Source organism: Peromyscus maniculatus, chromosome 1, assembly GCF_049852395.1.
Source record: "Peromyscus maniculatus bairdii isolate BWxNUB_F1_BW_parent chromosome 1, HU_Pman_BW_mat_3.1, whole genome shotgun sequence".
NCBI classification, from domain to species: domain Eukaryota; kingdom Metazoa; phylum Chordata; class Mammalia; order Rodentia; family Cricetidae; genus Peromyscus; species Peromyscus maniculatus.
This window is the reverse complement of record NC_134852.1, coordinates 36,226,030-36,353,857: the sequence shown is the minus strand read 5'-3', so window position 1 is coordinate 36,353,857 and position 127,828 is coordinate 36,226,030. Positions and strand designations below refer to the sequence as shown.

The window sequence follows — 127,828 nt, the reverse complement described above, 5'->3', positions numbered from 1 at the left end:
TGGTTCAAGGCATGTGCCACCACCACCAGGTCACATCTGGTTTTATTCAGTGCTGGGGATGAGACCCACAGCTTCATGCATGCTAGGCAAGGACTGGCCCACTGAGTCACATCCTCAGCCCCATTCTTGATGGTCCTTACCCATGGACATCTGCAGCACATGCACACACACACACACACACACACACACACACACACACACACACACACACACTACTGTTACTACTACTACATATAAACAGAAATGGGTGGTGGTGGTGACCCACACCTTCAGTCCCAGAACTTGGGAGGTAGAGGCAGGTGGATCTCTTTTAATTGGAAACCAGTCTACACAGCTAATTCTGAAGGGTAAAAGTCCAACCTGAAGGCTTTAGTCCCAGGGATCCCGGTGTTAGAAGGAGAGAACCAACTCTCCTGACCCCCCCCCCCCCCCGGGCAGCTGTGCAGAAACATTTTCACAGACAGACCACACCACAGCCTCTCAAAGCCTCTACATCCTCCCCAGTGCCATTGAGGGCACATGGGGCAAAGGAATCTTGTCTTCATCGGGTGCAAAGATCAAAACATTTCCCCTGTGATGCGCTAATTCCCAGCTTCCTCCTCTGCATGTTGAGCAATGTCACTGAGGCAGAGCTAATAACTGCTGTAACTGAGAAGCAGGAAGATACTGGAGATGTCTGCAAGAGTCAGCGAGGCATGGGAGCAGCTGTAAGGGTTCCTGGGGACAGCCACAGTGGCGGCTGACACTGTCCCATGGGCCACAGTGTGACAGGTGTGTGAACGTGGTCTCCATGGGTCCCTCTGTCCTCGCGATGGGAATGTGTCACTCTGAATAACATGAGCACACAGGGCTGTGACACGAGGTGTGGATGCTGGTCCAGGTGCGTTCCATCTCTAGGGATAAAGGATAGGATATATAGTCACCTACATGCCACCTATAATGTCTCCAAAGTTCATCCACGGTGTAGAAGTGCCAGACTATCCTTCCTTTTCAACGTCATGTAGCATCCTGTTGTACATGGAGGCCTTAGGACCCTGTGCTGATGCATTCATCTCTTGTTAGAAGTTTGTTTGTTTGTTTGTTTGTTTGTTTGTTTTTGAGTGGTTAAAAGCCATCAAGCCTACGGCAATCTGTTGCAGCAACCAATATAGGCCAGAGATGCTCCACATCGGTGGCAGGTCACTGAGCCTCACCACCGTCAGTAGGGTGTTGATGGACTTAAGCAACAATGTACAGATGTGGGGCAAGGTTGATGGACAGCAACAAAGCCCATGGGCAGCTCCGGCCAGAGCCACTGGGGTCTCGGAAGGCATGTGGGCTGGTCCTTTTCAGTTCTGAGAACAGATTCTGAAGTGTGCACCTGACAGCCAGCCCCTGGCCCAGCAGGAAGTGGGACTGCTCTGTCTCTCTCCTCTTCTCCATCCTTGTGTCACTTGAACCCAACCGGATGGCAATCACAGACAGAGGGAGGCTCGATTCCCAGACCTAGAGCAGAATGGAAGAGAAGCTAGAAGAAAAAGAAAGGCACTGGGAGGCAGGGGCAGGAAGATCAGAAGGTGTCAGCCTCAGCCATGAGGTGAGTTCCAGGCTAGCCTAGGCTACATGAGACTAGAGAGGGAAGAAGGGAGGGAGGAAAGAGATTCAGTTCATTTTGTTTTGCTTTCTTGAGACAGAGCTGGCTATATAGCCCAGGCTAGCTGCAAACTGATGACCATCTTGCTTCAGCCCCCCCCAAGATTCCCAAGGGTTTACACGCATGTGCTACCATGCTCACATAGTTGATTACTGCAGAAAACAATCTATTGTAAGGTGTCTGGTGGCTTAGAAAAATGTCAAGAAAGCCGAAGAAGTGGCTTCCACATTGACCATTCAGACACAATGACTCCAAGAGCCCTGCTACTGACAAGGAGCCTCCAGGGATCCATTTCTTCCTAAGGCCAGGATGCTGACTGCTTCATTAACATCTAGTTTCCTCCAGTATGACCTGAAAGGCCCATCAGCCAGGAAGTGCCACAGTAATGGACTATCACCAAGGAACTTACAAAAGGAAGAAGGAAAAAAAAATGGCTGATCTGAAAACTGATGTGTGGCTTTCTCCAGGCTCTTCATTCACACCTTGTGTAAGAGCACCTGATTGGAGAAATCTAATGTAAGGCAGAGCCTAGAAGGACAGCAGCCTGAGAATATGCCAGTATTCCAGCCTCTGTAGGCAGAAAGGTGTAGCAAATGAAGTTCATGAACATATAAGATGAGGTGAGCAGGCTGGAGTTCAAGTCCAGCCTGGGCTACATAATGAGTTGCAGGCCAACCTGGTATACATAGTAAGAACCATTAAACCCTAAAAAATACAGAAAATAAGTTAATAAATGTAAATAATTTAGAAGAATCCTTGGCAAGGCACCAGTATTGAAGTAGTGTTATTCTGCAGTTAATGGTTCTACTCCCTGTCCATGGTCCTGAACCCTCGTCGCTGGGCCAGTTTTCCCCAGAAATTCTGAACCAAGAGAGGCAATGGTGGTAGGGAAAAATAGAGCTTAGGACTGTGAGCAATCTGTAGAAAAAGGTCTTCAGAGAAATGGAGAGGGCTAGATGTCTGCTGAACCCCACATTTAACATTCTGGCTTTCAGGAGGAGCACAGACAACTCTGGGCCAGCCTGGGCTATATAGCAAGACCCTGTCGGGAAAACATGAAGGGGTCTGGAGAGATAAGTCAATCTTATCTAAGTTTGACCCCTGGAATCTGTGCAAAAAGTGGGGCATAGTGGTGAACTCTTGTAGCCCTAGCATTGAGCAGGCAGAGGAAGGGGGTGTTTGGGCTCTCCCAGCAGCCGCTCTAGCCTAAGGGGTGAGCCTCGGGTTCAGTCAGAGCCCCTGTCTCACAAAGGGCGGGGAGGGGGATGAGGGACCATCGAGATGCCACCGAGCTGGCTTCACTGGAGCCCGCACAGAGGGGAGAGGAGAGAACGAAGTTGACCTCTCCCCACACACGCACCATGCACAGATACCATGGACACAGCTGGTGAGAACAAGTAAAACTATCCTTTAAAACATAATGTGGCCGCGCGGTGGCTGTGCACACTTCTAATCCCAGCACTCAGGAGGCAGAGGCAAGTGGATTTGTGAGTTCAAGGCCAGCCTGGTCTACAGAGCAAAGTCCGAGATGGCCAGGGCTACACAGAGAAAGCCTGTCTTGGGAAAAAAACATAATAATAATAATAATATGAATGTCAAGGTCATTCTCTGGCCTCCCCATATAGACACATACACACACAAACACACCACACACACACACACACACACACACACACACCTATAAACACACTATATACACACACGAACAAACACACACACCACACACACACTTGCAAACACACCACACACAAAAATACACACACACACACCACACACACACAAACAGGGCAGAGGGCCGGCAGGACTGGTCTGGTTGTAATGAGAGCAAAGTCTCTCGGGCTGTCTCTGCGAGCCGGTGGTGATGTTCCAGGTCCATCAGACTTCTGCGACAGTACCACACCGTCCAGCGACTTGCACCAAAGTCCCGGCCTTCAGCATCCCTTGCTTCTGGCTCCTCCGGCCTCGCGGTTGCACAAGCCCTGTTTACTTGGACCCCTGCCTCATCTTTCTCCTCTTGCGCTTCAGCCTGCGCATGCGCTTCGTCCTCCGCTTCGCTCTCCTGGCGCAGGAGTCCCAAGGAAGATGGCGCTAAGGCCGAGAGGTGGTCTCTCACTTTCACCTAAGCTCACCTCCCTGCCTATTTCCACCCCCTCATCAGTGCCTGACCTTTATGTGGATGCTGGAGATCTGAACTCAGGCCCCCGTGCAGGTACAGCAAACGCTTGGCCCACTGAGCCGTCTCCACAGCCAAGGACAGAAACCTCTGTGATGAAGACACCAAGCGAGCTCCAGCTTCTCCTAATCACCCACAAGAAGATGGAAAGACGCGGTGTTCCCTCCCGTGGGTCGTACCAAGGACACAGCACCACTTCTGAATTATTCTAGGGAAATTCATATTTACCCTGAACTTAAATCAACAAGAAAGAACCAGATGAATCCAAGGAAAATAGTCGATAGAGCGTTACCTTGGACTCTCCTCAAATGTCAATGTCACAAAAGAATAAAACAAAACAGAAAGGCTGTAGACTGTTCTAGATCAGAGAGAAGGAGATGTGACATTGAGCCCCAGCTGTGATGAGCTGGTTCAGGCTGAGTAGTAGAGGAGAATTGGATACATGGTCATGGGACTAACTAAGGGCAGAGTACAATGACATACATGTATGACATACATCTACAAACCCAGGTGTAGTGTCCCACACAGGGGAGGCAGGAGGGTGAGGGATTCAAGGCCATCCTCCAATATGTAGTGAGTTCAAAGTTAGCCATAGCTATGGGCAGCCCTGTTCAGAAGAAACAAAACAAAAACAGAATAAACAAAATAGGGGGCTGGAGAGAGGGCTCTGTGGTTAGGGGCACTGCTGCTTACGCAGAGGACCCGGGTTCAGTTCCCAGCACTGACATGATGGCTCACAACCGCCTGTAGATGCAATCCCAGAGGATCCAATGCTCCCTTCCAGCCCCCAAGGACACTAGGCAGGAACACATTATACAGATATGGAAGCAGACAAAACATTCACACATATAAAATAAATTGTAATTTTAAAAATTTAAATATACATATATATTGCAGTATAATATTTTTGGAACATAGATACACTGTGTTATAGCTAAATTGACCCAATTCAGATATGTATGACTTCTTACTTTTAAAGAGATTTTATTTTTCAATTTTGTCTGTGTTTGTCTGTATATGTGTTTGGGGGACTGCCCAGAGAGGCCAGAGGCCTTGGATTCCCTGCAGCTGGAGTTGCAGGTGGTTGTGAACATGGGTGCTGGGAACCAAACTCAGCTCCTCTATAAGAGCAGTGAGTGCTTTTAACCTCCATCCCACATTTTGTTTGTTTGTTTGTTTTTGTTTTTCAAGACAAGGTTTCTCTGTAGCTTTGGAGCCTGTCCTGGACTAGCTCTGTAGACCAGGCTGGCCTCAAACTCACAGAGATCCGCCTGGCTCTGCCTCCCGAGTGCTGGGATTACAGGTGTGTGCCACCACCGCCAACCACATTATTTTTTGAGGCAAAGTCTCCTGTAGCACCAATTGGCTTCAAACTCATTACCTAGCCAAGAATTATCCTGAACTTCTGATTCCCCTGCCACCACTTCCCAAGTGCTCAAATTACAGGCTTGAGCCACCACACCTGGGCTACTTCATGCTGTGGATAGAACCCAGGGCTTTGTCATTCTGGGCAAGCATCCTGCCTCCTGAGCTACATTCCCAACCCTCATCAAATATTCTATTGCCACAAGAACATTTGAAATCTATTGTCTAGGCCATTTCCTTTTTAAATTAAAATTATTATTGTTGTATGTGGTGTTTTGTAGGGAGGGCACACATGCCATGGCACAAACTGAGGTCAGGACATTTGATCAGTTCTTATCTTCAATTGAGTGCTCTGGGGATTGAACTCAAGTCATCAGACTTGTAAAACATGTGCTTTTGTCCACTGAGCCTTTGTCTGGGCACAATGATTTTAACTGCAACCCCATGTTGCAGAATAGAACCTGAAACCACCTCTTTTACCCCTTCAGACATTTTATATCCCCCTGAACAGTACTCTCCAGCCCTGCAACCCAGACCTTGCTAGCCACCATGATACTCTCAGTGTCTGTGAATCAAATACAATATGTTTTTTAAAGAACAAAACCATTATTACTCTAAGTGGGCAAATCTACAGAAGGAGTGTGTTAGATAATAGAGTGTCGATGGAATTAGCAAATGTGTTTAACTATTAGAGATATTCATGTACCAGAATGTTCTTGATGGGGAAACATCAAATGTTAGGTCTGAAACATTTTGATTCTGTAACTTATTCGTAAGTGGGTTGAAGGAGGTACTATGGCTATTAACCCCACAAAAGGTGACAAGGGTATTCATTGTCCTACTGATGAAGCAGGAGAGGCAAGAGTGATAATTTTCTAAGTAATTAATTGGGAAAGCATCGACAATATTTTTCTATTAAGACATCTACCATGCTTTGAACAGTGAGAAGAGTGTTTTCTTTGTTCTGCATCAGCCAGGGCCACCATCATTCAATAGTTACTGAACACTGTTGTATTCCAGGCATTGTTACAGATGCTGGGCAAATAGAACACACACACAAACCCTTGTACTCAGGGTTCTCCCACACACTAGTGCAAAATGATCTTCAACCTGGAACTTCTGTTCTCCACAATCTGTGCCCTTACCACCAGGGTGTAAGTGGATAGCAAAGAATGCTAGTTGACTAGGCTGTATCTATCTCTATATGTTCTTTAGTAGCAGAGGTCTCATTTAATTACAATGTGCATTCCGTGACACTTTTTCTGGAGACACATGACACAAATATATATTCACCCCAGGTAGAGAACTGATGATAGACCAAAGTAAATGATATCATGGAAGACAAATTTGGTGACCAGTAAGTTTATTGGAATGTTTCAAGTAAGAGGAGGTTGCCACACAACATGTGCCTGGCTGTATTTACCAGGCTCCCTTGCAGCTAGGAAGCTGTCCAAATTAGGATTTCTATTGTTGTGATAAAACACCATTACCAAAAACAAATTGGAGAGGAAAGAGTTTATTTTAACATACAACTCTCAGGTTGTTTGTTCTTCATCACTGAGGGAAGTCAAGGCAGGAACTCCTGGCAGGAGCCTGGAGGTGGAAACTGAAGCAGAGGCTGTGGAGAAATGCTGCTTACTGGCTTGCTCCTGATGGCTTGCTCAGCCTTATTTCTTATACAGCCCAACTTGTCCATGGATGGCATCACTCACAATGGGCTTGGGCCCTTCCATATCAGTCACTAATTAAGAAAATGACCCCACAGACTTGCATACAGCCTGGTTTTATGGAGGCATTTACTTAATTGAGGTTTCTCTTTCCAGATAACTTTAGCTTGTATCAAATTGGGAGGGGAAAAAAAAGAGCATAAGCAGCAGAATAGTCAAGAGACACTCCCACCCCCAAATACTCAAGGCGTTGGGTTACTCTTCAGTAAGGAATCCCTTACCTATGGCGGCTCTGGGAATAAGCCCAATAAATCCAATGATTTGCCAAGCTAGACTTGGTGAAAACGTATTTTGATCTGTTGTTAGTGCTCTTCCTATAGCGGATAGGCATTTGTTCATGTCTCCTCAGGAAAAAAAAATCACCCAACAGTGGGACTCCAGAAAATTTTCTGAAAGGGAATAAGCATCTGGCAAGTGTCGTTTATATCCTTTACTCCTTCCTCATAATTTATGATTCAGATACAGATGTGATGGCTGGAGCTCCAGTGGTCATGGTGAACCAAGAGGTAAAATCACAACTGAACTCTATGATGCTGAGATGGTCACGGTGAAAGGGTGGAATAGGCTTGGGTGCTGACGACACTGGAGTGGACAAGTCCTGCTTCGAGACGATTCATGTGTGAGCGAAATAAATCTGTTCCTTGTTGTTGTAGAATCTCTCTCTCTCTCTCTCACTCTCTTTCTTTTTATTTTGTTTTTCAAGAAAAGGTTTCTCTGTGTAGTTTTGGACCCTATCCTGGAACTCACTCTGTAGACCAGGCTGGCCTGGAACTCACAGAGATCTGCCTGGCTCTGCCTCCCGAGTGCTGGGATTAAAGGTGTGCACCACCACCGCCCGGCCTGTAGAATATTTCTTTACATTGTATGAAGATGTGTCACTATGATCGGTTTGATACAGAGCCGAATGGTCAATAGCTAGGCAGGAGAGAAGTGAGATTCCCAGGGAGAGAGAGAATGCTGGGAAGAAGAAGAAAGGCAGAGATGCCAGCAGACTCGGAGCAAGTCAGACATGCTGTACGGAGGAAAAGTAAAAGCCATGTGATAGAATGTAGATTAATAGAAGCAGATTAATTTAAGTTATAAGAGCTAGTTGGGGGCAAGCCTAAGCTAAAGGCCAAGCTTTCATAATTAATAAGAAGTCTCTGTGTCATTATTCAGGGGCTGGCAATGCAAAGATAGTCCAACAAGAAAGCTTACTTGTCGTATGATATTTTGTTTGTGTTCTGACAAATAAACCTCTGTGTATTTATTTGGGAGCTGGGTGGTGGGCCCCCCAAAGAATAAAAATAACCAACTGCACAGGAGTATAAACCCAAGTACACAGGGGTATACATTCATATACACAGGGGCATACGTTCAAACATACAGGGGTATACACCCAAATACTCAGGGGTATACACCCATACATACAGGGGTATACACCCAAATACTCAGGGGTATACACCCATACATACAGGGGTATACACCTAAATACTCAGGAGTATACACCCATACATACAGGGGTATAAACCCAAACACATAGGGGTATACACCCAAATACTCAGGGGTATACACCCATACATACAGGGGTATACACCCAAACACATAGGGATATACACCCAAACACATAGGGGTATACACCCATACATACAGGGGTATAAATGCAAACATACAGAGGTATACACCCAAACGCACAGGGATATACACCTATACACCCTGGGATGTACACCCATTCACATAGGTTCTTGAGTGTGCGCGTGCATGCACGCACACACACACAACACACACACACACACACACACACACACACACACACACACACAAATTAGTAACTAGTAAATCTTAAATTATTTTCTTTCTCTTATATGGGTGCTTTGCCTATAGAGGCCAGAAGATAGCATCAGATGGACCTGAACTTGAAGTTAAGAATGATTGTGAACCACCATGTGGGAGCTGGGAATCAAACCCAGGTCCTCTGGAACAGCAGCCAGTACACTTAACCACCAAGCCATCTCTCCAGCCCACTATATCATTTTTTTAAGTACTTGCAAGCTGGGAATTCAATGGCACACACATTTAATCCCAGCATTAAAGGGAGGCAGAGGCAGGCAGATATCTACGAGGCTAGCCTGGTCAACATAATGAGCTCCATGCAAGGTAGGGATGCATACTGAGACCGAAGGAGGAGGAGGAGGAGGAGGAGGAGGAGGAGGAGGAGGAGGAGGAGGAGGAGAGGAAGAAGAAGAAGAAGAAGAAGAAGAAGAAGAAGAAGAAGAAGAAGAAGAAGAAGAAGAAGAAGAAGAAGAAGAAGAAGAAGAAGAAGAAAGCCAGGGTTGGTGGTATATATTTGCAATCCAAGCCCTTGTGTGGGCTAAGACAGAAATAGGCAGGTTCCTGGGTTCTCTAGCCAGACAGCCTACCTCTGCTGGGATTAAAGGCATGCATCTCATGCCTGGCTAACTCTAAGAATCTTCAGCCTTAATAAATCCCATGGTTTACACCCACAAAGCTCTTGGGCCACTTGCCATGACAGCAAGCACTGCTCTAGGTCACAGATACAGAAAGCCCCCAGAGGGAATGCCCAGTGTAGCAAAGATTGTGTTCGTGTGCTTTATGATGCTGTAAGGGAACACCTGAGGAAGAGTACCTTATAAACAACAAAAACGGAGCCTGGAGATGTGGTTCTGTTGGCCGACTGTTAACACAGCACATGCGAGGCCCTGGCTTTGATCCCCATCAACACAAAAAAACATTTGTGGGAGTGCACACCTGTTATGCCCAGCCCTCTGGAGGTGAATGCAGGAGGGTCAGAAGTTCAAGGTTATCCTCAGCTATGCAGCAAGTTCAAGGCTAGCTTGGGATGGACAGGGGAGAACATGCTTCATTTCACACAGTAGTGCTGGAAGCTGAGATGTCCAAGGTCCAGATGTTGACATCTGGGGGCTGGAGAGATGGCCCAGTTGGTAACATGCTTGATGGGCAAGCACAAGAACCTGCGTTCAGTGCCCTGGGCCCCACAAAAAGCTGTGTGGTGACGTGTGCCTGTAACCCCGTGCTGGGGAGTAGGAGACAGAAGGAGCCCTGAGGCCTGTCTGTCAGCTGATTTTGACAAGTTCTTAGCTTCAGGCTTAGTGAGAGACTCTGACTCCAAAGTAAGATGTAGAGCAGTCGGGGAGGACACTGATGCCAGCCTCTGCCCCCGCCCCCCGGCCCGCCGTGCATATATACATACACACACACACACACACACACACACACACACACACACACACACACAAACACACACACCTGCAAACACTTCTGCACATGGTTGGTTGGCATCTGGTGAGGATTTTGCTTTGTTCTTCTGTAGTGAGATGCAGAGGGGCAAGAAAGGGGGGGGGTTAACTACATGTCACGTGACACCTTTTTCTTCCCTCTCCCTCTCCTCTATGTTACAGCTCTGGCTGTCCTGGAACTTGCTTTGTAGACCAGGCTGGCCTCGAACTCACAGAGATTCAACTGCCTCTGCCTCCTGAGTTCCAGGATTAAGGGAGTGCATCACCACCACCACCCAGTATCCTTTCTGATTTTCAAGACAGGGTCTTACACATAGCCCAGGTTGGGCCCAAATTTGCAATCATCTCGCTTCAGCCTCTCAAGTGCTGGGGTCATAGTTCTGCACCACTGTGTAGGATGTCTTAAATACCTGGCTGTGACACCTTAAAGGACAAAGAATATGGAGCTGGAGAGATGGCTCAGTGCTTAAGAGCACTGGCTGCTCTTCCGGTGGACCTGGGTTCAATTCTCTGCACTGACATGGCAGCTCACAACTGTCTGTAACTCTAGTTCTAGGGGACCTGGCACCCTAACACAGACATACATGCCATGGTAAAACACCAAAACATATAGAATAAAAATGAATCATTAAAAAAAGTTAGGGAGAAAGGGTTTGTTTTGGTCGTGGTTTAGACTGTCCAGCCCATCTTGGTGAAGCCAGGATGCAGAGACAGGAGATGGCCGCACCTACATCCTTTCTTCCTACTCCCTCCATTTTTTCAGCCTGTGAGATGATGCGGCCCACATTCAGTGTGGGTCTTCCCCCCTCGGCCGTCCTCTCTGGAAATGTCCTCACAGATGCGCCAAGGGTGCGCTTGACTAATCTCTGGGTAGTTCTCACCCCAGTCAGATGGGCAATGAAGATGGACCACACCCCTAATGTGTGTGAAGAATGGACCCGGACGGTCTAACCGCCTCTCAGAGGCCTCATCACATCATACCGGCGACGGCTGGAACTGAAGAAGGCAATCCACAGCAATCCTGCTGCACTGTAGGAGCCAGCGGAGCCGGAGGAGCGGGAGAGAATGAAATCGGAACACCCGAGTGTTAGGTGCTGACATTCTTGGCTCTGAGAAGATGCAGTCTCACGAGCTTAAATATGAGATGTCCCCCACAGGCTCATCGATGAACACTAGCATCTCAACTGGTGGCGCTGTTTAGGTGGGATTAGGAAACTTCCGGTGACCTCCCTTGTAGATGTAACCAACCGTCTTATTAAATAAGAAACACAGAAACAATGTAAAAGAGAGAGCCGAGAAGTCAGAGCTCAGAGCTAAAATCTCACCCTTCCTCCTGCTGTCCCAGCTTCGCGAAAAGAGACCTACTTCCTGTCGGTTCGTTTTTTTTAAAGTATGTTGTTCTGCCTTCTCATTGGTTGTAAACCCAAACACATGACTGCCTCGTCACTGTCTGAATGTACAGCCCCCTAGGTCTTAAAGGCATATGTCTCCAATGCTGGCTGTATCCCTGAACACACAGAGATCTTATGGGATTAAAGGCGTGTGCCACCACCGCCACACTCTTGCTATGGCTCTAATAGCTCTGACCCTGAACACACAGATATCTATGGGATTAAAGGCATGTGCCACCACCACCACACTCTTGCTATGGCTCTAATAGCTCTGACTCCCAGACAACTTTATTTATTAACATACAATCAAAATAATAATTCAGTACAATTAGATTATCACCACATTTCCCCTTTTCTATTTTAATAAAAAGAAAAAGAAAGCAAAAGGTTATAACTAACAAAAGAAAAACTATATACAAAAGTACAATAACTATATACAATATATACAAGTAATAAATACCTAAACAGGTATTTGACAAATCAGAGAAAACAATTCCATTATCTATCCTATTTTGGTAAATCCAAGATGTATCTAATGCACTTTCTATCCTAATTAATTTTCAACTATAACTAACTAATCTTCAACCATAACTAACTAATCTTCAACTCCCTCAGAGACCCAAGAAGGGAATAATAGTAGCTAACAAAAATAAAAACAGGAAGTGCATGCAAGCAACTTCCAAAAAATTTTGTGAGTTGACAGAAACAGCCAGCTGCCTGGGCAGTCACCTGAGGTTTCTCCGCAGTGTTGGGGCATCATCTTCAGCCTATAGGCTTAGTGTATCTGACAGACTCATTTGTGAAGTAGGATGTACACAAGGTCAACAGTTCAACCTCACATTGGGTGAGAGCAGTCCACGTACCAGAAACACCTGAATTCCACTAGTGTCCTGTCATGATTCAGGATTTTAAATTCTGGAAACTGTTGACAGTTTTTTAATTCAGCTGTCCATTCTTCTTGGCTGTGTATATATGGCTTCATCTCAGCATCCCCTTCTTCTCCACATCCCTCTATTAAATGCCAGTCTACTTTTGAGAGGCATGAGCTTTCAGCTGCTGTTCCATTGTACAACAGAATCCATCGGCCCTCTGCCTGTTAAGCTGCCTTCGAAGAAAAGGGCACCGTACCTTTTCCGGATGCGAAGGCCACTTCAGGGATGGGGCCATATTGTCCTGGCCTCAGAAGATGCCTTTTGATAAAGCCATAACCACACTTGTTTTGGCAAGAATCAGTAGTCCCTTGTTTCGTGATCTGTCTGTCCATTTTGTCCTGTTGATTCGAGGATACTTTGTTGTCCAGTGGCTAACTTTTGCCAGAATGAAAGTTGACTCCATATGCAGTTTCTTCAATGCCCATATTTTCTCTAAAGTAGATTGGTACTGCCAGGAGCCGACATGTCTCAAAAAAGAAAAATTTTCTAAGTTATTAAAACATTTTAAATGCCATATTCTGTAGATCTCTGAAGGGTTTGAAGATGACCTGTCTAAAACATCTCTGCTCAATTTTTAAAACATATCTAATATGACTACAAGTTCTATGATAATGTCTAACTACTAGCTTTCATTTCTTTATATCCTAATAGTTGATAATAATAACATTCAAGGATCAGAAATTTGCATTACATTGTTAAATGGATGGAATAAATACAATTAGAAATATACATATAGCATTTTCTAACAATATCAGTTTCAAATTTGTGTACAATATAAAACAATTCAATCCAATGTAAAGTATTTAAAACTAGTAATTGTCTTTTTCTTTTCTTTCTTTCTCTTTTCTCTTTTTTTTTTTAAACAAGAACCTTAAATCTAATCTCCTTTGCTTAGCCTTTTTCCTAACCCTTGACAATAACTTGTAACCAACCCCCCTAAATACTGAAAATTATCCCAGACCCAAAACCCATTAAAAAGACCAAAAAACCACCCGCCCCACACCACCTCTTTGGGAATGTGGGCGTCGTATTCTTAAAATTGCTTCCTGCTGGGTATGGGCGAAGTTTTCTTTATCCTGAAAGAAAAATTTTAGGTTAATTGTCAAATTCTAGGAGAGGTAACTATATCCTTCATTATCCAGTCTGTGTATAATGCCAAAGTTCAGGGTTTATCTCAAGTCCTTATTCAAGTAGTCTTTGAGACTGGATCATCTCAGCTAGTCATCTCAAATTTGCTCTGAGCACCTTGTAGTTGAAAGCTGATCTATGGATGATGTTTGTCAGCTTAATGATATTATTATTGTCCACGTGGAATTGTTGTTGTTGTGGGGCCCCATCTTCTTTCTGGAGACTTCAGTTGATGTTAGGCCTGGCCATGATTTCCTGCAGAAAACTGATAAGAGACTCGAACACAAAAACATATATATGCAGCTAGCCTTTTTTCTAGAATTAGTTAGTACTCTATGTGACCATTTATATCTTAACAAAGTTTAAAATGTATATATATATATTAATCTTGTAAATTTTGATATAAAATTTATACTTTGAGAAAAGTTTAAAGAATCAGAATAGAATCAAAGAGTTGAGATTAGTAATAGAATCGTCCCTTAATTAATTTTGCTTTTGTCCTGTACCATAGCAGAAGATGGCTCTTATTCTGGCATGATACAGGGAGTTTGCATTTACCTTTTAACAACATGCTTGATTTTAAAGAAGGAGAGAGCCATTCTCCAACTCCAAAGTTAGCTTTAAATTTTAATTGAACTGGGACTATTAGAAAACCAAGAGTGTTAAATCTTTAGAGAAAAGCAGAAACAAACATTTAGGAAGACATAAAATTTTTTTAGATAATATATACCCATACACCGTTTCACTCTGTTTCTTGGGATAGATGATTTGTCCCTTTTCTTCAGTTGTCTCATTTGTCCAGTGTTCTTCAGATTCCTTAACCTTCATTCTCCTAAAAGACAAAAACAAAAACCTTTCCCCAAGACTAATTTTGGGGATGTTCCTTTTTGGCAAGTTATTATCTGATGAAATGAAAAGGCATGTTTTATTGATACAAGTTAGTTTAAATTGGATGTTCATGCTGGTTGATGAACTATCACCTCCTCTAATTAAGAGGTCTCTCTTGTTCAAATCAAACCTTTATCAATTTTGATGGTACCCACAGCTTATCTTCTCCTGTAGAAACAAAAGCAAAACCACGTCCCCAATGTAATACATACCCTGGTTTCCATTCTGAGGTCAGCACATCCTTAAAGTATATAGGCTGATTTAATTCTGTAGTTTTTTCTATTATCCAATGTCTCTCTGCAGCTGTTGTTCCTTTCTCATTGGCATTCAGAAAATTCAAAGTTAGAAGAGCATTATGCAGTCTATTTCTGGGGGTTTTTGTTACCCATTTCTGTTTATTTAGCATATCCTTTAGAGTTCTGTTTGATCTTTCTATAACTGCTTGACCTGTAGGATTATGTGGTATGCCTGTAATATGTTTTATATTGTAATAAGCAAAAAACTGTTTCATTTTAACAGAGACATATGATGGAGCATTGTCAGTTTTGATTTGTGCAGGTATACCCATGATGGCCATAACTTCTAGCAAATGAGTGATTACAGAATCAGCTTTTTCAGAACTCAAAGCAGTTGCCCATTGAAATCCTGAATAAGTATCGATAGTGTGGTGTACATATTTCAATTTTCCAAATTCTGCAAAGTGAAACACGTCCATCTGCCAGATCTCATTTCTCTGAGTACCCTTTGGGTTACATCCTGCTGGTAATGGCGTCTGATTGTAGAAGGAACAAGTAGGACATTTCTTTACTATTTCTTTGGCTTGTTGCCAGGTTATGGAAAAATCCTTTTTTAAACCTTTACTATTGACGTGATGTTTTTTATGAAATTCTGAGGCCCCCAGCACATTTCCTATCAATAATTTATCAATCTCATCATTGCCTTGTGCTAGAGGGCCTGGCAGACCAGTATGGGATCGAATGTGAGTTATATATAAAGGATGATTCCTTTTCCTGATTGTATCTTGTAATTGAATAAATAGTGAAGTTAATTCTGAAGCATCAGGGATAAATTCTGCAGTCTCAATATGTAACACCACTCTTTCAGCATACTGAGAGTCAGTTACTATGTTGAGAGGTTCTGAAAAATCCGTTAATACCAACAGAATAGCATACAATTCTGATTTTTGAACTGAATTATAAGGACTTTGAACCACTTTACTTAAATTTTCTGATTTGTAACCTGCCTTTCCTTCTTTGTTGGCATCTGTATAAAATGTATGAACTCCAGATATGGGTTTTTGCCGTACAATTCGAGGCAAGATCCAATCAGCTCTCTTTATAAGATCAATTCTATTGCTTTTGGGATATTTGCTGTTAATTTCTCCCAAAAAATTACTGCAAGCTCTTTGCCAAGGTTCACTTTCTGTCCATAATTTTTCAATGTCCTCCTTAGTTAATGGTACGACAATTTCTGCTGGGTCTATGCCTGCTAATTGACGAAGTCTCAGTTTTCCTTTGTAAATCAAGTCAGAGATTTTTTCCACATAAGTTTTTAATTTTTTATTTGGTTTATTTGGTAAAAATATCCATTCCAATATAATACCTTCCCTCTGCATTAATATTCCAGTAGGAGAACGCCTAGAAGGTAAGATAACCAAAATGCAATCCAGCTTTGGATCAATACGATTCACGTGTCCTTCATGCACTTTCTTTTCTACCAAGGCTAATTCTTTCTCAGCTTCAGGTGATAATTCTCTTGGACTATTTAAGTCCTTGTCACCTTCTAAGGTTTTGAACAAATTAGTCAGTTCATCATTTTTTACCCCAACAATAGTTCGTAGATGAGAAATATCTCCAAATAATCTTTGAAAGTCATTAAGAGTCTGTAGTCTATCTCTCCGAATTTGCACCTTTTGGGGTCTAATTTTTTGTAGCTCTATTTTATATCCTAAATAATTAATAGAATCTCCTCTTTGTATCTTTTCAGGAGCAATTTGTAATCCCCAGCAAGGCAAAATTTTCTTTACTTCTTCAAACATTCTTTCTAAAGTATCTGCATTTGAGTCAGCTAGTAAAATATCGTCCATATAATGATAAATTATAGATTTAGGAAATTTTTTACGTATCACTTCCAATGGCTGTTGTACAAAATATTGGCACAGAGTTGGGCTATTCAACATTCCCTGTGGGAGGACCCTCCATTGAAATCTTTTAACTGGTTGAGAATTATTATAAGTAGGTACTGTAAAAGCAAATCTTTCTTTGTCTTTTTCCAATGCTGGCTGTATCCCTGAACACACAGAGATCTTATGGGATTAAAGGCGTGTGCCACCACCGCCACACTCTTGCTATGGCTCTAATAGCTCTGACCCTGAACACACAGATATCTATGGGATTAAAGGCGTGTGCCACCACCACCACACTCTTGCTATGGCTCTAATAGCTCTGACTCCCAGACAACTTTATTTATTAACATACAATCAAAATAATAATTCAGTACAATTAGATTATCACCACACTCCCTGGAGGAAGTAAGAGGCTGAGGATGGGACTACGAGGTTATGCCAGCTCCTTACCCTTCCCAGATCTGTGCCACTTGTCCATCTTGAGGTGAACTTTTCCTCTTCCCATTCTTCCTTTACAGCATTGGTTCCCAACCCCTATGGATCACGTACTGGATATTTACATTACAAACCATGACAATAGCAAAACTAAAGGTAAGAAGTAGCAACAAAAATAATTCTATGGTTGAGGGTCACCACAACATGAGGTATTAAAGAGTCCCGGTATTAGGAAGGTCTACGGCATGAAGTGAACGCTAGAAAATGCCAACTGGTCTATAAAGACAGGAAGTAGATTGTTGCTTCCAGAGGAAGGGGCACGGGCAGATAAAGACGCCAGGAGTCATCAGTGACCCATGTTAAATGTGTGCGGTCCGGTGATGTAAATCACACGCTGATGCTGTGGTTCCTTTTCAGTGTCAGCTCAGATTGGCTTCGGGACCCAGTTATCCCATTAAACACGCAGCTGGCTGCTCCTGTGAGAGGCTTTAGAGAGGCCATTAAACGCACAATCCGGTGACTTAAAGAAAGATTAGCCTCCGCCCTCTGGATGGACTTCACCCAATCAATTGAGAGGCCTTAAAGCAAAGCCAAGGTTTGTCTGAAGTAGGAAAATTCTGTCTGTGGCCGCCAAGACAGACCCCGGGCCTTGCGCAGACTGAGCAAGCACTAACCACTGAGCTACACGCAAGCCCCCTTTTTACTTCCGTTTATTTAACTTACTTATTATTTACGTTTTTGAGACTGGTATCACATGGCCCAGGCTGGCCTTGAACTTGCTATGTGGCTGAGGATGACCTTCCATTCCTGATCCTCCCCCGGCCCTCGCCAAGTGCTAGGATCACAAGTGTGCACCAGTGCACCCCGTTTTACCTTCTGCTTGGGGGCAGGGTCTCAGTAAGTTGCCCAAGTGGCCTGGAACTCATTCCATGTCCCAAGCAGACGTGAACTTCAGCCTCCTGAACTCTGTGCCCTCTCTCTCCACCGTCCCCACCCCCAGCTCATTTTTAAAACTGCTCCTTTTTGGCCTGGCCTAACACTGACTAATACACTGAATACAGTTGTTTTTCAAAATCCAAATGAAAGCAAAGGCAGCTAGGTGTGACGGTGTGTGCCTGTAATCAGCACTTGGCAGTTTGGTAAGAAAAACAGATCTCAAGTTCAAGGCCAGGCTGGGCTACAAAGCAAGGCAGGGGGCTGGGCAGAGGCTTCAGCACTGGCAGAGCTTGCTCCTCCTCAACTAGGGAACCAGAGCTCAGTGCCTGGCACCTCTGTCAGGTGCTCACGACCACCGGAAACTCCAGCTCCAGGGCATCCGATACCCTCTTCTGACACCCACAGAAGTAGCATCCACCCACACCAACACATACATAAAAATAAATCTTTGAAAGTTGTTTACATTTATTTATTTTGTATGAGTGTGTGTGCATGTGTCAAAATGCACACAGATGGAGGTTAAATAATAATAATAATAATAACAATAACCTGTGGCATCAATTCTCTCATTCCACTGTGTGTTCTGAGGACCAAACTCAGGTCATCAGGCTTAGAAGCAAATGCTTTGATGCTGACAAATCATGCCCACCCATAAATATTTAGTTTTTTTTTTTTTTAACTAAGGAAGGGGGCTGGCCAGGCAGCGGTGTTACACACCTTTAATCTCACTCATGAGGCAGAGGCAAGTATATCTCTGTGAGTTTAAGGCCAGCCTGGTCTACAGAGCTAGTCCTAGGACAGCCAAGACTACACAGAGAAACCCTGTTTCAAAAAATCAAAGTTAGGTGAAGGAGTCAAGGTCAAGGTGGTGAGCTGAAGAAATAACTCAGGGGTTAAGAGCACTGACTGCTTTTCCAGAGGACCTAGGTTCAATTCCTAAAACCCACATGGCAGCTCACAATTGTCTGTGACTCCAACTCCAGAACTTCTGACACCCTCACACAGTACATGCAGACAAAACACCAATGAACATAAAATAAAAATAAATTATTAAAAAATAAGAAGAAGCAGGGGATTGCCAGGCATGATGGTGCACACCTTTTGTCTCAGCATTTGAGAGGCTGAGACAGGTGAGTCTCTGAGTTTGAAACCAGCCTGGTCTACATAGTGAGTTCCAGACCAGTCAGGGCTGCACAGTGAGACCCTGTCTCAATAGTAAATAAATAAATAAGCAAGGAGGGACAAGAAAATGACTCAGTGGCTAAGAGCACTTTCTGTGAGAGCGTGAGGACCTGAGTTCAGATCCCCAGCACCCACGTGAGAGAAAAAGAATGCCAATGCTGGGCGGGGTTATTGGTGAAATTATTAAGGCCACTCCACATAGTTAAAAGGGAGGTTTATTTAGTGGGTAACTTACAAATGAAGGGATAGGTAGGTTGCAGGGTCTAGGAAAGACACAGCGCAGTCCAGCGGTGTTCTCTGGAGAACTCTGCTCGGTCGACCTCCAGCGTCCAGGGTCCAGGAACCAAGAGAGGCGGTGCATCCGGATCTCGGGTCTTCAGGGTCCTCTCTTGGCCCTGCCTTGTAGGCGTGACAGTTACCGAAGCTTCAATGGGGGTTGGAACTTCCAGACCAAAGCTGGAATGGCTACCCACTACATCTCCCCCTTTTGTCTAAATAAGAAGGTTCTAACCTAAGACAAGACTATATACAAAGGAATAGTTATCAAATATTGTCCAGGAGTAATGAGGGATAGTGACCTAGATAAGATGGAACTACAACCAATGCAAACAATATTAAGCAAGAAACACATACTAAAATCCAGAGAAGTCTAGAGCATAGGTAAATGGCATGTTACAAAGATCATTCCAAAAGGTGTCTTATCCTAAAGAACCTGAATCTAATACTTAGTATGTTCTATCTAAGATATTATATATATACTAAGTTGTAACTATAACTGTTAGTCTTCAATCCCATCAAAGACCTGAGAAGGAATATAATGGTACCTGAGAGATGGAAGATGGATGCAAGCAACTTTTGGGAATCTTGTAAGAGTAGACAGAGACAGCTGGCAGCCTGGACAGTCACCTAATGTTTCTCAGCATTGTTGGTGCATTCAAATTGGCTACTGGCCTAGAGTATCTGACCGACCATTTTCAGAAGCAGGGATTCTGAAAGACCATCTTACCCTGTCTTGGCAGAGTTCAAAAGTCACTTTTCTTTGTGTCCCGCTTGTTCAGAAGTTGATGCAAGGGCAGTTCTTTGTCCAGTAGGCCATTTTGTGCCAAGAAGACTAACTTCCAAATGGAAATGTCTTAGAAGCCCAACATTGTCTTGGGATCAAATTGGTGCTGCCAGGAGCAATTGTGTCTCATATCAACAGAATTCTAAGTTATTTAAATGCCATATTCTCTAGGTCTATGAAGTGTTTGAAGATTATCTGTCCATCTGACCTATGTATCTGTAAATCTGGATAACCTAACTAACATAACTATAGAGAAGACAAGCATAGGAGACTATAAATCTGTAAGTCTTATCTACCGAAATAACCTAAGGACTAAGGTGCTGTGGGATGGTCTGTATGTCAAATAAAACACTGATTGGCCAGTGGCTAGGCAGGAAGTAGGTGGGACAAGGAGAGAGGAGAATTCTGGGGAGCGGAAGGCTGAGGCAAAGAGACACTGCCAGCTGCCGCCATGACCAGCAGCATGTGAAGTCACCGGTAAGCCACCAGCCACGTGGCAAGGTATAGATTTATAGAAATGGATTAATTTAAGCTATAAGAACAGTTAGCAAGAAGCCTGCCACGGCCATACAGTTTGTATGCAATATAAGTCTCTGTGTTTACTTGGTTGGGTCTGAGCGGCTGTGGGACTGGAGGGTGACAAAGATTTGTCCTGACTGTGGGCAAGGCAGGTAAACTCTAGCTACACTAAGGCTTCACATAAACAAGGTAAACAGTCTATAAGCAAATGTATGGTAAAGGACGATGACTTCAAAATTGTGACAATACACAAGATATTTATAACAGAGGTAGGAATGTATAGTGCAATACACAATATGACAATAATCCTAAATATATATCAATATACAAAATATCCTAAACAGAGGTAGAATATACATACAGTATGACAGATATAAATTTACATTTGTATCAATATACAAATATTTCAAATAGGAATAGAAATATATGTACATTATAACAAATATAGTTCTGTATTTGTATCAATATACAAATTATCTTAAACAGGAATATAAAAATAGTTTACATTTGTATCAACATATAAGAATCCATAACAGTGCAAATTACAGTGCAAATTATCTAAGGCTACTATTTTACTAAATTTGTTTACTAGTATATACAATAATCTACCATAATATCTTATTCCTATCCATTCCATTTCTTCTTTTCCTCTTTTTTTGAGACATTTTTTCTTTTCTTAAGGAGAATACTGAGTTTAATAGTTTCTTCCACCCCCAACCCTATAACCATCATCCATCACCCTGAGAAATATGAAACCTTAGGAAGAAGGGGCGTCGTTTCCTTAGAATGGCAGCAGGGTATGTAGCAGTCAAGACAGGACTTGCTTGCTGAATGCCACCTGGATATCAACACTCCAGGTTCAGTGGGAGACCCCGCACCAAGGAGAGGAGGTGGAGACAGAGAGGAGGCACTTGGTATTTTCCTTTGGATTCGAATGCTCATGCACATGGGCACCTGCACACTCACACATACAATACATACACAAACACACAGACCAACAACAAGGAAATCAAGAAGGAAGAAACCATATCAGCTTCTTTTACAATCAAACTTTTTTTTGTTTTCTGTTTGTTCGTTTGTTTGTTTTTTGAGACATGGTTCCTCTGTGTTCCTCTGGCTGTCCTGGAACTCAATCTGTAAACCAGGCTGGCCTTGAACTTGGAGAGCTCTGCCTGCCTCTGCTCGACACAATCAAAATTTAGTTACTGGTAAAAGGCGCCTGTGTTAAGCAATCGTTGTGTGTTAGACATGACTTCAGGCCTAGAAATCCAGCATGGACCCAGGTGTGGGTCTCTTGCAGCCTGCTCTCTAGCCAGGGAGGGTGAGTGACAGGAAGAACAGCAAGTGTGTCAGGTAGGATCTAGTGGAAAACAGCGCTGTTGTCCTGGAATGAGTCCGTTCTCCTGGGAGCATGCCGTATGAAGCAACTTGGCTCCTTTTACATGAGGCTGTTTCTCTTTCCATTTCTTTGCTGTGCTGTAACACCACCAAGAGGGCCTTAGCAGAGATTAAATAGATGGTATTGTCCAAACCTTGGCCTTTTAGCCTCTAGGACTATAGGCAAAATAAACCTTTTTTCTTTAGCAAGTACCTAGCCTCCAGTATTGTGCTATAGCCACAGAAGACTGGCTGCCAAGTGTTTTATTTGTGTCTGTATGGCATGTGCAAATAGCTGGATGGAGCTGAGTACACGTGGGACACAGAGGCCACCTAGCCTGTTAAACAGAAAATAGTAACATAGCAATTATTAAGAAATGCCAAGGGGCACACAGAGAAACCCTGTCTCAAAAAACAAGAAAGAAAGAGAGAGACAAAGGAAGAAAGAAAGAAAGAAAGAAAGAAAGAAAGAAAGAAAGAAAGAAAGGAAGGAAGGAAGGAAGGAAGGAAGGAAGGAAGGAAGGAAGGAAGGAAGGAAGGAAGAGAGAGAGAGAGAAAGAAAGGGCTATTAGAGTGGCACCATCAGAGCAAAGTTCTCTGAGTCAACTGTAACAAAAAAGATCCCAAGTGCAGGCAGGCCAAGGCAAGTGGGAGAGGCGTGGAATAGGGGCACTGAGGCTGTGGGTGTACTTGGGAGTACAAGAGGGCATCTGCTGGGGCCTCAGGCACTTTGTGTGCGACTTGAGCCAGTTGGATGGGATGAAGACTTCCTTAGACTCCTGATCACACCACACACACACACACACACCAACATGTGTGTACTTGGAGCTGCGGAGAAGACATGAAAACAGTCACTAGAAGCCGGGCGGTGGTGTCGCACACCTTTAATCCCAGCACTCGGGAGGCAGAGGCAGGCAGATCTCTGTGAGTTCGAGGCCAGCCTGGGCTCCAGAGTGAGTTCCAGGAAAGGCGCAAAGCTACGCAGAGAAACCCTGTCTCGGAAAGAAAAAGAAAGAAAGAAAGAAAGAAAGAAAGAAAGAAAGAAAGAAAGAAAGAAAGAAAGAAAGAAAGAAAGAAAGAAAGAAAGAAAGAAAGAAAGAAAGAAAAAAAAAAAACAGTCACTAGTCTAGCTTCTGCAAAAAAAGTCTAGACACACTCTGGCCACCTCAGTCTAGAGAGAAAACACACAGCATGGGGTGTCAGGGACATGGCCCAGACAGCGGCCCTTCTCCACCTCCTCTGTTCTCTCCTCCCACCCAAAGGAACCACAGAGCCCAGCAGTGGAGAGGCCAGAATCCTTACTCTCTGGACATCATCCTCTACTGCCAGCACCCTCTAGCATCCGCCACTGCCCAGGCTGGCTACGCTTCAGTCTACAAAGGATAATGCAGTGGGAGGGGCGGGAGGGGCGGGAGGGGCAGGGGAGTGTGTGTGTGTGTGTGTGTGTGTGTGTGTGTGTGTGTGTGTGTGTCCTTTGAGTGCAGGGGTGGGCTCAACCAACCACGGATTGAAAATATCAAGGGGAGCCCAGAGGTGGTGGTGCACGCCTTTAATCCCATCACTTGGGAGACAGAGGCAGAAGGATCTCTGAGTTGGAGGCCAGCTTGGTCTACAGAGTGAGTTCTAGGACAGCCGGGGCTACACAGAGAGACCCTTGTCTTGAGGAAGGAAGGACAGAAGACAGAAAAGAAGAAAATGCAAAGGGGCAGGGATGCCGAGCCACGCCTCGCAGCGTGGGTCTGTAATTCCAGCACTCAGAGGAGAGAGGAAGGAGGATTCTGAATTCCATAAGAGAGCGTTTCTTCAGAGGGGTGGAGGGAGGCCTGGGGAGACGGCTCAGTCAGTGAACTGCTCGCTGCTTAAGCGTGAGGACCTGAGTTAGACCATCAACACCCCACATAAAAAGCCAGGGAGGAGGAGATAGACAGCTCCCTGGGGCTTGCTGGCCAGCCAGCCTACCTGTCTAGCAGCTGGCCAGCAAGGGGCCCTATCTCAAAAAGAGGAAAAGAAAAGAAAGTCAGAAACCAAGGTTGGTCTCTGAGTGTGTGCGTATGTGTGCTTGTGTGTGTGCGCGCGTGCACGTGTGCACACACGCCAAAAATAAATAAATAAGAATAAATCCAGGGCCAACAGGATGGCTCAGCAGATACAAGTAACTAACACAGAAGCCTGTAGACCTGAGTTCCCTCCCCAGAACCCACAGAAAGTTGGAAAGAGAGAACCAACTGCACACGCATGACCTCTACATGTGCACCAAGGTTCACACACACTCACATGCATAAAATTATGCATGAACACACACACAATTAAATTGTTTTCATGTAATTATGCACACACACAATTAAATTGTTTCATGTTTCATGTAGTTATGTACAAACACAATTACATTTTTTTTTTTGAGACAGGGTTTCTCTGTGTAGATTTGCACCTTTCCTGGATCTCGCTCTGTAGCCCAGGCTGCTCGAGCTCACAAAGATCCGCCTGTCTCTGCCTCCCGAGTGCTGGGATTAAAGGTGTGCACCACCACCCCCTGGCCAATTAAAATGTTTTTATGTGTACATGTGCTTATGGACGGTTGGGATAGGAGGTAAGGTTGTGCAGTGCCCCTGGAGGCCAGAAGAGGGCGTCAAAACTGAAGTTACAGGGGCTGGTGATGGGCGTGTCTGTACTGAGCATGTTGCATTACTTTTTTTGTATTAGCTCCTTTTTTTTTTTTTTTTTTTTTGGGTTTGGCTTGCATTTGCATATCACTGTTCATCAAGGACATCAGGGCAGGAACCTGGAGGCAAGAGCTGATGCAAAGGCCATGGAGGAGTGTTTCTTACTGGCTTGCTCTCTATGGCTTGCCTAGCCTGCTTTCTTTTTTTTTTAAATTAATTTATTTATTTTTCTATTATCAGCTTGATACAGTATAAATTCTTATTCTAATAGTGAAATGTTTCATTGAGGCTTGCCCAGTGATTGAGTAAAACCAAAACTTACTATAAGCCACAGTCATCCTAGGGTCCCCCCTGCTGTGTAGCCTCCCTGGTTCTGTGGGTTGCAGTCTGTCTATCCTTTGCTTTATATCTAGAATCCACTTATGAGTGAGTACATACCATGTTTGTCCTTCTGGGTTTGGGTTACCTCACTCAGGATGATATTTTCTAGTTCTATCCATTTGCCTGCAAGTTTCATGCTGTCATTGTTTTTCTCTGCTGAGTAGTACTCCATTGTGTATATGTACCACATTTTCTTATCCATTCTTCAGTTGATGGGCATCTAGTTTGTTTCCAGGTTCTGGCTATTACAAATAGTGCTGCTATGAACATAGCTGAGCATGTATCTTTGTGGCATGTTACTTTTGTGTAACAAAATATCTATCAGAGGGCTAGGGTGTGGCTCAGTTGGCAGAGTGCCTGCCTGGTATGCGTAAAGCCCTGGCTTTCATCCCCAGTGTACTATAAACCAGGTGTGTTGGCACACACCTGGGATCCCAGGGCTCTGTAGATAGGGACAGAAGGATGCAAGGTCATTTCAGGGGCTACATAGTGAGTTGAAAGCCAGCCTAGGATACATGACACCCTGTCTCAAAAAGACAAAAAAAAAAAAAAAGCAGAAACATCCCAGGAAAGACAGATTTATTTGGGCTCACGGGTTGATAGGGTTTCGGCCCCACATGATGGAAAGGCAGAGTGGGCCACCTGTCCGTGGGAGCCTGAGTAAGAGCTGCTCATACAGCATGAGATCTGAGCAGGGAGCTTCTGAAACTAAAACCAGACTAGAACCTTCAAAGACTGGCCCCGAGTGACCTGCTTCTGCAGACCAGCGAGGCCCCATCTCATAAAGACTCATAGCCCCTCAGTAGCCGGGGGACAAACACATCAATACGAGCTTGAGGGAAAATATCCAATTCAAACCAGAGCAGGGCACAGACTCCTTTTCCCTTTTATTTCATTTTCCTTCCTTTCTCCAAAGCTGATTTCAAAACATGATCCACTTGCCTCAGCCTCTTGAGTACTGGGATTATAGGTGTGCACTGCCTCATCTCATGTGTGTATGACTCTGGGTTGGGACCAATAACCTTGCCTTTGCTAGTGTTCCACCACTGAGCCACACCCCAGCCCCTCACTGGGGGATTCTAGGCAGGGGCTCCACCACTGAGCCACACCCCCAGCCCCTCACTGGGGGATTCTAGGCAGGGGCTCTACCACTGAGCCACACCCCCAGCCCCTCACTGGGAATTCTAGGCAGGGGCTCCACCACTGAGCCACACCCTAGCCCCTCACTGGGGGATTCTAGGCAGGGGCTCCACCACTGAGCCACACCCCCAGCCCCTCACTGGGGGATTCTAGGCAGGGGCTCTACCACTGAGCCACACCCCCAGCCCCTCATTGGGGGATTCTAGGCAGGGGCTCCACCACTGAGCCACACCCCAGCCCCTCACTGGGGAATTCTAGGCAGGGGCTCTACCACTGAGCCACACCCCCAGCCCCTCACTGGGAATTCTAGGCAGGGGCTCCACCACTGAGCCACACCCTAGCCCCTCACTGGGGGATTCTAGGCAGGGGCTCCACCACTGAGCCACACCCCCAGCCCCTCACTGGGGGATTCTAGGCAGGGGCTCTACCACTGAGCCACACCCCCAGCCCCTCACTGGGAATTCTAGGCAGGGGCTCCACCACTGAGCCACACCCTAGCCCCTCACTGGGGGATTCTAGGCAGGGGCTCCACCACTGAGCCACACCCCCAGCCCCTCACTGGGGGATTCTAGGCAGGGGCTCTACCACTGAGCCACACCCCCAGCCCCTCATTGGGGGATTCTAGGCAGGGGCTCTACCACTGAGCCACACCCCAGCCCCTCACTGGGGAATTCTAGGCAGGGGCTCCGCCACTGAGCCACACCTCAGCCCCTCACTGGGGGATTCTAGGCAGAGGCTCTACCACTGAGCCACACCCCAGCCCCTCACTGGGGGATTCTAGGCAGGGGCTCTACCACTGAGCCACACCCCCAGCCCCTCACTGGGAATTCTAGGCAGGGGCTCCACCACTGAGCCACACCCTAGCCCCTCACTGGGGGATTCTAGGCAGGGGCTCCACCACTGAGCCACACCCCCAGCCCCTCACTGGGGGATTCTAGGCAGGGGCTCTACCACTGAGCCACACCCCCAGCCCCTCACTGGGAATTCTAGGCAGGGGCTCCACCACTGAGCCACACCCTAGCCCCTCACTGGGGGATTCTAGGCAGGGGCTCCACCACTGAGCCACACCCCCAGCCCCTCACTGGGGGATTCTAGGCAGGGGCTCTACCACTGAGCCACACCCCCAGCCCCTCATTGGGGGATTCTAGGCAGGGGCTCTACCACTGAGCCACACCCCAGCCCCTCACTGGGGAATTCTAGGCAGGGGCTCCACCACTGAGCCACACCCCAGCCCCTCACTGGGGGATTCTAGGCAGGGGCTCCACCACTGAGCCACACCCCCAGCCCCTCACTGGGGGATTCTAGGCAGGGGCTCTACCACTGAGCCACACCCCCAGCCCCTCATTGGGGGATTCTAGGCAGGGGCTCTACCACTGAGCCACACCCCAGCCCCTCACTGGGGGATTCTAGGCAGGGGCTCCACCACTGAGCCACACACCAGCTCCTCACTTTTTTCTTGTCTTTATTCTCAAAACAACACAATGTAATAACTATTCACATAGTATCACATAGCACTCAGCTGTACTGAGTATCACACAGAAATTTAAAGTTATTTGAGTGTGCAAAAGAGAGCTGGGCATGGTGGTGCACACCTGTAATTCTAGCTCTCTGATAGTGGAGTCAGAAGAATTAAAAGTTCAAGGCCATCCTTGGCTAAATATTGAGTTCAAAGTCAGCCTACAGGAGACCTTGTTTTCAAAACAAGACGGAGGGGCACAAACAAGACTGCAGCTCAGTGGTGGAGCGCTCGCCAAACATGGGCAAGGCCAAGGTTGAGTTTCTAGTAACATATGTGCCGCGTGCGCGCGAGCACACACCACACACACACACACACACACACACACACACACACACACACACACAGAGTTCTTTTAAAAAAAATAAGTAGGAAAAAAAGAATTTGGAGCCGAGAAGCACACCATTGAAAACCCACTCGCAAGCCCTCCCACAGGGATAAGCTGTCGCACAGTGATGAGACCTCTTCTTCCCCTGGAAGCCTCAGTTCTCAGACTTCCCGAGTCCGGGCACCTGAGCAGTAGTTCTGCAGACACGTGACCTGGGCTCAACCAATCACGCACACCCACAGCAGATTGGTTTAAATGGGGGAGTCTGAGGTGGTGCTGCAAATCTGTAATCCCAGAGTTTAAGAGGCTGAGGCAGGAGGATCAAGGGTTCTATGACAGCTTTGGATATGGAGCAAAACCCTGTCTCAAACAAACTATGAGCAGGGCGTGTGGGCGTGCCTGGATTCCCAAGCATTTGGAAATTAGAGGCCGGAACATCAGGAGTTCAAGGCCATCCCAGGCTACACGGTGAGTTTGAGGCTAGTGTAGGTCATATGAGCCCCTGTCTCAAAATACCAGGGGCTGGGGTGGGGGTCTTTGTGTGTGTGTCGGAGCTGGAAAGATGACTTGATGTTTACAGTGAAATTTCAATACAGACCAGACAGCACTGAGTGAGGTTATCTTGGGGAGTCTACGTAACCACAGACATAAAATGTTTATAGGGACTGAAGATTCCAGAAGGGGTAGAGTGCCTGTCTAGCATGCAAAAAGCCTTGGGTTTGAGCAGGACTAGGTTGTTCATGCCTGCAATTCCAGCACTCCAGAAGTGGAGGCAGGAGGATCAAGAATTTAAGGTCATCCCTGATGACACAGACAGTTCAAGTCCAACCTGGACTACCTGGGGTTTTGTATAAAAGGGGGATGCGGAGCTGCTGGCCGCATAGGCTTTTAATTCCAGCCCTCAGACAAAGGCAGGGGATCTCTGTAAATTCCAGGCCAGCCTGTTCTACATAGAGAGTTTCAGGGCTAGTGAGACCCCGTCTCCGAAGGAAAAAAAAAAAAAAAAACTAAAGAGGGGAAAAAAAAAAAGAAAAACCCGTTTTCTGGCACATTTCATGAAACATAGTCATTGTCATCATTATTTATTACGGGTGTGTGGCACAAGTCATCCAAACCCATCATCTTTCTTCTGGCATCCCCCCAAAACTCCTACATGTGTCCCCTAAGATTCCAAGAAAGGCCTCCTCCGTGCCCCAATTTCTTTAAAAACATCTCCCTCCTTGCTATGTGCCTTCGCCATCGCTAGAAATTCGGGGTGAGTCAGGGCAACTTCCTCTCCTCCCACCACCCTCTGGGTTCTGAGGATTTTCCAGTCAGGGTTCCAAGCTTGGCTCCAGTCTCCTCCTGGGTTTCTCTTTCAGATCCGGTCTTCTGTCCGTCATCCTCTAGCCCCGCCCACCAGGCATCTCCCCACTCCCTTCCTAACTCACCCCGCCCTGCGATTACGTCAGCAGAATGGTCTCCTGGCCGCTCCCTGGGGAACTCTGCAGACGGAGGGACAGGGGACACGGGCGACAGTCCCACGGGCGTGACTGGTGCAGTGGCCTACCCCATCTCCAGGTCCAACTGTTCTGATCCCAGAGAGTGATGGAGGCCTGCCTGCAGCACGGACCCGGCCTCAGAAATACTGACTCAGAGAACGTGCCTGCAGGACAAGATCCCAGGTGATCCATGCGATGAGAATCGCTGCGGCGGCGAGAGGAAATGGTTAAAACCCATGCTCCTGGCAAGGAAGGATGAACCTGTGCCATTTGCAGGAAAAATGCATGGGACTGGAAAGCCTCGTGTCAAGCGAATTAAACCAGACTCAGAAAGGCAAATATCACGAATTTCTCCCTCACGCAGAATCTACATTTAGCAGCGTATGTAGCAAAGCCATAAAAGCACAAGAGGAATTACTTGGAACGGGAAAGAGAACAGTGGGGGGCGTGAGGGGGGAAAGAGAGTCATAACCGCCTGGAACTCCAGCCCCAGTGGAGCGACGCCCTCTTCTGGTAGGCCTGAGGACCTGCACACATGTGCAGAGACACGCCCCCCCCCCTAATTAAAATTAAAAGCAAGGGGCTGGAGAGATGACTTAGCAGCTAAGAACACTTGTTGCACTTCCAAGGACCTGGGTTCAGTACCCAGCACCCACATGGCAGCTCACAGCCCTTGGTAACTCCAGTTCCAGAGGCTTGGAGGTCTTCTGATCTCTCAGGACACTGAATGTATGTGTTACACAGACATGTGGCAGGTAAAACACCCACATACATAAAATTAAAAAAAAATCAAAAATATCATTTTTAATTATAAAATAAAAAAAAATGACACATGTAATGATGTCATAATGAAACCCATTATTCTGTGCACTAACTATAAAAACGTTATCAAAGAGGGAAAGCCTTCCTCCCCAAAGAGTGGTCCATCCTCTGGTGAGTGTCGGGAGTGTCTCTTGTTGGGCACAGTGCCGTGAATCTGTAGCCCCAGCCGCTCAGGTGGGGCCGAAGGAAAGCTTGAACCCAGGAGTTTGATGACACCTGACAGCTGGGCAACACAGCAAGAACTCAAAATAAAGAGAAAGGGGAAAAAAAGCCGGCAAGATGGTTCAGGTTCCTGCCACCAAGCCTGACAACCTGAGTTCAAATCTGAGAACCAAGTGGTGGAAGGAGAGAACTGACCTACCCTCACCACGCCCCCCCCCAAGTAATTTTCAAAAGAAAGAGACACAGAGGTATTGAAATCTGACTTGTCTGTAGCATCCTATTTCCTCCAGCCGTGTGTGCGAGAGCATCTTCCTTCAAGCTCAACAGCGTTTATTCCTGTCCTTATTAGTCATCCCACTGGTCTCCTAGTGGGAGCTCAACACGGCTTTTCGTTTGCATTTTCACTAATGGTTTCCATGTGGGCTTCTGTGTGTTTCTCTTCCTCCACTAACTATCTGTTTATCCGCTCTTGTCTTCTACCCGTTTCCTATTGGCTTCCTTGTTGTCGGCATTTCGTGTTGCTCTTTTGGATGAGTTTTGTTTTGATACAGAGTTTTGCTATGTAGCCCAGGCTAACCGCAAACTCACAATCTTCCTCTTTCTTCAGCTTCCCTCGCGCTGGTGGTACAGGCATGTGCTCAGCTTGTAGAACAGGTTATTTTGTTTCATTTTTTAATTCTTGTGTGTGTACATGTTGCGTGGTGTGCACGTGTGTGTTCAAGTGTATGTACAACTACATGCAGAAGCCAGAGGTTGACAAAGGGTGACTTCCTCGATCACTTTCCACCTAACTTTTTTTTTCTTTCTTCAAGACAGGATCTCACTATATATCTCTGTTTGTCCTGGAACCCACTCTGTAGACCAGGCTGGCCTAGAAGTCACAGAGATCCACCTGCCTCTGGGATTAAAGGGTGCATCACTATGCCCAGTCTCCACCTAACTTTTTACAAAGTTCTCCCTTTCTCTCTCCCCTCCCCCCAGATTTATTTTTATGTGTATGTGCCTGCTTGAGTTCATGGGCACCACTTGTGTGCAGGAGCCCAAGGAAGCCTGAGGAGGGCATCAGATCCTCTAGAATTGGAGTTACAGACAGTGTGAGCCACCACGTGGGTGCTGGGAGCCCAGCCCAGGTCCTCTGCTAGAGCAGTCCATGCTGCAAACCCCTGAGCCATCTCTCCAGATCCTCCACCTAGCTTTTTGAAACAGGGTCTCTCACCAAGCCTGGAGCTCAGCGATCTGGCTAGGCTGGCTGCCCAGCAAGCTTCTGGATCCTCCTGTCTCTGCCTCCCCAGTGATGAGATTCCAGGTACGTGCCGCTGTGCCAGGCTCCTGCTGCTGTGCCAGGCTCCTGCCGCTGTGCCAGGCTCCTGCCGCTTAGGCGGGTGCGGGGTCCTAATTCATGATCTCACACTTGCACAGCAAGCACCTTGTCTACTAAGCCATCTCTCAAGCCCCCTGGATCAGTTTTGAGAGGAGAGGGCAGGGATGTAACCAGGTGTGGGGCCACATGCTTGTATTCTCAGCACTGGAGCAGCTAAGGCAAGAGAATTCTGAGTTCGAGGCTCAAGGCTAGTCCAGGCTACATAAGAAGGCACTGTCTCAAAAAAAAAAAAACATTGCACAGCCTCAGTACAGATGCAGTTTGTCTCTTTCTAGTCCATAGCTGGATCCAGTGGTGGCACAGGCCCATAATCCCAGCATTCAGAAGGCTGAGGCAAGAGGATTACTCACAAAGCCAAGGCTAGCCTGGGGTGCATGGTTCTGTAGTCTGGGGTATAGCATGAGACAAAAAAAAAAAAAAAAAAAAAAGGCAAAACCCAGAAGCTGTGGTGCATGCTTTTAGTCTCAGCACTCGGGAGGCAGAGATAGGCAGATCTCTGTGAGTCTGAGGCCAGCCTGGTCTACAGAGTGAGTTCAAGGACAGCCAGGCTGCACAATGAGACCCTGACTCAGTTAAACTAAACAAAACAATCCCACAACACTCCTCAGTGGGTTGGCTCTGTGGGTGTGGAGTTTACCCACATGGAGAGCGACTGTGCTGTCCTGGAGGGGACAGAGACACAACCGCTCCATCGTGTAGGGAAGTAGACCATATAGACACAGGCGTGACCTGCGGCCCCATGACATCATAGTCCTCCTCCTGAATTTGCACGTGTGAGCTTGAGTTCTCTCCAAAGCCTAGGGGACAGGACACAGGTGTGAGATGTGGGGGGTGCCCCGCCCCCAAAAGTGGGTGGAGAACTGGAACACAGAACAAAAAACCAGTGACTTACCGAGTCAAGGGGACCTCCAGGGAGTGACATCGGCAGTAAGCAGTTGCTGGGGGGGGGGGGGGGACACTTGGGTGGAGCTGCCCATAGGTGGTACAGGGCACAGCTTTTGTGAGTCCTCACCCATGCTGGCGTGGGTTTTTCTGTGATGCAGCTGCGGGGGGCGGGGGGTGGGGGGGGTGGTCCCTCAGAATCCTGTGAGTAACTCCCAAACAACTCTGGTTCCCCAAGCTGGACTTAGGGATCCTTCGTTGGTCTGTTATTGCTCCCTCCATCTGGGGTGAACAGAAGCAGACTCCTCATGAAGTCGTGCAGCAGGCACAGGCTAGAGTAGTGGGAGAGACTTACTTGCCCACCCCAGTGAGCACCCTAAATTCTACATCTTATGCCATTCACTTCTCTCACCCCGTTCCCAGCCCTGAGATAGTCAGGGCACTTGGATGATGCAGAAATCATCTCCATCTTGAAACTGACAGAGAAGCTGTATGTTTAAATTGCATTTATTTTTTTATTAAATTACATTTATTTATTGTGTTCATTTTTGGTGGAGGTGGAATGTCAGAAGACAAATTGCAGGAGTCTTTCCTCCCACCGTGTGGGTTCTGGGTTTTGAACTTGAGTGGTCAGCCTTGGCTGCAAGCGCTTGCAGCCACGGAGCCAGCCCGCCAACCTGAAAGCTGTAACATTTAATTTCTGGCTGGGTCCCTGGGTAGGGATTGCTCCTGAAGAAAGTACTAATGGTACTTCCGCTTCCGGTCTGCTCTGCATCCACACAGTAGAGAGACCTGGAGGAGCAGCGAGATCTGGGCACATGGGTGGGAAGCTGTCACTGTGTGGGGACTGCCCACCCTTCCCACGAGTGAGTGCAAAAGTGTGCCCATGGGATGTGGTGGGAGGGTACCAGCTGGTGTGCCGCAGAGGACTCTAAAAACTCTCCCACACAGAGGACAGGTGTGGGCCTTACGGGAACGGGGAGCTGGAGGCAACCTAAATGCCCGTCTCTGGGCGAGTGGGTAAGTACAGGCGCCGTGGGTACACTGTCACAGTTACAGACGGGGAACTGGACGTCCGCAGCTGTGTGGGGAGATCTCAGCCATGTAGCGTCAAGTTTTAATTTTTTTTCAAAGTTAGTGGATTTATAGCACAATCTCATTTGTGTAAATTGGAAACGCATAGACACACCAAGTCACAAATTAAAACAGCGCCTCTTGGCAGTTGTATATCAGGCCGGCTGAAGTGGGTGTCTGGGAGGCGGACTGGCGGGGGCGGGGATGGGAGAGCCTTTTATGGGCCAATTGTGGCTCTGTGTTGCGATCTGAGAAGGATGATTAACAACCTCAGGCCTGAGGACTGAGAAGAAATGAAGAAATCAAAACGGCGGTCACATCACAGCAATTGCTTCCTGGTTATGCGGCTCTGAGGACTCCAGGGGTGACCAGAACCAGCAGAGCCCCAGACCCTTCCCCAGCTTGCCCTAGGAAGGGCCTTTGTCCCCAGCAAGCCGGGACCTCCCTTCCTGTTCCGTGTTACCCAACAGTCAGAAAGGAGACACCTTGACTGTTGAGGCTGTGTGTGTGTGTGTGTGTGTGTGTGTGTGTGTGTGTGAGAGAGAGAGAGAGAGAGAGAGAGAGAGAGAGAGAGAGAGAGAGAGAGAGAGAGAGAGCTGTTACCAGGTGTCTTCCTCAGTCGCTCTTCAAACTGTTTTATTTTGGGGGTCTCTCACTGAGCCTGGAGCTTACCCATGGGTTAGGCTGGCTCCCAGCACACTCGGAGCCTTCGGTCTGCCTCCCGCAGTACAGCGATGGCAGGCATGCAGTGTTGCACGGCTTTTAACACGTGTCCTGGAGATCAAACTCAGGGCCGACACTTGTGAGACAAGCCATTTTACCAGCTCCTCGGCCATCTTGCTATACAGCCTAGTCTGGTCCTGAACAACCCTCCTGCTTGCCTCTCCGGGGTGCCGGGAGTGCCGGGGTTAAAAGCACCTACCACCACACCCAGCTCCAGCTCTGTCCAGGCTCTTACCCTATCTCTCAGCAGCATGCACGGGGTGGGGGATGGGGGGTGAAACAGAATTCAGTTCATGCCCTAGGCTGTTACTGACCAGTGGAGGGACCCCAAGGCAGTCATCAGAAAAGAGGGGCAACCATTATACAGGTCAGGGTTCTTCCGAGAAGCAGAATCCCAGGCCACAAGGGCGTGTACCCCTCAACAACATGCAGACAGCCATGGACCACCGTGCTCAGTGAGAGAATGTGGAGGGTTTCGTGGTTTTGTTTTTGTCTTTAAGATTTATTTATTTTTATTTTATGTATATGAGTGTTTGTCTGCGTGTATGCATTTGTACCACATCTGTGCCTCAGAGACCAGAAGAGGGCATCAGGGACCCTGGAACTGGAATTACAGACACTTGTGAGCTGCCACGTGGACAACCCAGGTCCTCTGCAGACCAGCAAGTGCTCTCACCCACTGCCGCCTCTGTCTGTGGAGTTCTGACATCCAAGAGCGCTCAACTCCAGATCTTCCTCCCGTCAAAGCCTTCACTCTACAGGAGGCTCCTCCCCCCTCACACAGCCCACTGACTCACAGGCCTGCCTTTTCCCCAAACACCCTCAAGTGCCCAGAAACGAAGCCTTTCCAGCTACCTGGCTACCTTCAAGCACGAGGCGGACGACACCCAAAAATAATCTACACAATCACAATAGCAATTACTCATTCGTGGGGATTTAATGAGACACCCTTCTCAGGCAGGGAGTCTGTTCCACACACGCCCACCCTCCACCTCCGGGTCCCACTGTGACCTTGAACCTTCTGCCCTGTTCCCACCACTGCTCCCTCCCTTCAGTGTAGTCTAAACTGGGGAGCCCTGGCCTTCTGTGTCCTGAAAGAGATGGTTTTGCAGACTCCGGACACTGGATTCTGTTTCTCTTTCCTTCCTGGAACAACATCACACACCTGGCCACGCCCACACCTGCTCACCTACCTGGTCCAGGAATTGGCTCCACCTCCTGGTGCCTCTTATGGGTGCATTTTCGTTTCCCTTCTTCCTCCCCCCACCCCACCCTCTGCTTTGGACACATCATCAAGGATAGCACGTGTAGCCTGCCTTAAAAAGCAGAGCCATGCAGCTCAGGAGACACTTGGGACTTGAGCATGGCTACACTGTGGCGGCTGCTGAGTCTGGTGACGGTGGTGCTGGGCTTGGCCACAGCTGCTTCTGTCCCTCCTTCCAAGCCCACTCCAGCCAGAACAGGCTGTCACATTGGCATTTTCCAGTCTGTGTCACTATGGGAGCTAGGAGTCTTCAAGAAAGCCAAGGATGCTTTGGTGTGTCGCTGTTACCATAATGGGCTACCCTACAGCTTTCCTACTGGGATGAAGATGGTAGCCTGCCACTGTGGGCTAACCTCTAACCTTCTGCTGCAGGCTAGGCTTGAGCCAGGCCAAGTTTCACTCTGGCTGCTGTGAAGTAGGCCCCATCTCTCCTGGGTGGGCTAACCTGTGCCTTTCTCTTCAGGAAGAACTGCTGCTTCAGAAGGATGTCCGGTGTAGCACCAACCCCTTTCCCAGTAGCTGGAAACTGGGCCAGCTGCAGGTGAGTTGGAAGCCAGGAGAGGGTTACCCGCTTGCCCTACCCCTCCTTCCTAAAGCTGCTCCTTTGCCTGTCCCCAAGCCCTGTGTCCCGCAAGGGCTCTGTCCCTTCTATGCTTACCTAGCTCCTTTAGGTCAGTCTCTTTTGGGGGGGAAGGGAACACGAGAGTCTCACTGAGGCTGGACTCCGTCTTGAGGTTCCGGAGACCCTCGGCCTCAGCCTCCTGACCATGCAGGGATAGACACATGATACCACACCTGGCTCATCTTTCTCGTCCTTTCTCTCCCAGCCTGCCTGCCACCCATGCCCCTGCCCCGCCCCCTGTCTGTTCTCTCTTCACTTACCTCGTTTCCCCTCACACAGCCTCTCCCCTCTGTCCCTCATCTCTTAAAATGATCCTCTCCCAGCCTGTGCTCCTCTCCATCTTCCATCCTCCCCTGCAGCCTCCTCCTCCATCTCCTCTACCTTCTCCTGATCCCTGCTCCCCTGCCCTGTGCTCCTCTCCATCCTCCCCTGCAGCCTCCTCCTCCATCTCCTCTACCTCCCTCCTGGTCCCTGCTCCCCTGCTCTGTGCTCCTCTCCATCCTCCATGGAGCCTCCTCCTGCAGCCTCCTCCTCCATCTCCTCTACCTCCCTCCTGTCCCCTGCTCTGTGCTCCATCCTCCATCTTCCCCTGCAGCCTCCTCCTCCATCTCCTCTACCTCCCTCCTGTCCCCTGCTCTGTGCTCCTCTCCATCCTCCATCCTCCCCTGCAGCCTCCTCCTCCATCTCCTCTACCTTCTCCTGATCCCTGCTCCCCTGCCCTGTGCTCCTCTCCATCCTCCATCCTCCCCTGCAGCCTCCCCCTCCTCCATCTCCTCTACCTCCCTCCTGGTCCCTGCTCTGTGCTCCTCTCCATCCTCCATCCTCCCCTGCAGCCTCCTCCTCCATCTCCTCTACCTCCCTCCTGGTCCCTGCTCTATTAAACCTCCACGAGCCCAGAGCCCACTTGTTGTTGCCATCTTGTTTGGCTCCTCACTTGTCTCCTCCTGTCCTTTTTCTCCTCACCTGGGTCTTCCTCGTCTGTACTCCTCCTGGAGCACTCCTGGCCTTGGGATCCCACATCCATCACCTGTGCCCTGCACCACCTCATCCTGCATTGTATTCCTTACACAACCCAACTTACCTGTGCTTTTTGAGATTTGGGACAGGTGTGTATGTGGTATAGGGACTCAGTTCAAGTCTCACATAGGCAGCTACGAGCTCCACCACTGAGCCACACCCCCAGCCCCTCACTGGGGGACTCTAGGCAGGGGCTCTACCACTGAGCCACACCCCAGCCCCTCACTGGGAGATTCTAAGCAGGGGCTCTACCACTGAGCCACACCCCAGCCCCTCACTGGGGGATTCTAGGCAGGAGCTCCACCACTGAGCCACACCCCAGCCCCTCACTGGGGGATTGTAGGCAGGGGCTCTACCACTGAGTCACACCCCAGCCCCTCACTGGGGGATTCTAGGCAGGGGCTCCACCACTGAGCCACACCCCCAGCCCCTCACTGGGGGATTCTAGGCAGGGGCTCTACCACTGAGCCACACCCCCAGCCCCTCACTGGGGTATTCTAGGCAGGGGCTCTACCACTGAGCCACACCCCAGCCCCTCACTGGGGGATTCTAGGCAGGGGCTCTACCACTGAGCCACACCCCTGCCCCTCACTGGGGGATTCTAGGCAGGGGCTCTACCACTGAGCCACACCCCAGCCCCTCACTGGGGGATTCTAGGCAGGGGCTCTACCACTGAGCCATATCCCATCCCATCAGTGGAAGTTTCTGGTCAAGCACTCTGAGCCACATGCCCAGTGGTTACCTCAGCCTTCTTGCCTGTTTCTCCCCCTTATGTGTTATTTCTCACCTATTCTCAGGTCCAGGAGCGCCCCAGGGCCTTGCAGGCTGAGCTGGCCCTGACACTGAAGGTCCTAGAGAACATGACTGACTCAGCCCTGGTCCCCATCCTGGACCAGCCTCTTCACACCCTGCGCCACATCCACTCACAGCTGCAGGCCTGTGTGAGTCCTGGGCCCCCGGCTCCCCCACATTGTCCCTCAGCCACCTGGGCTTCCCTGTGTCCCAGCAGCAGGCTCACAGTCCCCTCCTCTGTCCACAGACGCAGCCTCAGCCCACAGCAGAGCCCAGGCCTGTGAGCCGCCGCCTCTCACGCTGGCTGCACAGACTCCAGGAGGCCCAGAGGAAGGTGAGTCTGGGGAGGGGACTGGGGTCTGCAGAGCCTGGGAGCCCTGAGTCCTGGCAGCCCCTGAGCCAGCCCTGTCCTTTCAGGAGACCCCCGGCTGCCTGGAGGACTCTGTCACTTCCAACCTCTTCCGCCTGCTCATCCGGGACCTGAAGTGTGTGGCCAGCGGAGATCAGTGTGCCTGAGTACAGAGGCCGGGCACCGCGTGTCAGAGACTCTGCACTCTACACTCGGCCCCACACCTACCTTAACTTATTTCCTCTCACCCTTTATTTATGAAGCTGCAACCCAGGTTGGGTTTATTTTCATACTTTTATACAATATATGCAAATAAACAGTGAGGAGTTGGACTCTTCTGTGATGTGTGATCCTTAAGGGTGTGTTTCTGTGTGCCTGTGGGAATGTGACGAAGTGTGGATGTCGGTGTGGTGCAGAGGACATTCAAGACTGTGCGTTTATGTGTTTGTCTTCTGTGATATGTATCCAAGGGACCACTTCTCCAAATGAGCAGCTAACCAAAGATGTGTCATTGGGTGGTTTATCCACATTCACATGTATTTATAAACATGCTTATAGTCTTTCTCTAGTCTGTATGTGCTGTGTAGCTCTCCTTTAAATAATGTCTCTGAGACAGATGGGGGTCTCTCTCATTCAGGTTGCTGTCTCCTATATCAAGGAAGCAGAAAAACCAACATGGGCAGGAAAGGTTATACACTAGTGAGAACTTTAGCTCTGATCCCCAGCACCCATGGAAAAAGAAAAAGAAAAGATAGAGTGAGCTTTGGAAGTGGACACAGGACAAGGATCCCTAGGGCTAGCTTTTCACCCAATCTAGCAATTGGTAAGCTTCAGATTTAGTTATAGACCTTGGCTCAAAAAATAAGGTGGAAAGTAATTGAGAAGAAACCCAACATGCACCTCAGGCCTCCATTAACAGGCGCATGTATATATACACAAGCAAGTACATACACACTAAAACGCTCAGACTTGGGGCCTGGAGAGACGGCTCATCAGTTAAGAGCACTGGCTGCTCTTGCAGAGGACCTAAATTGGGATCCCAGCACCCACATGGTGGCTCACAACCACCCATATATAATTCCAGTCCCAGGGATGTAATGCCCTCTTCTGGCTTCCATGGGCACCCTTGGTGTACATACATACATGCTGGCACTCATGTGTGTACATAATATAAAAATAAGTACATGTTTAAAAAAATATGGAGATCAATTCAAAAGTTAGCTGGTATTGACCTTTGGCCTCCACATGCATATATAAGCTCATACACACGCATGCAAAACACAGACACACATACATCTAAACAAAGAAAACCCAACTCATATGGCACAAATAAAAAGGAGTTTGTCATCACATATAAGATCAAGTGTATTGCCAGGCAGTGGTGGGGCACATCTTTAATCCCAGCACTTGGGAGGCAGAGGCAGGAAGGTCTTTGTGAGTTTAAAGATCTACAGAGTGAGTTCCAGGACAGCCAAGGCTACACAAAGAAACCCTGTCTCAAAAAACAAACAAAAAATAAACCCCCAAACAAAACCAGTGTATTAGGCTCCACAAGATTGCTCGGCTCTAGAACTGTGGACACGAGCTTGCTACCCAGGAACCACACAGTACAAGAAAAGAACTCACCCTCCCACTCATCCTCTGACCACCACACCCACCTTAGGGTGGCATGGTAGTGGACACCTTTAATCCCAGCACTTTTGAGGCAGAAGCAGGTGGATTTCTGGCAGTGAGTTCAAGTCCAATCTGGTCCTCTTAGGAAATTCTAGGTCAGCCAGTTTTTTTGTTTGTTTGTTTGTTTGGTTTGGTTTTTTGAGACAGGGTTTCTCTGTGTAGCTTTGAGCCTTTCCTGGATCTCGCTCTGTAGACCAGGCTGGCCTCGAACTCACAAAGATCTGCCTGCCTTTGCCTCCCGAGTGCTGGGATTAAAGGTGTGTGCCACCACTGCCCAGCTGGGTCAGCCAGTTTTACATAGTGAGATGCTGGGGGCAAAAAGATGATAAGAAAAGCCAGCTAATACGTTTTAGATATTTCAAACATTTTGTTTTGGGGCTGGGGAGATAGTTTAATATGTAAGAGCACTAGCTGCTCTTCCAGAGGTTCCAGGTTCAATTCCCACTACATATATGGCCGCTCACAACCATCTGTAACTCCAGTTCCTTTTCTGACCTCTCTGGCACCAAGCACAGACATGGTACACAGTTAGGCATGCAGGCAAAACACCCATACACATAACACAAAAAATAAAAAATCGATACATTCTGTCACATCATCTGGCTATATTTGAAGTCTAGGGGTTTGTCAAAGACTGTTTTCCATGTGCTTCCCTCTACCTTCCTCAGAATGACAGTTTTAATCCTAAGCTTAGTGCTGCATGTTCACAAAATGGCTGCAGAAACTGGAAGTCTCATATCCTCATACCAATAAATAAAGCAGAAGAAAAGAACAAATGAAAGTCATATATATATATGAAGAAAAAAATTAGTCCAAGCTGACTTCAAACTTACTACGTAGCAAACAATGACAAACTTCTGATCCTCCTGCTGCAGCCTCCTGAGAGCTGGGACCATAGGCATGTTCTACCAGGACTTTTGTTTGTTTGTTTGTTTGTTTGTTTTTCAAGACAGGGTTTCTCTGTGTAGCCCTTGTTGTCCTGGAACTCTTTGTAGACCAGGCTGGCCTCAAACTCACAGAGATCTGCCTGCCTCTACCTCCAGAGTGCTGGGACTAAAGGTGTGCGCCAGCACCGCCCAGCTTTCAGCCTTTATTTCTGAGACAGGGTCTTGCTATATCATCAGGTGGCCTGGAATTTGAGGTCCTCCCACCTCTGTCTCCCAAATGCTGGACTGAGGGCTTGTGCCACCATGCCTAGGAGTTCATTGCTAAAGCCCTACACTGGGCCAGGCATATGGCACATGCTCAGTAAAGCTTTATCAGTCCATGAGTTGCAGGGTACAGAGCTACATATTGTGACCCTGCTTCTTACAGGAGTGATGACCTTTCGCGAGTGTCCCGTGTAGTGCCTTGGGTTCGATGCTATACTCACTCACATATTAGGCAGGATGTGTGAGCACAGAGCCCAGTTGGTGGGGGCAGTCTGCATCTAGGTATCATCGTCAGTGACAGGGATCCTGGGCCACTGGGTGAGGCATCCACCTGGCCTGGAATTCTCTGGAGCCGCTGTCCTTGCTGCCTCCCACCCTCTCTGCCCAGACCAGCTTCCTCCCTCTGGCTCCGTTTCTATTTCTGTCTTGCTTTCCTCCTCCCCAGGCCTCAGGGGGCCCCTGGCTGGCTTGAAGCCTTCTTCCTTTTTCCCCAGGATTAGGAAGGAGTTTTCATGGCAAGGTATCTGCAAGGACCGAGATGCCCAGATCCCCTACCCTATCCCAAACCACCATTGCCTCCCCAGGCAAGTCCTCAGTTCTTAGAAAGCTCCTCCTCCGGGCCCCCCGCCGCCCAACTGCTACCAGCAGACCCTGCTCCACTTACCATCCATCAAGCTCACAGGGGTAAGCACAGAGTTCTACTCCCTTAATATCTGGCTTTGGAGACCCAAGCTCAGCTAGGGTCACTGGAGCCATTCCCCAGCCTCCAGACACAGCTCCAGAGGCAAACTGCCAATTACTCTTTTCTTTATGGGAAGCAGGCCAGGGTGGAGCCCTCTGACAGGAGACTTCCTTTGCCTCTGGCTCTGGCCTCTGTCTGTAAAACAGGACCATGGATATCTGTCCTTCACAATGTGGGCAGCCAAGAGGGGCAGAAACTGCCCAGCGGAAAGGGCTTCAAGCTGAGGGCGGGTCCGAAGTTGGCCCACCTGCCTTTTACTATTACTGATGTTTGCAGGTTTTAGAGTGTCTGCTGTGTTACCAGGACTGGCCTCAGAGCCCTGGGCTCAAGCAATCACCCTTCCCTAGCCTCCTGAGTAGCTGGGAGGCCAGCTGTATCATCTTGCCCAAATCCACGTGCCTTTTTATTTTTTACTTATTTTGCTGGCAAAAACAAAAAACAAAACAAAACAAAAACTCAGGGTCTCATGTAGCCCATGCTGGTCTCAAACTCTACATGTAGATGATAGTCTTGAACTTTTTTTTCTTTAAGGTGGTGGCGCACGCCTTTAATCCCAGCACTCGGGAGGTAGAGGCAGGTGGGCGGATCTCTGTGAGTTCAAGGCCAGCCTGGTCTACAGAGTGAGTTCCAGGACAGGCACCAAAACTACACAGAGAAGCCCTGTCTCAAAAAAATATATATTGATTTATGTATGCATGCCTGTGCATCACACATGTGCCCACAGAAGCCAGAAGAGGACATGGGATCCCCTGGAACTGGGGAGCTGCCATGTGGGTACTGGGAATCAAACCTGGGTTCTCCATAAGGTCAGCAAGTGCTCTTAACCACTGAGCCATCTCTTTTTGAACTTTAAAAAAAATTAATTTTATCTATTTATTTTGTGGGGGGTGAGAATGTGCTAGGCCATGTAGATCCCAGGGACCAAATTCAGATCTTCAGACTTGGTGGCGAGTATCTTTACTCACAGAGCCAACTTGCCAACCCAGTCTTGAACTTCTGATTCTCCTGCTTCTACTGCCCAAGATTATAGGCATGATCCCCCGTGCCCAATTTCTACCCATGCTGTTAAGTCTGTTTTCCCAGGACACATGCCCATAAATCTGGCACCCCAGAGGCTAAGGCCGGATAACTGAAAGTTCAAGGCCAGCCTGGGCTACATGAATCAAGATCTTGCCTCAAAAAAAAAAGTGCAGGTTGTGATGTTGCAAGCATATAATCTCTGCACGCAGGAGGCAGAGACAGGAGGAGCACCACAAATCTGAAGCCAGTTTGAGATTGGGCATGGTAATGCAGACCCACAATCCCAGCATCTGATACAGGCAAGAAAGTCACAGAAAGTTGGGAGGCTAGCCCAGCCTATATAGTGAGTTTTCAGGGAAACCCTGTGAAAAACCACACACACACACACACACACACTCATGCACGTATACATAGGTAGTGTATGTGTCTGAGGAGATGTCTCAGTGGGTAGTGCTTGTCACACAAACACAGGGACCTGAGTTCAGACCCCCTCCAGCACCCACATAAATAACACATCTATAACTCCAGCGCTGGAGGCAGAGGTGGATATTGGAGAACCCTGGAGTTCAATAGCCAGCCAGTCCAGCCAAAGTGGTGAGCTCCGATGAGACTGCCTCAAAAAATAAGGTGGAGAACGACAGAGAGACACCCAACATGTACCTCTGACCTCCCCATTGACACACATGAATAAATGCACCAGCATACATTATACACCACACACACTCACACCAAATAAGTAAGTAAATGTTATATGGAATTACTTTGTTGTTTTGAGATGGTCTTACTATATAACCCTAGCTGGTCTGGAACTCATTATGTAGACCAGACTGGCCTCAAGATCACAAAGATCTGCCAGCCTCTGTCTCTCAAGTTCTGGGATTAAAGGCGAAGACCACTATGCCTCCTGAAATTACTATTAAATAAACTAATCTCAAGTTTCCACCCTTCTGATTATACCAGGACATGTTGTTTAACCCACCTGGCCTCAGTGTCCTCATCTGCAGAGGGAGCCAACAGTACCCAAGTCCTGGGGTTATTGTGAGGAGAGGCAGGATGGTTTAAGGGTTCCCCACACACCAGCCACCTGCCATTCGTGGTTTTTGCTATTTCCCCCCTCCGAGTCTGCCTGCCAGTTTCCCGGTCCTCACGGTCATGCTCTTTTCAGTCTGATTCAGAGTCCTCCTCCCCAAAGACAGGCACGCGCGCGTGCGCGCACACACACACACACACACACACACACACACACACACACACACACACGTCAGCAGAGCCGCCTCAGACACAGAAAAAAGTTTAATTCTGCTGCGGCGGAGGGTCCCGGCTCCGATAGAGGGATTTGGTTTTTGGATTTTGTCTGTGTGGGGATTCATTGTGGGGACAGGAAGGCAGAGGGAAGAAGAGTCTGGTCCTTCAGTGGGACCTGCCCGGGAGATGCTGAGGAGAGGGAATCAGGAGACAAGGACACAGAACAAAAAATAAATAAATAAATAAACTAAAAAAATCAAGGGCGGTCAGAGGGAGAAGAGACGACCACGGGACAGAGAAAAGGGAGACAAGTGGGGAAAGACTTAAGACGGACGACAGTGGGCAGGAAAGACGTGGACACAGAGAGGAGAAAGGAGGAGCCCCTCCCTCCAAACCAGACCAGGTGGGACCAGGGAGGGGACTGGGGCTGGGGGGGCTGGAGGCTTTGGAGGCCGCCGCGGGGCAGAATGAGATCTAGTCCAGCCAGATACAAGGAATGGGCCCCTCGCCCCGGCCCCAGGGTCCCGGGTGGGGGAGGGGACTCGTGTCTCAGTGCTGCAGTGTGGGGGGGCCCCGCCCCTCCCCGCGCTTCGCTGTGTAAGGCACCGGCTCCGGCGAGGTCCGCGAGCGCGCGGGGGGCGGGGCGGAGGGGTGGAGTCGGAGAGGCCGGCGGCCCGCCTCCAATCCCGGACGCGAGTGGGCTCGGCCCGACTGCGGCTGGCCCCGCCCCTCGCGCATCCCTTCTCTCCAGCCTTCCCCGCATCCGGCCGGGCTGGGCAACTAAGTGCGGCCCCACAGGCGTCCCGGTGCCCGTGCGCCGGGCGCTCACACGGTACTCTCCAGCATCCATTCGGTGCTGGTGAAGGCCAGGCGTGCCCGGGCGGAGCCCAGCCCCAGGTCTCCGTCTTCCCCGGCCGCGCCCCCTCCGGCCCCGTCCAGGTGTGGCGTGGACCGGTGGCGCTTTGTCCGCCGGGCGCGGCGCGGGTAACTGTGACTCTGGAACAGCGCTCCGTAGTCCCCGTCAAAGGAATAGCGTTGTTGTGGCCTCGGCCGGGCCGGGGCTCCCCCCGGAACAAGAGCTAGCGTTGGGGGCGCTGAAGTTGGAGGCCCCAAGGCCCCCGAGCGGCTCCTTCGAGGACCCGTCACGGCCCTAGGTTCCTCCCCAGAAGTTTCCTCGGAGGGCAGCAAGCATAGCGAGGTGGCCGAGCCACCCAGAGAGCGTCCAAGCACCACCTCTAGCTCAGTGGAAGTCGCCTCGGCCTCGGTCGCCTTTGCCTCGATGGCTGCAGGGACCGCCACCTCCCGCAGCGCCTCGTAGCGGTCTGGAGCTGGTGGGGCGGAGGCCTGCTGTGCGCCTGAGCCGCCGCCGTTGGTCTGAGAGCACACGTGGCTGACCCGAGGGGGCGACCTGGACGTGCCTTTGATGCGACGGCTGTCCCCATCGCCGTACACCTTGTAACGAATCATGAGCAGAACGATGAAAACGAGGACCGAGGCTACGATGACGCCCCCGATGGCGATGATCATGGTGCCGCCCAAGAAGTGGGCCCTCAGTGGGCGGCATGGTGCGGGATCTCCCGCCGTGGTGAATTGCACACAGCCCACCACTCTGGTAGCTGGCAGAGCGGTGGCCCCGTCGTCGTAGACTGCCAGCACACACAAGTCATAGGCGCGGCCAGCCGCCAGATCATTCACCAGGAAGGTCTGGCTGGTAGAAGGGATCATCCTGTGGAAAGGGGTGGGATCAGGACGGAGTTAGCCCCACTCTTAACCACACCCTTTCACTTCATTCCCCAACTATGGGAAACCATGCTACTAGTGTCTCACAGGCTACCTAGACTACAGCCGCCGTTCAAGGCGCTCCTCCTTCAATGTATTACCAGCCTTTCTGGATCGGGGCTCAAGACCACGCCCCTCATCTACATGCCCCGCCTTTAGACCCACCTACCGTGAGCATCACCTACTGGGACTATCTCATTCATACCTTGGACAATTGTCATCTGCCATTTAAGGAGATCAATGTTATGGCCACTCCCCCTAGTCTACATGTCTTTCCTTTATTCAGATGGATACTGAAGTCAACAATTGTTTTATCCCTGCGAGGGCAATGGCTGGACTTCCAGTCCCTGGTTTCCATGCCGCCTCCACCTCCTGAACGCTGGGATTTCAGGCTTACAGACATGCACCCACCGCGTCCTATTGGTTTGTTTGGTTTTGCTTTTGTGGCAGTAGGGATCAAACCCAGGTCTTCCTTCAAGCATCCACCAGTTGAGCCACATTCCCAGCCATAATTCCACTTTGATACACATTCTTGCCTTTGGGGGAGTAGGCATGCTGCAGGACATGCCCCACATTTGGGTAAAATCGCTAGCTTCTGGTTCAGTTTCCCAAGCACCTCAGCTACACATTCCCACTCACTCCCCTTCTAACTGCACTCTGGCTTAGAAGCCATGTCCCTTCGAGGCACCTCGGGACAGCTCCTCTAGAGACAACCAGCTGTTCCATGTGTGCAGATCACTGTACCACCAGAATTCCAGAAATCACTTCACTGACCCATACTCCCCAAACCTCATCTACAATCGGCTAAAATGTAGATAAGCATGGGTTTCGTTTGCTATAGACCATTCTCCTCAAATGAGGTACACAGTACAGCAAAGTCCTTCTGTTAAACACCGGGGAGCCACAACTCTGGGACCGGTCCTCTTCTCTGCCCTCTGTGACCATACACAAGTTTCTTAACTTCTCTGTGCGTCATTTCCCTCTAATGGGGACAGTAGGAATCCCCACATCCTAGAGACAGCCTAAGGAATGAATGAGTTAACATAGCTAAAACCTGAATTATCTAAAGGATCTCACTATGAGCTAATATCCCACCCAGTGTTCCCAGCAGCCCTTGCGGGCTCCCATTCTAAGGCTACTTGCCCTCTTCTACGTCTCTCTCTATTTTTGTCTACGGCAATACCATCCTTAACGGGCCTGACCTCATCTAAATTACATTTATTAATGTGTGTGTGTCTGCGTGTGCGTGCGCGTCTGTGTGTGTGCGCGCACACATGTGCATATGTAAGGAAGAGGTCAGAGGACAACAGGAATCTCCTTTCACCATGTGTGTCCCAGGGACAGAACTCAAGTTGCTAGGCTTGGTAGAAAGTGCCTTGACCCAGGAAGCCACCTCCCAGCAGCAGCCTCTGTATTCCTCTAAGATCCACCTTAGGGACACTCCCTCCCAGACTTTGTTCTCTTGATGAGCATCTCTTGGCACAGTCTGTCTTGGTCACTTCCAGCCTCAGAGAACCCAGAAGTGTGGAGTGCACCCTGACTGGCACACCCAGCACCCAGCCTCACAGACTCTTCTCTCCTGCCGAGGACTTTAGTGGCTCACCTCACCGGGACGAGCACCGCCTCTTCCTCTGCTTGAGACCATGCAGAACAAGTTCCGCCCCTTCTAAAAAGCCCTGCCTCATCCCCACCCACGCTTACCTGTCAGAGCTCCACAGGCCTGCCAGCCCTGGTCCTGAGAGCCCCACCAAGAAAGACCCTGTCACCAGGCACCGCCCTCCACCCCACGACTTCAAGCATAGGTCTCAAAGGGCCCTTTGGTTTTTCATTAGGCTCTGTTTTCCATAGGTCATCCACCTCCGGCTGCCCTGACCCCCTTCTTGAATGAACTTTCCCTTTTCCTCTGCTAGAGCCTTGGATTCCCTTGTTCTTCTCCCCAAATAACCAGTTGCTAGGGGATCCCCCTCTTTTCAAGGACAGTCACTGGCTCCTTAAGAAAGCCTGAGCCCATGAGTCTCTCATTGGCTGCCAGGCCAGAGCAAGCAGCTGAGCAGGCTTCTCACTGGATGGCACCTCAGCCCATGGCTGCAGAGAGGAAGTTAACCCCTGCAGTGCTGTCCTATGTACAAGCCTCAGCAATGGAGGATGCAGGATAGAACCGGGCCCTCTGGAGGAGAGAGTCCTGGGAACTTGCCCAGCTGGGGGCCATCAAGATCTGCTTACATGCTGGGTCTGGAACTTTCCCCCACCCAGACAGGAGCAGTGAAGAGAGATGAGGGAAAAAAAAAAAAATCACACAATCTGAATGACTGACAGAAATACATCATCCATCTCCCCTCCATCCCTGCCTGGCAAACACTAGGTATTCAATAAGTGTGCGTTCAAGCATATGAAAAAAAGCTCTGCTGCTCTCTGCGCCTAAGAGCAAATGGTCTCCCCCACAGAGCCTCAAGTTCTGTGTCTTAAAAGAAAAAACAGGCTCAGTGGTAGAGCACCCGCCTAGAATTCCCCAGTGAGGGGCTAGGGTGTGGCTCAGTGGTAGAGCACCCGCCTAGAATTCCCTAGTGAGGGGCTGGGGGTGTGACTCAGTGGTAGAGCCCCTGCCTAGAATCCCCCAGTGAGGGGCTGGGGGTGTGACTCAGTGGTAGAGCCCCTGCCTAGAATCCCCCAGTGAGGGGCTGGGGTATGGCTCAGTGGTAGAGCCCTTGCCTAGACTCCCCCAGTGAGGGGCTGAGGTGTGGCTCAGTGGTAGAGCCCCTGCCTAGAATCCCCCAGTGAGGGGCCGGGGTGTGGCTCAGTGGTAGAGCCCATGCCTAGAATCCCCCAGTGAGGGGCTGGGGGTGTGGCTCAATGGTAGAGCACCTGCCTAGAGTCCCTCAGTGAGGGGCTGGGGGTGTGGCTCAGTGGTAGAGCACCATCCTAGAATCCCCCAGTGAAGGGCTAGGAGCATTATAGAGTGAGTACCTAGCATGCATGAGTACCTCAGTTCAGTCAACAGTACCACAAAGAAATGAATGGATAAAAATAAAATAAAGGAGTTGGGCAGCGGTGGCGCACACCTTTAATCCCAGCACTTGGGAGGCAGAGGCAGGCGGATCTCTGTGAGTTCAAGGCCAGCCTGGACTATAGAGTGAGTTCCGAGACAGGCTCCAAAACTACACAGAGAAACCCTGTCTCGAAAAAACTAACTAACTAACTAACTAACTAAATAAATAAATAAATAAATAAATAAATAAATAAATAAAATAAAAGCTGGCAAGATGGCTCAGTGGGTAAGGGAGCTTGCCACCTAACAACCAGAGTTCCATCCCAAGATTCCCATGGTGGAAAGAGAGAACTGATTCCTACAAGATGTCCTCTGACAGGTACAAGCACACCATGGCACTAATGCTCCCCACCACACACACAAATAAATGTAACTTAAAAATCTTAAGTGACACACACGAGAAAAAGTCATTTTAAAGTTTTTAAATGAAGCAAATGGGAGTGTGGTAACTGCTCCATAGGGAAGCTGGAAGCAGAATACAGCCGCAGCTTTGGACATAGTTTATGAAGGCTTCTGTTTGGAGCCTTGGTTTGCTGACTGCTGGTAAGAATGGGCTAGTCTAATCTAGGGAGAGCCTCTGAGAAAGCCAACACTGCCCTCAGTGTTGGACAGTCAGAAGCAAAATGAGGAAACGTGTACCTGGGGTAGTCCCAGAAATCTCAGAAGATCCAGAGTTCCGTGCCAGCCTGGGACTACATAGTCAAGGGGTAGCCTAGGCTACAAGGGCAAGAGCCTGTCTCAGAAACAAAGGAAAAGCAGAGCCACGGGGAAAGCGAGGCCCCGGGCAAGCAGAGACACAGGTCAAGAGACAGGCTTTTTTGTGAAGGGCTGAGCACACTCAAGTTGTTGGGGCGACCACAGATGGGGAGTGGTTCTAGACCCTCTGATAGCCCACAAGAATGAGGCTCAGGGCTGGGCGTTCAGCAGCCACTCTACACTGCACAAGGAAGGCAAACGAGGTGTGTCTATGTAGCCAACCGCCATTTTCAATGCCCACTGTGTGTCATCCCTGGTGTGTGCCAGGGTCTGGGCCGAGAGCCCCACTGACAAAGTATCAGGATACAGGGCTCAGGCATCGATTCACAGTGGGCTCCTCCCCACTGGACTCCTCGGGTCCCAGGCGCCAATGGTCACACTGGAAGCAGCTAAGCTGCCTTTTTTATTGTTTTGTCTGTTGAGACAAGATCTCACTATGTAGCTCAGACTGACCTCAAAGCCACTACGTACCACAGACTGACCTTGAACTGAAGATCCTCTTGCTTCAGCCCGTCAAGTGCTTGGATCACAGACATGTGCCACAATATCTGCCTCAGAGCTGTCCTTTGTGTTCAGGAAACACACAAATTGAATACCTACTGTTTCCCAGGTAAGGATGGAAGCGAGGTAGGTAATTATTTCTTTATAAATTCTCATTTCAGGGCTGGGCAGTGGTAGCGCCCACCTATAATCCCAGCACTCGGGAGGCAGAGGCAGGCGGATCTCTGCGAGTTTGTGGCCAGCCTGGGCTACAGAGTGAGTTCCAGGATAGCCAGGGCTATACAGAGAAGCCCTGTCTCAAATAATAATAAATAAACAAATTTCTGTTCATTTCCATCTTATCCTTCTCTTTTCTTCTCTATGACCCACAGCCACACCCAAGTCAGGGCCCTGTACAGTGTAGTATAAGTGCCTAATGATGGACAGAGAGAGAGAAAGTACAGACAGATGGGAGAGGAAAAGACAATAGATTGATAGCTATCTCCCTGCAGGCCTGTTCACCCTAAGACCATGGTGTAAATAACTCATAGCTACTGATTAGTTTTTTTGTCAACTTGACACAAGCTAGGGTCATCCGGGAACCTCAACTGAGAAAATGCTTCTTCCATCAGACTGGCCCATAGGGAAGTCTGTGGGGGGCATTTTCTAGATTAATGATTGACATGGGATGGAAGGGCCCAGCTCAATGTGGGTGGTACCACCCATGGGCAGGTCCTCCTGCGTTGTATAAGAAAGTAGACAGAACAGCCATGGGAGCAAGCCAGTGAGCAGCACTCCTCCATGGCCTCCGCCTCCAGGTTCCCGCCCTGATTTCCCTCAGTGATGGACTGTGTGCATGACCTGCGAGTTGTAAGATGAAAAATAAACCCTACCCTCCCCAAGTTGCTTTTGGTCAGAATGGTTTTTTGTTTGTTTGTTTTGTTTTTGTTTTTGATGGTCATAATGTTTTTTATTTTGTTTTGTTGTTGTTGCTTTGGGACAAGGTTTCTCTATGTAACCCTGGCTGCCCTGGAACTTACTCCATAGACTAAGCTGGTTTCAAACTCAGGGATTCACCTGCCTCTCAAGTGCTGGGATAAAAGGCATTCGCCACCACTGAATGGCTTGGTCACAGCAATAGAAACCAAACTGGTTCGTTACATTTGTTTCTATTTTTCTCATGCTTTTTGCTTTCCGTTTCTATAATATATCCAATTGGAATAGTAGTATTGACATAAATAGAAATGTAACTATAAAAACATGTGTTTTATGTGCCACAATGTTTAACTGATAGAATTCATGATCAGAAGCCTCTGGAGAGCAAGTGATGTTAACCATGAACCCTGTGAGATATTTGTTGTTTGGCAGCAATGGGAATGGAACTTAGTGCTTCCCCAGCTTAGCAAGTACTCTACCACTGAGCCACACCCAGCCCCTCACTGGGGGATTCTAGGCAGGGGCTCTACCACTGAGCCACACCCAGCCCCTCACTGGGGGATTCTAGGCAGGGTCTCTACCACTGAGCCACACCCCAGCCCCTCACTGGGGGATTCTAGGCAGGGGCTCTACCACTGAGCCACACCCCAGCCCTCACTGGGGGATTCTAGGCAGGGGCTCTACCACTGAGCCACGCCCCCAGCCCCTCACTGGGGGATTCTAGGCAGGGGCTCTACCACTGAGCCACGCCCCCAGCCCCTCACTGGGGGATTCTAGGCAGGTGCTCTACCACTGAGCCACACCCCAGCCCCTCACTGGGGGATTCTAGGCAGGGGCTCTACCACTGAGTCACACCCCAGCCCCTCACTGGGGGATTCTAGGCAGGGGCTCTACCACTGAGTCACACCCCAGCCCCTCACTGGGGGGTTCTAGGCAGGGGCTCCACCACTGAGTCACACCCCAGCCCCTCACTGGGTGATTATAGGCAGGTGCTCTACCACTGAGCCACACCCCAGCCCCTCACTGGGGGATTCTAGGCAGGGGCTCTACCACTGACCACACCCCAGCCCCTCACTGGGGGCCTCTAGGCAGGGGCTCTAACTCACTATAACTGAGCTCCATCTCCAACCCTCTTTTTTCTACTTTTTAAATTTTGAGACAGTGCCTCCAAGTTGTCCAGGCCGGCCTTTTCCTTGCAATCCTCCTGCCTCAGCTTCTGAAAGGATCACCAGCCTGAAGCACCCGGCCCTACTCACTTTTATAACCCCATTACCCAGCCCTTCACTGGCTCATGTTGTGTTCCACAAATATCTCCTAAGCTCGAGAAACACAAAAACCGCACAGCAGAAAAAAAGGAAGCAACTCCAGGCCTATCCATCTAAGCAAGGTCAAGGGGATGGATGAGCAGACGGACAGACGGAGGAAAGGATGCTAGAGTTGGAGAGGAGGTCCTGGGGCTGCAGCTCCACACTCACCTGTAGACTAGAGAGTCATCCGCAGAGCTGTTGTATTGCACTTGGTACATGCGGATGCCAGGCACTGGCCTCTGAGCCGGCCAGCGGATGAGCACAGAGCTGGACGTGAGTTCAGCAGCCACAAGCCGTCGTTCAGTGGCTGAGTCGTTGGCACCAGGTCTGCCTGGTGTGGCGATATCAGAAGAACCAGGCTCAGTGAGAGGTGGCGGGGCAGCAGGCGGGGGCGCCATCAGTGGCAGAGGTACCACACATACCTCCACCGGGGCAGTGGCTTCCCCGGCAGCATTGGAGGCTATGCACGTGAAGGTACCGCTGTCCCTCAAGGTGGTGATGGTCACATCTAGCGTTCCATCCCCACGGACCCGGGTCCGGCTGGAGTTCCCCAGCAGTCGCCCATCAGGGGCCACCCAATGCACCACGGGCTCAGGGTCACCCACCGCCCGGCAGCGCAGACTGACAGCCTGGCCCTCCACCACCAGGGCCTTGCCTCCTGCCTGCCTCGTGATGAGCGGTGGCTCACATAGAAATTCCTCCTCGGGGATGGACCAGAAGTAGCGGTCAGTGAGATGCTCGGGCGTGGCGCATGTCTCCAAGTCATCCTCTCTGGTCAGGCGCCGCAGCCAGAGCAGTTCACAGTTGCAGTGCAGCGGGTTGCCACCGAAGCTCACGGTCAGTGGGGTGGGTGGCTTGGGCCCACCGCCCTGGGACCTCAGGAAGAGCCCATCGGGGGGCAGTTTGTGCAGACGGTTAGAGGTCATGTCCAAGCGCACGAGTTTGTGCAGCTGCACAAAGGTGCCCTCCGCAATATGATCGATGAGATTGTGGTCCAGCGTGAGGGTGTTCAAGTTCACCATCTGGCCCACCGCCTCCCACGGCAGTGCCTCCAGGTTGTTGTAGGACAGATCCAGGTCCTCCACGGTGGACAGGAAGGCGTCGAAAGCTGCGGACTCCACCTTACGGATCTGATTGTTGCCGAGGATCAAGTGGCGGAGGTTACCCAAGCCCCGGAGCTGGTCCCCGCGCACCTCTGCGAGGCGGTTACTGTCGAGGTGCAGGGCCCGGAGAGCACGGAGGTCAGCAAAGGCACCGGCTGCCACCTGACCAATAGTGTTGCGGGACAGGGTGAGGTGGACCAGGCTGGTCATGTTGGCGAAGTCTCGACGACGCACAGCCGCAATGAAGTTGTCGGTGAGCCGCAGCTCTACCACGCGCCTGTCGATGGCGGGCGGCACAAAGAGCAAGCCGGTCTTGGCACACAGCATGGTCAGTGTAGGTGCCACGTTCTGGCAGATGCAGCGACCGGGGCAGGGCTGGCCGCGAGATGCCCCTGCCCAGAGCAGCAGCAGAAAGGGGAGAGCAGCAGGTGGTGGCGAGAGAAGCCCAGAGGAGAAGGAGCCTGGAGCCATGGTGCAGAGGGGAGGCGGGAGAAGCAGGAGGTGAGACCTGGAGGGGAAAACGATAGTCAGGCAGGATACCTGGACCTGGCTTGGTCACCACCCTTAAAACCCTGGCGTGTGCTGGTGAACATCAAACTGTATCCTTTAACTCCCAGTGAATGAGTTCTGGACAACAGACTTGAAAACGGCTGGTAAAATGGCCAACCTTTTCTTTCTCTTTCTTTTGTTTTCTTTCTTTCTTTCTTTCTTTCTTTCTTTCTTTCTTTCTTTCTTTCTTTCTTTCTTTCTTTCTTTCTTTCTTTCTTTCTTTCTTCTCTCTCTCTCTCTCTCTCTCTCTCTCTCTCTCTCTCTCTCTCTCTCTTTCTCTAGACAGGGTCTTACTATGTAGCCTCAGCTGGTCTGAACTCACTTTGTAGGTCAGGCTGGCCTCAAACTCACACAGATCAGCCTGCCTCGGCCTCTCAAGAGTTAGGATTAAAGGTGTGGGCCACCACCTGGCCTTTCTTTTTCCTAGACAAAGTATCACTGTATCCCAGGTTGGCTTTGAATTCATGATCCTCCTGTGTCTGCCTTCTAAGTGCTAGGATTACAGATCTGGACCAAAACACCCAGATCTGATTACAAAATTTCCCATAGTAATTGACAAATCACCTTTGTGTTCCTCCGAAGTCTTCTTTCCTCCCACCTCTGTCAGGGTTCTAGGGGCTCCCCAACTGCCCATGACCTCCCAGCCCACCAGATATCCTGAAATCACTGTTGGCTGAGATTCAGGAACAAGGAGGTCAAACACACATTCTTAGTTCGAATTCCAGCTGTGACACTTACTAGCTGTGTGGCCTCGGGCACGTGTCTGAACCTCTCTGAATCTCGGTTTCTTCATCTGTAAAACGGAGAGAAGGAACAGGCTTTATTTTGGTGAAGATTATGCACACTCATGAGCACCGCTGTTAGAACAGCACCTGGCATGTACAATTTAACACATACTAAAAATTATTGCTGCAACATCACTGGGCGCCTAATGCATAACAAGCACAGAACTGTGGGTGCTTTCATTTTAAATATTATTACTATTGTGTATGTGTGGCAGGGTCAGGGGACAACTTTCTGGAACTGGTTCCTTCATCCCACCTTCATGTGGCTTCCGGGAATCGAACTTAGGTTGCTAGAATTGTACAGCAAGCTCCTTCACCAGGTGAGCCATCTTGCTGGTCTAGAAGTGCTTTAAAATCAACCACATTTGAGTACTAATTCCAGTTCTCTCGTTTACTAACTCTAGAAGACCACAGTAATGATTCCCATACCTAAGCCATAATTTCTTTATTTTTCTCCCTTTTAAAAATTTTTGTTGTTATTTTTCACTTGTTTGTGACATGGTGGTATTATTATGTCGCCCAGGCTGGTTTAAGTCACAAATCTCCCCAATAGCAAGTTTTGTTGTTGTTATTGAGACAAGGTCTCACTGAGTAGACCAGGCTGGCCTTGAATTCAGGGATCCACCTGCCTCTGCCTCCCAAGTCCTGGGATTAAGGGTGTGTCCACCACATCTATCTTGTTCTTGAAGACAGGATAGTATGTAGTGCACACTGTTCTAGAACCTGCTCTACAGTTGAGGCTAGCCTTGAAATCTTGGTCCTCCTCCTTCAGCCTTCCAAGCACTGGGATCACAGGTGCGTGCTACCACACCCGGACAGGCCAACATTTCTTGACTTTGTATGCTAAGACAATAATCTTCACACTGAGTTTATGCATGGGAACCACTGAGTACGCTGCCTAACACACAGTAAGCACTCAATGAATGCTAAGTCCTCCACCTAAGTTGGTGGAAAACAAACAAAAAAGGCAAAAACAAACAAATAAACAAAACCCCAAAATGGAAAAGGTGGGAAGAGTTGAAAAAAAAGCATCAGAGTTTCCCATCCCAGTCTGGGGAAGTCCTCCTCTGAGTATGGTTTCTTTCTAGGTTCAGCTGCGCTCCTGAGCGGGGTGACCGGTACCAACAGTAGGTACACAGGAGGCCCATACATGCCTACAGGCGCATGCGCGAGCACACACACACACACACACACACACACACACACACACACACACACACACACTGCCTCTGCTCCAGGCAAAACCTCCCGGCGGGGATTCCCCCTCCAGCAGCTGCAACCCACGACCTGTCAGCTCCCATCACAACACAGGGTGGGCGGCAGAGGGGGGTAAAGAGGAAAGGATGGGAAGGGGGCGTCCTTGAAGCTGTTTCACCCCTCCCTGCCCTTGCCCTAGCCCCTGCTGACCAACCTCCAAGGAATCTATGTGGGGTGGTGGCCATATGTGACCTTGATCTTCCTGCCCAGGGGTAGAAGATTGGGACCAACAAAGCTGGAGAAAGGCTGAGAGAGAACCAGAAGGAAGCAAGTCGGGGAGAGATGGACTGAAAGACAGCAGGGCAAAAAGAGAAAATAGCTTCCCAAGGCGGTGAAGTAGGTTCTGGTACAGCTCAGCAGAACATGTGCCTGGAATCCCCCAATGAGGGCCCGGGGGGCGGGGCTTGGTAGTAGAGCACCTGCCTAGAATGCAGCCATGAGGGGCTGGGGGCGTGGCTCAGTGGTGGCAGGCAGCTGTAATCCCAGCACTCAAGAGGTTCAAAGATGTGGGCCAGCCTGGGTTACATATGAAGACCCTGTCTCAAGAAACCGAGAGGAGATGAAAAGTCAGGTAACAGTGGAACAAAGGGGGAAAAAAAACCTGAGTGAAGAAGAAAATGCATCAAACAGACTGAGCCAGAGATGGATAGACGAGGCGGGGGAGAGGAAAGAGTTAGAGAGACGAAACAGAGGAGGAGAGAAACAGGATAGGAGGAGACGGAGATGGGCTGGAGAGAGGCTGAGGCAGGGCTAGGGTAGCACATCTCTGCGCACCCCCATCTCCATTCTGCCTTCCTCTCCCTCCAGTTCTGCACTGACTCGAAGCCCAGGTCTGGAAGGTGGGCCTCTACCAGCAGGAGCCCTGTGGGACACCTGCTTGCTTTGGGTCTCCAGGGCCCAGAACCTATTCCATGAAACAAGCATGGGGTTTCCCCTGGCACAGCTGCAGCACACTCATAGGAAAGACAGTGGCAACGAGAACAGCTGCCGGTCACCCAAAGGCACCGTGGCACCTCGGGTTAGAATCCCATCCCTCTGCGAGGGTTCGCACCCCAAGTCCCAGCTGTGTGTTGCTTCAATGAAACAACACCTCCCCCTGTGCCTCCCTGTGCTCATGTGTGACAATGATGACCCCTAGCTACCTCACAGGGCTTTGGGGAGGGCTCAGGAAGAATAATGGTCACATGCTTAGCTTGGCTTCAGACCACATAAATGCTACATCAGTGTTAGATGATACTAACACTCTGTGTGTGTGTGTGTGTGTGTGTGTGTGTGTGTGTGTGTGTGTTGCTGCAGATGGAACCCAGGGCCTTGCTCATGCTAAGCAAATGTGCTGTGGCTAAGCCACACCCCCTGCTCCTTCACTAATGGATTCTAGGCAGGTGCTCTACAAGTGAGCTACTGGCCCTCCTTCTTTTCTTCTCCTCCTCCTCCTTTTTCTGAAACTGGGTCTCACTGTGTAGCCCAGGCTGGCACCAAACTCATAATTCTCCTGCCTCAGCCCACTGACTGCTTGGATGACAGGCCTGAATCACCATCGTGCAGGGGTTATTCCATACCTAGAAACACTTGTGGATCCTTACTGATAAAATGGGACCCCACTTTCGTGACCACCTTACCTATCTTGAGAGACATCATATCTTGACATACGGGGCCCCTCTGAGCCTCCTGACCACCATGAAATGAACCCTTACCCAGCTACAATGCTCACAGGCTTATCTCTACTCTTCAGTGGGAATGGGCACCTGCCTCCCTGGACACCGTGGTCTTCTGCACCCGGGTACACTGGTAGAGCTCTGGCCTGGGCAGACAGTGTGCTATCACCCCAGTCTCTTCCCAGCCCAAGGCACACCCCACATCCCTCATCCAGTGCATGGCACTATACTCACCTCTCTTCAAGGAGTCAGGGCCTGGGCCGGTACCTGCAAAAGAACAAAACCACGGTTGGCCTCTTCCAGCTTCTTTCTAGGCATCAAGGCCTACCTTGGAAACCACCTGAGCCGAGGGAATCCCTAGAGTGATCACTTTCTCAGGCTCCCTGCTACAGGATCTTCAGACTGGGCCTCAGGACTGTTCACCCTCCAAACCCCAGGAGTCCGGGATGTGAGCTTTGCCCTCTGGTGTCTCAGGAGCGCTGACCCTTACCCCCTCCCTGACCTGTATCAGTTTCCTCGAGCATGGAATCTACCCTCCCCTCTTAGCAGCCCTAGATTTCTAAATTCCCAGGCTTTTCTTTTTGAGACCCAAGAGCCTGGACCAGACATTTTATCCTTTAGAACTCAAGAGTTCTCAAATGGGCTCCCCAACTTCAAAGACATGAGTGGCATCCAGAGCGCAGAAGCACCAGGGGTTCCTATCATGCCATCGCATCTCAATCCACATTAACATTGGTGAGCCCATGCCAATCCATGAGTCTCAATCCAACTCTACAGGGTACACCACCCCAGGCTGGGTGCTCCCTGCCCTGCAGGGTACTGAGCCCAGGACATAGTCACATCTGTGTTCCAGGACACAGACATTGGCATGCTCCATACAGCTCACACTTGCTAGACCCAGAAACAGTCACTCCTGTGCCCGAGGCACAGGTGCGTGTATCTTGTATCTACATGTATCTACATGCCTAAACATACAGAACCTGGTCCCCAGAGACTAAAGTAGAAAAGGACTTCCAAGAGAGACACGCACCCCTCAAGGCTGACATACCTGCACACACACACACACACACACACACACACACACACAGGTTCTCCTTTGCACATTCACAGATGCACAGATACAGAGAGACCTGTGTGCCCCTTATCAGACAACCAGACACTTGCATCTATATAACCCTTGTCAATACACAGTGGCTCACACACACAAGACTCACCTGCACAATGAGAGATACATAGGTGCACACTCTTTCACACCCAAACACATTCATGCAACTTCACATATTCCCACCAACAGACACATGCAGGTTCAGCAGCACACACTCCACACGTGCACACAGAACCCTTAGCACGAACACACACTGACAAAGCTGGGAGCCGGGAGCAAGCACACAGGCACTTCGTAGGCACTCTGAGAGGCTCACGCATCACAGACACACTCACGCTACAGTCCCAGGAGGAATAGCACACTTGTAAATGCACACAAAACACCAAAGCACCGAGCACAGTCGACAGAGCGACCAGCTTCACACTCACTGTCACTGATACCCGTTCCTCAGGGCCCGGCACTCTGCCCCACCTACTTCCCAGGCCAAACACATCTAACACCCTCCCAGTCCTTTTACACCCCGCCCCAAAAAGAACCAAGTACAAGCCAGGGTCAAAGGTCATAGTTCAGCAGGTGGGACCTCGTAGGGATGGGAAGGGGCTGAGTCCCAAAGCCGGGTTCCCAAAAGATTCTGCCATCAGCAACCCCCAGAGTCTCCCCAGCCTTGCTATCAAGACACAGGCAACTGAGGCCCTATCTGCAGATACCCGGCAGGTGGGGGAGTTAGGGTGGCGTGGAGTGGGAAGGGCCAGGTCTTCATCCCCACCCTCCACTCTCCAACCTCACCCCCCACCCCAGGGCCCATCTGTCCATCCCTCGGCCTCTCATCCCTCCATCTGTCCACCTCCCGGCCTCCCATCCCCCCTCCCCAACCAGCCACGGAGAAGAGAAGGAAGACATGGCCGTCTCCCCCAAGGATCACTGAGGGACCCCCCCCCCAGCTGACATGGACCGAGGGAGCAGCCAAGCAACCCCCCCCCATCCATACAGAGGCCTGGCCCCACTATGCGCTGAGCCTCAGCCCCCACCCCAGCAGAGTACCTGACACAGACACACACACACACAGACACACACACACACACACGCCCTCGGAGACATCCAACCCGCATACAACACACACACACACACACACACACACACACACACACACACACACACACACACACGGATACCCGAGTGAACACACCCGGCTCCGCAGCCCTTCCGATGGATGTCCAACCCCGCCGGACACAGACCCCCAACACAGCCAGCCGCACGCGCGCACAGGCCCACTGGGAGCCCCGCACACCTGGGCGCGCAGCCCCCGCACACACCTGCACACAGCCCCTCGGACGGGCGCGCCACAGCCCCCCAGATCCGGCGCCCCGGAGTGTGTGGGACACACGCGCGCACACACGCACACATGCACACATGCACACGCACGGCTGACCGCGGCCCCGCACACGCCCGGATGGCCACACCGGCGGGGCGCCGGGCACACACAGGGCCGCGGGCGGGCGCACGCCGGGCCCCGCCGCAGCGCCGCGGACACACGGGCACGCTCGTCCCCGCGCCCCCGCCCGCCGCTTCCAAAGAGCCCCAGGGACCGCCGCGGGCCGCGCTCACCCAGCCCGGGGGAGGGGGCCCGGGGCCCGGCCCCGCCGCCGCCGCCGCCGCCTCGCGCCGCGCCATGGTGGGGGGAGGGCTGGGGGAGGGGGCGCGGTGCCGCGGGGCCGCCTCCCGCCCGCCTCCCGCCTCCCGCCCGCCCTCCCGCGCGCCGCCGCGCTCCGCCCTCCGCGTCGCCGCCGCAAGGGGGGAGGGGGCGCCGGCCCTAGGTGGGGCGGCCACACGCACGCCCAGGTCGCTGCAGACCCCCTCTCCACTGCGGAGCGCCGGGGTCCAGCCTGGGCCCCGGCCCCACCCGTCCCTCCAGACCACGCCCCATCGGCTACTTGGACACCCCCCCCCCAACACACACACACACCAGCTCTCTCCATCACATCCTCAGAGGACAGGTCTTACCTCCTTTGAAACCCCAAAGCATGGTGGTGAGCCACCTGGGACCAGGGACTGTGCTCTCTGTTTCGTGACTTCAGATGGGGGTGGGGGTGGGCACACCCTGTCAGGAAACCTAGACCATACACCTCTAATTCCAGAGGGACCTCAGATCATATCACAGCATCCCAGGGGATCCAGACCTCACCCTACACCCAGTCATCCTAAATCATACCCACCACTCGGACCACACCCCAGAATCCATGGAGGACTCCGACTATTTGTCAGTGTCCAGAAAGAGCCACCATAGCTTTGATCCTTTGGGGAACCCTGGGGAAGCAGACCATGTTTCACAGCCATCCAGAGCAATGGGTCCAACCCCAACCATGCCTGCCCTTCCTCCATCAAGGCCTTCATTTCCCGCCCACAGGAGGAACTGCAGATCATGGCTCACGTCTAACACCAAACATCTCTTCTGCCCATCGAAGACCCTTTAATGCTTCTCATTTCCCCAACTATACCTCAGGTCATCGTCCAGCACCCTTGGGAACCTTGGAACTTTCTATTCCTTTCAGGGCACCCCTTGGTTTACCTTTCCCCATTTGCCACAGATTCTCTCCCTCCCCCCACCCCCCCCAGCAATCAGTCCTTCTGCCTTGAGCTCCTGTAGCCTCTGTGACTCCCGTGGATCCCAGAATACCTTGCTTCTTCCTTATTTGGACCCTTAGTGTCTGACTCCCACCCCAGAGCTGGCCTGCCCGTCCTTTCCTCAGAGCCCACTGGGTACCTCAGGCCATGTTGCATCTCTTTCTGAGATACACACAGGAACCCCAAACTCAGCAAAGCCTTCCTCAAGGTCTTATTGCAGCCTGTGTCTCAAACACTTCCCACTAGGGACCCCGCCATGTGGAAATCCTCCCTAGGCACACCCCCAGAGCCAACTCACCACTGCAGATCTCCTCTTTGGTGAAGGATGGACCAACTCAAAATGATCCTAATGACTAGATGATCCTAATCTCCCCTCTCTAGTCTCCAGCTGTCCACACCCTCCAGACACCATCCCCACCCCACCTTCTAGCTAGAGCAAGGGGGTACAGGGTTGAGACCGAAGCAGAAAGGGGGACTAGGGAGATCACTCAGTCTGTGAAGCCTTTGGGGTGCTGTGCAGGGGGATGATGGCTACCTTCTGGAACCCAAACTCTGTGGAGGCTGAGAGAGGCAGATCCCTGGAGGATTTCTGGGCCACCCAGGGTAGCCTAACCTGCCAGCCCTAGGTCCCAGTGAGAGAATCTGTCTCACAAACACAGTAAACGTGGGCTGGAGAGATGGCTCATCTGTTAAAAACACTGGCTTCGGGCTGGAGAGATGGCTCAGGGGTTAAGAGCGCAGACTCTTCTTCCAGAGGATCTGAGTTCAATTCCCAGCACCCACATGGTGGCTCACACCTGTCTATAACTCCAGTTTCAGGGGATCCCCACACCCATGGCAAAAACACAAATGCACATAAAAATAAAATAAAATATATTTAAAAAACAAAACAAAACACTGGCTTCTTTTTTTTCCAGAGAGAATTCCCAGCACCTACATGGCAGCTCATGGTCTCTGTAACTCCAGCTCCCAGGGATCCCGCACCCTCTTTTGACCTCCGCAGGCACCAAATGTGCAAGTAGCGTGCAGACATTACACCCATACACAGACAACATTTTTTTTTGTTTGTGCTGGAATTAAAGATGTGCACCACTGCCATGCATATAATTTAAAATTTTTTAAAAAAGTGGACCACTCCTGAGAAAGAACACCTGAGGTTGACCTCTGGCTTGCACACACACACACACACACACACACACACACACACACACCACAATAAGGAAGTAGGAGAATAATGGCATCAAGTGTGAACATAGATGTAGCAACACTGTAGGTAGCAATGGTTTGGGGACCTTCAGGTAAGGAAGTGCTCCCATGACTATGCCCATTTTACAGATGAGAATCATTGAGGCAGAGAGAGGTTTAATACCTTGCCCAGGGTCACACAGGTAGGTAATAAGTGGCAGCACAGCATAAAAATGAAGGGGAAAGAGGTGAAATCAGACCTGAGCTGGAGGTGACAGGGAAGAGGAGAAAGTAATGGAGACACACAATGGACAAATGAAGAGCCTACGAAGCAGGCAGAGGTAGTGGAACACCAAAAGTACACAGTGCAGTTGTCTAACTGGAGCCCTAGTTCCTGAACAGACCTTCCAATACAACTGATGACCAAGCCCGTAATTCTTCACCTAGGCTCTACCCCAATTCTGGTCCTACCGGCTGCCTCTTAGGTCCCGCCTCAAAGCCTAAAGCCCAGCTCTATATGATGGGCTGGCCCCGAATTTGCCATGTAAACCAAACTGGCCTTAAACTCAGAGAGATCCGCCTGCCTCTGCCTCAGTGCTTGGACTAAAGGCGTGCGCCACCGCGTCCAGCCTGAGACTCTAGATTCTTAGCATGGACTCAGAATATTCATCATAGGCTCCGCCCACAAGTATAAGCCCCACCTCTTCTGCCTAAGCCACACCCTCTGTCTTTGCCTTCCTACCCAAAGAATCCTAACTTTCAGCCTAGGCCCCGGAGTCTTCATTCTGTGCTAAAATCCCTTCTGAGCTTCTCAAACATAAGCCCTGCCCATGTCCAAGAAGAGAAAGAAGTTGCCCTAGGAAAAACTAGAATGCAGATTTAAAACTTTAAAAGCTTAGGCTTGTGAGATGGCTCAGTACCCATCTCTGGCCACGACTGAAGATCTGAGTTCGATCCCTGGAACCCACAAGGTGGAAAGAAAAAGCCAGCTCCTGAAAGTTGTCCTCTGGCTGTCCCGCATGTGCACATGCACACACACACACACACACACACACACATACACACACAAATGCATACAACTTAATAAAATACATCAATAAAACACCCCCATTGTATTGACTTCATTAATCTGTTCTGGACCCTCTGATTGGTCCTTGCTTTCCAAATCTGCTCTTGATTGGGCGAGTCCCATACACGGCCTTTTCAGACTGGATTTATTTACAGTTACGACCTAAAAGCAAGTTAAACTCTGAAGGATAGGGCAGGGAGGAGGGGGAAGGGAAGGATGGCTGCTGAGACTCTTGCCTAAAACAGCAAGGTGCGACCCCTGGACATGGAATAGTCTGTGGCTCCGGCTTCTGTGCCTCAGTTTCTTAGGAATTCAGCCGATGCCTGTGTGGCTGCTACAAATCCTTGCTGTGCCTCTGAGGGTGTGAGCGTGTGACCTTGGACAAGTACCTCTCCAACCCCGGCAAGCCAGGGGTTCCCTGGGCCCTTCAATGCACACCCCCTCTTGTCCCCAGACCTCTCCTTCCCACCATGATCAGAAGTGATGTGGTACCATTGATCCCAGTACCTGGGAGGTAGGATCTCTGAGTTTGAGGCCAGCCTGGTCTACAGAGTGAGTTCAGGACAGCCAGGGCTACACAGAGAAACCCTGTCTCAAAATTCCAAGGGAAAAAAAAAAGCACTGTGGGTGGAGTGTGGTCTCCAGCAGGATCCAAAGCCCCCAGAACATGGATGGATAAAGGCATTTCTGCACAGCCCAGCTTAGAGATATTCTATCCAGAACTTCTCTGTGAAGGGCTTGTCTTGACTGGAGACAAGGGACCGGGACGGTAGGGGCAGGATGACGGGAAGAATCTGAGGGCTGGGAGGGAGAGGCAAGGTGTGAATTCCCTTTCAGGCCCGCCCCTAGGAGCACCAGGGCTGGGGGGAGGGACAGCCCAGGCCCAAGGTCACTCTGTCATTGTTACCATGGCAACGGCCACCTCTCAACAGGGAACCTGAAAGAGGTGGAGGGAGGGAGTTCCAGGGCCCCCGGTGTGAGCACGGAGAAACATGGGAGACAGTGGGGGGAGGACAGGGAAGTATGGGCCATCTCCGTCACGACTGCCAGTCTCAGAGCCCTGTAGACCCTGAGTGCTCAATAAATGTCCTTCAAAGAGAGACAGGGGTCCGAGAGAATCCAGTGCCCAGAGGTGCTGGGACAAAAGACAGAGAAAAGACAAGTGTGGGGAGCCTCCCTTTCCCTGACTCTTCTGGGGTTCCTGAATCATCTTCACCTCCCATAGCCCTGGGTCTCCAGGCTTGAAGACCTCTAAACTATCCATCTCCCAGCATCCTCCTGGTGCCAGATCTTTTGATTTACTTTTTATTTATTTATTTATTTTGCCTTTAACTTCTTCCTACCTGAGGGATCGGCTGAGAAACGTAGCATTTAGTGCCAGAAGATACCTTCTAGCCCCAGGGCGGGAGAAGTGCAGAGAGGGTCCAAACTCTCTTTCTTCTCAGGGGCCTTTTCCCCCTTAAGAGTGACCCCTTCACAGATTCGAACATTCCCCCAAAATTCCTGAAAGGGACCCAGGCCACTCGTTTCCCACTCCATCCCAGGAAGCCCCATAGTCCCCTCCCGTGGTTTCTGAGAAACAGGTGTCCTTTCCTCCTGGGGCCAGCTGGGTTCCAGTAGAAACGTCCGCCCCCTGCTGGCCATAAGTTGGAACCGCGGGGACTTTCGGCCAGCACCTACAAAGAGGTGCAGATACCGCATCAGAACCGAGTTAAGGATCGCTAAGTTCCTGAATTTTTAACCTTTATTTAGATCTTGGATGTTCATTATCCTAGGAGTCTGGGTCTTCAGACATAAGGACTTCAAATCCCTGGCTCAATGGTCAACGAAAGAAAGCTAACTTCTCTTGAAGCCAGGCCTCGGTGAGGTCTTCTGTGGTGCGGATTTCAAACACCTGGGTAGAGAGAGGTCTCATTATGATCTAAGGAGGCTTCCTGACCCCTCAGACTCAAAAGTCTAGACCCCAGCCCTCCTCCTTCAAACCCAGGGGCCCAGGACCAGCCTTGCTCCTTCAGACCCAGGACAAGCCCCTGCTCTCTCAGACCCAGGAGTCTGGAACCTAGCACCTGCCCCTAGCCCCAGGGGTTCAGCCCCTGACTCCCCCCGCCTCAGACCCCAGAGTTGCACAGCCCCTCCAGAGCTGGGGCCCCTCTCGACCTTTGTAAGTTCCGCCGTCTGCACCAGGCTGTTTTTGCTCCCCGCGTACATCATCTGTTGCTCAGGCTTGCAGCCTGTGTGGAAAAGAGGAGAATGGGTGTGGTTGGGAGCACAACACCCAGCTGGTAAGGCTCTAATAGTCCTGAAGGCACAGTAGTTTAAGGAGGATGGTAGGAGGACCCTGAGGCTGTACTCGGGATTTCTAGATTTGTCTAGGAGCTTCAGGTTACAGTAAGGGTGTCTGGGAGAAGATTCAGGACCCTGGTGGGGATTTCCTGATAACATGAACAAGAATGTGCGAGTTCTTACTGGGCTGGCCTGGAACTCACAGAGATCTGCCTGGTTCTGATTCCCGAGTGCTGGGATTAAAGGCGTGAGCCACCACACCCAATGCACCCCCCCCCACACACACACACACATACACGCAGTCAAATGATTACACTCTTTTTTTAGGGTCTCACTGTGTAGCCCAGACTGGTGTTTAACTCACTGTGTAGACAAGACTGGCTTTGAATTCACAAAGCTCTGCTTGCCCCTGCCTCCTGAGTCCTGGGACTGAGGGCTTGAGTCACCATGCCTTGTTTGTTGTTCAGATAAGGCCTCACTCTGTAGCCTAGGAACTCACAGTCCTTCAAGCCTCAGCGTCCCACGTGCTGAGGCTGCAGGCGGAACACAGCCATGCCTGGCTGGGTACTGTTTTTTGGAAGGGGGTTGTTTTGTGTTTGTTTGTTTGTTTGAAACAGGTTCTCTCTCTAGGTAGCTCTGGCTGTCCTGGAACTTGCTATGCAAACCAGGCTGGTCTCAAGCTCACCGAAATCCACCCGACTCTGCCTCCTGTATGCTGGCATTAAAGGCGTGAACCAACATACCTGGCTACTATTAGACCCTCCTATTCATTTGTTTTGTTTTGATGGTGCTGGGAATAGAACTCAGGGCTTGCCGCACGCTGGGCTCTACCAGCTCCCATATCCACTTGGAGGTGCCTGTGCCCACTCACAGACACCTATACAGCCACACACGAACACGCGCACACCCACATACCCACCCCCCCCCCACACACACACTGCTCCTCAGAGTCGAAGACCCTCTCCTCAGGACAGTTAGAGCTGCATCTCACCCACAGGGCTGGAGAAGATGAAACACAGAGGGTAGGACACCCTGCCATCGGCATGCGAGTACTTGTAGCTGTAGACCACAAACCTACAGCAGAGAAAGGGAGATCACACTCAGCACCCAAGAAGCAGCCCAGGCACTGTTCTTTGAGTTCATGTCCTGGAATCTGGAGCGGGTCATGGCAGCGCACACCTGTAATCCCAGCATGTGGTATGTATGGGATACAGGAGGATCAGAAGTGCAAAGTTAACCTCAGCTACACAGGGTCTGAGGCCAGCCTGGACTCCATTAGCTCCTGTCTCAAATACTTAAAAAGTGTAATTTAATATTGAGCTCTCTCAGAAAGGGGGATATCCACTTAGAGAGCAGACTGCCAGAGAGGTGCCCTGGCACACGCATGTGAGGTGAGGCAGGTGCTGGGCCCCACTTCCCTATGCCAGCAATGGGACCTGAGTGCACAGCAGTCACAAGGAGATGCTGGGAGCTGGTGCCTGAAACAGGGGTGGGACAGGATGTGAGCCAAGGTGCTAAGCACCACTGTCCAGTGGATCAGATGTCACACAAAAGACATAATATAAAACTCAGAAGAACATCAGCATTGAACCTCCCAGGGGCGAGGCCCTGTTCTGGGCCCAAGGTCTTTGCAGTTGTCAAAAGTCCCTGAGCCTGGGAATGAGGTCCAAAACTAGAGAAACCAAAAAAGAACTGAGTCAAGATGAAAGATACGGACAGACCAGTTTGAGTCAGGCACAGTGGCACAGGCCTGTGATACCAGCACTCAGAAGGCCGAAACAGAAAACGGAAATCAGAGAGGATGTGGTGCACTTGGGAGGTAGAGGCAAGATCAGAAATTCAAAGCTGTCCTTGGCTATATACTGAGTTCAAGGCCAACCTGGGATACATGAGACCATGTTTCAAAGGAACACCAAGATGGGCTGGAGAGATGGCTCTGTGGTAGAGTCCTTTGCTTATTCTTGCACAAGACGGAAGATGAGTTCCCAGGACCCATGGCAGGTGGCTCACATACACACATGCACGTAAAGAGTACTGGAGACATGTCTCAGCAGTTAAGAACAATGTTTGCTCTTGCAGAGGGTGGGTTCAGTTCCTAGCACTCACAAGGTGGCTCACAATGCTCTGTAACTCCAGTTCCAGGGGATCCAAAGCCCTCCTCTGGCGCCTGAGAGCATGGAGTGCATAGATATACATGCATGCAAAACACCCATACACATAAATTTAAAAAACAAAAAAACTTTTTTTCTGAAACAGGAGCTCATTATGTAGCCCTGGCTGTCCTGTAACTCACTTCGTAAACCAGGCTGGCCCTGAACTCACAGAGATCCACCTGCTTCTGCCTCCCAAGCACTGAGATGAAACACATGTTTCACCAGACCTGGCCTTAATTTTTTTAATATTTAAAATGCTCTCCTGGTTTGTTTATCTTTTAAAAATTATTAGTGTAAGGACTGGAGAGGTGGCTCAGCAGTTCAGAGCACTGGCTGCTCTTTCAGAGGACCTGGGTTCCATCCCCAGCACCCACATGGTGGCTCACAACTCTAGTTCCAGGAGATCCTGTGATGTCTTCTTCAGGCACTAGGCATGCATGTGGTACATAGACAAAATACTCAAGTACATAATACAAAATAGATCTTTAACGTAATAGTGTAAAATTCTGCAATAAAATATCAACAAAATTTCTGAACTATGACTTCTTGTTTTCAAACGCAAAGATTCTGAGTCCATAGACAGAACTGGAGCCCAACAGCCCCCCAATTCATAGGTCTTTGTTTGTTTGTTTGTTTGTTTTTCGAGACAGGGTTTCTCTGTGTCGCTTTGAGCCTTTCCTGGAAATCACTCTGTAGCCCAGGCTGGCCTCAAACTCACAGAGATCCACCTGCCTCTGCCTCCTGAGTGCTGGGATTAAAGGCGTGCGCCACCACTGCCTGGCCAATTTGTAGGCCTTTTATCACCCCCTACCCATAGTCCTCCATACCATCCCTTCCCCCAGGATACCTGGGCTGTCTCTCTGGCAACTCCGACCTAAGTTCCTCTGGGGAAATGTTCTGAGAGAGAGAGAGAACGAATGACCATCATTCACTAAATGAACATTTGAAATGTGTAGAGGCATTGTTCTAAGAAGCGCCTGTGGACTCGTTTTCTCAGGACCCCACGGAGAGGTCTTATTATGCCCACTCAACAGCTACAGAAACTGAGGCACAACGATGTCAAGGGACTTGCCCCACATTGCACAAGACAGTAAATGCCGGAGTTCCGATTTGAATCAGTGTTCCCATGGTAACCACTCTACTCTACTTCCTTTCAGGGGCGGCCTAAGGAAGCCCAGCTCCTCCTGGGCCATACCCTTCCCTGCCAAGCAGCCTCAACCCCAGAAAGGAGGAAGGAAGGCAGGCTGATGCGGACAGCGAGGCCACAAAACGGGACTCTTATCCAGTTACACAGGGTTGTTGGTGGCTTTGGGCTGCCTTATCTAGAACGAAAGCCCAAGTTTTATGTCAACTTGACACAAACTTCAGACATCTGAGGGGAGAAAGCCGCAACTGAGAAACTGTCTCAATTAGACTGGCTGTAGGCAAGCCTGTAGGGCACTCTCCTTAGGGTTACAGGAAGACTCAGCCCACTGTGGGTGGGGCCATGCCCGGGCTGGTGGTCCTGGGTTCCGTGAGAAAGCACGCTGAGCAAGTCACGGGGAGCAGGCCGGTAAGCAGCTCCCTCCACGGCCTCTGCACCAGCTCCTGCCTCCGGTCAGGTTTGAGTTCCTGCCCTGACTTCCCGGTGAAACTGTAATTCAGGATATGAAAGCCAAATAACCCCTTTCTCCCCAACTTATTTTTGGTCACGGTGTTTCATCGCAGCAATAGTTAGCCCTAACTAAAACACCTGGCTTTTTTTTTTTTTTTTTTTTTAAAAGCAGGGGTAAAACTTGAATTCACTGTGTAGATCAGGCTGGCTTCAAACACACAAGAGAGATCTGCCTGTCTCTGCCTCTTGAGTTCTGGGATTAAAAGCCAGTGCCACCCCTCCCAACCTTTATTTGGCTTTTTGATACAGGGTCTCTTGTAGCCCAGGCTAGCCTCCAACTAACATTGTAGCCAAGGATGACCTTGACTCCTTTGTCCTCCTGTCTCCACCTCTAGAGTGCTAGAGTTACAAGCATGTGTCACTGTCCCTTGTTTATGAAGTACCCAGGGAGCAGTCTACCAACTTTGTCCCCAGACCTCTCACTGTATTTCGGGGTCCCACATCCCAGCTCCTCACCTGGAATTCTTCCTCCAGCACCACCATCTGCCGGTCTTTGTCCACTTTCACTGGAGGAGGGGTAGAACACAGGTTACAGGCCCTCCCATCCCAGAGGACACTAGCCCAGGCCTCCCTCCCTGTCCCCTGCCCCACCCTTCCACAGGGCAGAGGTCACTGACTTATGATGGCTGCATTGTTGGTCTCTTTTCGGAAACGGAATTTCCTCAGCTTTTCCTTTAGCTCCGGGTCCACTTCACACACCACCAGGGAATCCGACTGCCAATGGGACAGGGAGGAGCTGAGCTGGCTTGGCCTCTAACCTGGCTCCTTTCCTGACTCAGTTTCCCCATAAACCAGTGAAGAATCTGAAGCTAGCCCACGTGAGTGGACTGTGGCAAACACCTCGGTGGGTGCCAGTCACCGGGACACACAGCCCAGCTCTGGGTATACACAGAGGGCAGGTTCCACCTTCCTGGTAGGTGCTCATGAATTATTCCAGAAGACCCAAAGATCTGCTTACTTGGGGCCAAACTGAAAACTACCACCTCTGTGCCCTAGCTAGTCCCTTTGCCTCAGCTGGGTCCCTTCCTTCCCTGCCTGTGACCTTCATCCTCCAGCTGATCTTCATCCAGGTACCCTCCTTGCCCCCGTCCACCCTAAACCTCGGCCCCTTGTCCTTCCTTGCCACCCAGGCCCTCTGACCATGGCTTTTCTGTCTTCAGGCCTCCTCACAGTTCCGTTGTCTTCTAGGGGTGGGGGCCGGGCTGAGAGGGGCGGGCCGTGACAGGAGGAAGCTTTCATCTAACACCACATCCTGTTTATGCCTGGTCTGGGACAACTGTCACAAAGGGCTCCTCCCCTTCCTTCCTTCTCTGCATCTGCCAGAACCTGTGAGGGCTTTGTGGTCACTGAGACAGAGGTTCGAATACTGCCTCACTGTGTGGTCCTAGCTGAGTAAATCCATATCTCTGATCTGGGGCTGCTGTGAAGAGAAATAGCTTCGGCGATCCCCTAGGTTCACAGATGTGCCTAGTAAAGAGTTAATAAGCCCAGCATGGCAGGATACACCTTTAATTCCTGCACTTAGCTGGCAGAAGCAGGTGGGTCTTTGTGAGATCAAGGCCAGCCTGGTCAATATTGTGAGTTCCAGGACAAGCAGGGTACAGTTAGAACACAGTCCAGGAATGGAGCCGTGGAGGAGAATTCTAAGCGCTTACGAGAAAACTAGACAAGAATTTTGTGGCCTCAGTTTCTTCAAAACAGTTTTGTTTGGTTGATTGGTTTTTTGAGACGAGGTTTCTCTGTGCAGTCCTAGCTGTCCTGGATCTCGCTCTGTAGACCAGGCTGGCCTTGAACTCACAGAGATCCACCTGCTTCTGCCTCCCGAGTGCTGAGATTAAAGGTGTGCCAGAATTGTTCTTAGAAAGTGTCTTCATGTGCCTCCCAGGTGTAGGGGATAGGCGTGAGTTGACTTCAGATTACTCACTATTGCTTGCTGATGTTATTCAATTATTATCTCTATGGAAAAATATGTTTTGGCCACATGTGGTTTGTCCTGTGGCTTTCCTTGTGATTATATACAGCTTGAACTCATGAGAACTATACCCATGTGACCATCTTAACCTTCAGAGTATAAATTGGCTGGGGCTCTGAATAAAGTGGGCTATTGCACAAGACTTTAGTCTGCCCCCTCTCCCACTTTTTTTTGAGACAGGGTTTCTCTGTGTAGCCCTGGCTGTACTTTGTAGCCCTGGCTGTCCTGAAACTTGCTTTGTAGACCAGGCTGGCCTTGAGCTCAGAGATCCTCCTTCCTCTGCCTCCCTAGTGCTGGGATTAAAGACGTTCGCCACCATGACTGGCTAAGTCTGCCTCTTTTTTTTAATCAGCTTCACTCTCGCAAGGTCTCACAGCGTTTAGAGTGGTGGTGACAGGCTACATAGAGAAACCCTGTCTCAAAAATAAATCACGGTGGCATATAATGTATGGCATATATATACTGTAGCACTCAGGATTGCTGCGGGTGAGGCCAGCCTGGTTGACAATAGTGAGCTCCAGGTTAGCCAGAGTTACACAGAGATCCTGCATATCAAAAGACCAAAACAGGGCCTGTGAGATGGCTCAGCAGGTAAAGGCACTTGCTACTAAAGCCTAGAGAACTGGGTTCAATCCCTGGGACCCACATGAGTAAGGAGAGAACTGATTCCCACAAATTATCCTCTGACCTCCACAAGTGGGATGTGGCATTTTCACATTTATACAAACATAAACAAATAAAATATATTCTAGAAAATACATTTAAAAATGAAAGAGTAGGTACTAGCAGGCACAGTGGTGCACGCCTGTAATCCCAGCCCCTGGGGGGCGGAGGCAGGAGGATGGGGAACTACAGGCTGCGCAGTTCAGCTTCTTGTCAAAAACAACACAGAGCCAGTCTCTAGTTCTAGCATTGGAAGCTAAAGACAGGAGGTCAAGAGTTAAGGCCACCCTTGGCTAGATAGCAAGTTTGAGACCAGCCTGGACTAAAATGAACCCAGCCTGGGCCTACATGAGATCCTATCTCAAAAAAGAAAAAAGGAAAGAAAGAAAAAGAGAAAACAAAACATTTAAAAGACAAGGGGCACCAGAGATGATGGCTCACTGGCTAAGACCAGTTAAGAACACTGGCAGCCGGGCAGTGGTGGCGCTCGCCTTTAATCCCAGCACTCGGAAGGCAGAGGCAGGTGGATCTCTGTGAGTTTGAGGCCAACATGGTCTGCAGAGCGAGTTCCAGGAAAGGCTCCAAAACAACACAGAGAAACTGTCTTGAAAAACCAAAACCAAAACCAACCAAACAAAAGAGCACTGGCTGTTCTTGGAGAGAACCAGGGTTTAATTCCCAGCATCTACACAATAGTTCATGATCATTCTGTAACTCCAGTTCCAGAGCATCCAACACCATTTTCAGACCTCTGTGGGTACCAGGCATACATGTTGTATACATGCATATATGCAGGCAAAACACTCAGACAAACAAAATAAAATAATCTTAAGAAAAAAAGGAACAACAAACAAAAACTCTAAAAAATCTGATAAAGGAGTTGAGTGTAGCTCAGTGAATGCATATGTAGCATGCACAAGGCCTGGCTTTTTGTTCTCATGCTCGAGCACTCGTATACACACACATGTGTGCACACACGTGTGCACACACACGAAGTACTCATATTGTTCCCTTTCCTTTCTTGAAATGAAATTCCTGTGTAATATGACCTACTTACATGCATAAATTAAAAAAAATCAATCAATAAACCCAACTGTCGAAGAAATAAAAACAAAGTAATTTATGAGAAAATCATATATATTTTAGTGAAGAAATATAAGCAAGAAAAAAATTTTTCTAAATCCTTGCTGCACTTGGCTTTCTGTGCTGGCTCTCCTTTCTAATAACGGACAATCCCTGGTCTCCACCTCCCTGCCAGGCTACCTCTACAGCTCTTCTTCAGCCCTTCCTATAATCTGCCCCTGTCCCGATGGCTGTTCACCTGAGCCTCATGAAATGTTAGTTCTTCCATTTTAAAAAGGACTGACTGAGTCTCCAGCCATGTGTGATGGAACACATATATAATCCCAAGACTCAGGAGGCTGAGGCCGGAACATCAGCTGGCCAGTCAGGGGTATATAACAAGACACTATCTCCAAAGACCAAAAATAAAGGGAGAGAGAAAGATCAACAGTTAAGAGCATTGGCTGCTCTTCCAGGGAACCCACATCCCATTTCCAGAACGCACATGATGTCTAAGAATTGTCTATAACTCCAGTTCCAGGGGATCCAATGCCCTCTTCTGGCATGCATGTGGCACACAGAAAAACATGTAGGCAAAAAACCCCACACACATACAATAAAAACCAGTCTATAAACAAACATTAAAAGTAATATGGCTGTAGCTCAGCTGGTAGAGTGCTTGTGTCGTACGCATGCTCTGGGCATCCCCAGCACCGTATAAACTCTGTGGAGCAGCTCATCTAACCCCAAGAGGAGCAGGGAGGAGGATCTACACTTCAAGGCCATTCTTAGCTAACTGGAGAGTTAAGAGGCCAATCTGGGCTGAGACCTGTCTCAAAAATAAATAGCTGGGTTTGGTGATGCAGGCCTTTAATCTAAGTACCCAGGAGCCAAAGGCAGATGGATCTCTATGAATTCCAGGCCAGCCTGGTTTACACAGCTGAGTTCCTGGACAGCCAGGACTACACAGTGAGACCCTGTCTCAAAACAAACAGGCTCATGGAGTTTGCTGAGCAGATTAAGGCGTTTGGTGCCCAGCCTGACCACGTAAGTTTGAACCCGCATGGTAAGGCAGGACTGATTCTTGTTAGTTGTTCTCTGACTAACACTTGTATGCCACGGAAATCACATCTGCCACTTATTTCCTTCCAAACTTGCCCAAAACAATCATCTATACTTGATGTTTCCCAATTTTCTCTTAAACTCCATGCCACAATGCTAGCTTTTTATTTATTTATTTGCTCATTTATTTATTTTCTGGACAGAGTTTCTCTGAGTAGCCCTCTGACTGTCTTGGAGCTCTGTAGACCAGGCTAGCCTCAAACTTGGAGATCCACCTGCCTCTGCCTTGGGAATGCTGGGATTAAAAGTGTGCACCACCACACCGGGCTCTTAAAATAATTAAAAAATTTGTATGTGTGTGAGTGTTTTGCCTGTATATGTCTGTGCATCACTTGTATGTCTTGGGTCTGCAGGAGTCTAGAGGATGACAGATCCCCTGGAACTGAAATTACAGTTGTTAGTCTCCATATGGGTGCTGGGAATTGAAGCCCCGTCCTCTGGCAAAGCAGTCAATGTTCTTAATTGTTGAGCCATCTCTCCAGCCCCAGAAAAATAACTGTCTTAAAAAAAAAAACCAAAGTTCCAGGTAAAAGGGGGGAGGGGGCGGTTAGTCCACACTTTCAAGGAGAATTGCAACTAGTCTGGTGTTAAGAAAGAAGGTCTAAGCCAGTCAGCACTAGAATGAGATCCTAATTCAAAAAATCCAAAGCAAAACAAGTAATAGATGGGGCTTGTGAAGTCCTCTGGCATGAAATGGCCTTTCCTCATCCTCTTCAGGTTTCTCTCTCTCTCTCCTCTCTATTTTGGGGACAGGGTGTCATTATATAGACCAGGATGGCTTCGAATTTACAGAGAAGCCCCTGCCTCTGCCTTTGTTGGGATTAGAGGCGCGCGCCACAACGCCCAGTTCTACTCTTTCTTGCTTCCACTTCACAATCTTCATTTCTTTTCTCAAACCAAGCGTCCTCATTTCTCAGGGTTCCGTCTGATCCTGGTCCCATCCATCCGTCATAACCTCCCTGGGATCGGTCACCCACTCCCACAGCTTCAATTACCATCTCAAATGATCCTTAAATCCTGGTCTCCAGCCTCAGTTTGTCCCCAGGTGGGGCAATGTTCTTGACTTCGCTGTTGGGCGTCCCACACTGGGCTTCTCCTCTGGACCCAGTCTCCCAGAGGGCTTTGTCCTGGACTTTTCTCTTCCGCCCTGTGGCCAGCCAGTGGCAAAAGGCTAGTTCAGAGAGCCACCTAGAACACCGTCCCTCCCATCTCCTCCCCTCCCCTGGGTCCCTCCCAGATGCAACCCCGCCCCAACCCCCCAGGTAGCTCCCTGGACTCCTCCGCGTCCCATTCTTTCCCATCCCTCCTTCTTGTGTAAGCCAGAGGCGTCGCTTCCAACTTCCAATTCCCCAAGACCTCGCTGGTCTTGAATCTCTGCCACGTCCCCCTAGTCGCTTCAGCACAAATGCAAACTCCCTCCAGTGGCCAAACATCTGGTCGCAGCTCATTTCCCACTACTCTCTGTCGTAAGCTAGACACACTCCACCCTGACGGTATTTCTTGGAGTTCTCGGAACAAGCCACGTTGCTGTCATCCTTCTGGAGCGCCGGCCCCTTTCCAATCAGTTCACCCCGACGCAGGACAGTCTGTGGTCGGCTCAAGATCACGACAAAAGTAACGACAGCGCTCTCCATTTATTGACGGCCTCTTTCGTGCGCAGGGGTGGGTCTTATCTCTTTCCACCCTTAAAGGGTGGACCTCGCTCATCTGTGTCACTTTAAGCGCGGCCAATGGGCACCCGGAGCCGGAATGCAGCATTGTCACCCCAAATGGCGAAGGCACTAACTACACTGTACAGACCTCGGGCCGGGCGTGACCGAGGGGCGGGGAGGAGGGGGCCTTGAACGCCAGAATGAGGAATTGTGACTCGGTTCGCTGCCGCTGAGTTAGACCGGCGCGAGGCTGCCTCCTGCGGGCCCGGAGGCCCAATCGCGGGCTCCGCCGGCCCGTTGCCCGGGGCAACGCGGCGCGCGCCCCTCCCCTTCCCGGCCCTCTGCCCTCCGCCCGGGGCCCGGCCATCTGCCCGTCACCCCCACGTCTGACCAATCGTAGCGAGAAGGGGGCGGGGCCCTCAGGCCCCGTTCCAGCCCCGTCGCTCCCTTCCCGGCCAGGACCCCGCCTTGCTCGCCGCACCCCTCCCACCCTTCAGGCTGCTCTCACCGCCAGTTGGCTGGCTTCGCCGTCCGTCAATCGGGTGTGAGCTAATGCTGGCGCGCAGTGGCCCTCCGGGGCGGGGCCAGGGGCGGTGACGCACGGCGCGGTGACGCAGCGCGACGGCGGCGGCGGCGGCGGCGGCGGCGGCGGTGGTGGTCGGTGCGGGAGGAGGGAGGGGAGCTCTCGGGCCGGAGAGGGGGCGACGGCGGCGGCGGCGGCGGCGCGGGTGGCGGCGGCTGCCTGAGGAGGCGCGGGCGGCGGCGGCGGCGGCCGAGGCGGTGAGTCTCGGGCAGGGCCGGGCCGGCGGGCGCGGGGCGGCGGCGGTCGAGGCGCGCGGCGCTCCCCTCAGGGCGACCCAGGCCGCGCGGCCGGCCCCGCCCCCTCAGGGACCCCGCGCCGCTGGCCGCGGCGGGCGGCGGGCGGCGGACTCGGGCCTCGGGAGGCCGGGAGAGCCCGGAGGACCCCGCGGTCCCCGCAGTCAGCCCGCGTCTCCCCACCCGGGCCCCTTCCTCAGCTTCCCTCCCAAACGCTCACGCCCTGGGGGTGGTCGAGGGGCCGGGCCGAGGACCTGGGTCTTGACCCGGCACGCCTCTGACTGGTCCTCCCGCACGGCCTCCGGCGGCCTCCCGGGAGACCACCCTCAGCTTTCAACTGCCTCCTCCGGGGACCTTCCCCATGGATCCCCGCCCTCTGGCCCCTGGTCCCCCCCCAGTCTTCCTCCTGGGTCGCAGCACATTCCTTGGCGGCTGCTCCTCGTCAGTCTCCGCAGCGTATTTATCTCAGGCATCTCCCTCAGAATCCACCCTGAAGCCCCCAAACACCCCCCCATCCGCATCACATATTCCATCCATCTCCCTCAGACTTCCTCTTCACATACCCCAAGAATTGACCCTCCCACCCTTCCTCATTCTAGAAATCTTAGAGATTTTCACTCTTATCCCCCAAATCCTTCAGGATGCCCCCGGTGAACCCTACATCTATCTTCCTTGAAAAGCTTACATATCCCAGAACAGTCTTCTTCAGATACTACTGGAATGCTCATAGATTCCAAAACTCACCTCCCCTCAATGCTTCCATCTCTCAAATGTACTCCATTCCTTTCTCATACTTCTTGAACCCTTCCGTAGATTTCCAAAATCTGTCCCAGAGACCTCATATTCTGCAAATCTTCCCCACCTTGAAATGCTCTAGACTAGATCACCTCTATGTACCCCAACCATTTTCTCCTGAGGCCCCATGCCTGATAATCTTGAAAGTCTCCAGAGAGCTTGTCTCATATTCAAAAACCTCTTCCAAATCCCCTCTTAGAGATCCCAAATCCTTCCCAGTAACACACACCACATATTTTAAAAATTGTGTAAAACTCTTCTTGGATAACCTGAAAATCTGAGACTGCCCCCTTGTAGCCTTAGATAACTTTCTGAAGCTCCTTCTTACAACCCTGAAACACCCCTCTGAGATACAGCTTTCAGGACCCCCTAGCATCAGAAACCCCAATAACCCTGAAAAGGCCCTTAAAATACTTCTCAGAGACCCTGACATCCCTAGGACCTGCATCCCTAGGACCTTTGGAGTTATTTCTCAGACTGTATTACTAAAAGGCTTTTCTAGCTATCTCTCCCCCAGAGCCTCCCCCCACCCCCATTCTCCATAACCATCTTTAGAAAGCCTTCCACACTTACCCAGTCATCCTCAATATAACTGAACACCCTGAATATTTTGTGGTAAACCAAATCTAATGCTACCAGGTCTTCCCTAGGAGATCCCATCCCCCCAACCCATGTTCTTTTTGACTTTACTTGAGGTTTTTCATCAAGCCCCCCCCCATGTGGGGTGTATATGTGTGTGTTTAGAGATCCATTTGTCATGACCTTTCTCAGAAGACCACTCCTTCTCCCCAAGACACTCTTTACAGAATTTTTTCCCCAAGCCCTGTGTCATTAATCTCTAGCACTTTCTGGGAACCCTCCCTCAGTTTTCCTTTCTGACATCCCCAGTTTTATTTCAGGACTCTTACCTTCCCATTTTTTCTCTTACCTTCCCATTCTTATTCCTTGGAAATCGTAGACCCTTCTGGATTCTCAGCCTACTTCACCCACTATTTCTTCAGAGGCCCCAGCATCCTTCAGACTCCCCTTCCCAAGCTTCCTCTACTTTGGAAATCCCAGTGCTTGGAGACTCGGCTCTCAGATTTCCTTCCTTCCCTCCCTCCCTCCTTCCCTCCTTCCCTCCTTCCCTCCCTCCCTCCCTCCCTCCCTCCCTCCCTCCCTCCCTCCCTCCCTCCCTCCTTCCCTCCTTCCTTCCTTTTTTTAGACCTGATCCTCATAGATCTCTCCTTTCAGACATGGAAAGACTTTTAGCACCCACTTAGAGACTTCTTGAGGACTCTTTGCTTTCATCCCTTCCATTTTTGAAGACCCCTTACTGAAGCTTTCCCTTCCCTATGTCAGTGGCTCTCAAAGTGTGGTGAGACCTGCAGCAGCATTGGTTGGAAAATGCCAATTCTTGAGTCTTACTCAGACTTACTGAATCGGAAAACATCGGAGCAGAGCCCAGCAATCCGAGTTTTTAACAAACAATCCTGTTGATTCCAATGTATGTTCAAGTTTGAGAACCACTGCTAAGAGGCTCTCTCTTTCTCTATAAAAAGTCCTGAAAGAGCCCCAAAGATGTACCTCTATGCCCTGCTATACATCCCCATTTTCCTGGGGATCTCCTGTGTGAAGTACCTATCCTCCAGAAAGACTTCTTACCCACTTTGAAAGATCTTGGCTTCTTTACAAAGTTACCCCACCCTCTGAGTAATTACTTCAGATTCTGCCTTTGAATGATTCCCTTTCAGCTCTTCCTCAGCACTTTCTCCTTCTCTCTGTTCCTCTGGTCCACCCTAGAGTCTTTGCTGCTTTTGCTTTAAATTGCTACCTCCTTGAACATACATGTTCCTCTCATCTCATTTCTCTCTCTTCAAATGGGCAACTTCAGGTGTTCTGTTCTGTGTCTTAACTGCCCAGGGTCCTCCGTGCACTTCATAGAGCACCAGTCACTTTCCTGCTTGTAATTTTTGATTCACTTGCCCACTTACCCTCACCGGACAGGAAGCTAGAAGCACAGGCTTTATCTGAATGTGCCAGGTGACCCAGGGAATTAATGAGCATTGTTGGAGAATGGGTAGCTCCAAGTTTCTCAGACCCCACTCTCCATGTCTGGTACACCTTACCTGCCTCTTTCTCCCTTTCATCACTCTGTTCAGTCCCCTTGCCTATCCTCCTGCCTGGCGCTTGTGTTCATGGAACTTTTCTTGGTACTGCTTCTGAGCTATCCTATGTTCTATTCTGGTGACCTACCTCTCCCCATCTTTGTTAGCTTCTCATTCTCTAAGTTTCAGATCTCTATAGTACTCTGAACTTTTCCCAAGAGAATCCATTCCTCTTGTAGGGCCAAGAAGAGGAAATAGAGAACCCAAGATAAACACCGTCTTTAGGGAGCTCACTGCCTAGTAGAGGGCTTGGGCAGGTGCACCACAAAGGACATGAAGTACAGATTATATGCTGTGGGGATTCCGCTATTTGGAAAGAATTCATGGAAAAGGTATTTAGGTGAGGTAGTGTTCCATGGGAATCACAATGAGGGGCTCCTAGGCAGGGGACACATTTTAAACACTTCATATGTCTGTTTTTATGGTGCTGGGAATTGAACTCAGGACCTGGGGCGTGAAAGACAAGTGTTGAATGACTGAGCTACATCTGAAGCCTCAAGAAAGTGTCATCTCTCACCCATAGTTTCTTCTGTACGTGAGCAGAGTTAAAGGAAGGAAGCACTCTTTCATTTGCATGGTATTTTATAGCTGCACTAGAGTCATCCACAGATGTAACAGGGATTGCTGTTTACTGAATGTGTACTGTTTGCTAGGTACTGTTTAAGTGCTTTATCTGTGTAGTTTCATATGCACGGGAACCTGAGGTAGATAAACTACTATTATCTTCACTTTACAAATGATGAAGTGAAGGACAGGTGGGACTAATAGAAGGTCTGTGGGCTCTGCCGGTCCCAAAATGATAGTGCCTTGGGCCAGAGAATTGGATTTTTTGTTCAGATAGGTGTTGGGTGCGATCCTTATGTTTCCAGAAATGAAAAAAAAAAAAATGACGGAGATAATGATATCTTATTTCATGGACTAAGTTAATGGGTGTAAAGTACTTAGAACAATGCCTTGTACACACTGAGTGCTGTGAGCAGAAAGTAGTTAATGTTAGCCAAGGCCCTAAAAGGTACTAGAATCTAAGTAGCACAAAGTAGTTTAAAAGGGAGATTTTGAGCTCCAGCAGGGATGGAAGGGAGCTATGCAGGGGAGTGGGGTGAGGGTTAATTGGCTCTTGTTACTGAAAAAATCCAGACTGCTTATAGCTGCATCCAAAGGTTCAGATAATAATCCCAACCTTCACATTTCTGCACTGAGTTAGTAGCTTCTTCCTTAACAGGTTTCTGCTTGTGGTGACAGATACTGCCCTCAGCAACCCCAGCTTTAAACTCTACCTCTTTAGCAGCTGCAGTGGTGGGGGGCGGGGGGACACGACTCTTGAGAGTCCCAGTTTGAAACAGTTTCTCTCCCTAGTAGGTATGAGATAGTTGATGGTAGAAGATACTTGGGTGTATTTGGGGTTCTATACTCGGCAACTGGGTCTCTTGCTGAACCAAATAGGATTATGATTCCATCCCATGAGCTTTATGTGCACTCGTCTCTACTCTGTCTCCACCCCCAGTAGTTCCCTGCTCTGTGATCATTTGGATCCAAAGAAATCTAATGGCCAGTGTGATCCTACAGACTTTGTTTCAGGATCACTAGAAGAGGCAGGAAGGAGATGAGTGACTTGGCTTGCTGGCTTTAGAACGTAGAATGTAATAGTCCTTCAACTTGGCTTTGGATTTCTAGGGCCTAGAACTTCAGAGAAGTTTTGTTTTAGTGCGAACTTGTCAAATAGATTGTGATTGAAGACAGGTCATAAAATAGCAATATATGAACTATGCAAAGAGTTTTTTTTGGGGGGGGGGGCACGGGGGAGACAGGGTTTCTCTGTGTAGCCCTGGAACACACTCTGTAGACCAGACTGGCCTCAAACTCAGAGATCTTCCTGCCTCTGCCTCCCAAGTGCTGGGACTAAAGGTGTATATAACTACCACTCAGCAAACCAGAACTGTGCCAGTCTTAAATGTCCCTAACAGCGAGTGGTCACTAAGTAATCCATGGAGGAAGATGTTTTGGGTATTGGAGATAGAGCTAAGGGTAAAACAAAGACCTAAAACTCATGAAGTTCACATTCTGATGAGGGAGAGGAAATACTGCATTAAAAGAAATGTGAACCCCAGTGAGCTAGCTCCTTAGTGTGTGTGCAAGTCTGGCAGCCTGAGTTTGATTCCCAGAACCCATGTAAAGGTGGCAGGAGAGTGCTGACACCACAAGTTGTCTTCTGACTTCCACCTGCATGCCATGGCATATGTGTTAACACACACACAAAACAAGTAACATTTTAAAAAGAAGTATGAGTGTGATATGTACTGTGAAGGAAATGAACAAGTGTAAAGGTGGCCACTGTAGACAGAGTGGCCAGAACTGGCCTTGTTGAAGAGGTGACAATTGAGCCTCATAAGCAGGAAAGATGAGTGACACTGGTTGTGGGAAGACCAGGAAGTGAGACATTCTAAACCTAGCATTGCTGCATGCAGAGGAAGAACTGTTGCACAGTGGAGAAATGTATCACAGCTGTTTCTTGAGAGCCCGTTCTTTGTCGATCCTATGATGTAGCAGTGGATCATACAACCACCCCCTTCCCTTCCCTCATGCCTCTTACAGTCTAGGCATTGTGAGAATGGAAGGAGCTGAAGCCTTTGAAGAAGTGCCACCTGTGAAGGTATCAGACTCCTTTTGGGGAAAGTGAGGGAAATTGGGACAGGTCTGATCTGAGGTCTGATGAAGAGGATTGGGAACATTTATTGTATGTTTATGAACATATCTGGGCACACAAATGATAATGCACTCATGTGGAAGTCAGAGGACAACTTGTGGGAGTTCTTCCCTTTTGCCATGTGGGTTTCAAGGATCAAACAGGGGTTGTCAGGTTTGGTAGCAAGCATCTTAACCTGCCATTTTGCTGGCACAGATAAGGACATTTGCAGCCGCCACTAAGAAAAAAGGGGCTGGAGAGATGGCTCAGCAGTTAAAGATGACTGACTGTTCTTCCAGAGGACCTGGTTTCAGTTCCTAGCACCCACATCACAACCATCTGTAATTCTGGTTCCAGGGGATCTGACACCCTCTTGTGGCCTATTCAGCTATTGCACACATGCAGGCAAAAACACCCACACATAAAATGAAAATAATAAATCTTTAAGAAAAACAGAATCAAGCTGACAGTTCTGTTGCTGCCATGCCTGCTGTGCCCTTGTATGCTCAGTGAACTTGTTTTTTGTTTTGTTTTTTTCCTTTAAAATAAAAAACAAACCTGGTGGATGTAATGGTTTATGCCTGAAATCCCAACATTCCAGGGCTTGGGAGGCAGAGGCAGGAAGTTCATCATCATGAGTTCAGGGGCAGCATTGGCCTACATGAGTCCCAGGCTATCCAGGGCCAATAGTAAGACCATACCCATTCCACCCCACCCTCTGAAAAAATGCAATTGTGGGGGCACATTCCTGTCATCTCAGTACTCAGAAGGCAGGAAGATCTCCAGTTCTAAGCCAGCTCAGCTACATAGCAAAACCTTGGTTCTGGGGAAAAACAACTGCATCTTCAGGAGAGTAAAGAAACTGAGATGACAGAAGAGTCTGAGATGTCCACAGAGGTGACAATTTACTTATAGGAGACAAGGGAATAGGGAACATTCTGTGGGAGGGAGGCAACGAGTCAAGAGATTTGGGGATAGGAAGAGGAATAGCAACTTCCTTTCTACTCCGTTTTTCCAGAGTCCCTATGATGCACTTAGCTTCTAGTGGCCCTGCTTGACTTCTCTTTGTTTCCCCAGGACAATTCATTAACAGAAAAGGCTTTTTTTTTTTTTTTTTGCTGAGACTGTGGTATACTTTTTGTGTGTACATGTTTTTGAAGTTTCTGAAATCAGTAGTTCTTAGAATAGATACTTTGGATTCTTTTGTCTTTTGACACACTCCGGTTTGGTAACTAGCCTATTTGTTTATAAAATGTGTGTTCCTCAGAGGCCTAGGTCAAGAACTGTAGAAGAGCTAGGAATGGATGGGGAGGCAGATGGGACCTGGAGGTCTGGAGGTCTGCTGTTAATGGATATCCCATAAGCCCAACTTCTTAGCACCAATGGGGACTTCAGGAAGCTTCAGCATCTTTATTAAAAGCAAGAGGTCTGAAGGCATAGTGTTTGGGCCCTGCAGATCCTACACAGTTGTGAGTAGTATCTTCCCTTCTGTCTAACTAATATTTCCCATTTGTAAAAGGAGGCTGTTCATGCTCATAAATATATGTGCCATTTATGTGTTATGTTTGTGTGTGTTGATAGGATTAAATCACAGACTTTTCACATGCTGGGCAAGCACCCCCTCCTCCCCCAACCCTTACATATATTTTTAAATTAGATCCCAAGCACTTGAGAGGCTGAAGGAGGAGGATCTCAAGTTCAAGGCCAGCTTGAGCTCCATAGAGAGACCCTGTCTCAAACAAACAACAAAAATAGATGTCTGGGGATCCAGGTGAACTCACCCGTGAAGAACTGTTAGCATTGGAACTCTGAGGTACAGGGTGTAATGCTGGAGAGGAAGTTGTTGGGCTAGCTGTCTTCCTATACATTGTTTCATCTCAGTCTTCTCACAGCTTCACTGAGGAAGAAGCTGAATTACTTGCCAAAAGTCATAGTAGCAAGTATCAGTGGGAGAACTAGGATTTGTGCCAGGTCACCTGACTACCCAGTTCTGTTTCTAAATGAAGAGAGCTGATTGAGTACTTGTCCTGCCTGAGGACCTCTTCTCACTTTTGGGGGCCAGGGAAGAAGCCTGGGGAACAATTTCCCTGGAACCTCTCAGCTGTTTGTTTGGTTCCAGTTTTCATCTCTGGGGTCGGTAGGTGCTTCCCAAGAAAGTTATATGTTCTAAATCTAGCCAGATGCCAGCAGTGTTGCTGGGTATCTAGAGGCTTGCTATGTAGTAGGCCCTCTCTCCTGGCTTTCCTCAAAAGTAGGGAGAGTCAGGTTTGGCCATGTGAACACAGAGAGACCAGAGCAGCAGTTGAACACAGTTTTGTATTTAAGTAGCCAAGACTGTTTTATGTAGTAAAAATCCAGTTTAAACAGGCTCAAGAAGTATATTTATTGGCTTCTGGAACTGAAAAATCTAATTCAGTAAGGAGGCTTGAGGCTCTGTGGCCCTAGGTCTTCTCCCCTCACCTCTTGAGGATGCTCTGTCCATGTTGACTTCATTCAGAAGGGGGTCAGCTGCAAGGTAGCAGAGGTAATAACTAATAACCTAGAGCTACTTTCCTCAGTAGTTCCATTGAAATTTCCAAGAGAACTTATTCATGCTCTATCCCATGTCTACTTCTACAGCCAAGAAAGATGGTTGATTGTTCAAGGGGAACTCATTGTTAGAACCAGAAGATGGAATGGCTATTTGACAGATGAACCCATCATAGTAAGATGGATGGTACTGCCATGAGGTGCCATGGGAGAGTTGATGCTGATGCCTTATCCAGGTGCTGTCTCACTACAAACAAGCAGCTGGGATAGAGGGCCAGGGCCCTCTGCCCTTAGTTAAAGGGGGCCATCCATTTGGTCTCGAAAGTTACTGCCTGCATCGAACACTCAGCAACCTTCTGCCCTGAAGATAGATCGCTTTTTTTCTTTTTTTTTTTCCTATCTCTGCGTTCGTGTGTGCCATGGCAGGAATTAAGAGATCTGAGAACAACTTTGAATATTGGTCCTTGCACTCTACCTTGTTTAGAAAGGGTTGCCTCTTGTTCATCATTGAATATAGCTGGCATTTGAGCTTCTGGGAATTCTCCTGTCTCCACTTCTCACCCCACTGTCAGAGTACTAGGATTACAGACAGGGATTATTACTTCTGACTTTACCTGGATTCTAGCAATCTGAACTCAAATCCTCAAGCTTGTATGGCAAGTGCCTTACACCCTGAGCTATCATCTCCCTAGCCCAAGATCACTACTTGTAGGTTGTTCTTTTGAGATAGAATCTTGCTATGTAGCTCTGACTGGCCTCAAACTTGCTGTGTAGCCCTAGTTGGCTATAAATTCATGGCAGTCCTCTTGTCATTCTTTTCCAATCCCCCCCCCCCAACAGGGTTTCTCTGTATAGTTTTAGTGCCTGTCCTGGATCTCTCTGTAGCCCAGACTGGCCTCAAATTCAGAGATCCGCCTGGCTCTGCCTCCTGAGTACTAGGATTAAAGGTGTGTGTGCCACCGCCGCCCAGCCCTGGGCTCCAATTTTTTTAAAAGATTTATGTGTAAGAGTGTTTTGCCTGCTTGTATGCATGTGTACCACATGCACAAGTATTTAAGTATTTGTAGAGACCAAAAGGGAGCATTGGATTCCCTGGAACTGGAGTTATAGATGGTTGTGAGCTACTGTGTGGGTGATGGGAACCAAACCTGAATCCTCTACAAAAGCAGCAAGTACTCTTAACCACTGAGCAATCTCTTTAGCCCCATTAAAGATGACTTATTTATTTTTATTTCGTTTTATTTTTGAGACAGTCTGACTCTGTAGCCCTGGCTGACCTACATCTTGCTACAGTAGATCAGTCTGGTCTCTAATTCACAGAGATATTTTAAAACAAAACTTTTTTGGGTTATATTTTACTTAGCATGTGTGTTTGTGTGTGTGCAAGCACATGTGCCATGGTGTGTGTGTATGTAGGTCAGAAAGAAAACTTGGACTTGTTTCCATCATGTGGGTTCTGAGGATCAAACACAGGTCTTTGGGTTTAGCTAAGGGATGATTTTTCACAGTTTGGTCTTATGGGTGGACTTGTGGAAGCCCTGGTACACACTGCAGACCTACAGAGCCCCATTCCATCACTGTGTCCTCCCCACCAGTTCTGTCCCTTGAGCATCTGGGTGGCTTGAAGATACAAACTACAGAGGCCACGGGTTGGAGTGTGTGTTTTGTCAGCTTCTGGTCTATTTCCAGTTTGTTTCAAGGACCACAGCCACTGGGTTTTGTGGTTTTGTTGTGCTGTGTAGTAGTTCACAGTTGCTGTTTTAATGTGAATTAGTTTCCAACATTTAAAATAAGGATTTTTTTTCAAAGCCAGATTTCCTGCTGTTCTGTTAAAAAAAAAAACAAAAAACAAAACTGGAGACCTGATAATATGAGTCTATTCCCACATGGTACCAGTTGATTAGAGTGGAGTAGTGTATTTTGCCTTTAAACAGGCTGTGTACTTTGTAGCTCACTGTAGTCCCCAGTGGCCAGCTCTGTTCAAAGCTTAGCCTGGTGAGCATCACATTTGAGACCTCATTCCGTCCCAAAGCTTTGCTGGAAGAACCTAGATTGATGTTTAGTCAGCAGCCATTGGGGATATAGCCTTGTTGCTTAGGAAAAGTAACAGCCCAGTAAAAAATTGGATGGGTAGAAATGTGCAGCTTTTGCCTGAGAATTTGGTAATCTTTTTGCTGTAAATGCTTTTGGCATATCAAACCTCCCATCACAAATGTTCCACCGAAACAGTAACATGGTCTGAGTATCACATGAGCTCTCAACCAGTGGAGGAATTATTTGCTCCTACTCCCGAGAGGGGTCCACCTAGCCTTTGCTTGACCACTTCCAACAGCCAGGCACTTATTACCTCCTCACATGGTGGCTAGCTCCATCCTTGAACAGATCCATTATATAGAAAGTCTTTCTTATGTTGAAGCATCTGGTGCCTTCTTGGGACCTGAAGCCACACAATGTTGGAGTAAGGAGGGCAAGTACTGCTTCCAGGCACAGAACTTCCACTCAGTCACCCTGCATCCAGGGCAGCACAGTGCTTCCTTGCTGTGAGTGAGGAGAAAGAAGCCTCAATTCTGGGGGGGGGGGGGGGGGATTATTTTTATTTTTTTGGTTTCTTTCAAGATAGGTATTCTCTGTGTAGCCCTAGCTGTTCTGGAACTTGGTGTATAGACCAGGCTGGCCTTGAATTCAGAAATCTACCTGCCTTTGCCGCCGGAATACTGGAATTAAAAGCTGAAAATTATTTATTTATTTTTTTTCCTTTTATTTTACAATACCATTCAGTTCTACATATCAGCCACGGGTTCCCCTGTTCTCCCCCCTCCCACCCCCTCCCTTTCCCCCCAGCCCACCTCCCATTCCCACCTCCTCCAGGGCAAAGCGAAAATTATTTTTTAAAATGTCAAAAAATAGTGTGTATTCATTTGTATCTAATGAAATGTTATAAAATTTAGAGTATTAAGGCCAGCCTGGGCTACAGAGTGAGTTCCAGGATAGGCTCCAAAGCTACACAGAGAAACCTTGTTTCGAAAAAACAAAACAACAAAAACATTTAGAGTATTAGTAATTCCCCTGTCCCTCCAAAGTGTGTGGACACTTTGGAGGGACAGGGGAATTACTAAACAGCCTAGAGTTCAGCCTTTTACACGTGAAACACTAGTTAGTGGTACCTCATGCGTGGTTCTGTGTAGCTTTCTCCACAAGACCTCCCTGGGTATCTCGGCTTGACCTGGAGTGCATAGCTCCATTCTCCTGCCATAGCTTCCTGGAGGCTAGGATTACATCTTATGAGAGCATCACATCTGCCTCAGTTTATTAGTTATACTTTATTGATAGATATTCCCATTAACCAGGTACAGTGATACACGCCTGTAATCTCAGCACTCAAGAGTCTAAAGCAAGGAAGATTGTGAGTTCAGACTTGCCCGGGCCACTTAAACAAGACCCTTTATCTTTGGCTGGAGAGATGGCTCAGTGGGTAAGAGTGCATACTACAGTTTCAGAGGACTTGAGTTCCCAACACTCACATCAGGTGGCTTACAGCCTCTGGCTTCAGGAACTGAAGCCTTTGGCCACTTCAGGTACCTACATGTGTATGCAATGTGCACATGTGCACAAGTGCTTGCATGCAAGCAATTGCTATGTGTTCACATGCACAAGTTAAAAGAAATCAGGCAGAAGATAACAAGGCAGGCTTTTGTTTGTTTGGTTTGGTTTTTTCGAGACAAGGTTTCTCAGTGTGGCTTTGCGCCTTTCCTGGATCTCGCTCTATAGCTCAGGCTGGCCTCGAACTCACAGAGATCCGCCTGGCTCTGCTTCCCAAGTGCTGGGATTAAAGGCCTGCGCCACCACCGCCCATCTAAGGGCAGGCTTTTGTATTTGTTTTTAAAAATTCTGTCTTGATCCCACCCCACCCCAGTGTTTTGGGATTTGTCTTGTTTTGCTTTGAGACAGAGCCTCACTATGTAGTCCTGGATGTCATGGAATTCGATATATAGACAGGCTGGCTTCAAACTTAGAGATCCACCTGTTTCTGCTTCCTTGGTGCTGAAATTAAAGGCATATGTTATCACAACTGTTCTGGTTTTGTTTTTAAAGAACACTCTGGACCAGCAAGATGACTCAGTGGATAAAGGCACTTGCCACCAAGCTCAATTTCCTGGGACCCACATGACCAAAAGGGAGAACCAACTCCCACAAATTGTCCTCTGACCTCCACATGTGCACTTGGCACGTGCATATACAGGCATTTACACACAAATAAAATGTAGTGATTTTTTAAAAAATGAATAAAATACTGTTTTAGGCTCAGGCTGGCTGACTACATAGCCTCCATTTTGGTGAGAAGAAAAATCAACATAAGGCAGTATTTCATAGTGTTATAAAGAAATGAGAGCACTAATACAATTGAGTGACTGTGGAAAAGTGTCAGGGAGACTGTCTCTGAGGAAGTGATACTGTACTGAGACCCAAGCAAGTTAGGAGCTAGCCTCTGAGGGAAGGGGAGACCAGCGAACAAGAAGGAACTTGATATGTCATGAGGTTGGAGAGACAATAGGAGTCATGCAGGGCACTTTTGGCCAAGGTAAATTTGGATTTATTTAGATTATTTAAGTGCAATTGGAAGTCATTGGAGACTTTAAATCAGGAGGTGACTTGTGATTTTGCCTTTAAAACAATTGGTGGGAGACCTGTGTAACTTGGAGCAAACTTCACTTTCTCTCATCTTTCTCCCCACTGCTTCCATCAAAAAGAACTGACAGCTATACTAATTTGTTCTCCTTTGATATCCAATAGGGATTCTTCAAGGCAACCCAGCCATATACACTATCCCTAACAGGGCTGTGTAAGGTCAGAATAATGGCCACGCCCTAAGGCCTGGGCCCTGCCGGTTCTATACACCCTAGGTCTGTGTATAGAGTTCTTGGTTCTTGGGCAGCCCTGGGGGAATGGAACTGAGGGCACTGGTTGCAAGAGACAGATGGGGAAATGAGTGGATACCTTAAGCCCCAAACACTTGAGAAAGGCCTCAGAGGAGTGTCTAGAAATGAGCCAGCCAAAAAACTAGACCTGCTATTTGCCCACTTCAAACAGTTTCTGTGTAGTCTTTGCTTAAGAGGAATTTGGACATTTTCTTGTTTGAGTGTCTTTCTCTCTCTCTCCCTCTTTTTTTTTTTTTTTTTTTTTTTTTTTTTGGTTGTTGTAGACAGAATCTCTCTGTGTAGTCCTAGCTGTCCTGGAACTCACTCTAAGACCAGGCTGGCCTTGAACTCACAGCAATCTGCTTACCACTGCCCCAACCAAGTGTCTTTGCATTTTATTCTGCCCATTTCCTTCAAGTTGGCACTCTATTGGCCCTTGGATAACAATCTGCTGTGCTGAAAGTCAAGAGGACTCCCACCTTGGAGTCTTGGGCTGAAGTTGACTGAAGAGGAGGGTTGGGGGAGGGGCGTGCGGTGTTCTACCCTGTAGTAGAAAGATGGAGTCTTAGAGCCAAGCTTGTTCCAGAGTAGAAGAGCTATGTTGAAGGGCATGAGATCCCTTCATGGTGGTGATCTTTAAACAGGTCTGTCCATGTTCGTGCCCTGGGACTCACTCACATCTACCGGCTGGTTTGTGACCAGATAGTTACCTGCTGTCAGCGTGTACTGTCTGCATACCCTGTCTGCATACCGGGATCTCTCCTGGAGTCACCATCTCACCTTCCACCTTTGAGCCAGAATTGTGGGGTTTAGTTTGAAGAACTCTTGAGCTCTTTTCTGCTGGTGAGCAGTTACTGTCCAGCTCTGAGAGGAGGCAGCCTGAGACTAGCAAGATCAGCAGATGTGTTCCAGGTCACATGTCTGCTTTGTCATGTCACCTTGAGCCATACCTTTCTTCATTCAGATCTTTTCCCAAATGCACAGCATCTCTTCCTGTTTCTGAACACCCTTCTGACTTAATCTTTGATTTGAGTCACTCTCCTTTGGCTCTATGCTGTCCAGTTGTGAGGCAATGCTTCCCCTTAGTCTCTGAGACTAGGGTCTGGTCTCGGAGTACTAGTCATACCTGTTTCCTGAGTCCACAGTTGGAGAGGAGCTGGTTCATTGTCTGAGGGTCTGGTCTTGGAGTGCCAGTCATGCATGTTCCATGAGTTGCAGTTGGATAGGAGCTGGTTCAGTGTCTGCTGCTGGCTTCATCTTTCTCCCAGAAACTACTCAGAACAAACTCCATGAAACATGAACAGGGCCTTCAGCCCATATTCACCATGACAGTTTCAGCCCCTGCATTCCCTCTGATCCCTTTGCTTTCTTTTCCAGGAGCCTGGAGAGGTGTGGCTGGACCAAGACCTCCCCTGATGTAAGCAGGCTCCCTCCTCCCCCCACCACCCGTTGCCACCACGCCAGGGGACATCCTCAAGCCCTGGCCCTTAGGGGAGAGGTAACAGGAGCCCAGAGCCGAGACCATGTGACGGCGCTGGCCCTTGCCACCGCCGTCCCCCAACCCTGGCCCCAGGCCTGGCACCATGATGTTCCGAGACCAAGTAGGCATCCTCGCTAGCTGGTTCAAGGGCTGGAATGAGTGTGAGCAAACAGTGGCTCTGCTGTCGCTTCTGAAGCGGGTCACCCGTACCCAAGCCCGCTTTCTGCAGCTCTGTCTGGAGCACTCGCTGGCGGACTGCAATGATATCCACCTGCTGGAGTCAGAGGCCAACAGTGCTGGTGAGTCTCTGCCCCTAGAGATGGGAGTACAGTGGGAGAGCAAGAGCAGGTGCCAGGTGCCAGAGACCAACCAACAGTGGTGCTGAGAAATGTATGTTGTGTGCTTGTCTGGTCTCCTGGGGCTGTCCTCAGGTGTGGAATGGGGATTCCCAGGAGGGCAACACAAACTGGAAACTGCCCATATAGAGGAAGGATGGTGTTGGGTAGCTTGTATGAGCTGCTGAAAGGAACCGGCAAGTCATGAAGTGGCATGGTAGAAGGTGAGTGGTGATTTGTTTTCCTAGCTCTAGGACACCAGAGCTAGGAGAGGATCTCAGAACTTGTAGAAGAGGTTTGTCTGTACAGGTCTTCACTTCCAAAAGTAAATAGGTTGCAGGCCATGAGAGCTTCAAGAGAGTTTTGAATGTAGATGTAGTCCTCCACGTCAGTTCCCTAAGTACGCAGTAGAGAGGTACTCTGTCTACTGAAGCTGGCACTGGGATGGGTGAGCCAGATATCCTTAGAACCTGTCCCTAGAGTTCAAGAATAGTCAGTCCAGAGATCCGTCTCAGGGGCTAATACATAAGGGCCTTCTGGGCCTTGACATGTAGCTGGGCGCAGGGCTGCTGATCTCAGGGACACAGGTGTCAGATGGAGGTCAGAGAGTGGGGAGGGTTGTGGATACCCAAAAAACTAGCTGGGAAGGGAACTGAGGGACCCTTGCAGTCACCCTTGTTCTTTCTACCTTCTGTGTGATTAAGAGCAGTTCCTGTGGAGCCCTTGTAAGCCAAGTGCCCCTAACCTGTGTCAAGTCCTTTGGTGGCTCTTGAGTCACATTGCCTAGGCTGAAATCATAGTTGTTATTTGCTGTAATTGTGCCTCAGCTTCCTCCTCCTTAAAGTAAAGATGATAATTCCACCTATGTTAGGGTGCTTATGAGGAGCCAGTGAGTTCATACAGGTGGAGTTCTTCCCACGGTGCCTGGTAAGCAGTAAATACTCAGTAACTGTCAGTTGTTTTTATTGTTAGTCATATTTACACTCCTCAGGACTACCCTGGGAGATGAGTACTGTTCTCATCCCTATTTTACAGGACTCCAACATGGGTTTCTAAGATCGGGGTTTGGGGAACCCCTGCTCCCTGGCCTCTGTTAGCTCCCCAGGCCCGGTCATCATAGAAACACCCTTGTTTCTTACTGAATTGGGTGTTCAAGCTGCAGGAGCATCATGGCACAGCAGGGGTAGTTACATGGATTTGGAGTCACGTTGGCCTGATGCTCAGTCAGGCAGACCGAGCACTCAGAGCCTGCTTAGCTGAGGCAGGCTCAGAGCTCAGCCATCTCCCACCCTTGCCAGCCTCCCCACCAGGAAGAAAGGCTCCCCTGCTCTGGCACCCAAGGATGGAGGTCTGTGTAGGATCTACCCACGCTGGAGAGATGGGGTGGTGTTCCTTTGGAATAAGCCTGTGTTTTGCACAGCTTCATCACACCCTACTACCTTGTCCTGAGCACCAGCCTTCTCTGTTTATCAGGTCACCCACTTTGTTGCTTTGTTGCTGTTGATTTATTAAAGCACTTTTGAGGTTTTTTGTTGTTTTCAGAGTAAAACCATTTGATACAGAAGGTTAAAGGTAGGGTCTCCTTTCCCAATTCTCATGTTTTATGAGATGATTTTTACAATATGAGTACACACATGTGTCTCCTAGCTTTGCCACGTTACGGGTTTAGGGGGTGGTTTGTTTGTTGTTTGTTTGTTTTTGAGACAGGGTTTCTCTGTGTGACAGCCCTGGGTGTACTGCAGCTCGCTCTGTAGCCCAGGCTGGCCTCCAACTCAGAGATCCACCTGCCTCTGCCTCCCGAGTACTGGGACTAAAGGTGTGCACCATCACTACCACCACTACATTCAACTGATAGTTATGTTTTTGAAACAGGGTCTCAGCCTATAGCCCAGCTTGTCTCAGACTTGCAGTGCAGTGACTGCCTCTGCCCGTGTAGTCTGGGGTTACAGACGTGCGCAGTCACACGTCCAGTGACTTTGTCTTGACTGCTGTCTAACCCTCACAGCACCTGTCAGGAAAGTCTGTTGGACGGGTGGGGAAGCCTTGGGTACAGATTGGCTGGAGCAGTGCTTCTCAACGGCTTCATAACTCATTTTGCTACTGTTAGGAATCGCAATGTAAATTAAATATCTGATAATGCAGCGACCCCCAAAGGGTTCACAACCCACAGGTTGAGAACTGCAGGGCTAGAGGGTAGGGATCAAATTTGGGAATAGTTGACTACTAACTCTGTCTACCACTTGGTTTTGCTCCTCCAAGCTGTAGTAAGAACCTTTTAAGCAGCTCTAGGATGAATCCCTAGGTGTCTCTGGAGCTCCTAGTTTGGAAGTATGTATTTCTACAGTATTCGCTTCTACCACATTACCACATTGCCAGTGAACAGTATGCTCTACAAAACAGTGGAGGCCCTTTGCCCTTTCTTTTCTTTCTTTTTTCTTTCTTTTTTTTTTTTTTTTTTGAGACAGGGTTTCTCTGTGTAGCCCTGGCTGTCTGGGAACTCACTTTGTAGACCAGGTTGCCCTCAGACTCATAGAGATCCACCTGCCTTTGCCTCCCAAGTGCTGGGATTAAAGGTATGTACGCCACACCCAGCTGTAGAGGCCCTTTCTTTCTTTCTTTCTTTCTTTCTTTCTTTCTTTCTTTCTTTCTTTCTTTCTTTCTTTTTTTTTTTTTTTTCTTCCCCAGAGCTGAGGACTGAACCCAGGGCCTTGCGCTTGCTAAGCAAGTGCTCTACCACTGAGCTAAATCCCCAACCCCAAGGCCCTTTCTTAACAGTTACGTTGGCTTGTTGGGGAGGGCCCAGCCAAGGCTGGAGGACTACTGCGGAATGAATTGCATGATAGTGAATGTATGAATCAAGGTCTTACATCCCTGTCATGTGTTGAGATGGTTTCCATGAAGCTGGCACTTGACGGGTAGAGAGGTAAGGAGAACAGAGTGAGGGACGAGAGGGAGGCCTTCGCATATCAGGGAGGCCTTCGAATACTACTTTCTTTATGGAGGAGGTTCCAGCACATTCTAGAGCAGTAGCTCTTAGTATCTAATGCATAGTCGATGTAGAGAGATTGCTTAGCAAATATGAGTTCTATCCTCAGTACTAACAAAAATAATCAAAACATAATGGCTGCCCTCCTCATGGTATCTGACCCTTTTGTCCCCTCCCCAGAAAGATTCATACTTACCCAGCCCGCCAACTCTTGAGTTCAGCTGACCCACTAGTCCTCAATTAAGAGGTATCTGTTCCAGTGAAACTTCCAGTGGAAGTTTCTCTGACTCTTTTTTTTTTTTTTTGGTTTCTCGAGACAGGGTTTCTCTGTAGCTTTGGAGCCTATCTTGGTCTAGCTCTGTAGACCAGGCTGGCCTTGAACTCACAGAGATCCGCCTGCCTCTGCCTCCTGAGTGCTGGGATTACAAGCGTGAGCCACCACCGCCTGGCAATTTTTTTTCCCCCGAGACAGGGTTTCTCTGTGTAGCTCTGGCTGTCCTGGATCTTGCTCTGTAGACCAGGCTGGCTTCAAACTCACAGAGATCCACCTGGCTCTGCCTCCCGAGTGCTGGGATTAAAGGCGTGCACCACCACCACCACCACCACCACCACCACCACCACCACCACCACCACCACCACCACCACCACAGCCTTGACTCTCTTAAAATCCCCTCAGAGCAGCCAGGCGGTGGTGCACATGCCCTCAATCCCAGCACTCGGGAGGCAGAGACTGGCGGATCTCTGAGTTCAAGGCCAGCCTGGTCTACAGAGCGAGTTCCAGGACAGCCAGGACTGTTACAAGACAAACCCTGTCTTAAGGGGGGGTGGTGGGAAGGACTCTCCTGGGATCAGGATGCCTGAGCAGTAAGGCAGAGGTTCTGCTTCCTCCTCCAGTTCTCCAGTGTGCCCTCTGAGTTTGAGTCTTTGCTGTCCATCTTCATAGATAATTCAGGGAGCTGAGAAAAATTGACCTTAGTGTGTCCTAGTCTTGACTTCATGTTCCAGTCCCCTAGGGACTTTCTAAAAATAATGAAGCTAGTGTTCTCTTAGATCTAATACTTCAGGGTTGGCCCTAATATTCGCCCAGTGGAGAAGCACCAGGCTGGGTGCTGCTGCTGCTGCTTCTGGGTGTGTCCAGGGAAGTGGTGAGTGAGCGAGCAGTCATGAATGTCTTTCCAGAAGTAGGGAAATGGGTTTACCGCTGTGGAAGGGGACTCCAGCCCAGGTAGCCACATGAGTTTTAAGGAAGTAGAATCTGAGGTGACATCCAAGACCAGAAAAGAAAAGCAGGACTCCAGGTCCCTGAGCAGGGAAGAAGAATGTCTTAGTTTGCCTTCTATTGCTGTGATAAACATTGATCAAAGGCAACTTGGGGAGGGAAAGGTTTATTCATCTTACAGTCCATTCTGAAGGGACATCAAGACAGGAACTGAAGCAGATACCACTGAGGAACACTGCTTCCTGCCTTTTTGTCCATGGCTTGCTTGATCTTCTTTTATGTACCACTGAGGACCACTTGCCTATAGTGGTCTGAGCCTTCCCACAGAAAATTAACCAAGAAAATGTCTCACAGGCCACTTTTCTGTAAACATTCATTCCAGTTTGTATCAGGTTAACAAAAAAACCAACCAGGACAGAGAGGGCTAGCGTTCCTTGCTTGTCCCAGTTCTCTGCTGTTTGGACCTCTAACTGCAATCATGGTCCTCTTTCCCACCGAGTGTGCCTTGGACCATAGGAATTCCCATGGATTCCCATGGTAGGAGGAAATTGAGCCTAGGCAGCTAAGATCTCTTCTCCCTCATCCTACAGCTTCCTGGGCTACATTTCCTGCACTTCTTCCCATGTCCAGTTTTCTGAGTCAATCCTGCTATCCAGCAGGTTTAAGCTTCTCCCTCTCTGGCTCCCTGAATTTGGGTGGGGAAACTGAGGTCAGAAGGGGCCGTGGCAAGTGATTCATCAGAGCTCATCCACTGATGCCCCACCCTTCCCTTTCTGGCTTTTTTGACATAGTTCATCAAACAAAAATGTGAACCCCTGGTCCTCGCTGATGTCTGTGTGAGCTGGGGTGAGACAGAGAAGGGTATGTCTGGAGCCAAACCCCAGCCCCTCTGACTAGTGCCAGAGGCCAACATGATTGTTGCAATAGCTAAGCACATAAAAATGGGTTTGCTCTTATGATAGTCTCAAAGATATATTTGGCTCCTATGATTTGCCAGGACCCAGGGTCATGACCTACTTAGCTTGGGTTGTCTGGTCAGTCCTGCCCTGTGACTGGCCGTTGTGCTAAGGAGGGCACTCACACAGTCTCCTTTACCCTCTCCATGTCCTCAGATTTGCAGCTTGTACCCGAGCATTGCTTGGTCCCCCAACCCCAGTCCACCCATCTCCAGAATTTCATCACTACAAATTATGCCTTTAACTCTAAGGCCAGACATGTGTCTGTTTTTGATAAATAATTTTGTAAAATTCCCCACCCCTGTGGGGAACCTTAAGGGGGTGTCCCAGATGTTCTCTGCTAAGTGAACCACTGGTTCAGCACCCTCAAGACAGCCTGGAGGAAGATTTCTACCCAGGAGTAGTGGAGGTAAGGGTTTATGTGCTGAGCACTTGCTTAGTGCAAGGTGCTTTGCATCCTTCTGTTGACTCTCTATAACCCTGGGACCTCAGGGCTTTTACAGCCAGCATTACAGAGACAGATGAGCAAGATTAGAGAATGTAAATAACCTAACCTGCCCACTATTAAATATACTAAGTCATGGAAACAGAAATAGATTTTTATTTTGTTTTGGTTGCTGTTGTTTTGTTTTTGTTTATTTAGACACTCTCTGTGTAGTTTTGGAGCCTGTCCTGGAACTCTGTAAACCAGGCTGGCCTCGAACTCACAGAGATCTGCCTGCCTCTGCCTCCCAAGTGCTGGGATTAAAGGCGTGCGCCACCACCATCCGGCTCAGATTCCTTACCCAGACAGGTTTTTCCTTTTGAATTTGCAGAATATGCTCTGTCAGACCTTAAGGCAGAATGACTGAGTTTGTGAGATTCCAGAGAGGGCAGGCACACTATACACGTAGACATCACTACCTAACAACAGACCATCTGGGTTCAATTGGGCAGGTATTCATTGGGCCCCTACTGTACCTTAGCTCTGGGCCAGAGTTTTCTGATCTGGGCAGGAAACTAGAAGTTCATCCCCACCCTTCATCTGCAGCCCCAGCTGGGCCCACCCCAAGGGGCCCGAGGCTGTGGACATTCCTTGGACTCATTCCAGTGCTCATTGATGCTTCCCAGTCCTGGGAGGCCCGCCCTTCCCACCACACCACTCAGACACATGAACACACATTTCCCCAGGGTCAGCCTTCATTGATCTAAAACTACTCTCCTTTCTGGGCAGTAGAACAAGGTCCTTCTTTGAGCCCAACCCTTGAGGCTGTTCTGTCACGTCCCCTGGCAGTACCAGAGGAGAAGCTGCATCCCATAGCCCTGGGGTCCTGGCAGTACTCTGGGGGTGGGGGAAGGTTTAGACAAGGCTTCCCTCTGTCCTAGATGCCTCTGGCTACAGTGTAAGGCCTAAACAACAGCAATTGAGAAGTCAGGGTAGGGATAATGGGGTGGCTGACTACAAGAGGAGCATGGAGACAAACACCCATCACTGAGCCACATCCTGCACATTTACTACAGGCAGACTGTTAATCCTTCACAGACACCATTTCCTAAATCTGAGCAGTCCAGATCTCGAACTCTCTACTCCTTTTACAGAAGAGGAAGCATAGTGCTCTAACAGCTGGAATGCAAGACCTTTGACTTTGTCCTTAATATTGCTGTATTTGTTCATGCTGTATTTCTTATCAAGAACTAGAAATTCAGAAACTAAATCTAAAAAGGGGGTATTCAAGAGTTATATGACCCAGTGCTCAGTGGAGGTGGGAGATGTGACCAAACTGAGCCGGCAGATGGCTGAATTGGTAAAGGCACTTGAAGGCAAGCCTGACACCTTAAGTTGGGTTCCTGGGACCCATGTGGTACGTGGGGAGAATCGACTCCTATAAGTTGTCTTCTGACCTTCATGAATGTACTATGGCCTGCGGACACACGCACACACAACCTAACCAATCTGGGCCTTGTAGTTTAGGCTTATAAATAGCAGCTAATTGGAATACTGAGGCAGGAAGATCACCACTTCATTGCCTCTCTCTGTTATAGAATGATCAAGGCTAGCCTGGGCCACTTAGTGAGCCCCTATCTTAAAGTGCCAAGTAAAAAGAAGGCTGAGGGTGGAGCTCAATGATAGACTGCTTCTTTAGCACACTTAAGGCTGATTCACGCTCAGTCCATAGGTTTAAGGGTGGAGAGGAAGACAGGACATAGGATTTGGGTAGGAAAAAGGTTATTGCAGCCAAATCTTCGAATCTCAGCTTCACTGTGGGAGCTTGGATAAACACTGTAGAGAGCTCCAAGGAAGATGGGGTAGGCCACTCATGCTGAGTCTATATCTGATGAGAAGTGGAGAGTGACCTAGAAATGAAGGTGATGTTAGGCTGTGAGTTCTTGGAGTTGAATCTGGGTGCGGGCTGCCATAGTAAACTTATAAACAGAAACCGATGTGATTTGAGTGTGACTTAGGAAGATAAACCCACCTGTATGAACAGGACAGTTTAGAAGTCACCAGTGGGAGGCTGAGAGACCAGGTTAAAAAAAACTGCAACAACCATTCATTGCATCTTTGATTGGAGGTCACATTCCATTCTTTTTAACATTTATTTATGTAGTTATTTATTGATTCATTTTGTGGGATATAGTGTGTACCCCATGGCAGTATGGAGGTCAGAAGACAACTGGTAGGGAGCTGATTCCTTCCACAGTGTGGCTCCCAGGAAAACTCAGTTCATCAGGCTCAGGCTTGGGAACAGTGCCTTTCTGTACCCACTGAGCCATCCCACCAGCTCCCACGTTACTTTTCTTATTAGCTCATTGAATCTCAAACCAACACTTTGAATCAGGTTCTATAATTTTCTCTCAAGTTTTGCATGTAGCAGTATTTTGGGAGGAGGTTCAAGGACAGCCTGGGCTGCATAGCAAGAATTCACCTCCAAAAGCAAACAAATCAGTGTTTAATGAGATTTAAGATGACTTGCCTAAATAAAATCTAACCGGTGAAGAATCTAGACTCTCTTATGCCAGAGAACAAACTACTTTTTTTTTCCTTCCTTTTAAGGAGGGTGGGGGTTGGGGTTGGGGTTGAGATACGGTTTCTTTATGTAGTCCTGGCTGGCCTTGAACTCAGAGATCCATCTGCCTCTGCCTCCCAAGTGCTACATTAAAGGTGTGCACTATTACCTGGCTGAGAACAAGCTTTTAACTTTTATTCTAACACTTACTTCCCTTTAGGCAGGAAGCTGTTTACTGGAGGAAGGGAAGTGTTGGCGAGCAGGCAATTGGATGCAGCAAAGGAATAATAAGCCTTTATGTAGCAGGAGGAGCTTCCATGTGCCCGAGTGGATTGGAGGTCACTGCAGGGTTTTGAGGACAGGAGTGACAGAAGTAGGCAAATGGCTTTAGAAGCGGCTCTATGAGGGGCAGAGGCAAGGGTAATAAATGGGAAAAGTAGAGGAGACTGGAACTGGGAGAGACCATGAGCTGTTAAGTTTTTGATAGTGTCTACTCATGTTCCTGATGTTCATTCTTATTCCCTCTGTAGCCATCGTCAGCCAGTGGCAGCAGGAGTCCAAAGAGAAGGTGGTGTCCCTCTTGCTATCCCACCTGCCCCTGCTCCAGCCAGGCAACACAGAGGCCAAGTCCGAGTACATGAGGCTGCTGCAGAAGGTGCTGGCCTACTCCATCGAGAGCAATGCCTTCATCGAGGAGAGCCGCCAACTCCTCTCCTACGCCCTCATCCACCCAGCCACCACGCTGGAGGACCGCAATGCGCTCGCCCTCTGGCTGAGCCACCTGGAAGAGCGGCTGGCTAGTGGTTTCCGCACCCGGCCAGAGCCCTCCTACCATTCACGCCAGGGCTCAGATGAGTGGGGGGGACCTGCAGAGCTGGCCCCTGGAGAGGCAGGACCAGGCTGGCAGGACAAGCCACCCCGGGAAAATGGACACGTACCCTTTCACCCATCCAGCTCAGTGCCGCCGGCCATCAACAGTATTGGGAGCAATGCAAACACAGGTGAGGGCTGTCTTCCTAGGTGGCTGTACCTGCTTGGAACTAGTCAGAATGAGCTATCTTCTCTTGCTCTGTGGCCTGGGCAAGTCCCATCACCCTTCTGGGCCTCAGTTTTATAAGGGAGGCAGTGCAGAGGTTATGAACTGGCCTCAGAGCTGAACCTGACCTATAGATGTGTCTTAGGAACTCACATTTGATTTGGTTTTAAATAACTTCAGTATACAACATTTTAAAAATCAGATTTCTAGCTTCTGAAAAAGTCTCAAGATCTGGAGCCTCACAGACTATATTCCTAGTGGCAGCTTGAGAGAGCGCTGAGTAGATGTGCCTATACATGAGCCCCTGTGACCCTCTTGGCATTTCTTTCTTTCCTTTTTCTTTTCTTTTTTTAAATGTGTGGGTGGGTGGGTGTTTTGCTAGCTTGTCTGTGTACCGTGTGCATACCATGTCCAAAGAGGCCAGAGAGGGTTCTGTAGAGCAAGAGTTGCCGATGGTTGTGAGCCACCATGTGGGTTCTGGGAACTGAACTCTGGTCCTCTGTAAGAGCAACAAGCACTCTTTAACCACTGGACATCTCTCCAGCCCTCCCTATCAACATTTCTGATTCCTGACTAGCTCCTGAGGACCCCTGGCAGGGATGGATACCATCACCTGAGGTCTCTTTAGCTCACTCAGGATTTTGGTCTTCCAACATGAGAAGTGTGTGTGTGTGTAAATTGGACACTGCAGAGCATCAGCTGTTTATAGTTGGGCATTGGTGCCAGGTGCTCTCAGCAGCACTATTACAGATACAGTCTCAGTGAAGCCTTCTCACACACCATGAGGCCTATGATTTCACAAATGAGGACTTAGGATTCAAAGATCGGAAATCATGTAGTTGAGATCACACATAGAACAAGCAGTGGAACTGGCTAAGGTTCAGACTTGAGCAGTTTGGACCAGAACTGCCTCTGACCAGTGCTGTCCTGCTAACCAGCTAAGCCCAGAGGTTGGGTAAAACAGGAACTGGTATTAAGGTGCCTTTTTGAAATGTTAGCTGAGATGAACAGTGGAAGGCACTGTTGCTTTTCTAAGTTATGAAGAGTGGCATGACCTAATTAAAGGCGAGTGCTCATAATTTAGCCTTAGGTGGTCAGTCCCTTTCAGCAGGTACTGGTTCAAGTAGGCCAGGCAAGATAGAGTTCTCAGGCATTTCCAGGGAACTCGAGCAACCCCATTGACTTTGAAGCACCACACTTCCTGTACCAGGTTTGGAGGCTATATTAACATTGATTGTTCTGACCGGGAAACATTGAGCACTTTGCTGGGAGCTATTCTGAGGACTTCATAACTATAAACTATAAAACTTGCCTTAGGTGGGGTGGTGGTGGCGCACGCCTTTAATCCCAACACTCGGGAGGCAGAGCCAGGTGGATCTCTGTGAGTTCGAGGCCAGGCTGGGCTACCAAGTGAGCTCCAGGAAAGGTGCGAAGCTACACAAAGAAACCCTGTCTCGAAACAAAAAAAACAACAAAAAAAAAAACAAAAAAACTTGGCTTAGGCTCAGAGGTCCCCTGCCCAAGATAATATCAGAATTAAATCCAGGTAGTATGGCTCTGGAGCTCAGAGTCTGAATACTTATACTGCACAGCCTCTGCCTAAAAATGACCCCTGCAGTGACTACCTCACCCCCTGTGTGCTTCCTAGCTCAGAACCCTAGTAGGCTCTTTGTTTTTGCTTTTTCTTTCGGAAACACTTGTGGTAGAACTCAGAATCTTGACAATACAGACAAGGCTGTACCACTGAGCTACAGCCCCAGCACTCCAAGCAACTTTGAAGGACCAAGCTTTCACAGTGTTGGATAGGTGTATGGATCAAAAGAGAAAGGAATGAGCCATTCCATGGAGAGGGCACACCATGATTGAAAGGCATGGTGGTACCCAGGAGAGCATCAGTGTACAGCAGGTCTTAAGATTCTTCCAATGATCACATTGGTGCATGCTAGGCCAACCTGTACCTATTGAGGACTTCATATGGACAAAGAGACAAAATCCTGTCCAAGAGCACTGATTTCAGAGGTAGTAGAATTAGGATTTGAAGTCAGATCTTAAGGCCACTGTTTAGGGCTTTGAAGGATAAAATGAAACTTTTGGACATCAGACAGTTGCAGGAAGCAGGAAACCATTAAAATATTTTTGAGTGGGAAGCAAAGATTGGCCTGGGAGGGCAGGCAGGGTGAGTTTGGTGTACTGCCAAGGACAGACCAGGATTTCTTGGAGAGTGCGAGGCCGTGGATCTGTAGCCGGCATTCCTGTTTTTATAATCGTCAGGCAGTGGCCAGCCTCCACCCCAGCACAGGCCAAGCAGGACTCCTTAGGAACTGCGTGGTCGCTCCAGTCAGGGTAATTTCCTGCCCTCTCAGCCTCACCAGCCCACTTCTTGGCTGAGAAGGGAGGAAGGAGGTGGCCAGGGGCACGAAGACAGGCACAAAGGCCTGTATTGAGGGTTTTCCAGCTCTGGGGCCCAGAGTGCCATCTTCTTCCAAGAGGCCCCAAATAGGGCAGAAGCCAGAGTCCACAGTGTCCAGAAACTTGGAAGGAGCCCTACGTAGAGGACTCCAACAGGATCATCCTGGGCAGTAGCGGAGCCTGACACTATCTGTACCGTGGGCTAGTCAGTATCTTCTCCCTTGGGTAACTTTCTGGCTAGGAGGTCAGTATTGTTACATATTGTAACACAAGGTACTTTGGGGTCTGTACCAAGATGGCCGCCTCCTGGGTGGGCTGTCACTGGGACACTTAGAGGAACCCCGTCCTGTACTCTTTCTCTTTCTCTTCCCAGTCCCCTGTGGGAACTGGGGCAAAGTAGTTCAGCTTCCCAGGCCTTGTCCTCACCTAACCGGGCTTTTTGGCTTTCTCTGTTTCTCTCTAGGCTGCCACGGGAACTTGTGGATTCCCTGTGCTGAGCTCACAGGCCCTCTTAGCACTCATTTGTTCTTTCTGAAACTCAGTTGGAAGGCTCCTGTGTTGTATCCTGCCCCTGAGCCTGGGCTGCAGTCATGACTGGGCCAGGGTGCCCCCTTCATACGTCCACAGTCCAGTACAAGAACTGGCGAGCACAAGGGCAGCAAGCGCTTGACTTGCCGTAGCCGAACGGAGGTGCTTGAGCAGGACACAGGCAGATGAGCTGACAGGAAAGGACGGTGAAGCAGTGCTAGGACAGGGGAAAGACAGTGACAAGGTCGGGGTGTTCAGAGGCTCCTGCCTTGTCTAGGGAATCAACTTGGAACCTTTTGCTTACCTCAGAAATGGAGTGGACAGAGTGTGAAATGTCTTGGGGAAGAGGGTACTGAGTTCACCCTGAGTTACCAGGCCTCTTAGCTGGTCGGTTTGGATTCAGTCCAGGAAAAAATGGAGACAAAGGGTCCAGTCACAGAGTGTTAGAGAAGCAGTTCATTACCTAGGCATGCAGGTACACACCTACAATCCCAATATGTGAGAGACTGAGGCAGGAGGATCGTGAGTTTGAGCTCAGCCTGAGCTATATAGTGGGTTCTGGGCCACTATAGCAGTATTTCTTGAGCTTCCTGTCCCCCAAAGTAAAAAGGGACTCAATGCACTTGGCTTATTTGTAAGTACTAGGGAAGCAATTTCCTGGGCCATTCCCCTGTGATTGCTGAGGATATGATAATGTCACGTACAGATCTCTGCTTCATGGACTATCTCTCTAGCAAAGGGGTTTATTAGTTAATAAGCAAACAACTATGGAAGAGAATCTGGGTTGTGATTGGTGTTTAAAGGTGAGAGAATAATTGGGATGGAGGACTAGAAGGCATTGACAAAATGAAAGACTTGAGGTAGGCTCAGGAGGTAACAGTTAACTGAGGCTTGAGACTGCCAGCTGCTACAATTGGGGAGTTGAGAATGTGGTGGGGTTCAGTGGCAGAGTACTTGTCTAGTTTGCAGGAGGCCTGGGTTCATTCTTTCTTCAGTATCACAGAAAAGGGAACAGAAAGAAAAAGAGCAAATGTCAAAATCCTTTGGTGTGGCCTTAAAGTGTTCCGGAGCAAGCATCTGGTGTTCCGAAACCAGGGTGATCACATATATCTAATCCCAGCACTTAAGAGACAGAAGCACAAGGATGCTTTGAGAGGCCCTGTCTCAAAAGAGGACTGGGGTGGTTGGTTCCAGAGAAGTGAGGACTAGAAAGACCTTGAGCCAAGGACTGGGCTATAGAAGATGAGAGATCAGAGGTGACTAGGGACCAGGGTTTTCAGGTATGTGGAAGAGTTTGGATTTTGTTGTCGGCATGAAGGAAGCCACTAGGATCTAAACAGGCCAGATTTGTACATGCCTGTAATCCCATCACATAGGAAGATAGCTGAGTTTGAGGTTAGCCTGGCTACAAAGTGAGAACCTATCTCTAAGAAGCCACCACCCCTAAAAACAATCAGCATGGCTGCTGTAAGGAAAGGGGGCTGTAAGTAGCAAGAGTGAAGGGAAGAATCCAGTTAGACAGGACAGTGATACCAGCCACAGCTCCTGGGGTTTGGATAAGAGTGTGAGCTGAGGAGCAGGGTGAGTTCAGAGGAATCGGGCAGCATGCTGGGAAGCTGGGTGTTGGGGTGGGAGGTTGAACAATATCTATAGACAGTTGCTCTTGGGGTCCCCTTGGCTCCTTCCCTTCCCCTTGGTAGACTACAGGATTGAGTGGGCCATGGTCTTTTTTATGCACAGATCCCCAGCCTGACCTCTTGATTTTCCTTCTCTGGCCAGGTCTCCCCTGCCAAATCCACCCTAGCCCACTGAAGCGCTCCATGTCACTCATCCCTACAAGCCCCCAGGCCCCTGGTGAGTGGCCGAGTCCAGAGGAGCTTGGGGCCCGGGCTGCTTTCACCACGCCCGACCACGCACCCCTTTCGCCACAGAGCAGTGTGGCCTCCTCTGGCAGTGAGCAGACGGAGGAGCAGGGCTCCAGCCGGAACACTTTCCAAGAGGATGGAAGCGGGATGAAAGGTGCATCCAGAGGACATGCCAGAACCCTTCTCTAGGGCTTGGGCCGGGCTGGAAGGACAGAAAATTGCCTGTAGCTGCCACCTCAGGGAGGAGGGGACAGGTCTGAAGGCAATAGATAGCCCCTCCCCTCACAGCCAGCCAGAGCTCAAGATAATTGATGGATGAGATTAAATCATGGAGGCCGTCTAAGCAGCTCAGTAGGTCAGGTGTCCTGCTGGGGAAGACTGTCTGAAAGGGCCTCACTAGGCAGGTAGAGGCAGCTTCTGGTCCCAACCCCTCCCAGCTCACTGCAGTTTCTAAGGCTACTGGTGGCTTATGCCTGATCTCTTTCCCACCCCCATCTCCCGGTCACCAGTGTTCTTCTCCTGACTAACCCTCTCTCCTTTTACACAGACGTGCCCTCATGGCTCAAGAGCCTCCGCTTGCACAAGTATGCTGCTTTGTTCTCACAGATGAGCTACGAAGAGATGATGACCCTAACAGAGCAGCACCTTGAGTCGCAGGTAAACCCGAGGGACCACTGGGGAGGTCTTGGGCCAGCATAATTGGGTGCTCTTCCTGCTATCAAGCCTTGTCTGTCCCTGGTCTCTGTTGGGACACCCCTGTGTATTTCACCTATATCCAGTTTCCTGTCTCCTTCTGTCCTCATCACAGAACGTCACCAAAGGTGCCCGGCACAAGATAGCCCTAAGCATCCAGAAGCTTCGTGAGAGACAGAGCGTCCTCAAGTCCCTAGAGAAGGTGAGGACCTGGTATCCTCATCTCCAAGGCCCAGTGGTACAGGCAGGTGGAAGGCTTTGGGTCAGCCTTGTTGGCAGCTGGCAGCCTGGGCCTCCTCATTCCTGCAGTCCGACCTCTGGTGGCCTCAGGCATGGGCAGCTGGATTCCAGAGACCTTGAGCAAGTTGTCATCAAAGAGCTCCTAGTTCTGCCTGAGAGGTTCCCTCCCGCCCTCTCTTCCTTCTCTGTTCTGCTTTGTGATTCCAGAATGTCTCCATCTTTTAACATTAGACCTGATAGATAGGTTTTTATTTTTGTCGGTGAGTTGCAGTTGGACAAGAGATCTTTTCATTTGACTTTCTCCTCCAGTTGATCCTGTGTCTGCTTCCATTATCTTCCTCCTTTCCTCTCCCTGCTGCCTCCTTCTGGTTTTCCCTCCTCCTTCACATCTTATCTGAATCTCAGCTTTCTCCTTGGAGGGAAGAAAGAGTTTACCTGGCTGATGGGCCAGAGCTTCCCTTATCTTACCTCTGTGCTGGAACCTTGCATACCATGGGGGCTTCTCTGAGCCTTACCTGACCACACTTGTGTAGTCATTTTTTGTACCACCATGACATCTGTGCCTGACCTGGCTACATCCTCCTTTGCAGGATGTGCTGGAAGGTGGCAATCTGCGGAACGCTCTGCAGGAGCTACAGCAGATCATCATCACTCCTATCAAGGCCTACAGTGTCCTTCAGGCCACCCCTACTGCCAAGGATGGGGGTCGGGGGGAGCCGCTACTGCCAGGTGCTGAGCCTCCCCTCACCCACCCTGGAACAGACAAGGGCACTGAGGTCAAGGACCCTCCAGCTGCAGAGAACTATCCTCCTCCACCAGCTCCAGCTCCCTCTGATAGCAGTGAGCCAGCCCCAGCTCCCGTCGCCGACGGAGACATCCCCAGCCAGTTTACACGGGTGATGGGCAAAGGTGAGAGCAGCCAGTGCCTCTCCCAGAATCCTGAAACAGAACACTAGGTGAATCCAGGCACCTAGTTCAAGTCCAAGTTAGAGAAGGGGGAGCCATGTGTCTTTAAAGACCCTAGAGGTGAACCTGCAGAATAGCTGAAACTGAGTGGGACTAGACCTCTTCCTGCAGGCCTCTCTGGGCTGATGGTACTGTACTAGCCCTTGCCTTCAAGGCCCAGGAGTTGGGACTTAACCAGCCCACGTCTCTTGTCCTTCTGCACCCACCAGCTGGTTGCAGCGTGGCAGAGGTTATGTTGGGACTAAGCTCTGCCCTTTCCCATGTTTCTCAGTATGCACCCAGCTGCTGGTGTCTCGACCAGACGAGGAGAACATCACCAGTTACCTCCAGCTCATCGAAAAGTGCCTGACTCACGAGGTAAGACCTTCACTAGGGCTCCACCCCTCTCAGAGCCCACAGTGCCCCAGGTTCCAGCCCATCCTCCACCCTCTCCAGTGTTGCCTTCGAAGGCTTCTCAGCTTTTGTACACACTCTGTGGGAAGTGACCATCTCCCACCTGTTGTCGGTGCTAGTACTTGTCCAGGTTTCCCAAGTCCCCCACAAAACACTCCTGCTGGCTCAGGATTCCTTGCCCCTTGCTCTTCGTGCTCACAGGAAGAGATGCCTGCACTCAGTTACTTCTGCGTACCTGTCAGCGTACCCCCAGCTAACCATGTAAGCATGGTCCTCTGTCCAGCATTGCCTTCTTCCCATTCCAGGCGTTCACAGAGACACAGAAGAAGCGGCTGCTGTCCTGGAAGCAGCAAGTGCTGAAACTCCTCCGGACATTTCCGCGCAAAGCTGCACTGGACATGCAGAGCTACCGGCAGCAGAAGGGGTAGGTGGGCACCTTCCTAGGCCCATGGAGCTGGCACGAGGGTGCCTAAAGGGTGACTGTGATTTGGAATGGGCCCCTGCTGTACTTACTCAAATTGTCCAGTGCAGAGTTTCTAGAAAATCAAGATGTACAACTTAAAAGAGAAAAAAGAAGGCCAGGTGTAGTGGTACACGCCTTTAATCCCAGCACTTGAGAGGCAGAGGCAGTTGTAGCTCTGAGTTCAAGGATACCAGGACTGCATAGAGAAACCCTGTCTCAAAAAACCAAGAGAGGGAGAGAGGGAGAAAAAGGATGACACAGGACTTTAATCCCAGCACTCAGGAGGCAGAGGCAGGTAGATTTCTATGACTGTGGGGGATGGGGAGGTGGAATCTGTGGGAGGAGACTGATTTGTGGAAAGGTGCTGACATTTGATTATCCTTCATAAAATGTTCTTAAGAGATGGGGCCCTGAGGAGGGAGAGTGGTTCTTCAGTCCAGAGAGGCTTCGTTAGGGGAGATGTGTCATCATGGCCATAGGCAGCCACAATGGGGCTTTGAAGGGAAGAAGAGGGAGCTTTCCTTTTATATCTGGAAAACAAAGTGGGTTCTGGCTCTAACAGATTTTCAGGGAGACGAGAGCTCTGTGCCACATGATCTCGCTTACATGCTGTGGGACAGAGAAGTAGACACTAGGTAGAACCTTGAACTGGCTTTGCAGCTGCTAGAGGGAGGAGGGCTTGCAAGGTCATACACAGCACTGTCCTCTTTCTCAGCACTTATGTATGTTTATGTGTGGGGACACACAGGCCTGGTAAGGATCAGAGGACAGCTCTCGGCGGAGTCAGTTCTCTCCTTATACCGTCTGGGTTCCAGGGGTCAAACTCAGGTCCGGTGGTCTTGGTGCCAAGCACCTTTACCTGCTGCACCGTCATGTGGACCCATTGTATACTTTGTTACCAGCTCTCTGTCCCAGAGAGCAAGGGCTACAGGGAGGGTGCCCCTGACTTGTGGGCGAGAGGGAGTCAAGAAAGGCAGCTAGAGTCTGATCCAACAGTTAACAATACAAGTGTGCAAGGGCTGGGGCATGCATTGTGTACAGAGAACTTGCCTACTGTGCATGAGGCCCTGGCTTCCGTCCCAGCACCACAGAAAAGAAAGAGCAGGATGCAGACGGGGCCAAGCCCCAGCACGTGTCTGTGGAGTAGACCCTGCTCCTGTACCTTTGTCTCCTTACCTGTATGCAGAAGGCTCTGAGGTCCCTTCTCACACCAGACGGTACATTTCTCCCTGGAGAAATGACATTTGCAGAACTGCTTTGAGGGTACAGCAAGGAAACCTCTCTATGCTTCCCATATCCACCTTGGGTCAGGAGGAGACGGGAATGTAGAGTGCAAGAACATGGTCAGGGAATCCTTTCTCAGAGCAAATTGGTGTTTTGTCCCACCCACTGGAGTTGAGGGAGGGACACGAGCTATGGACACTTGTACCTGAGCTAACACCCTGCCCTCTGCTCTCTGACAGCTGGGCATTCGGCTCCAACTCGCTCCCCATAGCTGGCTCTGTGGGGATAGGTGTGGCCCGGCGGACCCAGCGGCAGTTCCCAATGCCTCCTCGGGCCCTCCCACCTGGCAGGATGGGCCTCCTGAGCCCTTCAGGCATTGGGGGTGTCTCTCCTCGACATGCCCTTACCAGCCCCAGTCTTGGGGGTCAGGGCCGACAGGTGAGCTGGCTGGTATGGAAGTCCAAGTACTTCTGGGGTTGGGGTGGCAGTACCTGGGATGTGTGTCTCTCCCACTCACCCTGACACTTTCTCCATGATCTGTGCAGAACCTGTGGTTTGCCAACCCTGGAGGCAGTAACAGCATGCCCAGCCAGAGCCGCAGCTCTGTGCAGCGCACTCACTCGCTCCCAGTCCACTCGTCACCCCAGGCTATTCTCATGTTCCCTCCAGGTGAGGTGCCTGCCTCTGGCATTCAGACTGGTCAGCCTCCTCAGTTGACTTTCGTCCTCTCACATCCACTCTCCCATCCGGATTTGTCGCAGGTCTCTCCAGGCTATGCGCCACCTCCCATTTCCCTGTGTCTCTGTCCGTTAAGTCTGCTGGGGCTCTCTCCCCTTCACGGAATACCTTATCTCCCCTTGGCTTACATGTCTTTTCTTTCCTGTGCCACGGTCACTCTTTATAGGTTCAGTTCATACTCAGAAGGGGTTGAGTCTGAGGGGTCAGTGAGGAGATTGTAATTTATCAGCTCACCTCTGTTCGGTCAGAGCTGGTGACTGCTGGATCCAGTGACTCTACCTCATAATGAGGTTCGGTGGTAAAGGGTGGTGAAGGTGGGCTCTTTCTCCTCTGCTCACACCAGCCTGGAGGTCAGATGTCAGGAGGGTTGAGTGACAGGTGTCAGATGGAAGGTATGCTGACTCTGGGTTCCTGCTTGACTGGTTGAGGGAGAGTGGCTCCTGGCTGGTCTACTCCTGCGTGCTTGGGCTAGGCATGGCGTCTGTGACAGGAAGCTGGCTCCAGTGGGCTGCTCTGGACAGGTCGTAGATTTGCAGGGGACCTACGTTCTTGCAGTCAGAAACTTTTTGTAGCCAGTAGAGTTTCTGAATTGATAAAATACTGCAGGCCTCTATCTGTGGTGCCAGAGAGTCTGTGTTCATCCGAGGGCAGGGAGGGCTTGGCAAACTGTAAGCCTATGTCGTGTAAATGGTGTTGAGTGAATGGGTGTGCCATAGGTGCCAAAGGTGGGAATTGTTCCAGCAAGTGTGTTGACCTGTCAGGCAGCCTCCCCTGATGCTCATGGGAAGAGTGCTCAAGTCTGTTCTCAGCTCACCAGTTACCAGTCAGCTACAAAGAGTGTTCAAGGTCAGAGCTTGTTTTTAAGAGAGACGGGGTCTCCTTGACCCAACTTCAGGGTTTAGATGGCTGGGGTGAAAGGTGAGACTTGAGATAGGAGTCAGACCCTAGGAGCACAGCTCAAAAGCTCAGGTGAGGCAATCTCATTCTGAGATGAGGCAGAGTGCTTAGCAGTGTGGGACCTGAGCTCTCTTGGAGGTGCCAGGTAGGAGGTCCTTTTGAGAAGTGCTTTGAGGATAAGCCCCATGGCTGCTGTCCTGTCCAGGACACCTGTTCAGCCTGGCTTACATCCTGTCTGGAGGAACAAGTCCAAGTGGACACAGGAAGGGCTTTAGCTTAGCTTTTAACCAAGCGTAGAGGATAGGCCATCCATCAGCAAGAAGCTGCCCAGAGTCTGGGGCAGGTGCCCAGATTGCCCGAGGCAACTTGGAATCCATGTCCATAATAGTCAGAGCCAGAGTCAGAGCCTCCTAATCCCCAGGAGCGCTCCCTGGCTTCACGTCACTTCCTCTGTCTGAAAGTCTGGCTTTTTCTGCATTGCCAACCCCCCCGCCCCCCCCCCCCCCGGCTGTCTCTCTGCCTTCTTTGTGACACCCTAGACCTGTTGGTCTCTCCCGGCCATGCCTCCCACCCCTCTGTGCATGCCTTCTGAGCTCTTGGTGTCTTGGCCCCAGCCCCTTGCCAGCAGTCTCTCGTCTCCCTTCCTTCCCTCTTCCCATTTTGGTTGGTCCTCTCCTCACCACCATCATTGTCTTCTCTCCCATCAGACTGCCCGGTACCTGGGCCTGACCTGGAGATCAATCCCACCCTGGAGTCTCTGTGTCTGAGCATGACAGAACACGCCTTGGGTGGTGAGCATTTTCTCTTCCCCTGACCTAGCTCCCACCTACCCAGCATCTCCAGCTATGAACCCAGCAACTTGGAGCCATCCTGAGGGTCCCAAGGGGAGGCCAGACTCCAGGGAGGGCCTGCCTGGGATGACAGGCTATGTGAGTGCCTTTCCTTAGGCCCCCCCACCAGCTCCTGATCTTCCTCCCTTCCTCCCTTTCTTACCACAGATGGGACAGACAAAACCTCCACCATCTGACGGGACCCACAGCCCAGCGCACCCATAGGCTCCCTGGGCGGCGGGCGGGGGCCATCCCCCAACAGGCTTCTTCTCGGCAGCGAGAGGGTGGGCTGGCGCAGCTATACATTCTGATATTTTTCTACTCATCCTCTTAACTTTTGTTTAACATTGGCACACTCCTTGCTCACTCCCAGGCCCATTGAGGGATCTCAGCTGAGGCCGGGGGTCAGAGAGGGCAGCCAGGGGCAAGGACTGGCGAGACTGCCTACCCCTTCCCTCCCACATCCCGTACTGGTCCCATCCCACCCCTGCCTCCTCTAGACTGCTGACACCTGTCCTTCCCCAAGAGAGCAGACTTCCTCAGACACTGACCACCACCTTGTGCAGCCTGCCCTTCAGAAACATGACAGTGAGGGAAGGAGTGTGGACAGCCTGCTCACCAGTCTGTCGCTGGTTCCCACCGTTCCCCAGGACAGTCACCACCTTCCTCCCCTCTTTGCCCTGTTTATCAGAGGTTCTCTACAATTAATTTCTTAGGCCTATTTAAGATACATATTTATATAGTTCTTAACGGTTTTTCTCTGATCATTCCCTGCCATTTTTAGAATCCCCAGGCCTCTCTCTGAGCCGGGACAGTGGCAGGGGGAGCCTGAACTTTATGAGAGGAGAGGGCAGAGCCCCCTCCTCCAGACCCCCTCGCCCTTCCCCATCCCAGCCCTGGCTCCTAGATGCAGAGGTTGAAGGTGGGCAGCCCCAGGCCCGCAGTGAGGTCAGGAAGTCTGTTGCCTTAATGTCCCCTTCCCCCACCAACATAATCCTTCTCTGCTCCCCGGGTCTTTTGGCCAAAGACTTGTGGGTAGGAATCAGGGAAAGGGGATTGTTGGGTTTCTGTTGTCCTGCCTGTCCCCTCTTTCTGTCCACCTCCCCCCACCCCCATTATGTCATGACCTCATATAAGTGGAACACTATATCATAACTCAGAGGTGCGGCCCAGCCTGAGTCACACAAACCCTCTGCTCCCTATTACTGATGAGAGCTGGTGCTGGGGCCCAGGTGAAGGGAGGGGATTTGGGGGTTCAGGCTGTGGGGAAGCCAGGGTCCCCTACTCCAAACTCCTCTTTCCCCCTCAACCTACACCCTCATTGGGACATTCTCAAGCTTTTCACACGAAAAGGAAAAAAAAATGTTATTTTTAGATACATTTTATGAATAACTTTTGTTATGAATATGGCTGGTAACCATTGTGTATGTTATTAAAGATACAAAATGTTGGGAAAAAACAAAAAACCAAAAAAAAAAAAAAATTGAAACCACAGCCTTCCCTGCACTATCTGCCCATCCCCCAGACCTTGCCCCTGCCTCCTGGCCTGTAGCCCTCCCCTGCTCTGAGCCCAGGGAGGGAGAAGCCGCCAGGGGGTAGAGTGGCAATGGGGACCTGCCTGTGGTCCCCACCACCTCTCCCAGTGCCGGGCTGGGCGGGGTGTCAGGTGTATTTATGTACCTCTTGCACACTCATCAACCTATGCAAGTCCCCACCCCGGCCCTCCAGGTTTCTGTGCCTTTGCTCATTCCCCTCTTCACTCCCAGGCTGCTCCAGCCCCTCCCACTACCTGTGGGACGTGGGGTGAAAGGCCACCTGTTTGAGATAAGCAGGTTTCCCTCTCAAGGGACCCTCACCTCCACGCGCTGGTCTAGTCTTGTCTTGTCCACTTCCCATCAGGGTGACTGACCCTGCTTGGCACTGGAAGGTGGTGAGGGATACCCTCCCCCAGAGGGAGGTGAGAGCTTGCCCCCCACCCGACAGCAGAGTGCAGGACGCAGGCGGCCCCACTCTGACAGGCAGGACCCTGACCCTCCGACTCCCCAGCCCTCTCCATGGTTTCGCCCTACCCTCCCCCTTCTGTCCCCAGCCCCACTGGCAGAGTCAGCTTTGAGTAACTGTGCATTTTCTCGCCGTTGGAGAAGACTTATTTGTTGGAGTTTCAATTGTTAATGGTCTGGGCTTATTTTGGAAAAAAAAAAAACAAAAAAAACAAAAACAAAACAAAGATTCTGATTTTTGTTACAATGCATTTCCTGGGAACTCCATGGGGCTTGCTTTTGTGCTTTAAGTGGAGATCCTTGAGCGTCGGGGGTCGGGATGGGCCGGGTGAAGGGGAACTGAAGCTCTGGGAGTTGGTGAAGTCAAGAGAAGTTAGTTTTATTAACAGCAAAGACTGTGGGGTGGGGATGAACAAAGGGCTCACAAAACAGACAACTAGAAAAGTGCTTCCCTGCCCTAACGCTGGCTGTGCTGGCCTCCTCCTCGGAAGGCCTTGAGGCTCAGTCACTGTCACTGTCAGCCTCACTGGAATCCGAAGCTGCAGCTTCGCTGCCATCCTCCTGAGCTGAGTGCTCACTGCCGCTGGGGAAAGGGCTAGCACTCCGGCTGCGGCTCCTGCTGCGGCTCCTGCTCTGGCTGCGGCTCCGCTGGCCACCCCCATCACTGCCACTGTCCGATTCATTGTCACTGCCCCTACGGGCCTGCCCTCTGTCCTCATCGTCAGAGTCGGCATCATCTTCTGAATCAGCATCACTACCGAAAATTTCTTCTTTGTCCCGGGCAGCACGGGCTTCATCCTCACTGCTCTCATCCTCGCCGCTGCCGCTCTTGTCACTTGCCTCATCCCTGTCACCCTCCTCTCGGTCACTCTCGCTGCCGGAGCGCTCATCCTCACTGCCTTCCTTTTCACTGCTGCTGCCCTTCTCGGGCTCCTCATCTGCGAGGAAGCAGGGACAGGTGAGACCCCATTGCCCGCCCTCCCAGGGCTCCCAGGATGGGACCAGTCCCTTACCCGAGCCCCCGGCTTCTTTCTCTTCAGCCTCCATCTCCTCCTCTTCCTCCTCCTCCGGCTCGTGGTTTTCCAACTGGGCCTTTCGTGCCTCCTAGAACCAGTGAATTGGGAAAAAGATGGAAGGTGTTCTGTCAGACCTCTGACCCTGTCCTTTCCCACCACTAGCCTCCCTGTGGGTGTCCTGGGCCAGCAGAGCTTGTTACCTGGGCTTCTAATTCCTTCTCATTCATGTCACGGTGTTTGACCACAAGCAGGGCATTGGTACCTGACTGAACCCCAGCCTTGGCCCGACGCTTACTAAGACGGACCCTGCAGTGGACAGTTGCAGAAGGTGGAAGATTCAGTTACAGACTCCACTGGACCGCTCTCACTTGACACCTGGGGCCCTGTCAGTGGTTGGCCCAGAGCAGACCAGAGCACAGAGTGTACATGCAGTATCCATGACAACTACAGGGAGTTCATGTCTGTGCTTTGATTTACCCAACTTCTCAGTTGTTTGCTTTTGCCCGAATGTATGTATGTGTGTGTACCGTGTATGCAGTGCCCTCAGAAGCCAGAAGAGGGCGTCAGATTCTCCTGGCAACTGGAGTTAGCAGCAGTTGTTAATTGCCATGTGAGAACTAGGAAAGGAACCAGGTCCTCTGGAAGAGCAGCAGCCAGTGTTCTTCACTGCTGAGCCATGTCCTAAGGCCCTCACCCAACTCTTAGGAACATGGAAATGGCAAAAAAATTTTGGGTTTCTGGCTTTTAAATAGGAAGAACATAGCAAGAGTAGACTGAAGCTGGGTTGTAATAATCACTTAAAATATTGTCACCCTGCCTGTTATCACTTCTTAGGCCAGACTACAGGATCAGAGCCTGCTATCTCTGTACTGAACAGAAACTCAAACCACAGCCAACAGGACAAGTTAGCTTTCAGCCCTCAGAGAAGAGTTCCGAAGTGACACTTCTGAATTTGTGTCAAGCATTTTGTTTAAGACCTGTTCTGAAGGGTTGGGGGAGGTGACTCGGTAAAGTGCCAGGGTGGAAGGAGAGAATAACTCTCCCCTAAGTTATCCTGACTTTCATATGCATGCACACAAAGTAAGAACAACAGAGGAAAACAACTGATAGCAACCCTCTGACCTCCTGAACCAACACATTACATACAGAAAAACTAATAAACTGTTAGACGAGGGATGTGTCTTACTAGCAGGGCACTTGCCTAACATGTGTGAGAAAAATGACTGTTTATATCCTGCATTATGTGAAGATTCTCTTTCTGGTTTATGATCCGGACCCAGATCAAGGTCAAGCCACATTAATAAGCAGGTTCCTGCTGCTCTCACAAACACATATAGCAAATCCTTAGGTACATATGCCCTCAGAGTAGTTCTTGTGTGGCCTCAAGAAACATAGGGCCAACAGAACAGTAGTGACGCACGCCTTTAGTCCCAGCACTCGGGAGGCAGGGGCAGGCGGATCTCTGAGTTTGAGGCCAGCCTGGGCTACACAGAGAAACCCTGTCTTGAAAAACTAAAAGTAGGACAGAGCCAAACTAGTGAAACAGTGCTGAGTACCTGGTCTCCAGCTCATTGTAGTAAACCCCATCACCCTCTCGGAAGATGAAGAAATAGTTCTCCTCATAGCCCTTACTGGCTTTGTTCTTCACATTCCAGTTGTATTCCCGAGCAATCTTGTAGTCATACCTGAGGAGGAGATACAGGGTCAGTCCACTTGTTCTGAGGAAGGAGTGAAGGGGGCATACTTCTGAATTCCCAAAATCTAACCCTCACACTTACACATCATCTGGTGCGTAGTCCATCTCTTCCTCCTGGTCCCGTTTTCGTTTCTTTAGTGTCTCTTCCACAGGCAGGAAATAAGCCACAAACTGGTTCCCTTCCTCATCCATCATGCCCCTGATTGTGGGGAGAAGAGAGTAAAGGGGTGGTGACACACGCCCGTGAATCCAGCACTCCAGAGGTTGAGGCCAGAGGAGTGCCAGGGGTTGGAGGTCAGCATGGGCAACAAGATTTCACCCTATCTCAAGAACACCCAAATGGGGCCGGCGACAAGCAGGCTAAGGTGGAAAGCAGAACCGCTGACCTGATCATGGCCTGAGACATCATCTCCAGTGCAGCTGCCCCGCTCGTGTCCTTAGGGGCTGGGTCTGAGTCGAAAATGACCTGAGCACATGGGTTGATCCACATCTGGGAATGGAAGACACTCAAGTCAGTCTGGACTGGTTAGGCACAGGAGGTTGCCCCTGCCTCCCACCCCAAGCCTGACCTTGAAGTCTGGGAAGACAGGCATGACCTCCACGGGGGTCACTCGGGGCTTGCTGTAATGCTGGGAGATCTGGTAGAACAAAAAGGGTCAGAAAGAGGCAGACCATAAACCACACTTGCTTTTATCCCGTTCCCCCAATTACCGATTTCTGGGCATCTTCAAAAGTCTTCTCAATAGCTGTGATCTGGCTGTCCCTGTCTTTGTATATTTCTTCCTCTGTGAACTGCTGCTTCACAGAAACCCCAATCCTAGGAGTGAAGAAAAAGTCATTAGGGACCTTTGGACATCTCTAAGGTCTTGCTCCCTTTCCTTCCTACCTGTTTGCACTTACTTGACCTCAGGCTTCTCATTGGAGATGCCGTATCTGTTGAACTCAGTGGAGATATACTCTGTCTTCCGCATCCATGGCACCACCTTCGCATGCTGCTGGGATCTGGAGTAGAAGACCAGGCACCTCAGGGTCCCATGCTTGGCAGAGCCCATCCAGTACCCATGTGGCACTACCTCACCTCTTAGAGCTAGTGGGTGCCTGAATCTCCTCTTCCAAAAGCTTCTCATCAGCTGGATCCAGAAGAACTAGGGAGTGAGGGGTAGGACTGTGAGGGTTGCCCAGGCCTGGCCTTTGTTGACCTACAGCAGACCCTCCCTGTCTCCCCACACACCATTGGGATCAATGCGGTAGGTGTCAGGGTTGATGAGATCAATGGTGACCCCCAGGTCAGGCTCAGTCAGGAGGTCATGTTTGTGCTGTTTCTCCAAGGAAGTTGCTTTGTACTGAACAAACCTGGGTGGGAAAACGTGCATGTTGTAATTTCCTGATCCACCCTCAACCCCCATATCCTCCCTTCCTAGAAGCTAAGCCTCTATGGAGAGGAACTCAGAATGTGTTCCCAGCATTGGCAGCTTCTCAGAAGGGTATTGCATGCTGCTTTCTCTGTTAGTATTTATTGAGCACCTCCAATGTGCTGGCGCAAGGGAGAAAGATGCAATGAAATAAGCAGTCCTTACCTTCAGTGAACTATTTCTTAGTAGTTTTCCCATCCTTGAGCTCAACCTTACCTGTTCTGGTCGAAGGGGTAGGTGATGAACTTAGGGTCAAATGGGATGTCAGGAAGGCTGTTGCAGTATTTGACTCGGCAGACCACTCCAGACCTAGAGAAACAGTGGCTCAGAATTAGGCACCACAAGCCTGCAGAGGTGACTCAGCAGCTAAGAGGAAGAACTACTTATCCTGTAGAGGACCCAAGTTTGGTTCCCAGCACCCACCCACATCAGGCTGCTAACAACCACCTGTAACTCCAGATCCAGGGAGATCTGACACCTGTGGCCTCTGCAGGCAGCTGCACAAAACATGCACACACACATACACCTAATTAAAAATAATAGAAATAGCTGAAGCTGGTGGCACAGGCACTTAGGAGGCAGGCAGGTCGCTGAGAAGTTTAGGCCAGTCAGGGATACAGAACCAAACTGTCTCAAAAGAAATACTTGCTGGGTGATGGTGGCACTTGCCTTTAACCCCAGCATTCGGGAGGCAGAGGCTGGTGGGTCTCTGAGCTCCAGGCCAGCCTGGCCTACAAAGTGAATTCCAGGATAGTCAGGATAAAGAAACCCTGTCTCGAGGAAAAAAATAAAAATAGGGATAATAACCATTTTTAAAACAAACAGCCTCAGGCTGGCAAGATGGATCAGGAGGTAAAGGCATCTGCTGTCATGCCTGAGGGTCTGAGGACCTGAGTTTAATCACTCACACCTATACCATATGGTGGAAGGAAAGAAGTGACTATAACAAGTCTTTTGACTGCCACACACAACTGAGATGTGTCCACACAAGATTAAAACAAAAACAAACAAAAAAACAACACCTAGGTCTCTGCTGCTGGGCACAGCCACAGGCCTGCGATCCCAGCACCCAGAAGGCCCAGGGACGAAGATAGCGAGTTTGAGGTCATTCTGGGTCACTTGATGAGACGCTCAAAAGCACAAAAAAGGCCCCCGCCGCCCTGCCAACGCTGCCAGCGTCCGTGCCCACCCCTCCTGGAAACCGTAGTGGGGCTCACCTCTCAGGCAAGGTCCGGTGGGAATTGGGCCTGGGGGTTGAGAAAGAGACTGATGTCAAGGGTTTGACAGGCGTGTGCCAAGACGCTCCCCCAGTTTCCGAAGCAGTGATGCTCTAGTCAGGGAAGGCAGACGCTGGTCCCCTTAGGACGGAGCCCCACACGCGTCCCTGAAGGGGACCGAGGGTTAGGTAGGTCCCTTCCTGAGAATCCCGAAGGTGCAATTCCAGAACTGAATGGCAGGGGACCGGGGAGTGACCAGAGGCCTAGAAGGGGCCGCCCCTTCGTCAGGGGCGAGCACTGCACGAGCTGGCAGGCCGACCGATCGGGGAGAACCAGTGACGTGGTAAGCGGCAGCCCTCGGCACAAAAGGAAACCGCAGTGGCAGGGACCTACCTGTGGCCTTCTTCCCGCTGGGCCTGGGTCTGGATGGTGGGCGCCATCGCGACCAGGCGACGGCGGCGCGGGCTGTGTCCTCGCTGAGGGGCGTGCCGACTTGGAGAGACGCCGGAGCTGAGCACAGGCCCCGGTAGGCGCTGGGCTCCGCGGGGAAAGGCGGGATGCGGCGGGCCGGCGAGAAGGGCTCGGCTGAGACTCCGTGAAAGCGCGGGCAGCCGGACGCGGCCTCCCAGCTCCGCTCCCGCAGCCACCTAGACGCTGACGCCCGGACAGGTAGCCTCGGGCCGCAAGGCCTTCGGGGAAACAGAGTGCGGCCAGGCCCTCTCGGCGATTGGCAAGCTGGGCCGGGGGGCGGGGCTAACGGGGAACCGCTCTTGTGATTGGTGGAGCGGTATCCAGTCCCGGCCTCGGCTGTGAGACGGGGGAGGCGAACGCACGTCCTCTCCTTTCATTGGCTGAGCTGTCTGGGAGGCTGCGCTAACGAGCAAACGCCGCCCGCCGACCGAAGAGACTGAAGAGAGCGGGCGGACGCGCCTCTGACGCACATCCTGTGTTCTACCCGAGGAAAATGGCTGCGCCCCAGCCGCAGGCTTCGGCCGTTTCCTCCGCGGCGGGTGTTTCGGGTCCGGGCTCTGCCGGTGGCCCGGGTCCCCAGCAACAGCCGCAACCGACGCAACTGGTGGGACCTGGCCAGAGTGGGCTCCTGCAGCAGCAGCAGCAGGACTTCGATCCTGTGCAGCGCTACAAGATGCTCATCCCTCAGCTGAAGGAGAGTCTGCAGGTGATGGACCGCAGGCTGCGGGGAGCGAGCCGGGCAGGCGGGCAGGCTGCGGGGAGCGAGCCGGGCAGGCGGGCAGGCGGGCAGGCGGGCAGGCGGGCAGGCGGGCAGGCGGGCAGGCGGGCAGGCGGGCAGGCTCCGAGGAGGTGCGCCGAGGTGTTGAAGGAGAGATCGTAGGCAGGGAAGAGAAGTTAGATTTGCTGTGTCTGTGTCTGACCAAAGCGAGGCTCTGTCCCACCGGCCGTAGTGGTGCACGCTTAATCCCAGCACTCGGGAGGCAGAGGCAGGCGGATCTCTGTGAGTTCAAGGCCAGCCTGGTCTACAGAGTGAGTTCCAGGACAGCCAGAGCTACACAGAAGAGAGAAAATGAGAATGAATGGGAAAGAAGAATTTTACCCGGGCGGTGGCGCACGCCTTTAATCCCAGCATTCGGGAAGCAGAGGCAGGCGGATCTCTGAGTTCGAGGCCAGCCTGCACTACAGAGTGAGTTCTAGGACAGCCAGAGCTGTTACACAGAGAAACCCTGTCTTGAAAACCAAAGGAGGAGCGGGGAAGAGTGAGTGAGTTTATGGGGGAGAAACAGTTGTGGTCGTTAAGTCCTCTGCAGAAGACCGGCCTCCGCGTCGTTCCTGGCTGTGCCGACTGGGTAAAGGGTATGCCTAGGAAGTTGCTGGTGAGAATTCCAAATGAGAGTAAGCATCTAGGAAAATACCGGGAGAGAGTTCTGTAGAGGTGGCAATGAGCTGTAGTCTGTATTATCAGGATGAAGGCGCCAGCTGAAACAAGGCTCAAGGGTCTCAAGAGCATAGATCCGGCCGGGCGACGGTGGTAGCGCACGCCTTTAATCCCAGCACTCAGGAGGCAGAGGCAGGCAGATCTCTGTGAGTTCGAGGCCAGCCTGGGCTACAGAGCGAGATCCAGGACAGACTCCAAAACTACACAGAGAAATCCTGTCTCGAAAAGAAAAAGTGTAGATCCTCCTTGACTTCATCTCCTGCATCTTACTTTTCTCTCTCATTATTCTTTCAAAACTAGACTTTGATGAAGGTTGCAGCCCAGAACCTGATTCAGAACACTAACATTGACAACGGACAGTGAGTAAAGGCTCTTTCCCTTCCTCAGCGTCAGCATTACAAACTCCTCCCCTACGCCCGCCCTCTCCTTTTCAAGCCTTGTCGGGATCCCCCTGGGCCGGGGCTTGATTTGTTGGTGGCCACTTGATTAGACTGATGCTGGTGTCCCAGAGATTGGAAATCATTCCTCAAACAGCCTTTTCTCCTTGGCCGTAGAAAGAGCAGTGATGGACCCATACAGCGATTTGACAAGTGTCTGGAGGAGTTCTATGCTCTCTGTGATCAGCTGGAACTCTGCTTGGTAAGGAACTTTCTAGATACTTTGTGACCAAGCTCTGCTTAATTCCCCACAAGAACATTTTGTTTGGTTGTTTGGTTGGTTTTCCGAGACAGGGTTTCTCTGTGCAGTTTTGGTGCTTGTCCTGGATCTCACGCTGTATACCAGGCTGGCCTCAAACTCACAGAGATCCACCTGCCTCTGCCTCCCGAGTGCTGGGATGAAAGGCTGGAGCTACCAATACCCAACTAAGAACATTTTTTAAAGCTCTTTTGAGATGGTATCACTCAGTAGTACAGGCTATCCTGACACTAGTCTGTAGACCAGGCGGGCCTCAAACTTGCAGAGATCTCCTGCCTTCAAATTTGGAGTGTGCCGAGATGACAGGTGCACACCTAGCTTTGAACCCTCAGTCAGTCAGCCGCTCCTCGGTCAGTTCCTCTGGGATAGGCATGTGCTTCAGCTGGGGTGGGGGCTCTGTCTGTCCTGATTCTTACCCCCACAGGTCTCCTTGTTCAGTGGAGTGACAGATACAAAACCAAAGGGGCAGCTCCGAGGGTGGAGGCTGTGACGACAGGAGTCTGCACAGAGTGGTCAGGTTGTCCACGCAGGATGGGGAAGCCTGGAGTGGGGAGAGTGACTCAGGCTGCTGCTGGAACCTGGAAGTCTGCCTGACAGGAGGGGCAGCAAGGGCAAGGCCTGGAGGGAGGCCATGGATGGGGACCTGTGATGTGAGCAGGAGCCTCAGGCTGTAACTGGCTGACTGGTTTGGGGCAAAGCCCAGGAGACTTGAATGGGCAGGCAGAGAAGCAGGCATGGGGCATAGGCCAGCTCCATGGGGGATATGAGGAGCCACACTGAGGAGGTACTGTAGGTGGAAAGTGTTTGCTAGGCAAGCAATAAGGACCCAAGTTTGATTCCTAACACCCACAGAAAAAGCTGGGCATGGCAGTATATGCCTATAATCCCAGTGCTGGGAGGTGGAGATAATTGGATCTTTGAGGCTTTTAGCTAGCCAGTCCAGCCTAATTTGCTAGCTTTAGGGCCCAGTTAATGATCGTGTCAAAAAAAAAAACCAAGGATGGGGCAGGGCTTGAGGAACAACATATGAGGTTGACCCTTGGCCATGCAGCCTCACCCACACTCACACATATACACAAAAATTCCCCTAAGGGACCAGGCCTGCTAGTATAGTCCTGTTTCCCCAGCTGCTTAAGAGGCTGAAGCAGGAGGGTCAGAATTCAAGACCTGTCTGGGTGAGTAAAAAGAAGAGCTGGGCATGGTGGCTCATGTCTGTAATCTTAACAGTTGAGAAGAGGCTGATGCAGGAGGACTACCATGAGGTCCAGGCTAGCCTGGGCTAAAATAAAGCCTTTTTCAAAAAAAAAAAGAAAAGTAAGATAGCTGAGTGGTAGCGTTTCCGTAGCACAAGTATAGCTGTAGATTGACTCCCCAGCAGCACACTCACCCCAGTCAGCCTGGAGCCTCAGGAGACTGGGCTGAGGGGTATAGGCTGGGTCTCACTAGACTTTCGATATAACCAAGTACACTGGAAAGTGAGGCAGGAGGATCTCTGAGTTCCAGGCCAGCCTGGTCTACAGAGTGAGTTTCAGGATCGCCAGGGCTACCCAGAGGAAACCCTGTCTGGGAAAACCAGAAACTGGAGGGAGCCCGAGTGGGGCAGACAGACGCTAGGAGGTTTGCCAGGCCACAGCCTGAGGGCTGTGGGGGAGGGGCTTCCAGCATGGTGGGGTGAGCTCACTGTCACGTGGCGGGGTGAGTACCATGACCCAGGTGCACCACGGCAAGTTCCAACCCTTGCCAGCCACCCAGCCTTGTGTTTGTGTGTGTGAGTGAGTGAGTGAGAGAGAGAGAGAGAGAGAGAGAGAGAGAGAGAGAGAGAGAGAGAGACTGGTCTGGCTGGGAGTATAGGCGTGTAGCCCTATCCTGGCTCCTCTCAGGGTTTCTCCTGGCCTCTGTGGAAGGACTGTGCAGCACTGTGGGAAGGACGCTGCAGTCTGGCACACAGAACAGCCACATGGAGTTTGGTTGCAAGCTGGAGCTACTTTGGCTGGATTAGAAGGACTACTCCTACTAAGGGAGTCAGTCCGCTCTGACAAGGACTCTCAAGGAGAGGCAGTGTGGGAGCAGAGGCGAGGCCCCTTCAGTGCGGAGGAGGGGTCTGAGCAGTGGGGAGAGCGGCGGCGGCCTTGGAAGGGACCAGGGTAGAGTACTGCCCCCAGGAGAAGGGAGAGGACCAGGTGCAGGGGCCATGGGGGTGGAGCCCAAGCCTGGGGTTCGGGGCAGGAGCACCAACAGCCGCTAATGTTCATCAGTTCGTCCTTAAAGGCAGTGGAGTCTGTACTGCTTCCCACCAGCCTAGAGAGGTTGCTGTTCACGGAACTGAGCATGGTGGTACACCGGGTGATTTTTAAATTATTACATTTGACTGCGCACATTCAGAGGTCAGAGCATGTCCTGTGGTAGTTGATTCTCCCCTCCTGCTATGTGGGTCCTGGGGAAGTAGAACCCAGTTCCTCAGGCTTGGCAGCAGCTGTCTCCCACAGAGCCATCATCTGCCTCTCCAGTCTGGCTGTGTGCACGTAATCCCGGCTCTGCCTCTCCAGTCTGGCTGTGTGCACGTAATCCCGGCTCTGCCTCTCCAGTCTGGCTGTGTGCACGTAATCCCGGCTCTCAGAAGGATAAAGTAGTAGGGCAGAACGCTGGAGGCCAGCCTTGTCTACACAGCAAGTCTGTGACCCAACCCACACCAAAAACACTTACCAACAGAGTCCCAGCGAGAAGGAGCCCCATGTCCTAGATGATCCAGCAAGAGGCTGGCAAAACCAGACCCTGGCCTTGGGCCAGAGCCCCAGGTTAGCCCAGACTGAGTGGCGGGGGTGGCTGCAGGCGCCCGAAGTGATGCTGTCCTCTTGCCTGCCTTCTCACAGCGCCTGGCCCACGAGTGTCTGTCACAGAGCTGTGACAGCGCCAAGCACTCGCCGACGCTGGTGCCCACGGCCACCAAGCCAGACGCCGTGCAGCCGGACAGCTTGCCCTATCCTCAGTACCTGGCCGTCATCAAAGCCCAGATCACCTGTGCCAAAGACATCCACACGGCTCTGCTGGACTGTGCCAACAAGGTCACAGGCAAGACTGCTGCAGCCTCAGCTGGCCCTGGGGGCAGCCTCTGAGGTCTTGGTGAGGGCGGGGCAAGAATGAAGACTGGCCTGAGGCAAAACAGGTGGCTCCTGGTTTATTTGTCACGCCGGAGCGGTGTAGCTGAAACCAGAAACCAGCAGGGGGCAGCAGAGACCTGCAGCCAGCACAAGCCAGGACTCCCTCTGCTGCCAGCTACTGGGCTCCCTGACCTAGGGTGGCCCTCCCAGCTGAGCAGGGATGACCTGTTCCAGGGACTCGGCCTCCTCCCTTACCTCCATCTCCCGCCTGGCCCTGGTGCGGCACTGCCTGGGCCCTTCAGACCTTCCTCGTTCTGTCCCGTGGAGGCATTCTTTTCTTTCTTTTTTGGTTTCTCGAGACAGGGTTTCTCTGTGTAGCTTTGCACCTTTCCTGGAACTCGCTTTGTAGCCCAGGCTGGCCTCGAACTCACAGAGATCCGCCTGCCTCTGCCTCCCGAGTGCTGGGATTAAAGGCGTGCGCCGCCACCGCCCGGCTAGGCGTTCTTTTCTACGCCATCTTCCCCAGTCCTGCCTCCGTCTACTGTCCTCTTTTGTTGCCTTTTGCCCCAACTCCTAAGTGGGATATGAATATAAGGGGAACCAAAATGCTGGGTTACCTGGGGCTACAGGAAGGGACTTTCTGACCCAGAAAAGGAGAAGTGCAGGAATGTAGGCCCTGACCTCAGCACATACGACCTAGGGGCTTTGGGTCCGGCTCTACCCTGCGTCAGCAGGGCTCTAGCGGGGGCCATTGTGCAATGTGTGGGGAGGCTGCTGCAAGGGACTCCCGGGTCCCTATATTTTTAGCCCCAAAGCAGAAGTGAAAAGGCCCCAGCAGGAATGAATCATGGGTTCTGGGGAAGAACCTCGCTTCTCCGGGAAGCAGGCCTGGAGCGGGGGCTTCAGGGACGGAGGGAGGGAGAACCCCACAACACCCCACTTCCCACAAATCTGAGGAGCTCAGCTAGAGCCTGCGGGCCTGGATACGACCAACCCAGGCCTGGCCGTGAAAGGAACTGTCCCACCCAGTACCTTCTGTGCCCGGTTCCCGTGTCACCAACTGATGTGCAGGGGCTCAGGTTCCCACCCTGGGAACGCTGGGAAGTCCTCCAAGTGCAAGTGCGTACGCACCGCCTGGGCATTCCTCTCCCTGCCTGCCTTCAGTGCCCGGAAGCCTGAGGTCTACCCGTTTGTCTGGTTAAATCATCCCCTCCATTCCTCAGGTCCTTACCTAAAGTCACTGATCTTGAGCCTGGAGACAGGGTCTCACTCCATAGCCTAGACCAACCTCAAAATCTAGTCCAGTCTGCCGTCTAACTCAGCTGTCCATGCCTCAACTTCCCAAGCGTTGTGATTATACCCTCCGTGCGTGCGTGCGTGCGTGAGTGCATGTATGTGCATGGAAGATGCTTCCATGTGTGGGGGGAGAGCTGGCCTTGGGTGGAGCGGGTCTCCTTTGCTCTTGGTCTGAGGCAGGAATGGTCCTTTGTCATCCTGTTGTGTCTCCTGCACCACACTCCAGGCTAGCTGGCCTGGGAGCTCCCAGCCGATTGTGCTGTCTTCACCTCCCTCTTCTCCACACAAGGGTTGGCGATGACAGATTCGATGCAGAGCACCATGTTCAACTTTCTTTTTGAGATAGAGTCTCATTATGGAGCCCAAGCTAGTCTTGAACTTGGGATCGATCCTCCTGCTTCAGGCTCAACTCCTAGGATTACAGGGCTGCACCACCATTTGCTTTAACTACACTTACAAAATGCCTTGATACCTTGATGTGGAGGCAAGAAAATTGCAAGTTCAAAGCCATCCTGTGCTACATAGTAAAACCTCACCTCATCTCAACCAAAAGAAAAGCCAAGCCCTTAACAATACCTAGATAGTAACTGGAACTCTTTCCCAAA

The 127,828-nt window shown here is 50.1% G+C and overlaps 6 protein-coding genes across 13 annotated transcripts; 3 read left to right on the top strand and 3 right to left on the bottom strand.

Annotated features, from left to right (window-relative positions):
• The first annotated feature begins 36,044 nt into the window (after positions 1-36,044).
• On the top strand, positions 36,045-39,029 carry Ifnl1 (interferon lambda 1). The gene is made up of 5 exons (XM_076554170.1): positions 36,045-36,275; positions 36,409-36,486; positions 38,382-38,525; positions 38,624-38,710; positions 38,794-39,029. Exons 1-5 carry the CDS (start codon positions 36,045-36,047, stop codon positions 38,890-38,892), a joined length of 639 nt encoding a protein of 212 aa, XP_076410285.1. The 3' UTR covers positions 38,893-39,029.
• A 5,561-nt stretch (positions 39,030-44,590) lies between these two features.
• Positions 44,591-60,995, bottom strand: Lrfn1 (leucine rich repeat and fibronectin type III domain containing 1). 4 transcript variants are annotated; one of them, XM_076575124.1, is made up of 5 exons: positions 60,921-60,995; positions 58,445-58,477; positions 55,252-55,306; positions 53,030-54,472; positions 44,591-46,283 (listed from the first exon to the last, which is right to left on the bottom strand). In XM_076575124.1, the coding sequence occupies exons 4-5, from the start codon at positions 54,433-54,435 to the stop codon at positions 45,383-45,385; spliced, it is 2,307 nt and encodes a 768-aa protein (XP_076431239.1). In that variant the 5' UTR covers positions 54,436-54,472; positions 55,252-55,306; positions 58,445-58,477; positions 60,921-60,995; the 3' UTR covers positions 44,591-45,382. The 4 variants fall into 4 exon arrangements, with proteins under 4 accessions (XP_076431239.1, XP_076431252.1, XP_006986348.1 ...); XM_076575137.1 differs by lacking the exon at positions 60,921-60,995 and adding an exon at positions 60,629-60,753; XM_006986286.4 differs by lacking the exon at positions 60,921-60,995 and adding an exon at positions 59,425-60,095.
• Positions 60,996-65,921: 4,926 nt separating this feature from the next.
• On the bottom strand, positions 65,922-77,389 carry Gmfg (glia maturation factor gamma). 4 transcript variants are annotated; one of them, XM_042275052.2, is made up of 7 exons: positions 77,261-77,389; positions 70,899-70,995; positions 70,738-70,787; positions 69,475-69,524; positions 67,466-67,548; positions 66,349-66,422; positions 65,922-66,085 (listed from the first exon to the last, which is right to left on the bottom strand). In XM_042275052.2, coding segments are annotated over exons 2-7 (330 nt in total). In that variant the 5' UTR covers positions 70,900-70,995; positions 77,261-77,389; the 3' UTR covers positions 65,922-66,013. The 4 variants fall into 4 exon arrangements, with proteins under 4 accessions (XP_042130986.1, XP_076431208.1, XP_006986349.2 ...); XM_076575093.1 differs by lacking the exon at positions 77,261-77,389 and adding an exon at positions 76,096-76,236; XM_006986287.4 differs by lacking the exon at positions 77,261-77,389 and adding an exon at positions 71,422-71,590.
• Positions 77,390-77,404: 15 nt separating this feature from the next.
• On the top strand, positions 77,405-115,118 carry Samd4b (sterile alpha motif domain containing 4B). 2 transcript variants are annotated; one of them, XM_076575072.1, is made up of 13 exons: positions 77,405-77,532; positions 92,016-92,417; positions 101,132-101,602; positions 106,354-106,593; positions 106,987-107,096; positions 107,248-107,334; positions 107,963-108,281; positions 108,610-108,695; positions 109,037-109,155; positions 110,658-110,856; positions 110,964-111,087; positions 112,761-112,844; positions 113,052-113,998. In XM_076575072.1, exons 2-13 carry the CDS (start codon positions 92,222-92,224, stop codon positions 113,078-113,080), a joined length of 2,064 nt encoding a protein of 687 aa, XP_076431187.1. In that variant the 5' UTR covers positions 77,405-77,532; positions 92,016-92,221; the 3' UTR covers positions 113,081-113,998. The 2 variants fall into 2 exon arrangements, with proteins under 2 accessions (XP_076431187.1, XP_042131004.1); XM_042275070.2 differs by lacking the exons at positions 77,405-77,532; positions 113,052-113,998 and adding an exon at positions 114,973-115,118.
• Positions 115,119-115,241: 123 nt separating this feature from the next.
• On the bottom strand, positions 115,242-120,731 carry Paf1 (PAF1 component of Paf1/RNA polymerase II complex). Its single transcript, XM_006986290.4, has 14 exons — positions 120,618-120,731; positions 120,225-120,254; positions 119,224-119,316; positions 118,827-118,948; positions 118,674-118,740; positions 118,496-118,597; positions 118,307-118,412; positions 118,165-118,233; positions 117,982-118,085; positions 117,678-117,794; positions 117,456-117,584; positions 116,100-116,205; positions 115,897-115,987; positions 115,242-115,821 (listed from the first exon to the last, which is right to left on the bottom strand). Exons 1-14 carry the CDS (start codon positions 120,662-120,664, stop codon positions 115,385-115,387), a joined length of 1,620 nt encoding a protein of 539 aa, XP_006986352.1. The 5' UTR covers positions 120,665-120,731; the 3' UTR covers positions 115,242-115,384.
• Positions 120,732-120,940: 209 nt separating this feature from the next.
• Positions 120,941-125,989, top strand: Med29 (mediator complex subunit 29). Its single transcript, XM_006986292.4, has 4 exons — positions 120,941-121,401; positions 122,434-122,492; positions 122,688-122,772; positions 125,700-125,989. The coding sequence occupies exons 1-4, from the start codon at positions 121,189-121,191 to the stop codon at positions 125,940-125,942; spliced, it is 600 nt and encodes a 199-aa protein (XP_006986354.1). The 5' UTR covers positions 120,941-121,188; the 3' UTR covers positions 125,943-125,989.
• Positions 125,990-127,828: the final 1,839 nt, after the last annotated feature.

Excerpts from the sequence above, each read along its gene's own strand:
- Ifnl1 (XM_076554170.1), top strand. The coding sequence starts at position 36,045 with ATGGCTACACTGTGGCGGCTGCTGAGTCTGGTGACGGTGGTGCTGGGC. Across the intron at positions 36,487-38,381 it reads GGAAACTGGGCCAGCTGCAG|GTCCAGGAGCGCCCCAGGGC; the intron begins GTGAGTTGGAAG and ends ACCTATTCTCAG. Across the intron at positions 38,526-38,623 it reads ACTCACAGCTGCAGGCCTGT|ACGCAGCCTCAGCCCACAGC; the intron begins GTGAGTCCTGGG and ends CTCTGTCCACAG.
- Samd4b (XM_042275070.2), top strand. The coding sequence starts at position 92,222 with ATGATGTTCCGAGACCAAGTAGGCATCCTCGCTAGCTGGTTCAAGGGC. Across the intron at positions 106,594-106,986 it reads GGATGGAAGCGGGATGAAAG|ACGTGCCCTCATGGCTCAAG; the intron begins GTGCATCCAGAG and ends CCTTTTACACAG. Across the intron at positions 107,335-107,962 it reads TCCTCAAGTCCCTAGAGAAG|GATGTGCTGGAAGGTGGCAA; the intron begins GTGAGGACCTGG and ends CCTCCTTTGCAG.
- Paf1 (XM_006986290.4), bottom strand. The coding sequence starts at position 120,664 with ATGGCGCCCACCATCCAGACCCAGGCCCAGCGGGAAGAAGGCCACAG. Across the intron at positions 117,795-117,981 it reads ATGTCTCAGGCCATGATCAG|GGGCATGATGGATGAGGAAG; the intron begins GTCAGCGGTTCT and ends CCCCACAATCAG. Across the intron at positions 115,988-116,099 it reads AGAAGGAATTAGAAGCCCAG|GAGGCACGAAAGGCCCAGTT; the intron begins GTAACAAGCTCT and ends CACTGGTTCTAG.
- Lrfn1 (XM_076575124.1), bottom strand. The coding sequence starts at position 54,435 with ATGGCTCCAGGCTCCTTCTCCTCTGGGCTTCTCTCGCCACCACCTGCT. Across the intron at positions 46,284-53,029 it reads GATGACTCTCTAGTCTACAG|GATGATCCCTTCTACCAGCC; the intron begins GTGAGTGTGGAG and ends CCCTTTCCACAG.
- Gmfg (XM_006986287.4), bottom strand. The coding sequence starts at position 71,520 with ATGAAAGCTTCCTCCTGTCACGGCCCGCCCCTCTCAGCCCGGCCCCCA. Across the intron at positions 66,423-67,465 it reads CATCTTCTCCAGCCCTGTGG|GCTGCAAGCCTGAGCAACAG; the intron begins GTGAGATGCAGC and ends TTTTCCACACAG. Across the intron at positions 66,086-66,348 it reads AGACGGCGGAACTTACAAAG|GTGTTTGAAATCCGCACCAC; the intron begins GTCGAGAGGGGC and ends CTCTCTACCCAG.
- Med29 (XM_006986292.4), top strand. The coding sequence starts at position 121,189 with ATGGCTGCGCCCCAGCCGCAGGCTTCGGCCGTTTCCTCCGCGGCGGGT. Across the intron at positions 121,402-122,433 it reads AGCTGAAGGAGAGTCTGCAG|ACTTTGATGAAGGTTGCAGC; the intron begins GTGATGGACCGC and ends TTTCAAAACTAG. Across the intron at positions 122,493-122,687 it reads ACTAACATTGACAACGGACA|AAAGAGCAGTGATGGACCCA; the intron begins GTGAGTAAAGGC and ends CCTTGGCCGTAG.